At 38.2% G+C, this 144,179-nt stretch overlaps 1 protein-coding gene across 1 annotated transcript; it reads right to left on the bottom strand.

Annotated features, from left to right (window-relative positions):
- Positions 1 to 44,718: 44,718 nt before the first annotated feature.
- On the bottom strand, positions 44,719 to 136,828 carry grik3 (glutamate ionotropic receptor kainate type subunit 3). The gene is made up of 16 exons (XM_006791680.3): positions 135,993 to 136,828; positions 82,930 to 83,103; positions 82,485 to 82,742; positions 82,213 to 82,394; positions 79,282 to 79,335; positions 76,508 to 76,678; positions 75,921 to 76,064; positions 71,639 to 71,746; positions 69,509 to 69,622; positions 66,773 to 66,976; positions 61,546 to 61,769; positions 56,912 to 57,030; positions 51,458 to 51,675; positions 49,151 to 49,376; positions 48,649 to 48,899; positions 44,719 to 47,959 (listed from the first exon to the last, which is right to left on the bottom strand). The coding sequence occupies exons 1-16, from the start codon at positions 136,105 to 136,107 to the stop codon at positions 47,594 to 47,596; spliced, it is 2,928 nt and encodes a 975-aa protein (XP_006791743.1). The 5' UTR covers positions 136,108 to 136,828; the 3' UTR covers positions 44,719 to 47,593.
- Between the last annotated feature and the right edge of the window lie 7,351 nt (positions 136,829 to 144,179).

Raw genomic sequence — 144,179 nt, 5'->3', positions numbered from 1 at the left:
CGTCTCTGTTTTTAATGCCAGCAGATGATTTCAAATATTTTATGATATCCATATCTACACTTAACTGAGTGTTGCATGCACTGTTAAATAAGGGCAAGTGCTCAGACAGTATAGCAACTCGTCGTTTTGCTCATACATTTAAAAAAAAAGAAAAAAGACATACCTGTTGACAGGAACACTGCTGGAATCTTTTCCAAAGGGGTAATGTAGTGGAAAATAGGATTCAGGTATTGGAACGTCCCGATACACCATGATTTAGAATAAGAGGGACTCTTTGAAAGGTTAATGGCTGCCATTTCTTCACAGTGTTTGTTCATTATTCAAATGCCAAACAGGCAAACTTTAATCAACGCTCGGTGCGGCACAGGCAGGTGACGTCTGAGTATGTTCATTAGATTTCTCATGTATTATTTAAGTAATCAGACCACCATGTCCTTGCATTCATGTTGTAAGATGTTGTGTTAAACCACAAGCAAGAGAGAAAAGTGAAGATTATCCTGCTTCTATAAGATGCTTTATCACTGTAGTGATGTTGTATAAGACTAGAGGAGGCTGAGGGCAGTCTTGTTTGTGTTTAAAATATTGAGCATTTTGATTGACACAATGGGATTTGTGTTAGAGTTTGAGCTATTGCTGAGGATTTGTTTTTGTATAGTTTCTGGAGGGAACACATCAAGGAGAGGGAACCGCATAGAAATATACCACAGTGTAATGTTTTAATAGCTGTCTGTAATAAGCTTCTCCTGAATCATTTAGAAATAATGGATTATCTATTAAATGTTCCATACATATTCATGCATATCTTTCCTTCTGATTCTAAAAAAGTGATGGAGGAAAGCATCTGCTACTGTAAACGTCTATATTAGCTAAGTTTGTCGGCACCAATAAAATTACAAGATTTATTTATGTTCTTTATATATCAAGGCTGCAGTAATTTTATATTAAACAATCTCTGACACTGTCCAAAGAGAGTTATTATACAGTTGTGCACAGCATAAGGCATTTTAGCAACTTTCAGCTAACTGTTTTGGACTTCAGTCCTGGAGTTTTCTGTTGTGGTTCAGCTTCCCTGGATCTTTGCCTGATAAACTATATATATATATATAGATATATATATCTATATATATATATGAGAGAGAGAGAGACAGAGACAAAGACTCAACAAATCTGACAAATGCATTTATAGCCATTTTAATAATGATTACTCACCATCACCAGTATACGTTGGTCTACCAAAGATCTGGAAAGATTCACCCTGAAATTAAAAGGTGTGCTTGTTAAATAGTGTGATTGTTTGCAGCAGTAAGGAGCAGCCTTTATTTGTGCTCAGCAAGCAAATGAAGACAGGTTTGCGTAATCCATGCAAACAAGGCTTCTAGTGAAAATATAAAGCTTGTAGTGAAAGACATATATTTATCAGCACCTTCTTTGCTACTGATTTCACCTGTCAACAGCCAGCGATCACTCACCAACAGGTTGGAAAATACACATTTTTCCCTACTGACTGTTGGCTACAAGATGGATATCATATCAGTTGTCAGTTTGACTGCACAAAAAATTTGCTGATTAACCCTCTCAAGGCAGGCGTTGCCGATTTGCAACAGTTAAAAACTAACAACCTGATTACCCCACATACATATTTTATGAGTTTTTTTTTACTCAGAAGTACCACTGCAGGACTTGGTTGTGCATTAGCAACAAAAAGTTTAATTTGAGCCTGAGAGGGTTAATAACCAAACCGAATTTGTTCAATAAATTTGTTTTCTGTATCCCTATTAAGAACTGTATTTTTTTGTAATAAAGTTTCTGTGTATATCTGCCATGTTTTAGTTATCAGAGAATTCGTTAAATATTAAATTTCACATTTACATACACTTAAAAAAACATTTTGGCACTGAACAAAAGCAATGATTGTCTTTGGTTTTGTAAAGCTTTCAGCAAAAAAATATGTGATTAAAAAAAAAAAGTTATATTATGTAACAGTAACCTAGCTAACGACGTATTCAGAAAGAATAATAAATCATCTATCATCCTGATTTCATACATCAATTGAACTTTGCTTATAACTATAATGGATTTGAAGATGGAAGCATGAAACTATCTCATTCTCAGTGATGACAAACAAGTGATGACAAACAAGTGTGACGGGCAAAGCAGGTGATTAGGCCATGATTAGGCCTACACGATGCCTGGAAAAATGTGCACTTGAGAAGTGCTTGTTTCATTCTCCTACAGACTACCTGCCAGATAAAGCACTTCACTCATATTGGGGGCAAAACAAAAGAAGCCAAAAAGAGGGTAAAAATCGAAAAATAAAGGCTGTTCTCAGTTCTGCAGTAACCAAAAGTAAGCCTAAGGCCAGTAATAGGATGAAGGGATATTGTCCCACCTAGTGAAATCTCTATGGACAGCTCTTTAGATGCACCAAAATTTAATCAACATATTGAATGAGGTGTTATTGCATTCAGGCAGTCACACATTCTACACGCTGGGCTTACACGCTGGGGAGTTAATAAAGCGCAAGGCATTAGCATCAAAATGAAAGTTAAAGGCAAACTCCTGCTGAATGTAAATCTTGACCAGAAATGTATCTACTGATGGAATCCATCTTTTGTAATTAAGAATGAATGTGTGGGAAATGTGCGAGGAGGACGGAGAGCTAGAAGTAAAAGACCTGCTCAGAAAGATGAATGCTATTATGGAGTAGGAGTGAGACGGCTGGTCTGGAATAATAACTTCCTCTGCCACATTATGTTAGTGCATTTCTGATAAGATCATTGGAAAATGGCAGCTGTTGGAAATAATGCAATTCATTTCGTGTTGCTGCGGGACACTACAGGGCCCTAAATGAAGCATGTCTTCTATTAGACCCCTAAAGAAACAAACTAATAGCCCTGCAAAGACTTGCCATTTATAATATGACTATAATTCGTATGATTCATTAAGCAGGAACAGAAAACGATAGTATACTCTGATTAGAATAGTCCTCCGGGGAAATTCTTATGCTAATTTATTCTGAAATCTTTCATTGACTAAGCAACTTGTCGAGATATTGTGTAGATTAACTCCCCAGGTCACATCGTAGTGTAGTTTCATATTGTCTCTGCATTAGGTATAAGAGATGAATGTTGTTTATATATGTTTAATACCTCTGTCCATTTTTGTAACCACGAAATTAACCCATTATTTAAACTAAAGCTATGCCTTGATAATTGTGCCTGTGGACATTTTTAGACTTTTGTCTCAACGATTCCTTAATGGTCTATGGATGTACTAACCCAAAGTACGTGAACAGTACTCCTTGTACTCCAGAGGATAGTTCATTTAGTTATACTAACAATATTTTATTACTCATGTACTCATGGACACATGAGGGGCAGCTTCTGGGGTTTAGTACGTTGCCGAAGGACACCTTGACACTGGGGTTGGACAATAAACCTTTCAATGTGCCTACCTCATGATTAATAGCCTATTTTTTAAAGTTACAGTATGAATTGAAGAATTTATTGTGTGCATGAACATGGCAGAATTAGACAGCTGTAAATTTTGAGTAAATCCCATTGCAGTAGTTGAGCTGCGATTTGTATCATTTACTGGAAGAGATGGGAGCTGTAAACTTTGTTCTGTGCATAGTTCTTTTTTCAGTGCTACATTTACTTGATTTCTCATTTGGTTTATTATTCCTAGTTTTCATTATGCGTTATGTATGAAAGTTTGTTTTATGTTTTTATTATTATTTTTACATTTTTAGTATTCATAATATAGTCTCAATAGTTTGTTGTTTGTGTGTATTTGTGTGTTCATGCTGACCAAAATTTGATGTGGTAATCAAGGACACAAGACTTCCCTGTAAGCACTAAATATATTCCAGTAAGTATAACTTGCAATGAGAGCTTTTAATCAAACTGACCTTCATCTAATGATTAATGAATAAATACAACCTATCAATCAGCAGCAGAGGGCTCGTTTTCTCTCCATGTGTTTAATAGGCATCTGTAACGAGATGCTGTATTTGAGCAGTCTTCAGATTATCTATAATATACCAAATTTACTTCATTATGATGTTGTTTTATTTTTTATTAACTTAGGTTATGTTTTACACTGTAATCTACATTTATAGGTTCTACTATAGCAGAGCGGAGATGACCATAGTTTTGAGTTATTTCTCCACTCCATAGTGATGGATGTCATGCCTACGTTTGTTTTCAAACATGAACTTGATGTTGCAAATAACAATTTTTTAATACCAACTTAAATTATTCTGGATTACCAGAGGTAGTATATAAGAAGTAACAAAATATAGGGTCACTACTTTTTGACTGACTAGGCATAGTCATGTTTCACTGTTTGCTTTCAGACAACATTCAGGATTTGAGAAGAGTAAATGGTATCACTTAAGATTTAGTATTCTTATATCTGCCAAAGAGGTCATGTTCTTCGTAGCTTTTGCGTGTGTGCATGTATGTCATTCTGTCTGTAAACACGACAGCTCGAAAAGTTTTTAATGATTTCCAATAAAACTTTGCAGGGGTTGATACTAGAATTTCAAACTCGATATGATATCCAAGAATTTGTTTGCCACGTGGAAGATTCTGACCCCATCCTGAAATAACAAATAATAGCAAAGACGTTATATCTCAAGAAAAGTTAGCTTGTTAAATTTCTATTTCTATTTTCTCTTTCTATTAATTTTAAGTTTTAGTTTTGAGGTTTTTGCAGTTTTATAAATTATGTAGATAAATTTATTAGCGATTCCATCAATTTTCTTCTGCTTATTCGGGCAAGGTTGCAGGGGCAGCAGCCTGTGAAAAGGCCCAGACCTTCCACTCCCCAGCCACCTCCTTGAGCTTATCCGGAGGAACACCGAGGCATTCGCAGACCAGCCATGAAATATAATCTCTCCAGCATGTCCTGGGTCTGCCCGGTAAATCGACAACTTTGCTTTTGTCCTCAGCTCTCTCTTCACCAAGATAGGTCGATCTCTCAGTTCCCTCTCCTCTCACTTGTGAACATGGCCTAGAGAAACTCCTCTACTTCTTGGCTGCGAACTGCTCCAGTACAAGCTGGAGGCCACCACCTGATGAAGACAACAGTTTCACATCCTCTGTAAAGAGTAGAGATGCGATTCTAAGACTACCAAAGTCAAAGCCTTCTGCCATGTGGCAACACCTAGAAATTTTGTCAAAAAAATCTGAACAGAATTGGTAACAAAGGACAGTCCAGGCAGAGTCCAACACCCACCGAGAACGAAACTTACTTTTGGCAATGAGTACCAAGTTTTTGCAATAGTTGACCAAATGGCTCGTAGTGGGCCAGTTACCCCATACGCCAGACGCACACCCGACTCTGAGGGACGCAGTCAGATGTCTTCTCCAAGTCCACAAAACACAAGTAGACTGGTTGGGCAAATTCCCACACATCCTCAGTTATTCTTGAGAGGATAAAGAGCTGATCCAGTATTCTGCAACCAGGATGAAAACTGCATTGTTTCTCCAGTATCCAAGGTTCAATTAATGGACGAACTCTCCTTTCCAGCACCCAGCTTTCCAGCAGCCTCTCTCTCATCCACATTTAATACCACTCTGCCTCAGTCTGCAGCTCTTTTCATCCTCACCTCTCTTCAGCCCTGAAACCTGTCTTATTAGGCTGCTCTGCTATGGATCTTTTACATGTTACAGATCTGCCTTTCTTTCAAGTTGACCCTAAAATGCATGCAAACAAATATACAAAATACAATACTATTCCCTTAAAAGCAAATGCTGCTCAGAGGGTAAGCTGCCTTTGTGGAGGTTTGCACTATCACAGTGTTTCTTCTATCTCGTCTATCTCGTCGTTTTGTTAGACACAAACATTTTTGGAAACATTTTAATCAGTTCTATTTTACATATGTAGATAAACATTTGGGGAAATAATTGTTTGATCTGATGAATTTTTAAGTTTGCTCACTTACGAAGAAAATATACTCAAATTTTATGGTAGCTTCATTTTAATAGAGAAAGACTGAATAATAACCAAAAGTCCAGGGACTTGGGGAAAAAAAACATTACATAAAAGTTTTTTCAAGCATATCACACATGTCATTGCGTGAAACTATTTGATTCCCAAGGAAAACATGACTTAGTACTTACTGGAGAAACCCTTTTTGCACACATCTCAGGAGAGATTTTTGGCCTACTCTTATCAGAGGTTTAGGTTTCTCAGCTGCCGCTTGACAACTCAAAGGTTCAGTTCCCTACACAGATTTTCTATAGGACTGAGGTCTGGAAACACTGTATGATGGTCTTGGTGATCACACTTGCTGATGATCAAGTGCATTTCAAATTAAAACCACCTGGCTGCTACTTAACCTTTTAACTGTTGTGGAAGCAGTAATCACGCACTCTTTTTGCACTGCTTCAGAATTTTGTTTTAGCTTTAAATGAACCATGACTTAATGTGACGTGCCATGTATTTTTGTTAATCTGAGATTGTATTTATCTACTTTAATAACTTGTATTATGTTTTGATACATAAAATCCCAGAATTGAAAGAGTCTGAACTTTCTTTTTCACAAGACAATATATGGAAGGCTCATTTTTACTTTGGATATTTTTAGGAAGATACGTAAATGCTTGTTTTTGTATGTTTGTCATAGTAAATTAAAATGTGAGTTTAGAGCATCATTCTTTACTAATATTACTATAGCTATGTATTAGCTCTATCTCTATAAATCTTACAAGTAAACACAGTGACATCTTAACACAATCACTCAAACAGTTTGTTGGTAAAGTGTTTCTTTGAAGTGGCCTGTACCATAAACAAAGGGCAATGCTACAGAGGAGGAGACCAGTTGTCAGCCGCCGACAACAGCATGGTTTCAAACTGCGGCAGAAAAATGATGAGGCCTCCCACAGCTTGAGTCATTTGTCTGGAGGATAATTGGTCTCTTCTTTGCCATGTTTCACCTTGCAGCTGTACACACTCTCCTTTGAGGATGATGTGTATGTGCACTGGTCCATGTGTGTCTGTGATTGTATATGAGTGTTTGAGCCAGTAGGGGTCTAGATGGGGGTAGTGGAAGGTCCACCTGCTTGGTCCAAGTCACAGTCCATTCATCTAGCTCTATTAAACAGCATCTTTGTGAGTGGCCTAGCTGTGGGACTCCATGAAAGCAATGCATTCCCATCAAGGCTGTACTTTGTTAGCCAAGACAGCATTTGTTAATTACCTTGCAAGTCTTTACTAGCTGGAACATATATCATCACTTTCCTGCTAAACACCATAAGGCAGGCAATTGTGAAAGATCAAGAGTCGCCTGTGTCATACAAGGGCAAAACTACAGTATTTGTAATTTTCTGTGCATGCTGTTCAAAGACAGTCTTGTCAACTTCATACTAATTAATTGAATTTGTCAAAAAATCTAAACGCATAAAATCAAGACTTTAGAGGCAAAGGCTTTCTACTGACCTTCATAAAAAAGCAGATGCAAACCACTATGAGTTAAATATTTGTTAAAGAAATAGCATTTCAATGCATATAAATTGCTAGAAGGTCAACCAAGATAAGAAAACACCCTTTCCCCTCCCCCTATAGCCATTCATGAATAAATGGCTATCAGACAAAGTTGATGGATGTATTGCGTATTTTATTTTCAAGGACATCTTGGACTATTTCAATTTTTGAAGCTGTTTTTGTAAATTGTTGCAGTTGAGATTGAGGAACACGTTTTGTTTCTCTTCTGTAATTACCGTAATTTTCGGGCTATAAGCCACTACTTTCTGCACAAGCTTTGAACCCTGCGGCTTTTAGTCAGGTGCGGCTAATGTATGTACAAAACAGGATTTGTGCGGCTAATATTCAGGTGAGCCTTGTAGTCCGGAAAATACGATAATTATTCTGAAAACAAATAATTAGCTTGTTACAGAAGACCAACACAACTATTCAGGTTTTTTACGTGGCATCATGCACCCATTGCATTTGTGGCTGCCTAGACAACCAGTGCTAAAGAAAAATGTCTATTCATTGACTAGTCAGCAGTGGTTCCTGGAGGTTGCTGGTTCTCATTGAGTAAAATCAGTTGCAAAGAATATGCTTCACTAGAAACTTCTAATTAACTGCTTTGGTTGCTAACATATTTTCACAGGTGCCTGAAGTTTAAAGTTAACTACCTGCTAAAGTGTAGTAAAACTCGAGAAACTGGGACACAAACAGGAAATGGAGAAGCTTCGCCTTCAAAGTAGAAGTTCTGCCCCAGACCACAGGTTGGCTAACGTGTTTAAAAAGGCACAATTTTTGCTTTGAGGACAAACCTTTTGTTTCTGGTTTGTGTAACACTTTTCACTGTTTCTCTACAGCTACAGGTTTTTACTAAACAGTTGGTTATAAATAATTATTCTTACCAATTATTTTCCTAGTAACTACCACCAACCCCTAGCAAGCACTTGCAACCGGTTGGGGACTATACATGTTTCTCTCCTAGTGGGTGCTTCTGAGATTGTCACTGAACAGTTTCTAAGCTCATATGATTGAGGCCTTACTCAATCATATGATTTCATGATTACCACACATCCAAAGTTTCTGACAAGTTAAAGTCACACTGTTAGCAGTCATATGTCTGCAGTACCCAACTAGCTTTAAAACAGCTATTTGGATACAAGACTGTTCATAGATGCCTTATGACTGCATAGGGATAAAATGTCCACACTTAAGCTATGAATAACTTACTAAGGCATTATATTAAAATGGAAGAACTCTTTAATGTCTCTTAATCCATCAAGGAATAGTTTGGTAAAGACATGCGATACATGGATTGCAACAACATTAAACAAGGAGGGGGTTAGCCAGATTACTTAAGTTCTTAAGCAGTACCCCTACTGATGTGTTAACTCATTGTTGTTTGAGTTACTCAAGAGTAACACCAATGACACCAATATTGGATAACACCAATGAATAACAGTCAAGTTCAAAAAAATTGCTTATGGTTATGCCAATTATATAAGTAAATGCTATAAACACAATCTGTAAAACCATGTACAATTTAGTAGCTGTATGAAAAAAATAAGATAAAGCCAACAAAAAGTTGGCTTTATTGTAATTCAAAGTGATAAATACTTGTACAAAGAGAAGCTTAATAATAAAAAAGGACATTACAAAAAGTTGAAAATGTCGGCGCATGAAGGAGACAAGACAAACAATGGTATGTTACAGTGAGGAAAGAGATACTTGAAGTAGAATTTAATTTAAAAAAATACCAAAATAACTAATGTCCCTATTAAAGCACATTGAGTAGATATTTCTGTAACTGTATAGCACTGTTGTAAGAGCAAAGGGCAAGACTCATAACATAAATACAATAATAGCAAAAGACAGATGAAATGGACTTTCTCAGGGAGTAATTGCAGTGAGAGGAGTAAGAGTTGTTTTTGTTCAGTGTGCAAAAGGTGACGTTCACCCTATGATGGAAGATTGGGGCCACAGCTATGACTGTCTGAAGTGGGAAGGTCATTCCGGAGGTAAAAAGAGTGTAGACTAGGTGTAGTGATACCACAGCAGAGCACAGAAGGGACAGCTAAGCAGACAGTACAGCAGCATGTCAAGCTGCAAAAAGGCCTGGGGGTACAGTATGAATGTGCCTCTCTTGTACTGTAGTGCCGAAAGTTGTGAATAAGATAAGAGCAACTGCCACATGAATTCCTGTTGCTGTTGTAGTCAAAAGCAAGGTGACCTTGTAAATTCACAAAACACTGAATAAAAGGCTCAGTTTTATCACCATTCAATTTCTGAATTATCTCTCTGCTGCCCCTCATTTTAATTTCTTTCAATTCACAAGGACTTGCAAAAATGTAAGCTTTTTTTTTTTTTATCCACCTACTACTTTTTAGATCAATCATATAAATATGCAGTGCTCTTTCTGGAGTCTTTGTGAAAAAGGGTCATCTGAAAGTCAAGCGCTAATATAGTCAAGTCAGTTTAACCACTCTGTTTAAGACTGACTGGAGCAACATGACAATAACCACGCATCATCTGCTCCGGCTGCCTCGTGATAAGAAAGCTGAAATGTAGAGTGACAGGTATCATATTCACTCTTGCTTCAAGGAAACTTTCCCATTGCTTCCTTTGCATCTCTACCATCATCTCTGCCTTTTTGCTGCTTTATATCCAAAATAATTGGTCAGTACAAAATAATAAATAAATGTATTTTCAATATAGTAGATTTGAGGTATGATTGTAAGGTATTAAAGATTTGCTTTATTTTATATTTTTTTGGTACATTGCTCTTTCACCCAAGGCAGTTGTAGCTATGCGACCCATTCATATGCATGAAACCTTACTGTAGATGTAAGCCACATTTCCTGTTGCAGTTAACTCTACTAACAGAGATCAGATCACCACAGAAGCTTTCCTGTACCATCTCTCCTTGCGGCAAGAGATGTGTTGTGACAATGACTGGGGCTTTCACAAACAATGGAGTCCTCTTTCCGGGGCCCAAATAACTCCACCTGACACCTGACACTGAGCATGAGCTCCCACCGGGAGACTGAGAGCTCTGTGGCTGTGAAGTCTGACTGGGCGCTAGAGTGGCCTTGGGCACAGACAGAAACCATGGCAGGACTTGATCCAATCCCACATAGTAAAGATGTTACACTGGAATTGTCCTTGACCAAGACACTAGAGCTACAGAGCTTAGGTTAAAGATAGAACATTGTTTATCACAGGCCTCATAATGTCTACCCATCTAGTTTCTTTCACATTAAGTTGAAATGGCAGCGGAAGTATGCTGACAACGCAGATGTCAAAGTCATTTGATGTTGCTAAGGTACAGTGAAACTGTGTTATGAGGAGAGACTATTAAGGAAGCCTAAAGGACTACAGACCCATAAGCATTAGTGTTCTGTGATTTTAAAGTTAATTTAACTGCACTACGAACCTCAGATAAATGTGCATTCTTGGCTCCAGGGGGCTCCAAACTTTGCAGTATCATTAACCACCAAGGCAGAAGTAATTTGATCAAGGCTAATTTTGTTATTAGCTTGATTGTGTCCTCTTCCTGACCCAGGCCAACCAACAGAGATAAATAAGGGCTCCTTCTCTTTGGATACATGTTGCATTCAAAAAATTTCTAACAAATAACCTACGAACCTTTTTTTTTTTTTCTTCTATTATATCATTCTAATTAGCTTTGAAATGCCACAAAGTTCTCGGTTCCACACTGGTTAAATTAAATGTTATCTGTAAATTAAATGTAGAATGGATAAATTGATGCTTTAAGAAAGGAATATTTATAATTCATGGTAGATGCATTATAAGAAAAAATAAAATGTGTTCACGTTCGCAACCTGTAAGGTCTAAAGACTTACTCCAAAGTTTTCCTTCTTCATAGGTGATCAGAGCATTTCTGACCTCTTTGTGATTTTTAGCTAATTCGCTAAACAAACAGAGTTCTTATGAAATGGTGGCAATCACACACTTTGATTGCCCCTCAGTCGCACAGCTGCCTGTGGATCTAGTACTTCTTCCGGCACAAGTACCTTGATACTAATCAGCCGTTTTGTAATTGAGACTGACAATTGTGCTCCGCTACACAGGATCAGTAGCCATGGAAACCAGAGAACATTCTTCATCATGGGTTGCCCACATTTTCTGATAACATCTTGTTCTTTCTTGACTGAAGCAATCATCCAAAGCACAGACAAGACACTAGCTTCAATAAAAGTGAAAGCCCAAAAAATTGTCTGCTGCTTGTTAAAAATCAGGCATGTCCCTGTTGGATTGGTTAATTGGAAAACAGATAAAATAAACTGAACAGTTAGCAAAGATCTTGAAAGGTGGAGATATATTTTGGATCACAACCAGTCAACAACAATTATGGCCATATTGTGTTGATTTAATGCGATTCAGTGAGCGAAGGTTAGCTCATGAGTATTAGCTTAAGTGTACTGAGCTTTCTAATGAAAGACAAGAACTATAAATGTAACTCTAAAGATTTATTTTTGATTATGGTTACATTCTAACATCTAGGTAGCTAGCTATCAGCAATGTCAAGTTTATATCCTGCCAGAGTTGCATGGTGGGTACATCCTATGCTTAAGATTTAAAAAAACAAAATGTAAAGTTATGGCTCCTAATCTTAGTGCAATTTTCTAAGAGTTAGCTTAACTGAGGCATGAATGCTTATTAACCATCGTTAGTTTTAACTGTGTCAAACCAGTCATGTTTTCTTACCCGATCCCTCCCCGATTTTCTTTTATAAATCATTTATGGATAAATGGGGCTTCATTTACATGCACATAATAGCCACATTTGTTAAACATTATGAAATTATTTGCAGATCTCTGTCAAAGACGATGCATTCTCATTCTCCTACTTATACGCACTGATCTTTATAGTGTACTGTATGCAGTTTGCATGTGTATTCACCATCCAAAAGATTGTAGTTATGTAGTTCTTTTTCTCTTTTCCAGAATTTGCAGAGTTTTTGGACTGTTGCAGAAAAAAAAGCACTTTAAGAATTTAACAATTAATTTGCTTTTGCGTCACATCTTTCATACTGACTCTTCATACTATGCAATCTGCCGATGACTTGCAAAAACTCAGATGTCACTCTGAAATACACACAAATCAAAATGGAGTGTTGACATTTGTTGCAGAGTGATAGTGACAGCCCACTGACCTCAGGGTTGGTTGAAAGGGCATGCTCTCTGGAGTTCTGCCCCACTGTTTCTGCCACGGCCCCACATAGCCTACTAAGTCTGCATGAAATGTTCTAGAAGCCTAGAAACCTTGAGCCATGCATTTCTTTTGCCACCTAACTTAATATGACATGTTCCCCTAGAGCAATGCGGTATTAATACTGCATAATCCGACTTCGCTGACTGCAGCAACATGGAATCATCTTTGGAATTTGGTACTTTTACCTCTGGAATGAATTTTACAATGGTAAAATTGAAGTCTGCATTCTTTTGTAGCTTGTCAAAGAAAGCCCAGCTGAATGAAAAGTCATAGTGAAAACTGCAAGAGATGCACTTCGTATTCACCTTTTACTATGGTGTTATTCTTCCTTTTTAGTGCGGCAAGCAGAGTGAAACTGTTGTCTTTAAATCCTCGACAGAATAGGTTGTCAGTCTTATAAATGATTTTACTGCAAATAATAGTGTGTTTGGAGCTGGCTTGCATTTTTCACCTTTCTCTTTAGTGAAAATAATAAGTCACTAAGTCCTATCCAGTGGTAATATTACTAACAAATTCATTATGGTTCACTGTGGATTATGTCTTGTGTTGATACACACGAGCAACTCATAGAAGCTCTTAAACGATGTAATTACAATGTAATGCATGAGAATTCTTCAGAGTCGACATGTCCATTAAGGAGTTCAAGACTTTTGTCCAAAGTTAATCAAAAGCACGCTAATTATTACCCTACAATCAGATCGTTTGGAAGAAAACATTATTACAACTCCATGTGGCAGCACGTACTCTTATTTCAGTCACTTCATTACCCCTGATGTCGATTTCTCATATTTGCTGAGACATGCGCAATTCTCCAGGGCTTGTTGTCTCATGAAAAGCTGCATCAGCAGTAGGATCTTCTGAAAAAAATCAGCTGGGAGAGAGAAAAGCTACAGAAAGTGCCTCCAATTTCTATTTTGATTTATTGCACTTTGTAATTACAATAACCAAAGGGCTCTGATGTGCACATATTCAAGTACAAGCTGATTTATTTTCTTGCTCCACATCAAAAGTTGTTATACCCTCATGTAGTTTGCTTACTGTGGTGTGTGCGCAGTATTTGTGTGCATTCATGCAAATGTTTCGTTGTGCAAAGTGAACAAGTTTGAGAAATGAGTCCTGATATCTGCATTGTGGCAATACAACACACAGGGGTAATGATATAAGGAAAATGGATATAAGGAACGCCTCTGGTTGGAAAACTTGAGAAGTCGCTGGTTGAAAATTCAGTGGGAAGAAAACAGAAGTAGAAAAAGATATTTCCTTTCATTCGGGACCAACAATTAAATTAAATAAGGAACAGAATGGGCGGATTTGCAACTCCCTTTTGGAAATGAAAAGCAACTTTAAGCCTACTTTAAGACATTTTCTATTCTTTTTTTTCCTATTCTTTAAAAATGCACGTACACTCATGGCCACTGTTTTTCCACATACCTATTCAGCTGCTCATTAATGTGAATATGGAATTAGCAAATCACATAGCAGCAAAGGATTTACATTACATTTGGGCTTACATCATTAGGGCAAGCTGCTAAAGTTCAAACTGAGCAAGATCAGAATGAGGAAGAAAGGTGATTCAAGTGAGTTTGAACATGGCATGGTTGTAGTGCCAAAGACATTGGTCTGAGTATTTCACAAACGACTAATCTACTGGTATTTTCCAAAACAACCATCACCAGGGTTTACAGAGACTGTTAATTAAGTAAATGCATTCTACTGAGAGAACAAATAAACAAAATAAATGTAACATAACCTTATTATTACTATATAGGGAAATAATCAAACACAATTATCCTTGACCAAGAGTTACCAACAAATAACAAATTATTTTATGAATTTTACTCAACTTCTACAAAGAAACAATGGATTTATATTGGCTGAATGACCAGAGTATTTAAAGTCTGGAGCTATACTTTGCAGAGTAAATAGAGCATCAGTTCCTGTTTCTATTTGATTTCATCAGACGACTCTGACACATTCTTCAAAGCATATCACACTGAATTTAAGCAATACGCCTAGCCGCTTCTGCCACTCGAAGAATTAATGTTTCCTCTAAGCTGTATATCAGTGACTGTGACTGATTTTAAATATTTAACCACATTTTTTATGATGTGTCCTGACAAGATATGCAAAGAAGAATGGGCAAGGATTTCAGTCTCTAGATGTGCAAAGCTGGTAGAGACATACCCTAAATGACTGGCAGCTGTAATTGCAGCAAAAGGTTGTTCTACAAAGTATTGACTCAGGGGGCTGAATAATTACACACATCCCACTTTTCAGTTATTTATTTGTAAAAAATGTTTGGAATCATGTATGTTTTTCATTCTACTTCTCACGTGTACACCACTTTGTATTGGTCTTTCATGTGGAATTCCAATAAAATTGATTCATGTTTGTGGCTGTAATGTGACAAAATGTGGGAAAGTTCAAGGGGGCCGAATACTTTTGCAAGCCACTGAAGACTAATGTGCTACTCCAGGTCAAAGCAAACTCAGTATACACAGTATAGGTCCAGCAGGAACACAACGAACTTTATTTATTTAACAGGATGTTCGTGTCTGTTACTAAACAGTCAGTAGCCAAAAAATACATTTTTGGTATGGAAAACTTTTTTAGATTGTATTTTTTTGGTATTCAGCATTCATACCTGCTGTAAAATGCTAGCCTGCTGCATGGAGGGAAGCGGCATATGCAGAAAGCAAAAATGTATGAACCGTCAGCTGTCAGGAGGCATTTTTTATTAATTTTGTACCACCATTCATCAAATTCCCTGCCTTCACCTGATTCCAATCCATGTGTAGAGCAGTGTTCATCTTTTGTGGAAAGGTGATATGCACCTTTTGAATTCTGTGCTCTTAAGACAAAGAGTATCGCAGTATGGTATCAACTGTTCCAATCCAGAAACAACTGCATATTTCTACAAACATGAAATCTCTCCAAGTACCTGGAAGAAAACATGCTAACATGAAGCAATGGCAGAAGAGCTCCTGACCCTGAGTGAAGTTCAAGCTGAGACTGTGGATTCTGTTACAAGAAAACCCAGACTGAGGAGCCAAAGCTTGGATTTCTACAGGTAATAAAAGCAGAGTTGAACACGCAGAGCAAATGTTTCAGAAGTTGATTAGTTCTTACTATGATCGTGCTAACAGAAAGGTCTTCTTTTTTCCCCGTTATCTATGCATAAGTTTTAACTTCAATTGGCATTTATTTGTCTGTGCAATAAGTGGTATTAATTGCACTCTTGGTTTTAAAGAGCCCAGGGAATGTGAACTGCACATTCACAAATCCATGTACCAGTATTCTTCCACAATCTTAATGACTCAGTTAAAATGTGTTCAGTGTACTTGTATACTGCACTTCAGTTCTGCATACGATCTGCTGCTGGGGAAGCAAAAGGAAATCAGCAACTCCATAAAGCTTGTCAGGGAATAGGAGCATAAAATACTTTAAAATCTGCTGGTAGACTGCCGCATTGACTCTGGACTTGATAAAAGAGGGCCAACAACCACCAGCAGATGACATGGCACCCCTAATCATCACAGACCAGAATTCAAACACTTCGTACCTTTTCACTTTTCTCCCAGACTCTTTGACCTTTATTTCCAATTGAAATGCATTATTAACTTTGGATTTTGGGCCACTGAGCAACAGTCCAGTTCTTTTTCTTGGCCCAGGTAAGATGCTCCTGACTTTGGTTCTGGAGTGCCTTTATATTAGATGTGTGTGTGGAGACTCTTGACCCAAGCCTCAGTCCACCCCTTAAGAAGCTCTTCCAAGTTCTTCAATTTTTCTTGACAATCCATCTTTGGCTTAGGTTATGATGATCTGGATCGTGATCTAGACACCAGTTAAGTCAGCAACCTTGTCAATATGATACAAATTGTTTCAGTGTCAATTTACTATTGCAATTAAATATTCAAATATTTTGACATGTATTATGATTGTAATAATTTGCGATACTGGATGTCTGATCATGATCTGCATGCAATAACCATCGAAATAAAAGAAAAAAATTCCAGTGGTTCACTTTATATAACATAACATATGTTATATATAATATATACAATATAATATATGAATGTTTACTTTTTTGAGATGCACCATGCCATGATTAGATAATTCAAATAATTTGGCAACCTTTTTTATCAAATGAAAACATTAAAAAAAAGCTAAATTAAACATTTTTCATGCAGTAAACTTTAAATCCATAGTTTTGCTTTCTCTTTGAAAAGCCAGTAATCCTTACGTCTGGCTTACTGGGCTGCCTTGTATCGCAGCCAGCAGCAGGTATTCTTTGGTTTCCAACCAGTTGGCATCTCTCACAGGTCTCATTACTGTTTTCTATCAGCATTCCAGCAAAAATCTGGCAGGGTATATTTTGCAGTCCTTAAATCAACAGGTCAGGAATGTTTTAACATTCAGGATTGTTTTAACATTCCTGACCTGTTATTACAGGGAGTTGTGTGAAGAGAATGAAATGGTGTCTTTTTCTATTTCTGTTCTGATACGGAATTCTGTTGACAAAGATTATGTGCAAGAAAATAAATGGAAAGATGGGATGCAGAAAAGTTGATGTGATGTGAAATAATTTAATTTACTTCCAAAAGGTCAATTCTTTAACATCACAACAGTAAAACCTGTTTTCCCAGCTACCTGTAGTAGTATTGAGGTTCACAAGATTTTTCAGGTCTTTGTTGTTTGAAAACCGAGTGTGCGTGTAATGTAACTCTGTGACTATCAGCATTGCTAATCAGGAAGGATCTAAACCCAGTGATGTATTTGCAGGAGCTGGCAGCTCTTCCTGTCACTTATACAGACTTTTAGCTGTGTGTTTGCACAGTTTTAGTGGGAAACACTTCCAAGGTAATTTATAGTGAATGTAAAATGTTGATTACCTTGAAATTCACTGAACTCAAGAACCTCTCGCAGAGTAACATCAGGTGTAGTCCTTCACACAGCAATGAACACGTTTCACTGAGTTCTCAGTTTGACAATTACAATTTCAAACCCGAATAGCTGTAGTTGGCATTTAAAAGAGTATTTTTATACGTGTAACTTGATCTGTAAGCAGACAGTATATGTGCGTGCATCAGTTGTATTTGTCTTTGGATCAAATACCTTACAGTTTTACAAATAACTAAATGAAAGGTTTGCTGATAGTTAAACTGTCAAAATACTACACATTCATCAGAAGACCGTAGTCATGTCTAATAACATGTGCAATGAATAGAAGTGTAAAAATAATAAAAAATATCAACTGCATCATAATGATCGTGTATGTGATGGCTGCAGTTACAGCCACACAGTGGTAACATCCACTAAATATCAGTGTAAAGGCTTACACATAACGCTACACTCACATTTTTCTTTCTTAAAATATAGGATCTAAATACAGGATAATAACTAACTAGTTTTGGTTTAAAATTAATTTACATACTCACATAACACAGTATTCTAAAATAAGTGTGCACATTTTAGTTTAAACTGTTATGTATGATTTAATCTCTTTGTTGTCTGAGTTACCTCAGTTGCAGCTGCTCCAGTCCCTTAAGTGGAAAAGGGGCGGAGCAAGCCTAGATGGAGAACTGTAAATTGGCTCATACCATAACTTTGGATCATGGTGGGGGGGGATTGGAATTTGTAATGTTAGTTTCAGTTAGTTTTTTTTGTGTTGTACCTCTTTTTTGTATTTTTGTGGGCTGATCAGCCACTATTTATGTTTCCCCTTTGTCTTTTTTAGGTAGGTCAGTTTGTCTGAGTATTGACCTGTTTTATGGGCCCAAGATTTAGATGTTTCCGTACAATTGAATCAATTGTTTTGGGGTTAAATAAAACCCCTTTTTTTAGACTTTAACCTGTGCCCGAGTTTCCTTCGCTGCACAGTCCATCACAATGTATAACACATAGGTTGTGTGATTTAATGATACTCGGTGACCAACACAAAGACGGAAAAGAAGAGAGGAAAAAAAAGACAATGCATGTAGCATTTACAATTTCCAGCAAGGACCACAAAGACGACCCAGCCACTGCGCCCTTCTTTCTAAATCATAGACAAGTTTGAGGTGGCTGGTTGTTCTCTTCTATAGGCATTTTAAACTCGTGTCTGTCTCAGCGTACACACTCCACCATCGGTCAATAACACATCTTTAGAGCTGGGCTCCTGCAAAAGAGTCTGGATAAAGCCAAGCTTGTTTTAGGCATTAGCTTACGCTTGACGAATAAAGCACTAACGAGATAGCGATCAGAGAGGGCCCAGCTCCAAAGGCAGGCTGCTTGCCTGGCAGCGCTTGATAATCTCTTCGTTGGTTTCACTCAGCTCCCTTTAATCTGACTTCACATAATCCTTTTTTTACCCTCCTGATCAAGTAAACGCTTAATTATGGCTAATGAATTCCATCCAGAGCTTGGGTAAACATGTCTATCAAACAAGATCATGCTGATTGTTAACTAAAGAGAGAAGAGAAGGGGGGAAAAAACAAATATGGGAGAGCAATCACTAACCGTGAACATTTTTTGTGCCAAAATGGCTGCAGTTCCCACTTAGGATTTGGAAGAGGGACGGTTCTATATCTGTAATAGCAGCAATTTGCTGCTAAAAGGAGAGAGACAAATTTTGGTGTAATAGTGCACTATTATTTTGAAAAACTAAATACTCGTATGAATTAATTTACTTTAGAATATTAGCATTTCCTGAAAAAGAATTCTATTTTACCCACATTTTTTCCATCCTTTGCATCAGAAGCTGATACCAGTTGCATCCTCTCATGGCTATTACATGGCAAAGCGAATTTAATGTTTAATCCCCAGACATACACTCAAAGGACAAATCAAAATAAAAAGAAAACAAACATGAATACTTAAGGGATCTGGTAGCTCCAATATGGATTTGGGCGCATTTAACTTGCCTTGGTAAGTGGGGAAATTGGGCAGCTTGGTCAGGAGACAGTTCATTGATTCATTTCCTAAAACCTTTAAACACAGACATGAATAGAAAGCTTTGGATCTCATTTTGCTTGTACAAATGTCCCCTCTATTCTTTCTCTCTCTCTCTAAAGTCTCAGTGAAATTTAGATGTAAAGAGAGCTGATAAAATAAATGAAACATCTGAAAGCTTGATCCCTTCAGTGAGGGGTCTGGTGGCTCTGTTATGCTGTGCCATAGGGCATTTTGCATGATCTGGGTCCAGTTTTCCCGTTAAAGGGAAGATTTACTACTAATGAATGAAGATTTATTGCATTTATCCTATCATGAGGCATTATTGTGATGGAACCGGTTTCTTCCGGGATATCAGGACACCTATCCCACAGGCACAAATGGACACTGATGTATTTGAGTATAAACATAACAGGATTTTTTTTTTTCACCAGGAGAGTTTAAGAGAGTTGTAGAATCAGTGTCAAGACATATTAAAGCTGTTCAGGTAACACGAAGGTAGCCCAACCCCTAAGACCTATTCCCCCTATCTTGTTATGTTCATGAGAGTATCAGGCCTGAACCATAACCCAGGTGCAGAACACAGAAGACCAGGGATAAAGTTTTAGGTTTGTTTGAAAAAACAAAACCAAAAAAAAGAAAAAAAAAAGCTCATTTTTTTTGTATAAGGGAAAGTCTGACCAGCGAGAGAGGGAGAAATAGAGATGCTCCGGGGGCACCTTTCTTGGTTAAATGGCAGAGGTTGATTGAGAAGTAGAGGGCAGAGGTGTGATTTCTTAGTCTAAGGCATTGATTCCTAAACTTTTGCTGGCATGGCCCATTTTACTAGGCAAGAAAAGTTCATACTCTACATCCCACAGTCCTCAGCAGTCATTAATGATGAAGAAGGATCCAAGCAGAACTTTAACTAAAGGTCATCACAGCAGTATCAGCAAACTCTTGTTTATTTTTCTAAAAAAAAAAAACAAAACACGCAACTGCCCTGACTTCGGGGCAGCGGGGCCGACAACCAGAGTTTGAAAGCCACTGATTTGACAGGAGAGGGCAACAGAGAAAGGAAGAGTCAGGGCTGGAGTGAGTCTCTTTGACTGAGAGTTTACAAATCGCAATCAGAGGGATTTTGAGCTCAGGACTGAGCCGTGTGAGTGGTAGCGCTGAATGGAGCCATGGACGCAAAAAATACCAAGTTGATACAGAGGTGGTGAAAATTCTGATGAGTGGTTTGGTGAAGTGGTTTCAGTGGGGACTGTGGTGAAACAGTGAGTACAGATGTGCTTTGCGGGGGACGTGCCAGGCAGACAGTAACTAGACCAACAACAGAATAAGGTAGTTAATATTAAAATTTACTAAAACGCTGTGTTGAGACTAACGAACTGAGTCAGTGATCCTGCGGCATTTTGAAGCTGAAGCCCAGATTATAATGGGCAAGCAGTTGTAGACAATCACTTGACTTGGAAACCTTAACCCGAGCACACCTGAAAATGCTCGTATAATTAAGGGATTGGTGCACATAAAAGGGGGGTACCGAGAGAAAGGGGTGAGATGAATTAAAGAAGCTCTGGGTGCAAGGTTTATCTGACTTAAGTCTGAGAGATTAATATTTATTTGACTTTGACTAGTTTTTAATAGCTGTGTAACTAGACAATCCACTTTCGGTGCAAGGCAGATGATCCAGCATGCCTTAGGGAAATTGAAATTTCACACATTGCTTTCTTGACAAAGCGTTTGCATTTCCTGATTTGAAAGTATTTTGTAGGTATGATAATTGTAACAGTTGTGCAGCTGATTTCACTGACCTTTTTTTCTTCTTCTTGGCCTCTGTGTGTATGCTTCCCTGTAAATTTCAGCAATTGTTAATTATGCATCTGCAAAAGTCAGGAAAACCAAACAATGGGCATGGCAATACTGGCATGACCATGCTGCGTCTCAAAAAAATCTGGCAGTCAACAAATCGGAGCTACTTGCTGATTTTTGTGTCATTAGTGGAAGGCGTGCATGTTGACACAGTTGTTCCATGGAGTTGTAGGTTGATAATTACTGACATCTACTGATATCTGCACATCTAAGTGAAAACAAAAGCAGCAGAAGTTTGTTTGCTAATGTTAAAGGATAGTTGACAACACAGGAATATAAATATAAAAAGTGTTTGTGTGTGTGTGTTCATGTGACAGTAAATGGCTGATTGCCCACCAAGCTGCCTGTCCATGTTATTTACTCTGAGCAGACGACCACACTGAAGCGATTTACTATGGCGCTACACAGGTTATGATTATGACACACTCCGTCAGTTTAAGAAGCTCATTGCTAATCCTGGCTCTGAATGTTGTTTACTGGAGGATTTGAATGATCTGCGAGACATGACTGTTTACTTTGGGTGGCCATTGTCATTCCCTATCCATGCTTGACAGTTGGGCCTGGGCAATTTGTGCTTGGCATCCTTGAATAGGTTTCCCCTAATGAGGCTGATAGAATGACCATTCATCCACAGGGGGCTCTTGATGTGCCACAGTTCAAATGTTAATCACCCAAGCTAGTTTGGCAAATTGACAGAGCTCCATTCACTGCTTACTCTGTGAATGTTCTCTCTCTAAAAGCAGGGCTTGTGTGTCTTTTCTCATTCCTTGATGTGGGACTAGATGAAGGGAGTCCCCAATGACCCTGTTTTACAGTCCTCGGCTTACCCTTCTCTCATTTTTCTATGCTAACCGACAGAGCCGTGGCACCCTTATCCGTTGTAGTGTTGCACTGCAGGATGGCAAACTGACAAGGTCCCATCCGGACTCCCTCCATCATCATGTCAACGTTCACAGGGAGTTCAGTCTGTAGAACAAGAGGGTCTTGTTTAAACCTACAACTCGGCTAACCTCCCTGGCTCTGGTGTTTACGATCCCTTCACTGAATGTGGATAACCAAACAAGCTTATTCATGCTTCAATGAAAAGCAAAACTTAGTAGAAAATAATTTGAATAATAACAAAACAAACCCCTAATTTAGGGATAACTTTGGTGATCACATTGTGAAGAAACATTCTTTTTATTCTACTAGTCCATAGTGTATGAATACATATTTTGATGATCTAACAAATACAACAAAGATTGGTCAAACAATTGAAAAGTAGTAAAATGTTACAAAATCACACACTTTTTACCTATTATTATACCCTCGCTAGATTCTTTAATCTTTATAGTTAAATGAAAAAAAAAATGTATGTACTGTAAGGAATTGATGACTTTAAGTAGTAAGCTTCTATTTTAAACGACTAACAGTTAACAAATAGTTTATTTGTCTTTATTGTAAATAACACTTCAGTTTGATATTCACTTGAACCCAAAAAGACAGAAGGATATCAATCATTCTCCCTACTGAATCTTCTCAAAAGCATGAGCATGCTTCAGTAATCCATAGAGGTTATGTTTCTTTATAGATTGCCCTGTTTACCTTCAGCAAACAAAACTGGCCTTGGTCATCTGTTAACCCGAGATCAAAGCTTCCCAGGTCATGGTTATGGATTTTACCCCAGTGAGAGCAGAACAATCTATATTTATATTGCACTACAACAGCATGACGTTCAAATGATCCAACACTGGCCAACTCATAGGTTCATTGAAGTCTGGGTACTCCATCACTATGTACAACCTGCTCACAGAGAGCCACACAATTACACTTTAGTAGTTTATGACTACAACTCATTGCTGGTGTGGTTAAACCCTGAGTGGTCTTAATGGCCTGCAGCAGTGCACCTCCCTTGAAACAGGTGATGTATTGCAGCAAATGTTACTTTTCCATCTGGGGATCTGGTAGTAAATGAGCCCTTTTCTTGTCTGAGGCATTTTCATGACACCAAATTGAGACAAGTATCAGGAGGGCACTTGTTTTCAAGTTTGATACAATATCTTCTCTATAAACACATATAACAGGATTGATATTCTTTACAGAATAATACACACCGGTGAATGATTTCTTCACCTGTCACGTTAGGGTGTTGTAACAAAGCTCTTGCGCAGCAGCTCAGGATGGCAGCAAAGGGATCGCGGCATCTGTCACTGACAGTGATGAAACAACCATTTAACGCAAGGCGACAACCAACACGTGTACAATCATCACTTTCTCAAGGTGTGGAAGTGGCGCTGTCGTATTCTTAATCATAATATCCATCCATGCTCTGAGGCCAGATTAAACACCCCATTACCCTGATTCTCATTAAAGTGCAGGCAGACACCTTGGTAGGTTGAACATATTTTGCAGTGACGTTAGATTCTTGCATTGCTCTGAATGTGTAATATCTTTCCACTTTCACTGCACTTGAGAGTTTTCTTTTCTTCTCGTTTAACCAGCAAACAAAGTTGTGTATTGTGTGCATTTTTACCTACAAAATCTCTCTATATGTTATATTAAATGTAATATATTTGACATATTGTTGTTATTTTGAAAACCAGCTGTACTATAGACCTGGACTGAAATGGACAAGTAAAATAAGGTAGTTCAAAAACATTGAATTCAGCAGGATACAACACACATTTATATACATAGTCACCCCCGACCTATTAAGGGTCACATGTTTAACTGCTTTTGCAAATATCAGACAATCACATGGCAGCGATTCAGTGCAATTGGGCGTGCAGAAATGGTCAAGACAACCAGCTGAAGTTCAACTGAGGAGAATGAACAGAGACTTGTTGATGTCAGAGATCAAAGAAGAATGGCCACACTGCTTCAGGCTATAACTCAATTAACCACTTGTTACAACCTTGGTATGCAGAAGAGCACCTCTCTGAAAGGACCTGTCAAAGCTTGTAGAAGATGGTGCACAGCAGCAGAAGATCACTCTGGGTGCTGCTCCTGTCAGGTAAGAACAGGAAACTTTGTCCTACAATTCACACAGACTCACCAAAATTGGACAAAGAAGAATGGAAAAACAATACCTGATCTGATGAGTATTGATTTCTAATTTCTGTGAAATTTAGATGGTAGGATCAAATTTGGGGCAAAAAATATCCAATCCAATGAATCCAATGCTTTGTATCAGCAGTTCATGCGGTTGGTGTTGGTGTAATGGTGTGAGCGAACTTTTCTTGGGACACTTTGGGTCCTTTAGTACCAGCTAAGCATCCTTTAAACAAAATCACAGCCAAGGGAAAAGGCTTGACAAAATCAGCGGGAAAAGAAGACTTTGGTGAGCTTGACACTCACCTGGGTCTTCTGGGTGACCTCAGGCACTGTGAAGAGAAACGAGAGGAATTTCACCTATCGATTAGTTGAGAAACAAGCTCTATGTGGGGTCTCGCTTTTGGTGTGAAGCTGCTGGTTGGTACCCGCTGGGGTCAGTGCTAGTGGGAAATATGGGCAATACACAAGTGTCTTAAGGCAAACTCAGGAATGAGAAAAATGTATCGTGGAGCAGAAAAACAATAGCTTGCTTAACCTTAATTTTCACGGTGGAATTTTAAGCTGGCGTGTCAGAAAAGTTACCCCTGATCATTATTATTGTTATTAATCTTATTATTTGGTTTAGTAGTTATGAGTCAATAGCTGTGTATTTCCGGTATTTTCTTTCTACTAAATGTCGTTTTGTTTGTTTTATATTTAAAAGACATATTTAAATGAAAACTTTACAAAACACCGAAGTGACTAGCTGAGATATTATGCTTCACAAGACTGAAGGCAACACTCTAAATGTAAACATGGTTAAACCTGGGGAAATAACTGAGATTTATTGCCTGACAGCATGCGTCTTCATAACCTAGCTACAGATATACTAGTGTCAAATGCCAGTATAGATAACACACTTTAATCACTATTGTTTACACTGCATTGCACCTCGCCGGGAATGTTATACTGCTGACATAACACAGAGGGTTATCAACCAAATTATAGGAGTTCATTCAGTACTTTACGTGGGCAGAATGCCTATGGATAACCAGGCTGCACATTTTCAAGCTGTACGATGTTGTTACAATACTGCTCGAGAAAAGAAATGGTAGGAGTTTACATATAGTAAACAATAGCTATAGTAAAAAATGTTTCCCCATTTAGGGATTGATAAAATAATGCTTGCCCACATGATTTGGCATTTCTCTTAAAATATCACTTTGAAACAATGTGTAGCTATTTGAGTCAACATGACTGTTTTACTTTACATACTGTCTATCAACATCAATATTTATGCTGTCTGCACAATATCCTACCTTACAGTGTTCAGGATAATACATCCATATTCCGTAATGTGCAACTTTCTAAGAAGTTCTATTAAAGGAAATTTGAGTAAAAAAAAATAGATAAAGAAAATGTTCACAGCATTTTTATCTAATGTAGTTTGACTTTTTCATTTTCATTTGGGTTGATTTGACACAATAGTGTTAATCAGGCTGGCCATGAATAAAACATAGCTGAATCGCTGTTACAGTTTTCAGCAATTTAACTTCATAAAATATGACTTTAAGTACCTTCTGTCCTATGATCTAGATTTAAGACAATTGAAGTTCAGTGGAGTTATTTTTTGTCCATTTATAAAGGAAAATATGACCTTGTGGTCTGGCGTACAGTTTTCATTATGGATCTTGAGTTCCTAAAGTATCAGTTGCATCCAAAATGAGCTTCATTGAAGCTTTTAAAAATAGCTGTATCATGTGCTTACATCACACAGGATATTTTTAGCTTTTTAGAAATGTTTCCTCAGTTTCAACTGATTTCAGTTCAAAATACTTTCGAAAGACTTTTTAAAGTCTTAAGCTCAAACATCAGCATTGTCTGTCTGTACACATTTTAAGCCAAAACTAATCAGCTTCAAACTATGTTACGTCTCCATAATGTCTGGGGCCTCAGCATAAAATTTCCCCATATTGTCAAATTATGTACTCTAAATGTACTGTACTTCTTTTTTTTCATGCAATAAACATGCATGCTCGAAAAGCGAAGAGTGAAATCAAGCAGCTTTCCCAAAGTTTTCACCTTCCCCCTCAGGCGCTAAAACTTTTACGGCAAATTTGCCAGTGGGAGGAGAGGGAGACTATGCTCTTCATGCTTTAGCTCACCTGGGAGACTGACAAGACCTTGCTTTATGGGTCTGCAATTCCCTTCATGTACAACATTTGAGTTAATAGAAGTCTTCATCCCTGACCAACCTCATCAGGAGCTTACTGCCAAGGAAATTATGGGGCTAAAAATGGCCGTACGGCAGCAGCAGGGTAACTGGGGAGAGGGGGAGTGCCGCTCAGGCAGGACAAGAGAATATCATTACAAGGTTATGTGAGATATGGATATCACAAAATAATAATCAGAGTGTAGTTCACACAGAAAGAGCAGGTAGACTGCCTGGATTAGCACACTGAATTGGAGGGTTACTGAAAAAACTACAATGCATAATAAGCTTGTTTCTACCAGAAATTATATTTCTATCTTATAATAAACAACAGCAAATGTGTTTTAAGAGAAATGTGTTACATGTTCAAATGACCTTGCTGACTAATCATCCATCCATTCATTCAGATCTCATCCCAGAGACAGCTTTACAACAAGGTCCCACAACTTGTTACTTACTCATAATTAACATTACCATTGCTTTGGTGGCTGAAATTTTAATAAATTTTAATAAATTTTAATAAAACAATAAACAAACGCTGAGTTTTGTATTATTAGACCAGAAAAGGCCTGATAAGTGAAAACTTACCAGGTTATATAAATATTAGTCTTGTTACGCTGAGAAAAAAAAATATGCTATAGTGTATCATTTTGAAATCAAAACCTAATAATAAACATAATTTGACAAGGAATAGAAGTTACTTATATGCCAAACTTCTAGTGGTCAAGCAAAGGAAAAATTCTCAACAGACAAATTATCCTAGTGGATGGATAGCTGTGATCTAAAAACCAAATATATGCTCCACTCCCTTTCTGTGTGTGGTGTCTGGGAAGTGACTGGCTAAATGAGCTTTTGGATTGATGCATTATGGGAAGGACAAGGGTACTGCCAAAACCGTGCCGTCAGTGCCACTTACGAGGGGAGAAGCTCCAGATAAACATATGGTGTATTCAATCTTGCTAAGCCTTGGGGGGCCCTGGCAATGAGCAATACAGCGAGGAGCTCCATTAAGGACTGGTTGCTTGTATTTGCACTTTATTATTCCAAATAGATGCTCTCCCCTTCTATTCCATTGTTTCATGAGTACTCAATTTCCTTGTTGATGTCCCTTTGACAAAGCATTGTTATGGCACTGCAATTTTGATTTGTCATTATATTTGCTTCCTTTTTTTGAGCGGCAAGCCTGCACATCTGTCGATCGAGGTTTCTTAGTTTGGTCATGCTGGCTTCGATTTAAGACTGTGCAAAGCAAATACAGATGTTTTGCTAATATTGGTAATCATAAGCCCTGAAATTGGTCGTTCAATATGTAGCATACAACTATAACTAAAAGCAAGTATGGGGGAGGCATTCATCCTTTTTTTTCAAGAGTTGTATAATCATTAAACTGCTATCTTATCTTTTGTCTATTATTTTTATCACATAGTTTTGACATAGACTGTTGCCAAGAGCTTTAATATAAGACACAGCTATCACATGCTGTGTCAGTTATTGTTCTAACCCTTGAAATTGGTTTAAAGAGGAAATAAATCTCTTAACAGACCCAAGAAAATACATCTGTCATAACCATTGGTAAACTGGGGTCATACATTATATTTTCTGGTGGCTTACTCAGTCTAGTAAATGGCTGAATAAAGTGTTTAATTCTCCCTATGCTGAAGCGATTCCTCCACAGAGCCAGCTGCAGTGTGTCAGTGGATTATGTATGACACCTGCCACGTTTTCTTGAAAATAAAAAGTGATAACCTTCAACTATCCCAACAGCTGTTGTTCTCCAGCAGACATACCGTCAAAGTAATGTGTTAGGGCACAGTGGAAAGGTGTTTTCTCGAAACCTTGTCAGGTGATCCTTTGATTGACAATGAAAACATGGCCTGTGTGTGTCACAGCTCTCCCTGGAAGGGAAGGAAGTGGGCGAATAAGAGCGAGACAAAACAAAACGTCCTCTGCACCTGATTTGTAAAATAATTGTAGTGACATCCAAAATACTCAGCACACGCGTGTGGTGAAGACAGCTGGCTGTAAGCGGTGTCATGTTTAGCTACTCGAGGAATCAGCTTGGCAGCCCTGACATGTTGCCATTCCTCAAGATGTATAACGTGCACTCCAGCCAAATGAAATGTTCCTTCGAAATTGAGGTCATTTCTTTTCAGATATTTGTTGTCCTGACAATCCAAGAGGGGAGGAGAGATATTACACATACACTGTGATGACTGTGGAAAAAAAAAAAAATATATATATATATATATATGTAGCACTGTGGTTTGAGTGAGAAGAAAATGATTTTCTATGTAAGAAAATCCATTAACATCCATTATACATTATACTCGATGTCTTTGGACTGGTCACTCCTAAAAGCACAAACCCAAAACTGCTAACAGATGCAGGCGTTCTTGTTCTAATCCTGCAGCTCAGAGACTTTCTGTAGAATTATATCTTTGCACATGAATGAAAGCGCTGTGATTTTGAGGATTTGTAATGCAACATAATTTGGCTGAGCATCAGCCTTAATATTTTACTTGCTTAATCGAACTGCAAGAAAGGGTAATGCACACCACTAATTGGATTGTGTCATTTAATTCAATAATGAACAAAGGGAGAAAAAAAAATAAACAAATGAGATATTCTACGTTTTTATGCAATTAATTCGAATCATATTGTTAACTGTCAGTGCATGGAGAGTTAGTAATCTTAAAAGCTCACTCTTAAAATGCCAGTAAGTACACAGAGCAGCATTAATAAGCATTAACAAGAATTCTGTTTAAATATATTCAGAGGTAGTACAGTTGTTCCAGGTTTTTCCTACATCTATCTCTAAGCTATATTCATCTTATCATTATTCTCATTCACCTTTATCTTTAACAAGCCAGAGTGATAATTTAATCTCAATGTGGATTTATCAATTTTCACTCTTGGGGAGATAAGATGATCAACCAGAAACTGTCTCAAAGGGTCTGGACCTTAAACGTGATATTTCTTCAGTTAGTTATGTGGTGCACAGCACCTGTATCAAAAAATAAAGGTTCTTATCTGTGGGCCTGTGATGTTGGTTTAAACACAATCAAAAATATTACAGTTAGGCAGAAGATTAATCAACATGGACTTTATATTGTAAAAGATGTCTGATAACACTTGAAAGCACAGTAACACATCCTCATCCATCTTGGCTGGACAACATATATACCTGTCAGGCTTCTCCTGTCTGCAGCTGACAGCAAGGGAACAGGATCTGAGTAGCCAGAGTCATCTTCCCCAGGGAATCCCTGGACATATGGTTGTTGCAATGCAGAAACTTGTTATTCTGCAATAAAGGGGTCCCATTGGACCAGTTAAGTAGTAATGACAGTAAGGAATGGATGGACATGAGTCATAGTTCTACATGTTACATAACAGACTCACTCATGGTTTATGACAGCGGTCCCCAACCCCCGGACCTCGGTACCGGTCCGTGAGTCGTTTGGTACCGAGGCTCAGGTGCCTCAGGGTTTTTATCGGTTTTCAGCGTTATTTTGTTATCGTTTTTATCGTTGACTCGGTTTTCCTGGGTCTTTTCACGTGTGTTATGAATAAATCTTCTTTTTTTCGGTACTGGTACTAGTTTTATTTTGTTGTATTTATCCGCCACACCTTAAAGGCCGGTCTGTGAAAATAATGTCGGGCATAAACCAGTCCGTGGCGCAAAAAGGTTGGGGACCGCTGGTTTATGATACCCTCTCCTATCAAAGAATGTTATTTCTTTGGAAAAAGCAAGGTAATTCCAGCAAAGAAGCATTGGTTGGCGTAGTTGTTATGGTGCTGTAAGGTTGTAAGAAGATCGCTTACCTTACCAAGGCTAATAAGACTCTGATCACATTTAGTACATTCTCATCTGTCAGGTCAACAGGCGTGTAAAAACCAGTGCTCTCATTAGAGCACGGAACATTGATTAAGATTACAATTAAAATGCACAACAGCACAGTGAGGCCCAAGCAGCATGTGTAAGAATGTCAGCAATGCTTAATGCAAGCAATTACTCCACAAAACTTGAGGTTTCGGTTTGTGAATTCTCAACAAGTAATATTTACAAGAGGTTTAGCTCTCTACTCACTAGCATTTTTTAGACCTAAAATCCATTCAGGATACAGTAAAGACCTACATTCTTATGCATCCGTTTTGTTCTGTGAATCAAGTAAGCCATGACCTGCAAGTGTTAAAACTTTGAAACAAATCAGCCCTGTATTATTTGAAAAGAGACTGATTGTAGAGGCGATGGATCAGACAGAACCAGACCAGACATGCAGGGCCAGCCGAATACTGCAGAGGGGTGAACAACGCAGACTGTCTTGGGTCCACTGATTATGATCAGCCAGCATCAAGCAGCTCCCAGCAGATATCAGCACATTATCTAAGGTTTAGTACAGCCTCTTAATCACAACAAGTACAAAAGTCCATTAGTCTCTGTCATTTTATTTTTGTCATCCCCAACTCGGGAAGCACGATCGCAATCTTGTATTTGAATGTTATGGTGCATCTCTTTCTATTTTTCCGCTAGATTTTTTTTTTCCACCCCAGCCTATAAGATCTTTCAGACACTGCCTCGCCTTTACCCTTTTCTACATTTGCTGCATAGACTGCATTTCTGGAGGCAATTTATCTGTATCATTCTATCAGTTGCTCTCTTTCAAAAACACATTGAGATTGTGAACTCTTATAAATACTCGGGTGTCCACGCGAACGATGAACTGGACAGGTCAGACAAGTCTAATCGATAGATGGTTCCTTCAGTGATGAGCTGCTTCACCCAAGATGACTGAAGAAGAGATAACATAGGCCCTTTGTCCCTGTTGCAGTTAGACTGTACGACCAACAGTGCTTTTTAGATTAAACGCTAACATATGCATAATCACTCCTGCAGTATTGAAAAAACAGTGTGCCTTATGTAAATAATATAAGCCATTGCAGTGCCTACCTTCAACATGATTTATTTTTATTATCATCTCAGTATTGCTTTCTTTATACTTATTACTTTTACTTATTATCATTCTCCCTTTAGATGGGACTGTTTATGCTGCTATGCTGCTATAGCTTTGCTTCTATAACATCTTAAATGTCCCTACTGTGGGAATACTAAAGAATTATCTCATCACGTCTCATTTGGTACGTCTTTTTTATTATTTGCCAGTGCATTTCTCATTTAGATCAATTAACAAAACTTCAGTATACAAAGTTACAGTATCCCACACAAACAAAACAAAAAATGCAAATATTTGTCTTAAAAAAAATCATGTGGACACAACCGATATTTTTTGTTTATGCCTCTATACAGGCTATTTTTGCTTATATAAAAATCAATAGAGCTTGAGTTATCAAATCCAACGTGTGTTAGAAGAGAGTGCCAAAGGGGAGAGCAAGCTGCAGCAAAATCGATCCTGAGATATTGCCTTATTTAACAGGTGCCATAAATAGCAGCATTATGATGTTAACTATTGCTGAAGTTACAGAGAGGACAAGGAGAGGTCAGACTCCATGTTACGCACACTTTTTGCCTCCTTAAATACATCCAGTGTCTCTTATGTGGGCCTTTATGGTATGCTTTCCCACCTGACTTACCTCTTATGTGATGTGCATAATTTGGCAGTCACTGCTAATTCCTGTTTTGCCAAATGTAACTTCGTAACAAATGATAGCTCAGTCTCCAATGCCCCAACTTGCTTTACAGACAAGCTAACGTAAATGTGTATAAGCCAAAAATGTGTAATTTTGAAGAGCCCTAAGTCCACATATAAGCATAGGTAGCAGCTTGCTATCTTGTTATTTTATTTTTATCTTCAAGTGGTAAATAGCACACATTAACAAGAACAGCGCAAATATGTATTTTACAATGTTTTTTTTAATAGCAGCATTTTAAAGTCAGTCAAATATATAACTGTTGTAAAGAAGCTCCAGTGAGTTAGTGTGTTTTCATTTTGAGCCTGTATATCTGTGACTGCGTGGCCAGGCTCCAGCAGCATCTGCTGAACTTCTATCCTCACCCCTTAGTGTGCCCTACTGCAGCTGAGCCTCACATATAACCTGTCCCTAATCCATTCACCACCTCCCTACTTCTTCCTGCATGCAAGCAATCTTGGCAGAACTACAGAGAAAAGCAGGCTTATCAGAAATTTTACTCATGTTACTCAATGTCACACAGAAACCTACTCACCAAGCCTTGCTCACGCTCATGTTATAAGTATCATGAGTAAAATTTGCACATAAAACTGAAGTTTAACGGCAGTGTTTTGCATTTTCAAGTCCTGCAAACTAGAGCATCTTTATACTAGCTCTATGGTTAATTAAATCCATAGAATCCATAGTGCTACTTACATGATTGCTACAACACATCTTTCTTTAACAACTCTCTCGGCTAAGGTACCAAAGTGTAGAATCGTATTTGGTTGTTTTTGTGAAAGCTTCAGGAAACAGTAGAACAGGAACTGCAAAGTTGTGCATATTTGACCTTGAAATCCACACATACAGGTAATCCAAGTGAATACAGTTGTAAATATTTTTACAGTGCAAGGTTGCAGATTTGTACTGTTATTTGTTACCCACATGTATCAGCAAATGATTGAAGGAAAATGAATAAGATGCTATATTTAGCAGAATAGTAATGTTTGAATGACTGACCAAACTATAAAGTTTCATCAAACATGAGGTGTCAACAAAAAGGTCCAGGAATGGGCCGGTAAAAATGATGATTTTTTTAGATGAGGTCTATCTCCCATTCAAGGTCGTCTTCTCAGGCATGTCCAGTGAACTTCCAGCATAATTTTTAGATCAATTACTAGGAATCTGCTCTCTGCAAGTCCACTGTACGCTGTATGATTTCACCATTATCCTCAGCAGTTTTCAGTTGAAAAGTTCACAGTTTTTAAGCCCGAAGCAATGTGTCTGGTGAAGAGTGAGGCCAGAAGCACGCCTCACTTTTATTCTTTTCAATGACTGTTAACACAAAGTTCTACTGTAACATACTAAGGTCTCTGAGGCAGAACAATGAGTGAAAAAAAGACTTGAACTGTAGTTTGAGCCATGATTTTTCATCACCAAGGTTATGATAGTTAACTAAAACTAAAAACTGTGTGTGGAAAATATGGGAGCATTTTGAGTTAATTACTTTAAAAATTAAAAAGAAAAAGGTGGGAAACTTAAAATCAGTCATTCACCCATATGTTACCTCCAATATCAAAACATGGATGCCACTATAGTCTTTTCAACCTAGACAAAATGAACAAGAAACCAACAAGCCAACAAACCTTGGTGAATAGCAAACGATAGGGTAGGCTACATGTAGGTCTGCGCCTATCCCTCAGTAATGAACCTTTATATCTGGCACTGCTAATCCGTGACACATTAGTGTGCACATCAGTGTGTAATAAATGTCCCAGCTTTTTGATAGTGATAAATCTTTAAATTTAACATAATATCATTTAAAGAAGTGTTCCCTTGGCAGTTTTCCATTCAGATCTATAGCTGAAAACTATGAGGACAAAATTGTAATTGGCCCAAACATGTGACTTGTTTTTAAAGGCTCATTTTTCCAGTAGAACCACGGAGCAGGTGACAGCCCCTGAGGGATTTGCTTCCATTTGCTCATTCACTTTCATTGTTGTCACTTTATAAAATTCACTGCAGTTGCACCAATTAATGATTCATAGTAAAGTACTGCTGTATGTTCCATAGAATACCTCTCATTATTTTTGGAGCTGTTTGTTCAGTTACAGCAGAGTCACTGGTGGCGTGAGCGCAACAGATGAGGTCTCTCTTTCCGAGCAGCTGTTGCAGGTTATTGATGACCTCATTAGAATGCTGCCTGCGGCATGACGGCTGACTTTGAAAGACTTCCCATATGCAATGGCACAAACCGCCAACGAAGTCTGTGCCACTCGCTTCATGCCAAATAGCGTTTCCTAACGGTCTTTTGCTTGCAGAAGTCAACGGTATGGAATTGAAATGTGGTGTGGGGGTCCCGAATCTTCTTTCAGATCTGGAGGCTTTTTATTGCTGAAATGCCACTTGAGTTTAAGGAGGAATACCTCTAAGCTGCTTTCAAGGTCCCTTTCTTAAGACATATTAATCCAAATCTCCTTCATTTAAGAAACCAACAATACTTATTCCTACTTTTCATCAAATTAATATATAATTTAGAATTATATATTGCACATATCTCCAAAATACAGTCATAAAACAAATGCTTAGTTAACATAGTGTCATGAAAGAGGTAGTGTACTACCCCATTTATGTTTGGCTACAGGTGCTGACTCTTTATCTTTTATTTTTGAGACACAAGTTTGCATAAAAAAAAGCCTCATTGAGCAATAATTGTCTGTAATTAAATATGACTTTACATTTGGCCTTACTCGTAAACACAGGCAACGAGGAGTCACAAAAATAAAGCGCAATAGAGGGCATAAATTGTTATTTTCAGTGGCTACGTATTAACATTTTTGTAGCTTTGTGTTGATATTAGAGTCGGTCTTGCAAAATGAAAGTCATCTCTCATAAAAACTGAAAGCTTGACATACGGGTTGTTCATTCACTTTGTAGCAGCAGCGTGTAGCTTTGTTTACAACTGCATATTTAGTGTGTGACATAAGGTGGTGTTAGTTAACTGCCTGACACTGCCTCAGTCTGTTATAGAAAATAGAACCACAAGACCTTGAATAGCCATGCATCGGAATAGAATTTTAAATACTAATAAGAATGAATTAATAACAGTGAAGAAATTACTTTGCTTCTGATTTAAATGCCCACTCTGTTATTCAAGAAAACACATGTTGCATTTGATAGACCACTATACTGTAAACCAGTGCAGAAAGGACTTACAATGCAGATGTGACCTTCTGTAAAATGATCATTGAATATTAGGATTTGTAGTCTGAAAACATATCTCTACTAGGCATGCAGGAACTTGTCCGAGAAGCAGCTTCAACATGTTGAATTAAACCAGTAATTCTCAGACTTTTTCTAGCATGTCCCACTTCAGAACCTCAGAACTGTCCACAGGCAAAATCCTGCCTACTTATTTTTTCCTAAAACATATCAGCAACAATAATAATAATATTCATTTAGCTTAATTTCACAGTTTGAGAACCACTGGGTTAAACTAAGCACCCAGCCTTCACTGCACTAGCAGTTTGGCTAAAGTTGCCAAGAATGTGTGCCAAGTCCCCCCAACTGTCACTTTCCTGTTTAATATTAATGAGCTGTTTACAAACTGATATCTATGCCACTGACTGAATATCAAGTAATGTAGAACTATTCGACAACAGTCTTATTACCTAAAGTAAGTTATTTTCTTTTTTTTATAATGTTCTACTGGAAAACAGTAAAGTGTGGAGGTGCCATAGCAGCTCTTAGTCTGCCCTTTGATTAAATTGACCTTCACAGACCATAAATGTCCCCCCAGCTAGTCAGACACCTTCTAGCACTTTCCCAATGGACTGGTCATATAATGTATTTTATGGAAGAGAAAAAGTGAGAGAATAGAGACTGACTGACTTTCACCAGTAAGATTTTTTTTTTTAATAAATAGGCAAATAGAGCTTTTGTAAAAATACACACTAGAATTTAGCTTAATAAATACTTTATCTTAGCAATTGTACAGCAAATGATTTCATACTAAAAGAAAATGAAATTATTGGCGTGCTAGTTATAGTGAATATGCTACTAGCAAACTCTAAACTTATTAAAAATAAAAAGTTATTTTAATACTCAACTGACAAGAATATGTCAGGCGCTGACTGTCACTCATGTCCATGTCAAACCGTTATATTGATTTTGATATTGAGTTTGTACAGTCTCGACTGGTATACTGTAAGAAATTTTGTGGCAGCTTATATAAAATATATATATTGCTGGTTTCTCAATGGGGATGCAGGGATTGAGTTTGTTAGAGAATAGCAAATCGTCTGCTGGTGAACTATACCCCCGTTTGGAACCGATGGGGTCTGGTCTAGATCCAGCTTCAAACAGTTTTGCTATAGGCTTCAGGCAACTCAAGAATGAAACACTGACAGTATCTCTTCAGGGTGGAGCAAAAAGGTTTGAAGTTACTGGCTAATGATGCAAAAAACAAACAGTGTTAACTTTTTATTAAGTAAACCAAGCTAGGTTATATTACACATGTCTAAAGGTGTTACGTTTTCAGTGTTAGAGTTGGTCACAAAAACATAATTTAATGGATCTGCAAGTGAGTTATTCCTCAAAAACAGTTGAGTTGTTGACACGGGGAGTTGAATGTCAGATTCTGGAAACATCTCCACACTGTATTGATTTTCCAAGATGACTAGTGTCTCTGTCAAACATGAGTTTCGCAGTATTTTCTAAAACAGTGTTTCACTGGACACAAATTTAGGCAAATCACTACTGTTATTTGTGAGCCACAATATAATTCTAAAATGTTCTTAGGTCACAGTTAATGTTGTGGAGGAAGACATGTTGCAGTATGACCAGCAATTTCACTTGTAGGCACAGCATTGTGTGTTTGTTTTTCTCTTTGCATTCAAGTACATCACTAATGAGTTAATGGTACAATCATGCAACACATGAAAATAGCCACAGGGACCATTTTAAAACATCAAGTGTGACAATATTGTATAATTTGAAGCCTGGAGTGGCCATATTTGGACAAGAGAGCAGACTAGCACTATTTAACAATGTCCTTAATTTAGTTTGATATTAATTAGGATAATGACTTTGTCTAATAAAAACAGACTGTTTTTGCATAACAGGCAAGTTATTGAAAAAATATTTTTATACTCACAAATCGTGGAGTCTCTTGGGAAAGATCTGTTACAACAGCTTCAAGGTTTATTCGAAGTAATACAGTTTTTGGTACTTAAGCAAAAGTGCTTATTTTGTGCACTTTATTCTGTTGTGTGCAATTCTGTGATAGATTAAGTAATTTTTAAGACTTAAAAACAGTTTAAAGAGCATCCTATATTTGTCAAAAGTAGGTACAAGTTGAATTTAAGAATCATAGTGTTGAATTAACTGTACTGATTGTAGATGAGCTCAATGGGACTCTGTGTAGAAAACAAAGCGACTCAAAGTACAGTGACTTGCAATTCAGTCTTGATCACAGATTGACTTGCCTTTAGCAGACTATGTATTAACCAAAAGAGGAAGTAATCAGTCATTGCTAAAACCCTTTTATATGTGCCACCTGCAGGCAAGAAAAGCAATAGCTTCTGTAAATGTAGCTCTGCAGGCAGTGCACTTTACAGTTCTGCACAGGGATGAGGTTTGCCTTTAGGAGGTTTTCATCATTTACAGTGATGCAAAGCTGTCTGTTTCATCAAGAACAAACTGAATTTTTCTGTGTGTGGAGAAGAGGCTTTCAAAGGAGTCCAGTCTTTGATGACTGGAAAACATCCAGGATTTTCTAAAGTGACATTAGTGAAACATTCATGCAGCTAACGTTTCATCTCAAAGTCCTTTTCTGTTTGGGGATTTATTGTATGAGCTGATAGGTAGCAGTAGTGTGTGGCTGAAAAACAACATTTTCCGTACACACAATTTTGTTTTTTAAAAGGAAAAGTCACCCCAGATATATTCTCCTTAACAGGACCTGGTTGCTTTTGTTGACAGGTGAGCAAAACTGAAAACTCAAGTCTTCAGGTGTTTCAAAAACTGAAAGTGTTATGAAGGCTGGTGGAGTCTTATGTTCCTGGCACCATCCTAGGGTAGAAAAAACCCCCACTACAATTTCTTTTTTTCTTAAAGCAATATCAATATTTTTGCTATATAACTTTTAGTGCAATTATTTTGAAAGTGTATACCTTCTGCTAATTTGTGAAATGTTTTCATGTGACAGAATAGTGCAATTAATTTGTTAATCATAATACAGATCTATATTTTTGTAATTGAATTCATTTCTTGTTACCCTGCGACACTTATTTGGTACGTGGATATTTTATGCTGCATATTATTTGCACAATCTAAACCACCACTCTTTTCATACAGATGATGTTTTATTGGCATAAAATGCACGTCCATCGCTGTTCTTCCTTCCATATTGTTCACAACACACACCTGCCCATCAGCGTGTCAAAGCAGAAACGTTGATTATTTTTGGTAGAGCTCCACTGCTCAATCATAGTCTACCCCTATAGTTACTTTTTTACCATAACCTGTCAAGGTTAAGGTTCAGTGAACTGTGTTTTAATGAAATTCCCTTTGCACAACATTTTTGTTTATTCTTTCGTGGCCCATCTGTCAGCACACTCGTTTCTGACACCTCTCATGAACAAATTTGTTTTTTCTTGCCACTGCCGGCTGTGTGTGTTACATCAGCTACCCACTGTAATTGTTGGTAAGGTCTAAGATGTTGGTACAGTCAGTTATCCCTTATTCAGAAACAACAGCATTTCATTATAGCATCAACTTTGTGTACATAAGCATCACAATATGTTTAGGCTTAAATGACTTCTCAAGGGACGTGACTGATTCATGTAAAATGAAATGGTGGAGTGGCCACTATGTCCACAACACAGTACCTTCTTGACAAACACTACTCTAAATTAAATGTTCAAGAGTGTTATACACTGGAGAAAATTGCCTTTCATCCAGATGTATATTTATATTCATGAAAAGCCTCTATTCCAGTCATTATCAGGGTCAAAGATCGAGAATAGAGAGAGCAATTCGCTAAGGCATTTCACGGGCAACGTCTCCATCACGCTATTTCACCTAAACTCAAATGGATAATTCAGGTGTCAAGATGAAGCTCTCGTAGTGACGGTGGCAGTGATTTAGGTCTGGAATAGACAACGGCCTTGTCTCATTGTGATAGTCCACATACAACAAGTGCAATGCAGAGATCGTTCTGGAATGCAGAATATGCATGAGTGTTCCCACTGTGGAATCACTTCATTAGAGCATTGCGGTGTCCTGTAATTACACTCTCATCAATTGTTCATCATTTTTAATGCTATAGGGACGGTCACGGCTATCGACCTATTAGTCTCGTTATTCTGCTCTGGCGCACTGTCCAAAACTAAACGTGGAAACGTATCAATGTCAGTACAGGTTCAACGTGTGACTTGTAACATTCACGTGTTCGTGTGATTGTAAGGATTCAGATTTTATCATGTGACGTGACAGCAAATTTGTTTTGCTCCTGGTAGTGGTGATATCAAGATACACTTCACCTTCATTAGGAGCTGGATGATACCTTATTGTGGCTTTCCTTTCTGGTTGCAGTAGTGACACAATCAGAACTAAATGATCTGCTGAAAGATGCTGATTAGATGAATAATGACTATAACAAACACACAGCAACATTGTAATAATAGCTGCTCCATGTTTTACTAACTGGTTTTAGTGGGATTAGGATTTAGTAATCATTTGAGTAGCCAGTGAACAGTGAAGCTTAGTCCATTGAACTAAAGTTGATTTAATAGTTGATTGCTATAGAATTCAGTGCTGTCTGCATTAATCTCGTTAAACTGACGTTAACGCCAAAACTGCATTAACGCGACAAATCTCCATTAACGACTTACCCGGGATTGCTCCGTGCGTGGCGCGTTGACCCCGTCCAGCGTCATTTTAATGAGATTAACGCTGACAGCACTAATAGATTTATATAAAGGATGGGTGTAGCCAACAGATCAGAAAGGTCCTGCTAATGCAAAACTGCCTTTTAAATGTAGTACCACTCATTAGGTAGATATTAGGACTTGGAGCTATGTTTCCCTTATGTGGTTTCAGGTGTTACTCACCCAAATATGGTCACATCAAGGTGGCAGTGGACATGATGTCAGACTTGAGCTTTCCAAAAAGTAATCCGCAAACCGCAGGGTGGCGATGCACAGCTCTGTTATATAGTCTATGTGGATTTTGTGCCACTTTTGTTCGTATGAGTCGTGTGTGTGTGTGCGTTTTGTTATGTGAAGACAATTTGAATTCAAGGCAGGAAAAGCAGACTGTACAACTGACAAGAATAACAGAATGTATTTGAAGAAGTAAATTATTAAAGTAATTACAGAATGTAAATGCATTGAACAGATACTAATGGGAAAATGCTGACCATATACAGCATCAAATATGGAGCGTGAACATAGATTCAGTTTTACTTTTCATGCCCTGTTTTTTGTCTTGTATTAAAAAGTCATATTTTTTCATGTTTTTCATTCCTTTAGAACAATTTTTATTCAGCCTCATTCTTTACAGCTATATAACCTTTATTCCCTGGAGGGAATTCAGTTTTCAGGGATGATGACATTGCCTATAATAAGGTTCAGCGCACATTGGCCTTCCTATCAAGCCAATCCTCTGGTGCTGGTTCAGCTTCAGCTGAGATGGGTCTCTCACCCATGGGTCCACAGAGATGGGCATGGCACAGGTCGGTGCCGAAATGGGTTGAATGACTGCACATCGCCCTGGAGTGTCAAGCATAACGTCATCCAGTGACGGCCCTTTCAAGGTCATTACTGCCCTACTGGTCTTTAGCTCCACTCCACTTTGGAGCAAGCTCATATGCAGTGTGTGAACTGAAACATTTCTAGTATTGAGGTTTTCCACATTTTTCCTAAGAGTGGACTCAGAATATTGGCCAGCCCTCAGTCCTCGTGAACATCAATGAGCGTTGGCTGCACATGAATATGGCACAGATTCACCAGTTGTCATTCCTTGGACCATTTTTAGTATGTTGGCTTCTAACGACTCCATACCGAGAACACTCCAAAAGACCTGCTGTTTTTGAGGTGCTTGGACCCAGTCATTTTGTCATTACAATTTGGCGCTTTTAAAAGTTGCTCAGTTCCTTACACTTGCAGTTTTCCCTGCTTCCAATACACTGACTTCAAGAACCGTTCTCCAACTGCCTAATATATCACATCTCTTGGCAGGTATCATTGCATAAAGATATTCGCATGGCCTGTCTTTGGTTTTACTGTTGTGGCAGACATTTGAGAATGATCTCTGTACAGTACATGGTATTGAAAAGGTTCTGCAAAGTACTAATGTCATTTATTAGCTTAGCTAGTCACAACATGGGCACCAGTATGAAAAATTAGATCGGAGATGTCAGCACTGACACTGCCAGCCAGAACCGGCTTGCAAAAATCATACTATTCAACAGAATTGACTGTTTTGTAGAGTGAAAAACTGAGATAATGAGGATGATATCATTTCCGCTGCATTGTGCACCAGGAACCACTGTCTCTTAAATCATTATATTATATATAAATGACACAAGAGTAGTTGTCCAGGATGTCATTTTCTCCCTGCATGTCCAACAACAAACACATTACCGAATTAAAAAAAAAACGAAACACATATTTACATAAGATATCTCAGGTTAAAGCACATTTGACTTATACATGATAATTTCAATAAAGAATGCCCTTCTACTTTTGAAACACTAAATGGAAATAATATTTTTGAAGGTTTGTTTAATAGAGTGTTGCAATGGTTTTATCAGCAAGGCCCACTTGAGATCAAATTGGACTGTATGAATATGACTCATGAACTAAAACGAGTTCGACAAACCGTCCTCTAGATAAATAATTTATGGCTCAACATTGGGCTGCAGGCCATTAACATTAATTTGAACACAGAATATCCATCAGAACGAAAAAATAGGAAAAAAATGTAATTTTTCTTAAAAGCCTCTCCAACATAATTAAACAACACTGCATGTAACAGCTTTTAAATTGATTTGTTTTTTATTAAATCCATTTAGTGATTGTGTAGTTTATTCAGAAAGTCTAATTTCTTAACATCTGTTGAACTACTTCCAGAGATAATCCAGAGTGCTGCACTACCAGTCCAGCCCAGATTCCAAGCTGATCTCAAAAAGTATTTATCAGTCTCCCAAATTCTGTTTTATGCTCTCTAAGTTTCTCATATATGACTTGGGTTCTTTTATCTAGTGTAGTTTTACTCATTATTTGCTCTTTCTTCACTTCTGTTTCTCAAATCTTTGAGGCTACCCAACTGTTTTAGAATCATTTTCTTTATTTTATTTTTTCATAGTCTCGTAATCTTTTTTTTCTCATCATTTTGCCCTACTACTCATGAGCCCTCCACTTCTGATGCCCTTTCACATCTCTCTTCATCAGTCTAGCTCCCTTTCTCTCTAAGTTTCCCTCTCTCTTTTACATACCCTTGATGCATTCCTGCTGGCCCTAGTCTGTCCAAAGGGATTAATTGATAGTGAGAGATAATAAATCTTCCCATTAGGCGCAAGGCCCCTGCCCATCGCTCATTATGCACCTGCTGCTCCTCAACGGCATGGCCTGGGGTTTCCCCTGCTTTTTTAACACACACATCTGCCATCCCAACGCCAGCAAGGTTAATCTCTTTCTCTCTATCGTAGCAGATTGGCTCTCTCTCAAGACACATACTTGTTCATGCATGAAAGCCATTTAAAGCACACATGTCTATTTATTCTTTCTCTTCTTGTTTTTTTTTCCTGAGAGTTGAGAAGCTTGGATATGCGCACGCTGTTGCATGCAAATGCAACAATCTAGAGAATTTGGAAAAAAGACCAGCATACAAAATCTTCAACTAAATAGGAAATATAACAATCTAGAATATGAATACTTATAGAATATGTCAAGTCTTCTGGTGTTTTAAAATGTCTCCGTTTCAGCACATAGACCTGTTTTGTTAAGAATGTATAATCTATGTTGTCATTTTTCTATGTTCTGTTATGATATGATCAGTTTTGTTTTACTGTTGCAAATTGTACACTTTTTGGCCACTTTACTGGGTTATTTTTTCTTTTAAAGTGCCACGGTTGTTGGTGCTAGGCCATTTGCTCTCACTATTTTGGACACTGCTGATCTACTGGGACTTCCCCGCATAACCATATGTAGAATTTACAGAGAATCTGGAAAAGAGGAAAAAAATAGAGAGAGGCATCCTTCATTGAGGTCAGTGGAGAATGGCTAGAGGGTTTGAGCAAATAGGAAGCCAACAGTAACTCAAATAACCACTTGTTACAAACAAGTTTTAGTGTTAGGGTTGAATATTCTTTAAATGCCTCAGCCTACTGAGCCACCCCTCATTATGCTTTGCTAAGAAAATTGGAAATATTTCAGCTAAGAAAATTGGTAATATTATAAAATATAGTATATAAGGCAGAGTGTGTACAATTTTAATGAGCTTGAAAGATAATGATCACTTTTAATCTTCAACAAAGCCTGAACTCTTCTAGGCAAGCTTTTCTGCAATTTCTTTTAGTCTTCAGGAAGAGTTCTCAAAGGGAGTGCCAAAGAGTTTGGTCTCTGATGGATTTTTTTCATATTTCTTAGGGACATGCCTTTAAGATACTATTTATCAAGTAAGCATGTGATGCTATCATGTCAGCATAGACCAAAATCCATAAAGAATGTTTCCAGCATCTTGTTGGCAAAAGGGGACCAACCTGTTAGTAAGAAGGTTACCTACTAATGAATATACCAGTGAATATATTTTTGAATATTAATCTTATTTTCTATAGAAGGCATTTGGCTAAGATAACTTGCTTTATGCCATCCTATTATGCAGCCTTTCAGTTTGATTTCAAATCCTCGAATTTTGCCTGAAAGCATCAGATGTTGAGTCAAAGTCCTTAAACAGTGGGCACTGACTTCTCTTTCCACACATGGTTGTTTGTATTTGCAATTAGACAATATATTTTCATCATCATACTCGCTTGCTGTTATAAATTTTTGTTATGTCTTTGATGTGTCCTTATGCATTCTGCATAATGGCATAATGCATAGTCACTAACAGGTTCTTCATAATGATAATCAAAATCTGATTCAAGGAAATTGAATCTAATCCAGTAATTTTGGGCACATCTGTAAGCTTTCTAACATGAAGCAACCAAAATCACAGAAATGCAAATAGTACCTTGAATGTGAGATTCACTGTAAAACGTTTAACTCTGAATGTGTTGATACTGAAAGCTCAAAGATATTCAGTGATAACATGCTAAAGCCACATCTTTAGCACGATGGGACATCACTAATCAGTCAGTAGATCAACAGATATAAATAGTTTGTATTTTTATTTAAAACCTCATATAACCCATACAGCAAACTGTACAATTGAATTATTCACAGTGTGTTAAAAAGAAAATAATTCAGTAGCTTTTATATAGTATTTTGTCGATTTTCCCCATGTTTTACTCGGCTGTGGGTTATTCTAATGTTCTTTTAACACATACAGTTACTAGGAAAACAAAATCTTTTTTTTTCTTTTTTTTTTTACAAAACCTTACAAAAACTATATTCATAGAAATTCTGCATGTCCACAAAGAAAACCCTGGTTGGCACCAACATATTTATCATATTGTTTGAGAGGTTTTCTGCCAAATGATAGAAGCTTTGCAACTGAAAAGAAAGGTATACATAAGAAGGCATACCATCATGACTGCTAGAAAATCAAAATTCATATCACACACTGCTAATGGAACACACTTTTCTCCCACATTTCTTACAAGTTTGTGTAAAATGACATTATTCACATTAATTTATTTCTTAAAAAACATATATATTCAGTAATCAAACTGACTGGATCAGCCGAATCCGAAACCCTGTTGTAATTCCAACTAATCTGATGACATTTTGATTTACTTTCACATATTACAGACGTGAAAATCAATCTTAAGTCTTTCAATAACCTGCATGAAAAGCTACAGTTCACATGAGGGTAACAGTAACATAGCAGAACCATGTATCAACCACAGCCGCACTTTAGACCAGGTTGTCATCAGGATTTCATGAAGAGTGAAGATCCGGGTTAGGGTTACGTAATATAATCCTACTCTAAAACAATGTCCCCCAAATTCTTAGGAAAGCTCAGCATTTCCATTTCATTTTCACCTCATAGAAATATACTCGCCATCATATAAGAAGATTTACATACTGTATATTTTTTTCCATCCGGATGATATTAATCCAATATACCATATCATATAATGCATTTCTTTTAAATAAATTAAAAAAAGGTGTGGGGCTATGGATTTGGGGTAAAGTGAGGAAGTAGTTAAAATTGACCTCTCTAATGAAATAAATAGCATCTAGAACATATTTACCTGTTAACAGAATTCATTTATAACAGTATAAATTTAGCAAAATACATTTTCTCCTGCTGATTTTATCTACATATTCTACTTTGCAGGAGGGAATTGATAAAACAATAATACAGTCAATCTCTACCAAATCAATGCTTAGTATTACAGACTGGAGTTTCCTTGAATCATAGATAGTTACAAATTATTATTTTGTTGTTGTTGTTGTTGTTGATGTTGTTTCTGCGTATCAACAATTTAAACCTCACAGAGGTTTGCTGTTCATTCAGCTTTCAGGCGACAGCAGCTCACAGACTCCTCGAATCTTTCTTGGGCACGACACTCGCTTTAGATACAGTATAGCATACAGTATATGAGCACACAAAACTGTGATCTGTCACCACATTGTCTTTCAGTATGTTCACACACGACACGTATGAATTCAGTCCACATCAGGTAATTGAAAAGAAGAATACGGACGTTCTGGTCGCAGATGACCTTCAGAATCTTGCTTTGCTCATTTAAACCCAAACTTATGCCCAGTATATATAACGCAAATCAATCATTTGTCCAAAAAGCCTGCAGATCACACAGATGAGTGAAGTGTTCAAAATGTCAGAAGCAGTTGGGACATTCAGTGGTCCTGTGGCCACATTTAGACACAGACCAAACACATATTTTAGTGAATATGTCATGCTTAAATGTTTAAAAAAACAACAACAAAAAAACCCCAAACAAAACAAACTGTTTCTCAGTTGTAATATAAACAGAAATGTCTGAACTAATGCCCTTCAGCCCAATCAAGAGTTAGAGATTTTAGAAAAACTGCAGGCTGCCACAACTAGTCAAAACTGCTTCAATATTTTCAGTATTATTATTAAAACTGTTTGACATTTTTGACTTTTGAACAGGAAATTGATCAATAAGTTTTCTTGTGTTGTGCAATGATTGTTTTACATTACATTTTGATAAACATTTTCTTTAATCTAAGTTGGTTTGCTTAACCATAAAATATAATGTATTTAGGATACCTATTACCCCGCATGGTTTGAACAAATATTACAACAAGATTATTACAACAAATTTAAAACACTCCAATTTGCTTTCCATTGGACTTTTCATTGGATGCAAGATTTGTGCTCCTAAGTGAACCGTTCTGCCCCATATGCTAATGTAAATGCTTCTACTGAATCATCATATCTTTGGCAATCATCATTTTAAGTTAATAAAATTTAGTCATGTACAAAATTATTAGACACAAAAGGTATTACTAGGACCATTATAGCAAGGTGGTATCTCTCGTTTTTTATCTCAACAATCCACTTTGCATCAGTGACTATGATTGCTTGTGTCTAACAATATAATTAATTACAAATTACAACTAACTTAATCGCTCAACTTTTAACTAGCCGTCCACCAATAACAATACTGCACATACTAAATTAGTTTTCCTATCCCTTTTGACTCAATGACAACCATTTAAGCCCAGACAACATGTTTGAGGTAACATTATTTTTTGCTGTCTGAGGCCATTGGGTAAAGGTAGAAACTCAATTTTTGCATGTGGCAAAACTGAACTTCAATCAGAGCTCCTTCCGTTCTCTCATTTATTGCCATTGTCCATAGAGCCATTCTTCTCGCTGTGTTCTGCTAAGCTTTTTCAGCCTGATTCAGGATTCCTTGAACATTGTTTTTTTTCTTGTGTTTCTATGTTGCGCACGTAAACATCAGACTTGAAACTGATTGGATATATACTGTTTCCTTTCTCAGGAATGGGCTTTTTTTTCTTTTCTTAGAACCTCACTGAATCCTGCTTTTACCTCTTTCAGTTTGGATTACAATGGTGAATGTTGTCATACCTGTGTGGCTGATGCTGCCATTTTCAGTTGCCCATGTTTTGTTAGTGTTCCCATGTCACTGTGGTTAATGCTGTATCTGGTGATCCCATCTATACCATTGTCTCTAGTCACTGGCAGTGCCCCTGAAACATTGCTCAGCAGGCTCTTGCCCTGTGGGGAACACATTGTCACGGGAACACAGGAGTCATCCCAGTGCTGCAGCTCATGTTGTCCTTTCCTGGGAGTCGTCGGTCGTTGTAGGCGTGCATGTTGATCACTGCATCCGTCTTCACCATGACTGGAGGCTGAGGTTTGTGTTTCACCCGTCTCTCGCAGGTGAACGACAGTCTGATCTCGTCCACCATGGCACTGCACAAAGACCTCTGGGCAAAAAGGGAGGATGCGGAGAGGGCAGCGAGAAGGAGAAGAGGGGAAAGGGACGGGGGGTAAATGCCTTAGCTTTAAATTGTTCTGACAGCAAAGAGTGTCGGCAGTCTAAGGAGCACAAAATGGATAAAAACATTTATGTTGGGTTAATTCTGGTATGTTTGCATTGTGTGCATGTGCATGGCTGTCATCAATATCAAACTGCAACACCACCCCACGTAGAGTTCACACAATTTATTGTTTCTGTGTCAAAAAAGTTTGGTGTGAGAACATGCAACTATTTTCTTAACATGACTCAAATGAATGATTTACAACAGCAAAGGCGTCATGATATTCTGACATCGCCAGTGACTAATAATGGATTACGTCTCTATGCTCCAATTTGCAATTATGCTTGTTAAAATAAGTAAATGTTGTGGTGTTATGGCCAAGTCCTCCTGGGGATTAGCCAAAGGCATGCAAATCCTTTTATAACATGTTTGAACGAAAAAGCCATGAATAGAGCACAGCTTTGGTTTAGCGGCTATATGGAACGCAGCAAAATAACAAAATGGCACATGCACCAACTTCTTAGCAAAAAGGTGAATCAAATACTAGTACAGTGTAATTAAATTAATTTCTAAGTAATTTTCCATGCATACTTAAAAAAATATATTCTTCTGTTAATTTATGAGGACATATACCTGCTCACGTTCCGCAGTCTTCCGTAGTTTGTAGATGAATTCAGCAATTGCCACAAAAACAGATAGCACTAGGCCAGATGCCAGCACAATGAATATACCACCCAGGTTCTGGATACCCATGGGGCCTGTTTCGCGATGCCGTTCATCCAGGCAGCTGCTCCCACTCCACCACTTCTCCTTTAGCATGTGTAGGCGCCCATCCTCCAAGATGCTTAGGATTGCTATGGAGATTTTGTCTCTGTACGGAGAGCCTGGAAGCAACATAAGGCCTATTTTACTTTGGAAGAAACACCAGCTGGACTCTGTGATAATAAGGTTCATAAACATGCTGTGACACACTCTCACTAGTAGCTTAAAAAAAAAAAAGTTTTATGTTGCTGCCACATCTGAATAGTAATACCTCAACCTCCTTCTTCAAAAAGTAACACATAACTTTTGAAGACTTTTCAATTTTTATAACTTCTAGTCTCAAATATACTCGTTAGCCATTTAAAAGTCCTACCGAGGGGAGTGCCGATGCCGTAGCCTTTGCTGTCGATAAGTCCTCCCACCTGTGTCAGGTTACAGTTCCTTCTAGTGATGTAATCAATAGTGGTGGACTCCGTAATGAGGGCATAGTCTGACTTTAACACCCTCTGAATACCATCTTCAATAGACTTCACCAGTGAAGTTCTTGGCCGGCTGCTCATAAAGGCCCACATCTTCTCAAAAGTAGAAACTCTAGATTTCTGTAAAGGATGAAAAGATGCCGTTTTTAAAAAGTGACTCATTTTAACAGTTCCCTAGCTGCAGGCGAGAGAAAGTAGCTAAAAAAAGTACAATGCTTCTGCCACTAAAAAAAAATCAATTTTAAATAAATAAATTTCAGATGTTAGATGCCCCAAGGTGTTAAATCTGAAAATACTGCTAACCATGAAATCTCTCTAGTCCCTCTGGAAGAAAAACTTAGGGGGATTTTTTCTCCTTCTTTTAAAAAAAATTGAATAGAAAATGTCAGAGATGACACTTGTTCATTTACAGCACTTAACAATACAGTTTCTTAGCTTGTGATCAAATAGATTTAAATGATTACCCATATCTTCTTTGTCACTAGATTAAAGGACAGTAAATTAAAGCTCTGAACATGTCCTCATAAGTGCTACTGAAGCAGCAATAATAGACAGCCTTGCCATTAGTGTTACATCGGGCTATGTGGTATTTCATGCAATTTTCTAGGAGGTCACATTTATGCCATGTCTAATCCTAGATAATTACTATTTAAAGAGTATAAGCCATTTCAAATTGTGAAAGATGCCACTATAAGAAGCCCTCTATTATTGTTAACTGCAGTATAAGCACAATCTTGGCTGCTTAAAACTGAGATATGATAGTCTGATATTAAAACTTTAAAGTACCAATTAAGATGTATGGCAAATGCTGCCAAGTTGGCATCTTACCATATGGTAGCTTAGTACGGCTTATTTGTGTTACAGCAGTGTGTAAATCACGAATGACTCATAATAAAGAACGTCTCCCCATCTTTCCCCAGTGAACAATGGGAGCTACATAAGGCATTTTTTCAGCCTATCATTAGTAGGTGGTAATAGTCATAGACAGGCTCCTTAGTGCACTTGTTTTAATCCAATGGGCAGCTCATAGGATAAGTTCTGGCCTATAGTGGTTGACTCTTTTTCTATAGAAACGAAACATGTGCTACAACACTATTATAATTTCATCAATGATTTGAAAGGTGTCTTATTCTGGATAAAGGTAAAACTAGACTTAGATTGTGTTATAAATGTGTTGAAATAATCAGTCAAATCTTAAATTATACACAATCTCAATACAATCTTAATCCCCAAATGGTAGTAACAGAAATCATCTGGTATCACAACCTTTTTGGTAGCTTTTTTGATCTCAGTCCTCTGTATGTGCAGCACACAGCACGTGTGACTCCATCCAGAGCAAAGCTACGAACAGTTGAATATGTTTTTCTAAATACGTTTAAGACCAAATGTATCCATTTGCAGAGGCTTTATCTGCTCCCTGGTCTCATCAGTATTTATCATGCTTCTCTGCCTCATTGAGTTAACATCATTAAGCCTTTCTGTAAGAGCAAGTAGGAGCAGAGGGCACGTGAGTCTTGGATAATTATACACCTGTGTCTCCTATTTATGATGCAATAATCATAACCGTGATTTATCAAAGTATAGAAACTGACCAAAAATAACAGTTTTACATTGGAAAAAGTTACAGAAATACAGATTATTTCTGCATACATGGTAAACTGGGATACTCCTTTACATAAGCAAAATGCAATTCGATTAATCATCAGCCCATCAATATTGTTTTCAATGTAAACATTATCAACAGAAAATATACATAAATCAAACTCGACAGTGAAGACTAAAGTATTCATGAACTAAAATACAGGATTTTCAGGGCAACAAAAAAAAACTAGGGCAGGCCCTGAAAAAGTATTCTTTTTTTTTTCTTCTTTATTCCAATTGAATATCATAATCTTATGTGTCTTCAATAGAAATGTGCAGTGTTTTCATTTTCTTACTCTGAGAAACTGTAACTCTGTTACATGTGTTATTCAGCACCACAGCAGCAGAAGCATCTGAAGCAAAGCTCAAAATAATGAAATAAAGTCAAGACCCTTCAGGCAATCGCTGAAACTTCGGAATAAAAAACATCATCTGGAACACATCAAACGGTGTAGAGAAGTGGAGAAACTAAAAAGAAAAAAAGCCTTTGCTGTGGGGATTAAAATGTAACTGAATTTATATGTGTAATATAATTCTGATAATAATACTACCATTTGTACCTTGAAGAAAGACATCGTTGCACCATCTTTGACCACGCCGTACTCGATTTTGGTCTGCTTGGCAATGTCGTCAGCTGAGTCCACAGGTGAATCCATTCTTTCCACAGTGAGGAAAGCTGCTAAATTAGCTGTATAGGATGATATGATGATGAGCGTGAAGAACCACCAGATCCCACCAATTATCCTGGTCGACAGGGCTTTGGGCATCAATTCTGAGCCTGTAGGCAACGTAGAGTGAGAGACTATTAAACAATTAGCTATATAAATCTGTACATGCCAACAGTGTAACTGAATTAAACAAATGCAGTGACATGACCATGCATTTTTGTTAATTGGTCTGCAAATGTTTTTGGCAGTGCCACTACTGTTGATCAAGGTACTGTCAATGAGGAAATGGAAACTGATGCGAGCTTGCCAGGTTAGCCACACTCTAAGCTTAGAATTCAAAAATGGCAGATCAGATCAGTAAAACTGTATGGTGCTTAGAGTTTTACATTATTTTTATTTATTTATTTTTTTCAAGCAAGATGAAAATGAAATAATTGATGTGTTTGATTGTATTCAGTCATCAATATTTTCTTAGAAGTCAGCTTTGGTAAAGCAACTGCAAAAGAACTTAATCTGTGGAAAAAATAGGATATGAAATCTTATGAAAAGCTTATTTATTTATACCCTCATGGCATTTCATAACTTATCATTTCTTTACATTGAGGTATTGTGTCAAATCATCGACACCAGTATAAAAATGAGAAGAAAATAAAGGTAAGCTATAATACCTAGCCGGACTGACAGTGCACCTCTGCATCAACCTCGACTTTGAGTGGTCCTCTGCTGAGTAATACTATGTTTACAATGGCTCACTGACTGGTGTTAAAGTTACTTTATATCTCATCTCTGACAACCTTTAAAATACCCTTGTGCTTTGTGCACTCTGTTACTTTACTGAGAAGATTTACGAGGGCAATTCTGAAGAGTAACAAGCCCACAGAAGAGGGGCAGAGTGGTCAGCTCTTTAACCTCTTCTACCAAATTTGATTGGATTTGTCCTTTGTGGTCTGACAAAGACTCTGCCTGGTTACAAACAAGGGAAGACAGTAGCATCCTTTAATTCACTATGACTTTAGAGATGGAAGATCCAGATGCATTCTCTTGTTGCACTAAAAACGAAGTGAAGCAACGTGTAACTCAATTGAATTCCACACTATAAAGCACTGCTGTCAGCAGGGAGCAGTATATGGTGCTGTATCAGAAAACTCTAATAAATACAAAAAGCAGATCAGTCATGTAGTGCCAGGGAAATAAAATGGTGTCAACATACCATACAGTTCTTTGAAGGTCTCTTGTAAACCGAGGAAATAACAAAGTACTTTCTGGGAGAACAATACAGATCCTATGAGTAGCCAGCGCTTCACATCTTGGTGTCCAGGAGCTACACTGCCTTTTTTGACATTTCAGAAATGTTTCCTTTTTTAGTGATCAATTAACAAAGTAACAGATGAAACAATGTGTGTATTAATTAATATTTTACTATTTTGCAACAAAATATTTTACTTCTGGCTAGCTTTGTCTTGCATCCAGTATATATCTAATGGTAAGCTAATTAGCATTATGGCATTTTTTTCCTAAACTTTCTCAGAAGAAATGTCGATTTGGTTATTTCCATAACCAATTAAAGTATTTCTAAAATTATATACAATATATATTACAAACAGTGTATATATTATGTTTAACAAGCAGAAAAATGGTTTTAAACTAGTTAGCTAACCTAGCTAAAGCAATATCAATAGCTCATTAACCTTTAGCTGAAATAAAAATTCACTGTCCCTTGATGTATACATTTTCCAGTAAAAAGTGGTGAAACTTCTTGTATTATATTGCATGCTCACAAAAGAAAATATCATATTTTACAAGTTCAAAGTTAACTCATAAAGGCTTTTTAGGCGAGAGAGACTAAAAATGTTTACGATTTTCCTTAATAACTCACAGACTGCTTCCAAAACACTAGCAATGTTTTGATAAAATTAACATACATGTACACTAACTACAGGTGAAGTTGATATCTTTTCACTAATAAGGACATGACTATAATATTTATATTAATTCTATAGGCCACTGAAAAAAATGCTTCAAACTAACCCATTAGGCTAGACTATTCAGCAAAAAAATTACATTTCTTTAGTACTATAATAATTTTTCTTTAAAAAAAATGTTTAGCCTATATACTTTCAATTTATTATAGATGTTGAGTACTGCAAGCTATAACTTCAAGGTAAAAATGTATTATTGAAATATACTGATGGCTGTGACATTACAGATTAATCTGGTAATTAAAATAAACTGACAATACAGCATCCAATCATTTGGATATATTTATTTGTGTAAAGCATTATATATTTATATATTTTTGTTATTATAAAATAAAAAAAAATAATTAAATTTAAATGTATATTTATCAAAATATTTTCATTTTCTCATGGTAAGGTATGTCATTATCACAAACAAGCACGGTGCCTACAATTGTAAATGTTAAAACATGTCACAGTTGCGTCTTCTTACTATTGCATCAGATCTCTCCTATTGCACATTAGAAAGTTCTTATCGCCGATACAGCAAAGCAAATCCTTGCTCACTACAGCATTTGATTTGCTATACTTTGCTAATTCTACTTAAATGTGAGCAATAACAATGCTTCAAAAACTACGGTCATCGCTTAATATTGAAAAAAAAAAATAGCCCGGCTGATTTTTGAAAGTTAATTTGAACTGAATTATGTAAAAATTGTAGTGTTGCATTTTTAAGATTATGCATTATGCAGTACTAGTTTCGGTTGCTCTCTTGTTCACAAGAGGTCGCCACAGCAGGTGGTTCCGGATTTTTGATTTATTTATTTTTTCCTGATGCAACCCTACAGGGATTTGCATTTCCTGCCGGAATGGAACTAGAAATCTTTCACTTGTTATTGAATGTGTAAAGGTCTTCATTATAGAGGCATTTTGATTCTATATTAAGATGATAATTTTACGAGTTCTATATCATTTTGAATGAAGTCTTTCTATTTTGAAATAGTTGTTTGAGTTGTAAAAGGATTTTTTCCTTCTTTTGTAGGCTAATGCATGATAAATATGCCATCTCTATAGCTACTACTAAGCATACATTCATCAAAACACAATAATTAAGAAGTCTCTTTGACAGTATGATGTTATTTTCTTCTCAATAAACGAACAGATTGCTTTGCATCTAATAATGCCTTTTGAGTTGTCATCCTTGGGGGGGAGAGTAAGAGTTTCTCTTTGAATTTAGAAATGCATTGTGCTAAGTATGATGCACCTGGTTTTCTGGAGTGTTTCTTCCCACAAGCAATGTCTCACCTCAACACTAGCACTCGGCTTTCCCATGAGAATAGTTACCTGCACTTAGCATTCTCTTCTACGGAGTCAGACAAAAACTCCTTTTCCAAGCTTGAGGCTTTTACTTTTACTTAATTGGTTTAAAATAAGGACACTTGCGAATGGAAATGTTTGTCCCATTGCACGCAAAGTAGGCTAAGTAAATTTTGATGCCATTCTAAAAAAAATAAGATACAAAAAAAGCAAGGACATTGTTCCAGTTTCTCAACCAGAGTGAGAGAAACCCACCTCAATGTAATAATGTGTAAATAACAAAATCAAGAATGCTATATTTAAAATCTTAAAACAAAAAATCATGGTAAAAATACATTCACAATCCTATCTATATTATGCAGGGGAGATGTGCTTTAATTAATAAAGAAACGATGTCATCTCAAAAATCAGAAACTGCATTGCAGTGCTTATTTTGCAGAAGCCAGTCTGCAAGAAATGATCACACATGTTGTGAGCAAAAACCTACCGAGACCCCAGGAACACATCTGAAGCACACAAAGTGTTTGCTTTTGCACCTCCTCATATTTTATGTTCTTTGTGTTGTCTAGGACACCTCCCTCCCACAGACAAGCTGGTAGATATTTTTTGGATTTTCTCAAACACGTCCATTTGCATTTTAAACATGTCAAGGAAATGGCTTCCGTCTCAGCTGCTGTCACTGTGTTTGGCAGACAAGCAAGGGAAGTCTGTTTATGTGACACAGACAAAATATAACTCGCTGCAGATCCCACCGTGCAGCATGTGTGCAAGGTACCACAGCACAAATGTGTGTCACCGAATCCCAGAATCAGTCTGCGTCCTCGCTTTTTTTCACGTCGAATCTAAATGTTGAAATATACGTTTGACTGTACCTCACGGAGAAACAGTGATTGGAACACTAACCTTATATTAACTTGATATCCTGGTGTGAAGAAATTTATTCAATGAACTATGAAGAGCTGATTAGCAGCAGACGCATCTCTAGTCAGCTCCAGCAGGCTAAATAAGAAGAACTGGAGCTGAGGCATTTACAGAAAACACTCTATGAATTATAATGAAAAATTCTCCCCAGTTTAGTTTAATAATATAGGCTACTAACTAGCTCATTTTGTTTTGATTTTCTTTCTCCTCTCCCTTCCAGCCCACTGGTGCTATACTCATAGCCCTCTGTCTGCACCAGCAAATTGGCAGAGCTGCTATGCAGTTTCACAAGAGTGCCGCCGAATTTCTGTGCTTAATGAATTGCTGAATGTGTTTGCTATCCTTACGGGCAAAGATCCACTGCCGAGTCTCACTAAGCCTCCTTGATTTGTCTTGTTACACTGAGGTTAAACATTTTTGTTACGTCGGTCTTCTTCTCCACAGTTGACTTCATTATGTTATTTCTGGGCCTTTATTTGCCTACCTATCCCTTTCGGGGACACCTAGCAATTGCCTAACAGCAAACACTTATTTATATCCCTCTTCTTTTACTTAATAATATTACATCGACAATACGCTTTTTGATCTGACACTAAAATATATGATGACTGAGTTCAAAATGATAAGGCATCAACAGTGACATAAGTTGGTGGGCTACTTGTTGGACAGTTATAATTGAAGCATATGGATTCTCTACACCCGGCCACTCTCAGCGCAAGCCAAGCAGTGCCGAACACGTCACAGCAGCCAGTTCGAGCATAGCTGACAGCTGGCATTTGTCAAACATGTTCCTCAACTTACCCTTTGCGTCCTCAACATTCAGAAAGCTCTTGAGCAGGGCCAGTGACTGTGTAACGTGGAAATAAATGCAACGATGTTTTCCACCCTTACCCGCCAATCTCTGACAAGTGCCTGGCACCTACTCTTCCCTTTTTAAACAGCAGGTAGGTGACAACAGCTTCCCTTTGTCATGTAAGACTGAGCTCGGCAGTTGTTCTTGACAGGTAAATGTCTTATGAAACAGTCACGGAATGGAAATCATGGAGCTTGTCAGTTAAAGAGGCAGAAAGTGGGAGCTGGTGGTGAAGAGAAAAGGAGGGTGGGGGTGACAGGATTGTTTCTGACAGGAAAGAGGATGTGTGCGCCGCCTTACCTTGTTGCATTAAGGAACCAACTCCAAACCAGAAGCTGTTGAGCAGGGTAAAGTTGTTCTCCACCACATCTGATCCAGGATTGCAAGGATGGGCGTCATACCATTCGTATGGACTGAATCTGGGATTAAGAGAAGTTGGAAAGGAGTCTAAAACCTCTACCAGTCGCAAGATCAAAGAACAATAGTATTATATCTTTTACATCATTCTTGAACAATGTTGAATAGCACTGATATTTCAGAGTTTCATCTTTGGTTTAGAGTAAAAGAGCTAATGATGCATTAGACAGCAACTCTACAAGCACTACTTAAAGCACGATTAATTGATTATTAGCAGCAAATTAAGCTGATTATTAGCCTCTACAGTTGATCTGGGGAACATATAAGCAAACATTTGTCAAGCTGAGGACCAACACCAATAATCAATAAAGTAATTGATCTAGAATTTTGTCTCCATCATCTGCCTTAATTCTGGGTAGTAACTCTACAGCTTTAGGCCTTTTTTCACTAAGAGTAGCTCTCTGATAGTCTTTTAATAATACAAAGGAATAATGCAAGCAATAGATTTGTGGGCTGATGAGTTACAAAAACAAAGGGGAGTCACTATGGGGGACTCCGGAGTTGGTCGGTTATTTTGGCCACGAACATGGCTATAATGTCTGGGGGAAATATGTATAATATAGTTTATATGCAGTAGCTGGAATGGTGCAAAAACTTGTCAAACTATTATCAAATGTCACATCAAAAATTTAAATACACCGGTCCTAGTTTTTTAAGCCTTACCTCTGGAAACCCCCTTGACTTATTCCAACATGCTTTGGAGTTAAAGGTGACGATTGAAGCATTAAAATACAATTTTTCAGAGGGTGTAAAATGTCATGTTTGAGAATGTGAGGAATAAGGACCCCTGTTAAAGTCACATGAAAGCATAAAGCATATGCAACTTTCCATATCTGTGGCACCCACCCTCCACCCCATGCAACTTTACTGCACAGTAGGACAGAGGCTGGGAAAAAGTATTAATGTTAACTATATTTTATTCTGGCGTGCTCATGGCAAGAATTGTGTCATCATTACCTCGACGTGTCTTATTTGCTAATGTGGCAGAATATGGCATTAGATATAATGAGTAACTAAAACAGTCCACTGACTCTCCTATACTGAATCTTTGGTTGCATATTTTCTGTTCTGAAGGGATATGGCAGGAATAATCTAGAAAGATTGAATTAACTAGAATGTATATTATGAAAAGACTAATAGACTTCAATCTAATTACACAGCGCAGAAATATTTTCTAATATGTCAGCAATCTATTTTAATCTGAGGGCGAACTGAACCGATGGTTAATCATGAAATAGACAGAGGCTTTTCCAGGCGTCATTCATTAATTCTAGTCTTATTTAAGCATCCAGATATATGAACTGATGAACATTAAAAGACTGTATTTGCTCACTGTGATCTTGCCTAAGTGTTCTTTCACATAGACTAAAATGACAACAGCCACATATACTCACCAGTGTTACTATCTTTAAGTGTTTCCATTAGCATTCGCGACTCATCTGCCCTTAATAACATTTGCAGACATCAAAGAGGCCTTGGGCAGCTGTTGTACAAATGTGGTGCTCTCTAACATTTTAATGAATTCCTTCAGTCTCATTTTGTTTTACTTTAATCTTAAATTGAAAGCCTTGGCCATGTAATATGTGGTAGAGGCTTGGAAAATAGGAGAGATTTTTGCAGCCAAAATACACACGAACAGGACTTAAACAGGACACAAATGAGGAAAACCAGAATGCCTTTTTTCATTATTTCAGAGCATCTCCTACATAGGCAATGTGAGAGTACTGATTCAATCCTCCTGATTTCTCTGCTAATGTCTAAAAAGGTTGTGCTGTCAACCAGAGACATAAGCATGTTTCAGACTTCATGCAGCAGCCTACATGCAGTAGAGTGATGCTGCGGAACAAGGTACTGTGCATTTAACAGAACTCTCCCGGGTAGGGACTGCAAACGACAGTTTTTTGGATTCATTCAATACATTATGTGTTGCTGATATATGTTATTAGATTTACTAGTTGTGATTTTAGTAAAAAGGGCAACTCTAATACAACATTTTTTTTGTACATTCTCCTGTGGCCATACTTCCACTTGATGTGGACTTTTTGATCATGTTTTCTCGCTGTAGTTGGTAGGTAGCCAAGCAAAAGTGTACTGATGACACAGTGGCTGAAGTATTAGAGATTTTGGTCTCACTTTGTTATACGTGTACCTTCTTTAGCTAAATGCACATGTCCCAAATAACCATTAATTTTCCACCATTACAAATTCAGAAAGCGACTATAGGTTCTGCTTTCCACAGTGTTTGATAATGTGGCTATAAGGGAAAATAAACTTCATTTCTACACGACCAAGAATATAGTTAGACCAACTGCATACCCATAGAAATAAGGACCTGGAGACAGCATGATAATTAAACGTAACAAAGCAAAAGCCTCATTTTTGCATTCACAAACATTAGCTTGCTAAATATATACTACTCCGGCACAGTTTAACTTTTTTGTCAATTTTTTCTGTTGAAATGTTAGTGCTGCCAGTTATTAAATTACATCTATTTTCAGACTATAATAACAGCACTCCTTGTTGTCTGTGAATGATTTCAGACTGGATCATTGGAGGACCAAATCAGCAACTGTGATATATTCGATGTGGCAAGAAAAGCTTACCCAAAGACATGTCTTGCAATTAGCTCTAAATAAAGTGGATCTCATAGGAAGCACACAAATACCAAGACTAACTAGACAAGAAAAAAAAAGGCAAAATGCGCTGATATTGCAAACTGATTTAATGTAGCACATTTAATCTAAATACACCTTTGTGGTTCTAATGATTGTAACATTTTTTTTAACAACAGTCTATATTTTTTATTTAATTCCCACAAAAGGACCAAGTTCTTAGTGAAAATCTAACGATTTTAACATCAACACATATATAGTGTTGATTCCAATCTTTGCCTAAAAACGCTGGATTTTGGGGTTTAGAGATTTGTTTTTAGGCAACAGAAGTAAATTGTATATTTGGGGGGGATATTTCTTATTGAAAGTGAGACTGGCTCATGGAAATGAAGGAACAGGTCACCCAGTGCAAAAATGTGTTTTCTTTAAAAACAACAGAGCTCCTCAGCACAGAGGAATAAACTATAAAAGGCTTTGGAAACACAGGTAATCATTCTTAGTAGGATCTGTGTTTTGTCAGGAAATGGTCTTAGTGGATCTTTGAATGGATATCACTAGTCAGATCATTTGGATATCACTGTATAATAAATATCAACGGATCAAGAAGCCACAATATCTTTACATATTGAATATGTTGTGTAAAACCACACACTTGCTTAGTTGTGCGTGTTAAGTGTGTTATACAGACAGTGAGAGTACAAATGCTCATCCACGTCAACAAGTTACAGAGATTTTCAGGTTTATTGGTGAGGGAATGTTTTTTCTTCGGATGTATTATCTTCAGGTTTTAAATGTGTGAGGCAAAAATATTCAGTCTTTACATCCTCTCAAATCATCTCTAATTTTAATATATAGGCGATTTTTTCCAGCACAGTGTTACAGCATAGTTTATATGCTATTTATCTGTGGATAAATAAGTGATCCTTCACATCATAAATATTGTATTTCATATATTTCTAATATCTTTGTTATATTTATTTGCCTAATATCGATGACAATACACTGACGCAAATGTCCAGCGTTTGAAATGGCCTATTTGTGCTTGGAGTAGCCCCCTCTCTGTTTTCTGTCATCTGCTTTATGCTCAATTATGACGCACTTTTAGGGATGCGACTCAGCTATCTAGGCCAGCCTTCAAAAACTTGATGCAACAATTTAAGATGATTTTGCACTTATGTGAAGCCACTCCAGAATTTGTTTGGTCTCACAACAGCAAATGAGGATAGAGGAGTGCAGCTGTTTGCTCTCAAGCCCCTGAACTCCTTTCAGTGCTCGCTTTTCTATAACTTCCTCAAGCACCACTTTGCATGAGAAGCAGCAGGAAATACAGACAATGACACTAAAAAGATATTCATCATATTCATGACCAAAAAAAAGTGAGATACTTCTCACCCAATCAAACAGATAATCTCCCTCCATTAAAACTGTGACTGACTTGTACCAGCCTGGAAGTTCATTATTTATAATATATGTAAATGCTGGTGATCAACTATAAATAGCCTACTCTGATGCAATTTTACATCAGGTGTATATATTCTTTTCTTTTTGCATGGCTGAATATGACAATTATATATATTTTTTTTCTTATTTTAGCTCGAGGCGAAATGAGTACTTTTTGAAGGGTTGGTTCAAGATGCTTTGCCAATTCCAAAGACAGCACACAGGAAACAAGAAATTGCCCTCTGAATAGGACTTTGCAACTCAACTGGAGGTTTTTGTATTCCTCCCCAACTGCTGCGCTGAAGAGAGCCCATGCAGACAAAACTGCCTTGATCACTACCCAGCAACTAACGCAGTATGATGAACTGGCTTGGGTACTCAAACCCCAGTCTGTGATGATAGAGTAAATTACTATGTCTACTGGAAGACCTCACAGAGAAATAGCATGTAACTTTTTGCACTTACCTGGCAATGACAAAAAGGACACAGCTAACACCCAGGTAGGCCAGGAGGATGTAGACCCATATGTCGGGAGTCATGGGGTTCAGGAAGGAGAAGAAGCCATTGTTGGTAGTATTGGGTTTGCGATACAAGATGCTGATGCCCATGCTCATGAAAGGCTTGGAGAAGTCGATGAATTTTTCACGAACATAAGTGATGGTGAGAGGAGCGACTGCCAAGTCTGCTCTCTGTATTAGGGGAAAAAAACCACAAAATTTATATAGATATATATTGACTATATCAAGTTATCAAGTTATATAAAAGTAGACACATTTTCCCAATAGATGAAACGGGGTCCTATTTATGAGGCCTTATATAGGGTCACAAGTATGACATATGACACCATACAGCGTCATGCAGTGAACAAGGCTGAACATGTCGGGATGAGGTGCATTTACCTATTATATGTGTATGACTACATATTCTGGATGTTACCATTTGTATTGACAGCCCCCACTGCTCCCCTGCACCATGGCTGGACAGGAGGTTAATGAAACCAGCTGCTTAGTTCACGCTCGAATACCTCTTTCCTCCAAGAAACGACACAGCTCACAAGGGGAGGCTTTCTTTACTTTCTACATAGTGAGCAGTGGGAGAGAACCAGAGTTTGCTCACCGTACAGCTCTTTAAAAATAAAATTAGTTCTCGTGTTTGCTTTGGAACTTTATGCAAAACTTCAAGACCTAGTCCTATGTGAATTAAACCTGCTAAACCTACGCAAACCTAATGAAATAAAAATTACCCAAATGATTCACCCATTCGACTTCTCTGTTCTTGGAACTCATCTATTATATAGCATACTCTGTGGTATGTTTGCTGATAGTTGATACCATAATACCACCGTCTTTTAGTCCAAGTTGTCCTCTAAGGATCCTGGGGCTGTTCTCAACATGAATTACATTTTCTCTGTGTCCTAGGCAGCTCTTCTATCAGATTCGTATGATAACTACCACGTCGGAGTAAATAAAGGTTAGAATGACAACATTTTCCCTTTGCATGTGGCACTGCAGATTACATACTCCTGCAGTCCACGCCATGGTAGTTAAATGCACAGTGGCGTTTTCTGAAGAGACAGAAAAATGGGAAAACCAGCGCATCATGCTGTGTATCGGTTGTTTCTCTTAAACTATTCAAATTTGTAGATCACACACTGCTCCCTCTCTTCTCCACTGCCTTGAACCAACCTGCCACTCAACCGTAAAGTCAGCCAGCATGCGATTCCACAGATCCCTATGGAGGGCTAATATACATGCCGCCTGTCCTTGTTCTGCTTTGTGCTTACCAACACAAGCTGGGCACAAGCAAGATAACCTGATAGTGCCCTGCTATGTGCCACATGGCTTGGTGTTATCTTGGTTTGCAGATGGTGGGCGTCGTGGTGTTGTGTACCTAACAGCCTCGAGGATTCGAACCCACTGAATGTACACAGAACGCAGAGTACATAACAGTCTTAGTCTGTAGCTATTTATTATTTTGCAAATGAATAAATATAGCACACTAAAAGGGTCATTAACTAGTAATAACCGAACAACCAATATTTCTTGATGAAACACTTGGATGTAGTTTTTAGTACCAAATATCTGCATTTTATAGTGGGTTATAAGGATTGCATAGGATGGACATATGTTGCTGCCGTGTTGACCTTTTTTTTTTCTTAATTTCGGATGCATTGATAATTGGTTGCAGCAAACGTCCTTGTTAGCTGCCACCAGCCTATCTGCAAATAAAATGATGTTTTCTGATGTCAGTGGCTGATGTTTATCTCTTGTGTCACATCAATTTCACGCTCACTGTATTTTTAAAGATAGTGCGTAAAGCTGAATGGGTTTTAAAAAAGTTGATTTATGTTCATTATGAAGTTTTCTTTGTTTCCCGTGCACGGAAAAAGTGAGAAAAATAAATAGATCCATGTCTGCTTCTGGTCAAACTGTTTGTTTGTTTTTTTTTTCAAACGTGACTATCAATATGGGCTCTGAATTTCACAGCTGGTGCATCTCTGCCTTTTATGAAATATTTAGAGCTGATAGAAGTGCATACTGTGTGTTGCTTCAGTAGAGTGGGTTCTAATTGCAGAAACCCCCTCCTCTGAACTATGCAATGGTTACTGAAGATAACAGGCGGCAATTTCTGATATAGGAATGCTGAGGGAAGATAACACATACGGTATGCCTAGCCACTCTTACATGCATTTAAAAAACCGCTGGTGGAAAATAAATGCGCAGTGAAATACATACAAAGCACATGAGCATAGATGTACCTCTTATACTATACAATGTAGTTTCGAAATATACAAAGGGTTAATTATGAGGCAGGGATGGTGTAATCAAGAAACTGTCACTTTGCATCAGCTGAAGGTTCGGAGTGTCGTGGCGTGTAACTGTGATTTACTCAAGGATGCCTTGGCAGGCGGGACATGTTTTTGCTGTTGTGGCAGCTGAACTTTTGTCCTTGCAGCTATGGGTCTGTCACTGTCACCACCATATCACGCTGCTGTCTCACATAATAAATAAATAAATACAAAACTAAAGATAAAAATAACTAGCAATCAAAATGACACCTGTCCATCTAGCATATGCTGATCATAAGATTTTTGAGGCCTTGGAAAATGTGTTATTTAACTGAAAATAGGGTAACTACTTCTTGTGGAATAAATCTAATCAACTGTGTAGCAATGTAGACAAAGAGGAAGTGGGCTGACTATAATCTTCCAGTGTATCTGTCGAAGCAAAGATTAATTGCCATGACAGAAACAAATGATGTGTTAAGGACGCCTTTAACATTTGCATCACAGCATGATTAAAGTGATCATCTATTGTGACTAAATCAAGTTTAACAAGGCCTGTTGCATCATTTAGCACCTTCCAAACAATGCCCTTTGGCACTGCAGTGAGCTTTGTGACTGCACAGAGGAAAATAAAGCGCTACATGTTACACAATGCTAAATCGTTGCACTTGGCAACACTGCAGTTTCTCATTCAAGTCTCCAATTCTGTGGTGAGTAAATCATAACTGACTTTCATTTTCATACAAAAAAATATACACGGGTTTTATTCTATTTCTGTAGCTATCAGTGTGAAAATCTCTGTGAGCTGCAGGGATGAATGAATTTAACACTAAAACTTGCATTTTGTTCACTTAAACAGACAATTGTGCAATTATGCGATGCAGTGATGATTTGAGGGTACAGTGGGCAAGTTGATAGCAATAAAAGTACAAGTCTCGTGCTTCAGGACTATTTTTATCACTCAAAACCAACTATTTCCCCTGCTTTCTACCTAAGACCCTATCTCGCTAAGCCGCAGTAAACTGTTATACAGCTTATCTATCTGTATCACAAGGGGGGAAGCAATGGGGGGCTAACATAAAGTAATTATAAATACACAGAGAAAAGATAAAAAATGTCAGCTACCTTCTGTATCTCATTGTTAAGAGAAAAACAGAAGAGGTGAAAACATTCTTTGTTGTTATCTGTTTTATAGAAATATACTCCTTCCAATAGTATAGAAAAATAGAAACTTTCTGCACAGCATGTCTCAGTTTGACCCAAAGCAAAGAAAAATTACAGCTGCAGTATAGTTTGCGGTCTGCTCTCAAGAAATCTGTACCCTTACAGTTCTCCCATATCATCTCAGGGTCAGATCTCTTGAGCTTGCCTTAAAGTTTACGTTTCAGGTCTGCTGAATTACGATCAGCTTATCCATACCAGTGGAGTAAGGAAAGCACTAGACCACAAAATAGAACTGACTAAAAATCCACAAAAAACTCGTCTTGCATCCTTGGCCATGTGATAAGAAGCAGTAAAAGCAATAACCAGCAGTATAGATTCCAATCTCCTCTTCTGCTGCTATTTACAAAAGCAATAGATATAAAAAGGTTAAAATAGACCGTATGTGTGCATCATAAAAGCATTTAAATCTATTCCTTTTTCCAATCTCTGTTACTTAAGAATTTCTCACTTTCTGTAGCTATAGACTAAATGGTGTTACATTGCTGTTTATGTGTGTTCAACAGCTTATGTTCATATTTAAGCTGAGTGCAAAGGTCGTAATCACCAGATGCCACCGTTTTGCACTGTTTTTTAATTTTAATTTTATTTTTATTTGGCTGGAAGCAGATGAACAGACTCTGTGGCCACCTGTGAGTCCTCTCTTTGAAACCAAAGAATGCACCAATAACGTATGTGTTGTTTAATGATGGAGTCATGCATCTCTTTTTCGTGCCAGCTGTCTCTCCCTTTGGTAATCTATTTGTTCCTCTAAAGGTTATTGTTATCAACACGGATCTAGCAAAAAGCTTGGACGGAGAAATAAAGTGCTGCAGTGGGAGCCCACCTTTTCCAACCCTTTCAGCACCAAGCCATTGACTCTTGCCATACGATTCCCTGCACTAAATGCCACTTAAGCTATTACAAGTTTTCAGCTGAGTACAGCGCTGACCCGATGGGGCTGAGGACAAAGAGAGAGCACTGACAGGGACACTTATGAAATGCCAGCAGAGAATTGCCACCATCGCTTCGATGCGAAGCAGTTTCATGGCCACTGAGGCTTTGAGTTTGACATAGACAGCTACGATTGGTCGCTATCCCTCAGAAAGATGATTGCCATTGTGTTCCCCTGAATCTATGCAGCGTTACGCGCTCATCCTAGATCTGTGGTTTATCCAGCTGAACGAAATGGCCTGTCTTACTAAATGACATCAACACACTTGTAACTTTTGGGCAACCTTGACATAATTGTGCCATAAATGTAACTGACAGCTTTGTAGGCTCCTTGTGACTTGTACTCAATCATAACTATATCACTGTCCACATGGAGGACATAACCTGTAATCCAGCTCAATGGCATGCTTTTGTAAATGCGCATGATGATGCGAAAGACTTTGACTGTTTGGAGCCATATAAATCAAAGTTTAAATCATTACACTTTGATAATAAAATGATTTCTTGTTAAAAACTCCCTACAAATAAAAAACAGTCTGGCTCATAACCACTATAAAATTACAAATTTGATTGTTTTTGCTTCTATTAAACAAATACCTCATTTTGTCTTAAGCTTTGGAGGTTCTGATAGGTGTGTCTTTTTTTTTATTGTTTTGTTTTGTCTTTTAAAGATTACAGCTATATATCTATTATGCACATATGAGCATATAACGCTTCTGGTCAAAAAAGACGTCAACAAGGAGTAAAACTTACATGTTCTATAAGTTCCCTAATCATGCCGTTCCACTGGCCCTTGTCATCCTGGGAGCCATATTTCCCATCAGGCACCAGACGGATCTCATACGTGAAGCCCAGGATGTTGGCCAGCTCTTTTAGCAAGTCGATGCAGAATCCTTCGAAACGGTCGTTCCCAACCAGCGCCTTGTCAGATTTCTTAAGCATGACATATGGCTCCTCCTGCTCAGACCAAAAAGATCAAATGAAAAGCAATGGTGAGGTCAGCTTTTTCAATTTGTTTCAGCACATGAACCTAATTGAAGCAAAGTGATCTGAGCTGACGAGTCGCTGTTGCATTTAACAGGCAGTGACAGCAGATTCAAGTACACAGTGTGGATATAGGCAGTGGTAAAATATGAAAGAAGGCTGAGGTTGTTCCTACATTGAAGTATTAAAGAAACGGGACCTGAGCTAAAACAAGATGGTAATGTAAAGTAAAAAATGTATATTGCAGGTATTTATATCAGCATCTAGTGATTGTGATGACAATGCACACAGAAGGAATATTTATATTACCAATGAGCTTAGTTAGTGTTCAAATAGCTAAACCTACTGTCTCCCACTCACTGACCTATATAGCTGGTGCACCGTTTATTTTATGGTCAGGTAGCTGACACTCTTTACTGGCCTGTAATATCCTGCCCGGATGCTCATAATTTAAGCTGTATAAAAGCTTGATTACGAACAGAATGCAGCAGTGTAATGGAACATAGCCACTGTGTTGCCTTCATCAGTTGTCACCAACCTCCAAGGGAGAGCAACTGAGCTGATGCCTGCAGTGACAATGACTAACGCAGAACCGCTCATAAATGATTTCCTTTATTTAGTGGCTGTTACCATTTCTCTGCCAGATAGACGAGCATATCTCACTGTGCATTTCAAAACATGTTGGTGTGTTTATGCAAAAGCTGTAATACAATTTACTGCCTCCAATAGCAAGATGTATAATTTACAAACTGAGCTCAGACGCAGGGTAATTGATTCTCTATCGAAGGTGACCCCTTTCTTTATATTTTTTCCCTCAGCTGTAGCTGGTAGAGCACTAAAGAAAATGATGTAGTCAAGGAGGAGGAGGGAAGAAAAAGTCACAGTACTCTTTTAGTCCCCCAGAAAGTTATTTTAGGAGAAAATAAGAGGTGTTAAAAGCATAGAGTGGGAATTTTTTTTTTTTTAAATTTTACACTTATAATTCTGTTCAGTTGTCTGTAAAAGAAGGTGTAAAGCAACCCCAGTATCAAGCAGGCAATAATTTATTTTACACATCCTAGTTAAACTTACATGCCCGTAAAAGTGTTCAGTAAATGCTCAAGATCTTTGTTTGTCTACAAAATATGAAGCTACTTGGACATTACAATCGGGATGGCCTTTTAAATAAATAATAAGTTATGAATACTTGATGACAATGCATTCCGAGAGCAAGTGCTTAGCAGCAAACTTTGCTCAAGTTGTCCAATTAACTTGATCAAAAAGTTTGCATGTTAAGGGAGAAAGTCATTACCATCTGTTTCTAGCCTTCCAATCCTTGCTATTCCCCAAGGTTTTAACTCAAAGCAAAGTGTTTATACCAGTTCTATGCTCACAATCGCAGCATGGGCGTGCATAACAGAAAGGGAAGGAAGGTGGGCCTGCGCAGAGACATTACAGGCAATGGAGTGCAAACAATTAATGTAAGGGGAAAAACACATTAAGTGCCTTAATCTCTTCTACGAAGTTATCACTATAAAGCTGTCAGACGTCTTGTTCATGCTTCACTGGAATCAGTTTGATGCAATGCCATTACACTAAGACGTGAGATTGATATTAAAGCTGGAGCTTCTTAAATTTGAAAATAGTCAGTTTTATGATCTTAAACAAATGATATCCAAAGAAAAAGCAAATTAAGGAAAATGTTGGAAAATGTTAGAAATACTCTTTAAGAAGAAAATGAAGTGCAGATAAAAAAATCCAAAATCTACATCACTCTCACAGAAAGGAGTCTGTAACTACTAGTGCTAGCATATTTTAGTATAGCACTAAAATCCTTGTTTCATGTCTCCTGTATAAGACAGTATTAACATAGATGCCACCTGATAGGCATTAATTATATCCCACCTTGACCTCACTTCTCATAATTATAGCTTTGTAGTCCAATATAGGCTTAATAACAGTGTTTATCATAGTAGCTTGTGTAGCTGTCCCAAAGGGGTGTACAGGCGAACATCTGTGCAAGCACCTTCCTGATAGCTATACAAAAACCCCAACAGTCAGTGACAGTGTTAAGTACATACCACTGGGAATCTACAATACTGTACAAATGAAGGTAATGTGGATCTGGCGGAGGGCTTGCCAAGTTCTTTTTATCTGAACATGTAATTAATGCATTCTCAGGAATAGTTTATTGTAGCACTGACTCTTTTGTTTCCTTTTTTTTTTCTTTGCCCCAGGGCTTCTCAAAACTGACAGGTCTGTGTTGTGTAGTTGCTTTTGCTATAAAAAAAAAAACAACCTAATATCATATCTATGATTTGTGTCAGTATTTGTGTTATTTTTAGAATTGTCAGCACAACATATTACTGTATCTAGCAGCCACTTCTCTTCCTTATAGTGCAGTATATTCAGTATAAAGCACGCCTAAAGAATTCTAACCAAACCAATGTGTTATCTATAAGACGGACAACTGGGAAGGTATGAAGAGTAGGGCATATTTTACGCCAGGCTACACAGGTGACCTACCAGGATGGTGGTGATGACAAGGGAGCGGTTAGCCAGAGAATCCGTGATGTTCATCCCTTTTCGCTTCGGCACTTCTGTGATGTTAAGACCTCCAGACGCACTCCACTTCCCCACCTGTGCAAAAGGAAAAGTGTGTAGCTAAGTGTTCTTTTTCTGTTGATCAGCAATGACCTTAGCAGACTCTGCCGGCAACCATCTCCCACATTAGTGCCAGGCTGAACACATCTCTGGCAGCATTAGATGATTGGCTGAGTCACCTTTTATCAGCAGGCCAGTGTATTTTGGGGAGTAGGGGGTTAGTTAAGCATTAAGCATTATGGGTAAATCAAAGAAACTGGAACAATGAACTGCAATGCGATAAGTCAGATCAATCAAATCACATCAAAACATTTTTATATAAATGTAGAATCTATGTAATATGAACATGTGTACAGGAACGACTGTGTACTAAACCAATAGTAATATTTGTAATATTTGAATATTTCAAATATTACAACAAGCTCACAGTAAATTTAAATGAAGATGGAGAATGTGGATGCCATTAGGACTGCATTGTGAAAGTAATTTTGCTGTACAGCCTCAGATAAGCCAAGAGATTTGAACAAATAAAAGGAGTTATACATGCATGAAGCCCTGAAGCAAAAAAAACTCTGCATATTGTAGAGACACTCTCTGGAACATATCATTAGCACAAATAGTCCTGTGGCTGTCGGTAACAATCTCTGTTTGCAAATCGAGCTCTCCACCAAACCCTCCTCCCATTCTTCCCTCTTTCTCTATTACTAGAGACAGAGCTTTTAATATTCGCTGGGATTTGTGCTTGAGGTGGATCCATTTGAAAACTTGCTCCCCACCCCCACCCCAGAAAAAAAGCATGAAAAATGTTTGTTAATGTCCTCCCTGCCTAATCCAGATAAAGGCATATGCTCTAATTTGAAAAGCACATTAGTTACAGCTTGTCACACAACCAAACAGGACTCCAGGAGAGAGATTTAAAAATATCTGAATGCTTTCCGCTTTGCAAAATTCTTTCTAATTGTACCCAATTACAATTAGCTCAATTCATTAAACATGATTAGCAAAAGACTGGATTCAAAAGTTATTTACTCATGCATCCACACGGAGAGCATTACATTTATTTCACCCTCCTGAGCATGCCAGTGTTGAGTGAAAGTGGCAGTCTGAGAACCTGTTCATAATTCCAGCGTGAGCTCAAACTTAGGCTAATATTCAATTACAATGGATTAGTTGAGAAAAAAGTCCACATCTTAATAGGCTCAAACAGTCAAAGCCGATTCCACGGATATACAAGGGGAAAAAAAAAATTCCAGCAATCTGCAGCACGCTGCCGGATCAACCCTAGCATGCATTAGAGTGGGATTTGTCAGATGCACAATGACAATGCACTAATATGGCATCAAATACTTTTAGGAGATGACTGCGCTTCAACTTAATTGACCACATGCAGGACAAGATGCCAATAAAAGAGGGAAGAAGAATCATTTCAAAGCTGCAGTATTACAAGCTTCATTCTGGAACAGAGGAGTTACAAGCTGAAAAGCCCCTGCTATTATATATTCTTGAGCCTTTAGGGAGTACTTGAAGAAGTCATAATGGGACTTATCCCTATTTGATGTATTCATAATGTATGAAAGCCTTTTAGTAGAGAATAGCTGTTGTAATCCAGAGGCCTTCCAGTATAATAAAATAAGTTCTCCAGTAGGAACCTTTTAGTCCCCCACACCCCCTTTTTGTGTGAAACATGTTTATACAGCTCATTAACACCAAACAGCATTTTGGGCATCACCTCAAATTATCATTAAGAGAGGCAGCAATTAACACCCTAATGTGTACCCTAATCCAATTTGCTTTATGATCCACTAACTTATGCTTATGTTGAAACAGCCAATTTGCTTCCTTGTTAGGAGGTAAATGATATTGTCAAGTGTGCGTGTATTCAACATTAAAAAAAATCTGAAATATGTATATATATATTTTAATGGGCAATTTTATATATTCTTTTGATGGAATAGTCATAGCAGAAATTCTACATTTTATATACCCCTTGCCGTGAAACATTGCTGTATGTTTCACCTCATCTAACACGGATTTACATTAAACAATAGTTACCTTTTCAAGTCCATCCTCCTTTAGACTGATGATGTCCAGGTCAAAGTCTGTACGTAGACCAGTTGTTTTGTTGAAGGACAGTCGACCCGTCAAACCATCCCAGTGGGACTGAAAGATAAAATATCTACATATTTTACCCAGAATGAGCTCAAACTACCCATGTTTCCAGAATTTAGTGCTATTGCATACCTACTTTCTGACACCTATATACAGTACACATCTACCCATATATCTGTATATAATATTTTGATTGTACTGCTCCTACATGTTTCAAAAACTAGAAGGTGCAAGGTACTTCAACAACAGTAAGAAACAACAAACCGGAGAAAAATGTTTAAGTCCTATCAACAAAACACACTACAACATACTTTGACGTTCACGGAAAGCAAATTCACACCCACGCAGACATGAACCAAAAGTACAAACACAAATCACGCAGGCTGCATTTTCTTTTTTAATTACATTTTACATTTCAATGCCTCCAACGCATTTTCCCTTCAGACTATGGAGTTAATTAACAACCGTCTCCCTTTGCTTGATTCCCCATGAGGGGAAAAACATACAACTGCCCCCTATTATGATTCCCTGATACCTGCCACCTCCACAGACGTGTGCACAGGCAAATACATGCAGGCCCGTACTAAATACACGAACATACCCCAGACCATTGCAGCAATCATAAAAAACTCAGGAAGTAACTCTACTCATTTTATTTTTGTCTCTTTTAGTTTTATGGTTGTGATTGCACCCCAGTGTGTACACCACAGCATTGTACGGTTTTTTTTAAAGGGTCTTTGTACATAATGAATCTTTACATATCATAAACACTTTTCTGATGTTTAAAATCTAAACTGTGACAACACTACAGGCTATAGCTGTCCAACCACCATGTAGCTTGCCAGAACATGAGAATATTGAGGCTTCAAGGAAAAATTTGTGGCACTCTGCTTTTCCAAACACTGTCATACCTCATTCCCACTGGCCTATTGCCATATAGGTGGGTGGCATGTTCAAGCAGCTCTAATTCAGAGAGTGACATAAATGCGTCAGCCATATCACATCGAAAGGGCGAAGTCGACCTTCAGAATATGTCACACTCCTGTCTTGAAGTAAGCGTAAATTAGGCCTGAGTTTAAGCTTTCATTACCTAAGACTTAAGATGTTTGCATAAGAACAGCCATGTAATAATATTGAATTTACTTTAATCCTTTCAGGAAAGCTAACACTGGCATTTTTTAAACTAAATACTGCAGACACACACAGACACCAGATGTTTGTAAGATATAGGGTGTGCAGACTTTGCAGGCAAAGAGAATTGTGTCTATTACTGCATCTTAAACAGCAGCGGGATTTTATAGCTCCTGTTCCAGTTGGCAACGTGTAGCCAAAAACTAACAGAATATATAATATCACATTTCAGTGCATAGTATATGTAGTAAATTCCTAGTGTTGTTAAATGGTTAAAAACAGCAACATTGTGAGTAAAAGGTAATAATACAGTACTATTAATCAATAATGCAGAACCACATTTAAATGTTTAGTGAAATAACTTTAATTAAAACTAATTAACTGACTTTAATTAAAACTGCTTAATATACAGTTTACCCATCTTCACCCGTCTTCCTTTGTTCTATGAATCAAATGATCCACACATAAATGATCCAGTTTCTATTTACAGAGTCGTCTAAAATGAAATGAACTGAACTCAGATATGTGTGAAAATAAAATACTGCAAATACAGTCTTAGTGTGCTTTATAATTTCAGGTCTCTTCAAGTGTACTGCTGGGAAGTCTAAGACACATAAGCACATGCACTGCAATCCCTGCCACTAAGAAAAAGGCATCTCCAGGCAACTCAAAAATCATACCACCTTATATTTCCACTTGAGACAAAAAAAGTGTTTCCTGTTCAGCAAAGTGAGATGATGATTTGGCTATAACACTGTATTTGAATGCTTACTGGGAGTCTACTACCATTTATAGAAAGACCAGACCAGAATTTGTTCTTTCAAGTATGCCATCTGTTGGTGAAGCAAAGTCTTGGAGGAGCTACAAGTCGTGGCCATTTAAAACCTCCCACACACCCCCACTTTCTTTCTGAAAGCAATGCATTAGGGCAAACAAAGGTTATACTTATTTTCCTTTGGAGCCCCAATTCCACTTGTGCTTATCACTGAACAAGGCTGCAAGCCAGATGATGTTTTCTCTGCACTTAATTTTCCTGGTAATCTAGACTAGAAAGGGAGTGGCAACTGATACTCTGTATTTGGGGTTGTCCTGCCCAACAAATGGACCACACAAGGATCTGTAGACACATCTACTCTTCCCTCTCATTGCAGCTTGGTTGCAGATACAGATCAGTGGACATACATTAATGAGAGAGACTGTTTACTCGTTGCTCCCTTGCTGCTTTTATTAAAGGCAAAGTGGAGTAAGTGAAGCAGCATGACACAGGGAACATGTTTTTTTGTTTTTTGGGGGGGGACACGTGAAGGTGACCATCCACAATGACAGCTGTATTCTGATTTCGTCCTACCTATTTTCAGCGTTGGGTTTAACATATTTCAAAGAAACATAATGTACGTCCTCATTTTATGTCGCTGTGTAGGACTGTAACCTGAGGATTATATCATTAACTGGCAGTTATGTTCATTTCAAGTCAGTATACAGAGTAATATGACTGTAATATAACGAGTAGTGTAATGAATTACTTTCTCTGAGGAGTAATTAATTAAGTAGCATACTGTATTTTTTTAGGAAAAGTAATTACGTAACAGTAGGGCTGTGCGATATGACCAAAATCTCATATCCCGATATAAGAATTCTATCGTCCGATAACGATATAAATCACAAAAATGTAACATTTTCTGTAAATTCTGTGAATCTCGGGCAGCTCGACTTGCGGGAACTGTTTCCAGCTGCGCGTCATGTAGCTGGAGTCGAGTGTTTTAACCGATGCATGAAACTATACATTTTTAGACATAAGTTGTAACGGCCACCGTTTTCTTTGTGAGTATTTATTACACGGCGTGCTGTGGGGAAAAGCCTGTTCAAACGTTTGAGTCTAAGGTTTATTTTTTAGCACCTGGTGGCTCTTTTTTAATTCTCATCCGTAAATAATCTGCTCTTTCACGTGATTCAGTTTATTTTGAAAAGTCTCAACAAGATCTTGAGCTTTATTGTGAAAGGTTTATGTGGAACATAAACAAGCGGACACGCGATGCCGTTACCGTTACCGTCGTTGTTGCTAACCACAACGCATAAAAACAGGCGCTTGTCCGTCCCTAGTGTGGTTATATTAAATATAAGAGAAAGAGAGAACTTTAAGAAATTAATTTAGCCACTACAGTGACCATCAAAACGATGAAAAAATATTGCCTTAGACAGTTTATTTTGCGACACCACGAAACAAACGATAGCGTAAAATGAAACGATAGACGTTTTTATATCGTCATCCGATATATATCTTTATATCGAACAGCCCTACGTCGCAGAATACTTTTCTTGTATAAAAGAGTGAATGGGTATCAGGTCAGGTATTGTAATGTACATAGAAATTTTCCTCTCCGTTATCATAGTGGTGTTTGAAATTCCTACAAGAAAAGTGACCAAAGCTAACCACAGGACACAAACTGGTCACAAATATTGACCGTACATCAAACACCACCAACACATCCATTTTGCCAAATAACCAAAAAAGGCTTCCCACAGTTGGAGAATCTTCTTTAGAAAGTAAAGCCTGTGTACAGTCATTCAAATTTACTTTAACTGGAGTTATTTTCTTAAGTGAGAAAAATGTAACTTGACATTTTCAACTCTTCCCCACCACGCACAACCACACCCATGAAAAACACGGATACAAATGATTCTGTTGTTTGTACAAATGAAGATACAAATAGTAGCATCTCTGCACACCCTTAATCTCTCACTTTGCACAGACTCGTCTTTGAATTCTGAGGCACTGTCAGGGCCTCGTGTTAGATGAAATAAGAGACGATTACACAAGTTGTGTTTTCAAAAGGTTACAGTACATGCTTTCTGGAAAATAGGTTATGAATACAGGGAATTTATAAAGCTGACAACAATGCTGCTTTGATGTGTCTATCAAGTCTTGGTTCACTTTGTATGTGAATAAGATTGATTTTGCTGGGTAAATATCCAAGTCCCACACGACTACATGGCTCTCACTCTGCTCCTGTAGTCCTTTCCACCACTTAGTCACTATGTTTCTATATAAACAACACTTATATCAAATATCAACAGGCCAAGGGTGCCCCATCACCTCTTTGATGAAACTCATGAAGCGGCCTCCAAATCTCCAGGGTTTGTGGCGGTGGCACTGCAGTGAGTTTACGGTCATCTGAGGAGCGTGCTGGTATGAGACGGAAACAATGTGGACTGCATCATAGGTCAGAGCTGCATCTGTCTGGAATAAGGGGTGAACATTGTTTCAGCTAAAGACTCTACAAAGACAAACAGTTGAGTCACCGTTAGTCTTACTACTAAATATTATTATTTTTACATCAATTATACACTAACTAATAATTCAACCTTCAACCCTTTTTAAAAAAATATACTATGTATCAAGGTACAACGTCCCAATAACTAAACTGAACAAGAGTGATGAATACATCTCAAAGGATAATTGGTTCAAAAGGGCCTTATTATATACACATAATTTTGGATAGCCATGTGTAAGATGAACTTCTTTGTCTTTTTTTCAGTCATTGCTGGAGCCTAACAGTAAAGCACAAGACCAAAATAAAGAGCTTACTGCAGAGATAATTCCTGAGGTAAAGAGTAATTTCGTACCAAACCACACAAGATTAAAGATTTTTAAGACTGACTTCAAAAGTATATACCACATACCGTCATGATGCCCTCCAGCAGGCCTGAATCGGGTTTAGGTGGTATCTGCTTTTCCATTGACCATTTCTCTGCAATGGAAGCAACTTGAGGGTTTTCCACATTGAGGATGCGGAAACCAGTCATGTTGACGCCACAGAAGCGATAGGGCTCAAGGTCGATGGCCATCAGGTCCTTTTGAGAGACAGAAGTAATGAAGAGTGGATTCTTAATTAGTACTACTGAGCGTCTTTAAGTATTTATTCAATCCCACACATAAAGATAATGTCACAGCAGCCAATTAAAGCGATAACTTTATTAAGGTGAAATAAAGTAGGATTTAAGTATGGCATGGAAAGTGGTATTTGTATCACAAGGCAAACCTCAAAAGACCTAAATAGCTTTTGTTGCTGGATAATCCTTTTAAAACTAGCCTGTTAACTGTTTTTGTTTGTTTGTTTTGTTGCTTTAGTTCCTACAAAATGATGAACCAAGTGCACTTGCTAAAAGCTCAGGATGTATTTTGCTTTTTTATGTGAATAGATCTCTATAGGTACTTTTGTAATTTGGCAAGACTCTAATTATTGCTTGTGGCTCAGAAAGAATTAAAGAACAAGGGAAGGAAAAAAAATGAATATTAATAATTCAACACTTGCATTCCCTTGGTACCTTATAAGCAAAAAGCAATTCAATTTGAGCCACTGCAATTTCTGGGGAAGCCATTGTAGCTGAAGTGTGAAGTCACATGTTGACACATGTCGTGTCAGAATGGGCCAGAGGGCTTGGAAAAGACATTTGGATGAACATAGATATTTCATTAGCACCCTGTGGGGTTAGTGCTGGGAGAACAAGAGCGTGTAAGACACTTACTAAAGAACGGTCGTTGCTCTGAATCACTGAAATATTTCTCATCTTTTCCCCCCCTTCCCACTAGAAAGCAGTACAGAGCTTTTTTTTATGAAAAGAAAAGAAAACCACTATTGTTCCAAATGACATTAAGAAATTATCAATAAAGTACAGCAGATCAGGTTTAAGGTTTTTTAGCTTTGAATCTATGTATCCAAAAATACTGGGATAGAAAATTTAGTATATTATAGTACGTCTTTATTTTTAACAACAACAACAAACGCTGAGAATTTATTGTTGCCCTCATTTTGATTTTGCTACAAGCACACAGTGCAATGATTTACACATCACTGCATTTTTGGAAAAAGGGGTTGCTTTAGCTCCTTTGCAATGCCAGAAAAGCAATCTGTTTCAATTACAAGTCTGAATTTTGCACTGCTGCCTTCCACGCACACATATGCTATGCAAACTTTGTGTAACCCTACAATAGCATTACAATTATCTCTTTACCAGAAAACCCCAATGTATATCTATATACACACAGAAGTGTTGTACAGGTACCAAACATAACAAAGTTCTTGTCTTTAGGTTCTCAGAGATAGCTATGGCAATGCGGGAGCTATGACAGACTCATTTCAAAGGACAAAGAAGTTATTACCCGATACCACTCTGCTGTTACCTTTTCATGCTCTAATAAGTCGGCATTTTCCTCACCTCAGAAGATAAAACACAGACATCAGTGGATTCCATCGAGAGGAAATTGTATTGCCATGTACACCATGCAAGTATTCATCATTTTGGATCAAATCAAGCCGCAAGGTATAATCTTCTTAATGGGGTGTCTGTCAATATGACAGTATATTGCAGCTTTAGATAGATATCGCACTCTGATTCTATAAAGATATAGTGCCTTTATGTGAAAAATATTGTTGATGCAAAAAATCATATCAAATAAAAGTTTTTCAGTTAATCCTCAAGTAAATATCTTGCTAGAGAACAAGCCAGGAAACTGCTACACATACACACACAGACTAGTGCACCGGCGATGAAAAGACATTTTGCATTCCCTATTAAACCAACCAGTTTGCTATACAAACATGGCACATAGCAGAACAATGTCATTGACACGCTATTGAGCATGAACGATGACACACATCACGCCTGGACCGCTATGTCATATTGCATTATCACAACAGACTGGTCAAGTCCGGAGAGACGGAGTGCACAAGGGAGGCAGAAACAAAGACAATAACAGGGAATGAAAGGAACAACACCGAACACGCTGGTATTCATTCTCATTCAGTCACCACATAGTCAGGGTTGCAGTAGGGTGCAGCAATGGTACCCTGCTGGGTCTGCTAGTATTAGTCAGATGAGATCATTTCATCAGAGCGGGAGCTAAAAATACTCATGATGGGAGGGAAACGGTTACATACTCAAAAGCTGTTAAACATATCTAAATGATCAACCTAAATTCTTTCAGTCAGTCATTCATTGTTTCTTCGTGCAGCGATTTCTTTTGCTTCTTGAGTTCTTGAATATAAATGATATAGACTATCACCTGGCTGACTGCATAAACTGCAAGTACATAAGAGGATATACATGTGTGTGTTTAATATATACAATGATTGTACCAACTTGAAAGTCACATTCAGCTTTAAATCTCAATCTGCTGGGTTTGGTTTTTTTTTTTTGTTTGTTTGTCTTTTTTTGTTTTCCTTTTTTCTCCCCATGCTGCTACCTCAAAGACTTCTGTTGACTTTACTATAAAGCGAAGTGTTTACTACAGCAAACAGAAGACTCCATTATGCCTTCGGCTTGTCAAACAAAATTGATGTTATGGACTGGATCCAAACTCCATTGGCAATTAGCCACTATTCATCAAAAACTCAAGTGGTGGGAAGATGAGAACAAACGAGACTCTATTTGCATTAACAAGCGTGGTACATTACCAGAGTGGTGAAGATATAGTGGTAATACTCTGTCATCATCCCCATGGTCTGGGCCTGAAAGGATATGAAGACAGAAGATGGAAAAGAAAGGTGTGAATGAGTAGAGATGGGACAGAGAAGACTGTAATTGTGTCGTGTCAGGGCATTTTAGAATCAACGGCATTGTCAGAATAAACAATGCTAAAGAAATGCACGAAAAGAGGCTTTAGCGAGCATGTTGACCAACATGCTGTTCATTTTGCAGGTGAGATTCTGCTGCCGTTTGCTGGGATTTCTGCACCATATGTGGTCCACAGAATTACAGAATGGCTTGATGCTTTTCTATGCATTTGGAATGCCTTGAGGCATGTGACGTTATCCCAGCAGACAAGAGAGCTTTCAATCAAAAGAGCTCGGTAATCTTTGCCTCATATCTGAACACTCCATCATTGCCACTTGTTTCACTCCATCTACATTCAAAGGCACTACATTCCCATGGTGGCTGTGTTTTCCATTTAATTGTACCATCTGTTGTTTAACAAAAAACAAAAACAGCCAAGGTTATGTAAATAAGATGTTATGCTCATGTGGTAGCAAATTTATTTCTGCATCTATAGACAGCCAAACACATGACATTGAAATTTTATTTTATTTTTTATAGTGTAAGAAGGAGTTTTCATTAATAACTGCAATTTTCCCGATGCTGCGTAACTCTGTCAGCCTTCTATTTTAATCTTTATTTTGGTAATCGTCTATTATATATGCCTGCCCAGTCTGACGAGTGTGACGACAGGACAACTTGTAAATCTGAGAATGCTGCAAGAAAGACAGGACTCAGTGTTTTGTTATGACAAAAGAAATGATTCCAATAAAGCATGTCAGAGGTAAGTGTAAAGCTTAGTAAAATTCAGTCGCATCATCCAGATTGCAATGATGAATGGCCTGATGCAAGTCTCATTACAAATGAATTCAATGCTTTTCATTTTTACTCATTATCTTAGTCTGGAGCAACCTTTTTGTAAACGTATAAATGGACCAGTCTGCCTTAATCGCAGCTGATAAATACAGTGAATGCTGCCAACTAATCAAAGCACAGATGGTATCCATTCAAATTTTTGCATTTCAGGTTTTAAGTGACAATCACACCGCATTCTATTTAAAAATTGTTCCGTGCATTACAAATAAATAAGATTTCCCAAACTGACAGTATGTACAGCTGACTTTATCGAAGGTAAAATGGTTAGCCAGTCAGTCAACATATGAAAGAGGGAAAAAAAAAAGATCAGCTGATCATTTTAGTAATTTCTCAAGTAAAAATGTCTTAAATTATATCTCACCGGTGTTGTTTTGTTCTCTTTGTTTTCTTTGATGTGACAAGCAATTTGAATATATCACCGATGTCTCGAGACACTTACGATGAGCAATTATTCGCTATTTTCTGATATTTTAAAGGCCCAACTATTAATTAAAGAAAAAATATCAGACATGTAATTGATACTGAACATAATGCTTGGATGAATACCTGGGATTGACAGTTAATATGATGCACTTGTGTCTAATGCACTTTTCGTAAAGTAAATTCTCACAAACAATTTATTGTAGAATGTATCACAGCAAAGTACAATAACGTTTTATATGTAAGGTCACAGTACTATACAGTACAGCACACACTTTGACAGATGCACCTTTAAGGAGCTTTTTTAATTGATCCATGGCACATAAAAGGCAGTCAGCAATGAATGTAGTTTGCCCTTATTTCTATGTAAAAGCTCTGGCCGGCTCAGTCATGGAAGACAACTGTCTGGAGCTGTCTTTTTGCCTTATAGCGTTCTCACCACTTCTCTCAAGAGGACACTGGTTTCTTAGCGCGAGATGTGTAGACTGGCCAAGAGCGAATATATGTCACCTTAGATCTCAATAACTGGGGTGGACTGAGTTATTCAAATAACTTTTGAGGAGATGATGCATTTGGCAAAATGTTAACAGAAGCTGACAGCAAACTGAATGAGGGGTGGGGGTGGAGGGATCCACCAGCCTGTTCCTGACATCCAAAGAGCATCAGACCACCTACATATTCTCTGCTCCATACATCATAGTGACAGCTCTTTGTTGACTGGCAATCATTAGAATCAAAACACACTATATACACTTTTGATAATAAAACTTCTCAGATCACATTTTTTTTGTCTGAGTAGTTAAAAGTTTAGCAAACAGAATAAGAATGTGGATGTGGATTTTGTTCTTTTTTCCTTGTGGAATTCACAATGTCGTATTAGTTTGTAAATATTTAATGGGCAAAATCAAAAAACGGATACACTGACAGTCTCCGCTCATGATTACAAGAAAAATCATTCCAAATGTCCTCCAAATGAAACGAATATCCAAGTTTTCTCAATTTCACCTATTGTCTACCAATTTTACGCTGGTGCAGGAAGAGTCAGTTCTGCCTTGGTGCCTATTGAGAACCAGCTCACCTTCAACAGATTTCAGAAGTGAACATTATGTACCTTCATATATCTGAAGTTGGGGTAATTTTTCTAGGAAGGAAAATATTGGAGACAGAATTTGTGAGCTTCATTCGCTGATGAAATAACTGTAGTCTCTCTCATATCAGCGGTTCCAAATTTGGGACGAGCACTTTAGTAGTGCTGTGTCCATTTTGTGCTTCCCTTTTGGAACCAGCACCAGCGATCTGGGCACAAGAATCACACTGATGTAAAAAAGAAATAATGTAATTGCGGAAATCCCCATACTCCCTAGCAGCTTGCTGCTGTCTTATTTTTAGTGGTGCATTTTCTGTTACTGTTCTTCAATCCCGGTCCCATGTGTAATCCTCTGTAACTTAAATCAAAACCAATCTGATGGGAATTAATATATTGGACAGGACCACATCCTTTCATTTCTCTACCCATTCCGAGTTTTGACAGTAGGACCCTTTATAAATACACTAACCTGTTTGAGAATCTGCGCTGCCATGTGGTGGCTGCAGTCAAAGATGATCCGGAACTCCCGACTTCTCTTCATTTCTTTGAGAAGAGGCCTTGTATCCTGCGTGTCGAGAGGAAGCTGGCGGATCTTTAGTCGGATGTTATACCTAGACGGGGCCATTATCAGCTCCTGTAGTCTTATAAGACCTTATCAGACAAGAAACAGTACAAAAATGATCATATAACATATACCCCAAGTAACTGAAATAACATGTTATAATATACCAGTCTGTTTACCTGTGCTATCATCATATACAACTGTAGCTGTTTTCCATTTGAGAAACTGCACCAGGTCCAGGATAGCATAGCTTAAAGATGAGTAATCTGGGTATAAATTGGCATAAAAGGTGTCTCTGTTGTCCATAGGGTGATGTTTCCACCGCACTTGGATATGCGGCACTTCCAGTGCATTGCAGATGGACTGCACGGCATTCGATGATGAACTATGTGAGGGTCCAAATATTGCAACTACGCCTAAAGACAGCTGGTCACAAGCTGAAGAGGAGAAAGGGACAAGAGCTTGAGAAGAACCTCACTTATGTCCTGTCACAGCAGAATTCGGGAATTCTCAAATCAAAAACACAGATTAATATGAAGTTAATGACAGTGTGACAAACCAGATTCCTGCCTTCATCCACACTGCGGTCACAATCCTTGAATAAATGTGAGACAAGTTACTCACCTTTTCTTGATGCCTCAAAGCTGTCATAGATATTAATCCTCTGTATGTCATAAGTTAATGTTGTGTTTGGTAACAAAGTCCTGTTTCTGTTTATGTTATTGACTGCAAATTTAAAGGCAAGTTCCTCCGCACTGACGAGCGAAACAGGTCCGTCTGTTTGTTCGAAAATTCCACCTGAAAAACAAAAAGGAGAGACGGGTAAGGACCACAACAACTGGTCTGAAATCTAATCAAACAACAGCAGGAAGACAGACACAAATTAAGGTAGGACTAAATGGAGAAAATATTAGGACCCATACTGATGGGAGAAGTGCACATTACGTGAGATATAAAATTTTGTTCAGCAAACATGGAGCAACTCTCTCCATTTTTAGGAAATGCTCAAAAAACCCAATATCTGTTTGAAGTCCAAAGCCATAATGGATTTAAGGTGTGTGTGTGTGTGTTTGGCTGTTCCATCAGGGCAGCAGAATATCTCAGGCTCTTGTCTTTCCATTAAGATATCCTTTTATTTCGCCCGAATACCACATTGTTGGTGCAGATAACTGGACTTGGGCACTCTTCTTTTACATAAAATTCAAAGGAAAGCATTTTCCCCATTTTCAGATGGCCAGGACCACTGCTCTAAAGTTGCAAACATGTCTGTATGAACATCAAAGTCCAGTATTGCTTTAGATGGTGGTGTATCAGACAGGTAATCCTGCACTACATCCACTACTGTATATTATGTATTTTTTGTTTATTTTGGAATACCTTTTTTTCTTGATACGATCGATAGTATCAGGATGGATTTTTGGTGTCAAAACATTTTAAAAAAGAAAAAAAAATGTAATCATTCAATTAAAAATGAATACCAGTCCCCTGAAAACTGGTTGTAAATGTAGAAAGAGCTCCTGCCTTTAGTAACATGCATTATCAACCAATGGGTTTTATTCTGTATTCTGTTAAGTGGCAGAAGTAAAGATAAATGTTTCTTTAATGTTCACATTTGAAAGTAAAGGAGTAGAAAAGTGGGAGTTGTTCAGAAGTTAATTAAGTTTTGCATTCATCACCTGCACAAATCACAGTTTGCTACTTAAAATTATACACCCAATGTAAATTTACACTCATGCCTTGTAAACTGTGCAATGTTTTTCCCAGCAAAAAAGTGGATCTGGAGATATGGGCAATTAAGGTATTCTAAGATCTTTGATGCTGGCAGAGGGGGAACGATATCCTAGCTTTGAAGGAGAGCAGGCTATGGCAGCCTAGATGTACATGATAGACTGAAGCTGAAATCCCTCTTTCATCCACCTTTTCACTACTCCTCGTATAATACACAATTACAAAATAACAAAAAAGCTGGTGCTGGAGTCTTTCTGTTGTAAACTCATTTTATTAAATTAATATTTGTGTTTTGCGTTCCATTAACTGGGATTCATATAAACATTAATTCAACCCCCCTCCAAGCTAATGCATGCCATATCTAATGTTAAATAGTTTAAGCGTTTCGATTTATATGTAATTGGTACAGTAACAAACATAAACTGTCAAATGTAAGACAGCAAAGTCCCTTCGTGTCTCGGCTACAGCCTTAAAGAAGACAGTTTAGACAGCTTCTTCAAAGATGCCTGCAGGAACATCAGCTTATGGAGACAATGGCTCCTCCACCTCCACTCTCATCATATTATCCATTTCAGTAACAAAGCGAAAAGTTTCTGCCATCTTCCGTCAATTCTGGAACAAAAAAAATGCTCACCACCATCAAAAGTTACAAATGTCAGTGCTTAAGTTTAACTTTATGCCCATCATTTCAGATATACAGACAACCTTTCAAAACCAGGTGTTTTTTTTGCTTTTTTTAAACACCGGGATCACACACGTCTAAACACCAATAGAGGATGCCTTTAAAGTATTTTCTGCTGCATATTAATAGTGTGTATGAGTCAAGGCTCAGGCTCATATTGATATCAGTTAATAATCACTCCCAGTCTATGTTAACGCTCCAATTCAATCAGGAAATGATAGGAGGAATAACAAATTGCTTTGTGTTAGTGTGATGCCGCAGAGCATTTGAAAGTGCCTAATTATTTTCCTCCTGTTCTTTTATTGTACTTTTATACATCTCTATTTCATGCTTGTATTAAAATAATACACCTTAGTGGATTTCTTTAAGCTGCTGGATTTGTCCATGCTAATGTCAAACCCCTTAAGATATCCAGTTAATAAGGGACTATTAACCAGTGTTGAAGATACGAAGTCTGACAATAGTAAACAGATTTTGTGAATAATCAAGTGTCAGTTAAATTTCAGTTTACAGACTCAAAAACACAATGATTAGCATTCAGTATGAGGGCTGAACGGTGAAATACTTTTACCAATAAATGCGTTATTCAATTCACATACATTACAACATTCACAACATAACATTAATATTAATATTTATTTACAGTGCAATGAACAAATAAATACAACAAAGTTTAAAATTGGCCACCTAGGGCTGTCATGATCTCCGATTTGCACTTAAAATTCATATCATAATTATAGCTTTTTTAAAATTTTAATTTATTTATTTTTTTCAAATTCTTACTGACTGAGTCCCCCATGCTACCAGTCAAAAGTCTGGAAACACCTTCTTATTTAATGTTTTTTATTTAAAATAAAAAAATAAAAGACACATTTAGAGTTATTTATCAATTTTTTCTTTGCTACATAATTTCATATATCTCGCATCATATATTTGATTTCTTCAGTGCATATCTATAATATAGAAAGTAGTAAAAACAGAGAAAAAAACATTAAATAAGAAGAAGATTTTGACTGGTAGTGCTAATATATATCAGACTGCAGGGACTCAGTCCATCCATAAAATGTAGACACAGTAGCACAGATTAATGAAGCAGCTAGCATATGCTCAGAACACTTGGAATGGAGAGAGCAGGAGACGCAGCAAGAGCAAATAAAAAGAAAATCAGTAATCAAATTAAGAATTAAGTCGTTAACAGTTGCCCATCTCGGGTGCTTCACTCAGCAATGTAACAACAGCCTGACTGCAGCAGAGCAAATGTAGTGGTCCAGTTTAGCGTATTGGCTTTGTTACTGGAACTAATTTTGTTCCAATGTGTAGGAAAAAAATGAATGTTGTTAATAACTTGCATAGACAGGCTGATGGTGCAGAAGAGTAGTTACTGAAAAAAGAGCTGTGATAAACTGCAAACTGAGTCTGCAACTGTAACCATAATGACACTGAATGATTTACGATGTTATCATATGCTTTTTTTCCAGTACCAATTATTTCTTTGAAAATCAATTATTCATAGCAATTTTTCATTTTGTATTTTCCAGTTGTCGCCCATACCGGTATATTGCAACATCCCTGATTTCAGCCAGTGGGCCAAGAATACAAAGCGATACATTTCATTTTACCTCATATTTTTTTCTGCAGCATGTGTTTGAGATTTTGGATTCCCTTCGTCTATCACACAAATGCTGCCTGCCAGCTTGTTTTTACAAGGTATTTTACTAATCCTAGAGAATACCTGGCTGCAGAGAGCTTAGCTTAGAAATGGTACCTGTGACCCACTGATGCCCCTGAAAAGATCCCCAGGGCATGGATCACACAATCATATAGTTCTGTTACAGTGGCTAGAGTGGCAATTCTGAAAGCCAAGCTCATCTTACTATTTATGAGTCAAAGTTTCAGTGAGTTGCAAGGGGATGTGATGCATAAACCTACCCGGTAGAATGCGTCACATTAAAATAAATGAATCCTTCCATTTCATGGGGAAATCTCATTAGAGTACATTAAGTAATTGCTGGAGTATATAGTAATTTGACTGTTAAGAAGATAAAATGTGCATTGCTCAGAAGCACTCTAACAAATTTAATAAACAGGGGAAAACCTGCTCCTTGGAAGGAAAATCCAGAAGATAATTTGTTTTGCCCGTTTTCAGAAATCTACCATAAGCACAATAACAAGGTTTAATGCACAAGACCTCCCACAACTCCATCAGATAAGGGACAAGCAGTTCTTTTTAGCATCATACAGAATTTACTCTAATGATGCAGGCATCCGAATATTAGGGACATGTTTGCAAGTTCCCATTTTAACAACTACACTGAATGTTCGTTATTGCAGTGGGCGTGTGCAAATTGAGATGCATGAATTTCAGACTTGTTCTTGTGATTCTCAGTCAAAAGGCTTCAAATTAGCATGTCTCCAATAGACAAGAACACAAAAGCCTTTAATTAGTCTCTAAGGTCCTATCACAATATATAAATCAGCCACTAATTGCAGCCGTTTCCATAATTTGTCCTTTGAGGACTTTGGGGATCAGCTGCACTGAAAAGCCACAAGATTATGTATTTGTAGCAAGTGATTCAAACTTAAATTGCAAAATGCACATGGCACTAGACCACCCAAACTTAGTGGTGTATTGACAGCAAAAACAAGCATAACTAGCAGTGGTGCTGAAAAAGAAAAAATAAAGTAAGTTTAGGGATTGACAGTGTTTCATCTGTGGCGCTAGAGATGGGAACTGAGAACCGGTTCTTGTACTTGTCTGGTAGTCCAATTTCTTGCCTGCCTATTGATCCCACTTATCGGTTCTTGCACTTGCGCTACAATAAGCTGATTTCATTTCGCATGTCAGTGCATAAATAGTTACGCAGTCTAGAGCGTGGATATGGACATTTATTTTTATTGCACAAAAGGACCAGGTAAATAGTAAAGTGGTAAACTGCATCCAGGACATAAACAACCACACCAAACTGGTAACACAACTTCGGTTCTTTGCTACTACCTGCCAAGACAGCATGCTAATGCTAAGCTAGCCAAGAACCCAGAGTGAAAGCTAAGTGAATGCCTACCCCAGCAGCCAGACCCTGAACTTCAACAGCTAACAAGCAGATGAGCAGTCAGTTTTCATCTGTCTGGTTTTCATCTTTGCTTTGTGCGGTCAGCTTTGTATTCTACTAAGAGCAAGATCTTGGAGATGCGTGTCCTCATTAGGGATTTGTGTTGATGTGTGGGGTTGTAGCCTCGGGTTTATATTAGGAAATGGTCATTATGAGATAATGTGTTTCAGCTATTTAACAGGGCAACATGAAAGTCATGTAACGAGTAGTATAACAAATTACTTTTTCCCGGGAGTAACGTACTGCATTACTTTTAAGAAAAGTGTTCTGTGTATTATGTGTATCAAATGACTTTTTTGAGTAACAGTGATCACGGCGAAGAGGGGAAATACCTCAACAAAAACGCACAAACGTTTGATCCGCAGCATGCAGTTAATTTGGATGAATGTAATTTCTTTACTGCTGCTTAGCAACGGTGGTGACTCTCAAAACGGAGCCAATGAGAATCAATAAAGGAATAAAATCAATAAGTGATTTCGATAATGGAATCTGAATCACTTATATTCTTATTAATTCCCATCGATTAGTGGCACTGTGTGAAAGTTATTTTCTAATAGCTTCCTTAAGTTACAGATTCTTATTAGCTTCTATTGCAACAAGCAACATTTTTATCTTATTAAAAGAGATTGCATTATAATAGGTCCAAATCCTTTTAAAGACCACTGAAGGAAAATTCAGTTCAGCTGAACAGAAAATGTTTGCCATCAAAGTAAAAGTTGTGCGTTACCGTTGCCACCAACATGTTTCAAGAGGTCCAACTCTTACTTTGAAGGTGGAGGCTCTCCATTTCTGGTGTGTCTGCAGCAATCTGCTATTGAGCAAACAGGTTTTCAGTGCAGCACTGGCAACTTCCAGTAACCTCCAGAAACCACTCGGCAGCCAGTCAGGGAATGCACATTTTTTTTCCCTAGTGACTGGTGGTTGTTGTGGGCTTGATGACTAAAAAAATAAACGTAAGCGTTTAATCGTTTGGCCTTTATGCAAAAACAGCTCAGGAATTAATCATAAACAGAAGCTATGGGTACAGCGGCTTCTGCAGGGCCTAAAGGAACTGACAGAGACATGCTGTGCAGTGTCAGAATCAGAGGTTTCACATTTCAGCTGTACATGCCCTTGCAAAAATCAATGTTGTAGCATGAAAGCCACACATGTTATGTGCCTACAAACAATGTGGGCAAATGCACAAGCATAAACCCACCCTCTGCTGTTGTGTTGTGGCAGACTGCCTGCAAACCAGCTTAGTTGTCATCTGGGTACCACTGAAAAGACATATTTTCATCATCTACTGCATTTATTGACTTTAAGAATGTGATATAAGTGGGAGAATAACAGTCTGCCAAAACAAATACATTAAAATAGGTCTGCTTTCTATTTCTTGTTTTGGTTTGATGCATTTTGACAATTTTTTAAGTGGAAGTTTCACATTGTCCAGTTTGGCAGTAAAATCGTTTTGAGTGTAACGTATTTCTACCGACTGCACCAATTTCCCCACATCTGATGAAACTGGACTACTTGGACACACTTTTGTGTTGTTGTGTGTTAATGTAATTTCATTCTTTTAGTGGGGTCAGATTTGTTTGCAGTGCAAAATTAACATCAGTGTTCATGTCTTTTTGCAGAAAACAACCAAAGGCTTAGATGCATTTTTCTCCAATTATCACAAAGTTTTACTTTTAACTGAACTGACACTAGGATTTTTTTTTTTTCTTTAAACAACACACATTTTTCCCTTTCAGATGTGTGTGTACATAATCTTTTTCTACTACAGAGGTAAAACCTTAGCAGTTACAACCAACTATTTTTGGGGTCACCTGTATCAAATGTTGTCAGCCCATTTGATGGCCATTATCAGTCGTTACCATCCCCAAAGACTTTGCAGGTAGGCAGACTGCTCAAACTACAAGTAGGCCGCTAATGGTGAGCATTCAAGCTCTTTCAGTTTTGAATTTAAGACCTGACTTTTGCATTGCAGTTTAACTTTGACTGTTTATTCTTTCTTGTGCAAGCTGTTTGGTTAGTTTAAGAAAGATTTAAGTACCCAGTTCCCAGTTAAACTTAGGAATAGATGACAAACTAGAAGGTTAAAGTCATGTTAGAGAGCTCAATTTTCAAGGTTCATGGGGTTTTGACTCCAGGAATTTATTCACATGCACTCTTAAAATGTAAAGAAGGTTAGTCTACTGTATATTCACTCTCGATGTTATACCATTGTAGAAATAGTAGAACATAGATATGATTGTAGGATGAAGACCATATTGCAGGATATGTTGTGCTTGCTAAAATAAAATTCCTTGCTTACATACAAACCAATGCAGAAACCCAAACAATGAGACTAGCTCATTATGCTCTTGGATACATGTGTGCTCGCCCACTGGATTTCTGAGAGTTGCTCTTTTGTACTTTCTCTTCACTGGTGGGATTCCCAATCTCCCTGTGAATAGCTTCCTGTCTCCCTGGATGTGCCGCAACACTCATTTTCACAATGATGGCAGCAAACAATGACCAGCATAAAGAAAACACACACAATTCACCGTGAACATTCAGAAATGCGGCCAATTTGAGGAAGAACATGTTCGTTCATAATTATGGGAAACAAAAAACACTAGAGGCCAACTGTTACACAATACCAAGACCAGTTGTTAACTTAGCCAAAGCTCCATTTTATACCACACAATTCAAAAAAATAAATAAATAAATCAGGCCAGGAATCTGTTACATTTAATCAATGATGAGTATCACGAGAGGAAATTAAGGGCGCTTGTTAATTAATGATGTCTGGCAGCATGTTGGCTCATTAGTTAGCAAAGTCACCTCACAGCAAGACAGTTTTGGGTTTCATCTTAGCTATGGTTCTCCTCTGCATGCTCACTTGGGTTTAACCTCACTGCTCAGGGTTCCTCTCGCAGTCCAAACAAATGGCTTTCAAGTGACTCTAGATCACCTGTAGGTGTTAGTGTGAGCATGTGTGTCAGTGCAGCAGTTCGTCAGCAACCCTCTCAATCTGTATCCCTACTTTTTCCACTAATGCGCTAGTCCCCCTCTAATCTTTATCAGAAATAAGTGGTGTAAGTTATTTTACAGAACTGTCGATAAAGTAATTATTGACAAACTCGCCAAATTAACAAAAGGTTTAAATGTTTGCAGCAGAGAAACAGAAGAATATCGACTATCGAGGCTCTTTATTGTGCTAAACAACATGTCGACAGTTCAATTTTAAAAGTAATTACTGTTGATAGTGTTGAATTAAAACTGATGAGCGTAATTGATAGTGATGTGCATGTGAGTGGCACGCACATTAAGTGCAAAATGCCACAAGTGACACAGTGTAACACTGCAAAAGACAAATTAGCTATTAAAATGTTATCTGAAACATCTGTTAAACTTGGCCACTAATTATTTATCTCCAGCAACAGCAACAGTTATGGAGTTAGGTTTAAAGGAAGATGATATGGATCACAACACTTCTAGTTATCAGTGGCTTTATACTCTTATTAATGCATGTCTGTTACCTTTAATAAAATTAATACTAATACACAGAGAATTGTAAGTCATAATGTAGAAAATAAAATAAAAGTTTGTCATTTTTTGTCTGTGTGCTAAAATCATTAAAATAAAAAGCCTCTGCAAAAGAAAGACTGAATAAAATTTAAGTAAATAAAACTTGACATCAAAGCACAGTAGTAATATTAGCCTATCAACCTGTTAACCTTGAAAAAATTAGCAACTCTGCCACTGAGCTGGTAATATTTTTGCTTCTTTTTGAAAACCACAACAGTACGTTTGTTTTACTTGCCACAGTATTTGAGATACTAGTGCAAGTAGCAGGTACTATAACAACGACACAGCAAGATGTATAAAATTGCTGGTGTTTAAAAACAGATATTTTAAGATGAAATCAAAATTTGGATTAACATCTGACATTGTTTAAAAGATTTTTTAAAAAATATATGTAAATCTGACAGCAGGGCTTTAACTCTCTTTAAAAATAGCGGCTAACCTAAAACCAATAAAAACTGAAACTAAATTGTAGACTTTAATGTCTGATGGATTATTATTCATTATTATTCAGCGACTGTGAGGACCTTTGGATTGTAATGGCTAAGATAATCTTTATCTGTTTGTAATGTCATGCAATAAACATGCGGTAAAATATTTCCCCACAGATTTATCACCTCGGGGATAGAAAACTCTCATTATATTTATTTATATTGCAATGGGTTGACACTCATAGACTCTTTCTCCTTGAAGCATACTGTAAAATAAGCTTGTTTCTGTGACTCGTCTCTCACACACACGTTGTGTCTCTGTGAAGCCGACTTGAATTCGAGCTTCTATTTGTCATTCAAACTGATTCATTCAGACTCCATTGTTGCCTTAATGATGCATTTAACTTACTATTGTAACCACCACTTATAAACAATTATTTTGTCAAATGGCATTATGTAGAATGCCTGTTTATATTTCTTTGCACATAGTATGATTTGTGAAATTGAATCGATTTATTTTAACTATTAAAAGGCAATAGCGTCCTCCATACGTTTCACCATACGACTACATCAAAAGTGAAGAAGTTCTTATGATGTTTACATATCTGGCAGTGATGGCAGGTAGAGGATGCAGTTTCTAGTATCCTTGATATATATATTGCCCATGATGTTTTGAAGCTGTATCATATAGAAACATTTTTCATTCTTTTTTTTTTTTGTTTTGTTTTAAATCAAGACGAGAAATCTTGAATACTTGAATTTAGAAAAGATTTAGAAAGATTCATGTTTTAAGTGTCAAAACATTTGGACAAATATGCAATAACATGTACAGCTCTCACACAGCTCGATACTGTATATTACCATATAAATTGAATTTGGGCTTCTAATGTTTGAGTCCATAATGAGAAAGGCTGCTTTAATTATGTTATTTCTCCCTGTAAATCACTGTCCACATTGAATCTCCTTCCAGCTCTATCACAGCTGAGAGGCATTCTTATTTATTTGATACGATTAGTAGTACTCATGCAGCCCTATAATGTTGTGATATCTCCTCTGTCAGAGAACTGTCAGGTAACAACACATTTGTAAAATCTAATTTTATGCTCAAGTGGTTCTGCTTCTGCAATTTATCGCAGCTATCGCTCACCTTCTTCCCTGCTTGCTCCTGCTAGCTTTCTCCCTCTCCAGTCTCCACCCTCTCTTTCCAGCTTAGTGAGGTGTTTTGATCTCATTATCATTCCCAAACATTCACACCGGATAATCTGTCAGGGCGGGAGCCTGTGCTCTGCACCGTACAGGGCACCCTGGTCATGATTAGGGGTGCTGGGGCGTGCTTGCAATGAAAATACCATTTTTTCCCCCTCCCTTTAAACCAAACTAAAAGTAAGGGATATATGGTTCTCCCTGCATGCTATAAAATCTTGGCTGTGTCAATTAGGTTCTTTAGCAAAGAGAAACTGCCTCATACTGCATGAGGACAATTGTGGGACAACCCAGCGAGAACACTGAATTGATTAGCCAAACCGAGCAGCGGGGCTCAGATGCCCTTTTACAAACTGCAAATCCTTTTCCAGAAACGCTGCACAATGCACAGTGAACCTCCATTAGACAATGCTGTTCCACAATGCACGATACAAACAGCCACCTCCCCTGTCTGTGGTCTATTGTTATCATGGAGGTAAAACCTTCCCCATGCCAAATCCTCACCTCACAGCCAGTTCAATCAAAAGCTATGCCAGAAAAACAGGGACTGAGACAATGGTAACTAATGCCAGGTGGATGTAGGCTTTGAGCTGTGCCAAGCTACCTGTGTCCATCACCTTCCCTACCCCATCCATCTCCTCACCCACAGCCACTCTTTGTCCACATATGGTGGCAGAAACTACGCAGACCTGCAGCCTTGGCATTTTGTCACAGTGGGATGCTAAGGTGGCCAACAGCACAAAAAGTGCCACACTGTGAATGCAGTTTTTGAAAGTGGGTTTTTGTGTGTGTGCTTTTTTAAGGTGACTTACATGAAGATAAATACAGAATGTGGCTACTTTTATATCCTTTGCTAAATTTGTCAATAAGCAATTTGATCGTGACCCTAAACAAGCTTACTCACCAGGAAGCTTTGGCCACCTCCTCTTTTCTGGCTGCAAAATACAGTACAAACACTGCTGTGTCTGTTCAACTGGTCACAGATGAAAATGCTGATAGACCTGTGTAATACAAAAATAATAGCTGCACTTTAGCTATATTATTGTGTTTGAGCCTTTTCTTTACCTACACTAATCTGTTTATCCTGACTGCAATATGATGCTGAGCCTAGGAAATGCTGCTTCACATACACCAGCTTATACACTAACCCCATACTTATTGCACTGCCTGCCCTCTCCGGCTTTTTCTGTTGTTTTTTTTTTTTTTTTCTTTCAATAGCTGTATGTCATCAGTAGCATTCATGGAAGTGTGAATATTGCTACGCAATGGAAACAAGCAGGTATTATACATGTATAAGGATTTGCCTTTGCAGGTCAGTGGAGTGCCACTTGTTTAGAATTAGATCTGGAAATACAGGCTGTGTACCCATAACCACATAGCTAAATTTCCTTTCTCAGTTTGATTGCTTTAAAAAAGAATCTCAGTAAGTGTGGAAGTAAGGGGGCTCTACCTGCCAGGCAAGTAAAATAGAGTGATTTCAACAGTATTTCAACAACCGCTGCAGCCGTGTGAGACTGTGTTCAGGCAGACGACAGCGGTGTGTGACAAAAACACAGTCTTGAAATTCATTTCAACGTGATCACTTTCTAAGCAAGGTGTGTGTGTGTGTGTTTGGGGTTGGCATGTTGCAACAATGTACCAATCAAAAACCTACAGGAACCAATTCCTGGTACAGAAGATACCTTAAAATGTGATGATGGTATTTTACATTTGTTGCCTGGGACTCCTAGGGACAGAGCATTACCTTAAATCAGTCTAGCCTGTTACCTTTACAGAGTTTTAAAAGCATTTCTGATATAATATGAACAGCTGAAACCTTCTTAGCCTCTATTACTCATCTACCCACCACCACCTCGCTTTCTATTGATCATATTCCATCACAAATGTAGCCTCTTGCATTCTTTATATATGCATGCCATGCTCTCCACCGCACAAACACAATCACTTTTTATTCTCACACAGCTTCCATCATACTATATTTCATGTTAAAATCAATATAAAGTGATGAGCGCCAGCAAAAGAGCAGCAGGGAAGGCTGCACGTGATAACTTTCCACCTCAAGGCTTCACTGTGGTGTTTTATGTTCATATTCTTTGTGTCTGGTCACTTTGGGGCTCCGGGGCTTCATTTTCATTAGCGGCACTTTGAAGGTACATTTTACTGTTACTGTCACAAACCTGTTGCAGACCAGTTGACTTATCCTTAGGGTTAAAAACACCATCAGGGTTAGATGTATAGTTTTCCACAGTGGAAGGTTAGAGAACTACTCTGGGTAACAAAAATTGCACTTTGTAATTGACATTGATTTTGCAACTGACGGCGCAATTAATATCAAGGCCTTTGTTTATCCCTGCAAGCTGCTTCAAAGTCCATAGTAAAATGAAAAGGAATTGTTTAATTTAGGCCACCTTATTACCATGAAGCTTTGACAACCACTTAGTTGCTTTAATGCTTAACATAATGAGAACACGAGTTTGAGTTCAGCTTCATATAAAACTCTTTGACAGTGCTATTATCGTCACTCACCCACCCATCCACCCACAGAAATTAGTGTCTTTTACCAGTGGCATAATGAAAGCAGGATGTAAGTATCTTTTTATAATCTCTTGCTTCACTTCTCCAAAATGCAATAAACATCTATGACATACTTTATTGCATTTTTATTCAATAAAGAAAAAAAATGGCATTTGACTGCAGTGCAACTTATGCGATAGTAGCAGTCAAAGCCAATATTTGCAATAAACCCATATTGGTCTAGAGCTGTGATTTCGACTAGGGTCTGAAGACAAGAGTCACCCTGCTTTTCAAAGTCAGGCTGCAGGTGCGTCTAAATATAAATCTGCCCCACTTTAGATTGGACGGACCACACATGCAAAGTTAATGTAGACAAATGAGTAGGAGGTGCGGGTCAGATCATATGGGACACCTCTGGCTAGTTTCTGGGACAGGAGGCACTCAAATCGAAATTCAAGTTCACTGTGTCTGTTAGAGTGTATGCATCCTGTGGAACAAGACCAATCTTAACACATCTGAATTGAAGCCCTAGGCGCATGATTTATCCACGTTCTCCAAATCTTCTGGTGGTATGAGGTTTGAGATTATTCCCCTCAGGGCGTGTACAGTGGGATATGTACTCATGGGGATTAGCAGAGAGCAAGGAGCAACGGATGCGAAGGACCAGTGAACCGAGGGATATTAACTTATACATTCTGAGTGGCATTTTCAGCATTTATAGAATCTAAATTTAGAGTATTACAGGTCAAATGTAACTCTCATCATATTAAAATTTCATAACTGCAAAAAAACCCTCTAAAAATATCGCCTTAATTATGCGCTTCAAAGCACATTTCCCTCGTGACTGTATGTAAATCGACTTGTTTGAGTGCGCGATGTGATTGACAGCCTACACGAAGTTTCTCTTGTAAACACATTCTCAGTGGCAAGTTGTGCAGTTTCATGAAACAAATAATGCTAGTGAGGTTTATTTATTTTATTTTTATAATCTCTGCTTCTGTTTGGTGAAAAAGTATCGATGTGCAGCTTCAGCCATTGATTTTTTTTTATCATCCTCTGCAATGAAACGCCGATAACTAAGAGATACCGTGCGAGCAAACTGTTGCATACATGTTAAATCCAGAATGACAGACATTTATTCTAAATGCAAAATGCACAAAGCTTTTATTTTAGTTCTTTTTCAAACATGGCTCGACTATTGTAGGTTTATAATAAAAGCTGTCTTTTTTATCACAGAGCACAAGCATTATTCCTAAGCACTTTGCACCGTCTTTTCAAAGCCGATTAGAGCACGAAGAAAGAGGCCAGCTCATCCTTGCAAAGGCAGGATATTTACATTTCATTGCCATGTGCAGTGAATTTTAATTTGCCTGCTGAGATTTAACACACCGGTTTCCTCGCAGTTTCACACATGAGTGCTTAATGGCTTCGTTAACATCCTGAGGGACTTTCCTCATTACCTGATCTGGTCAGCTCTGACAGGTGCAACGAGTCTCATCACTGATCTTTGTTCATAGTGCCAAGTTCCCTCGCACCACCGATTGCAGTGAAATCGAAATCAAAGCAAACACTTGTGAGTCAAAAAGCCAAAGCACAAAAAGAAACGTCAGTCTGTGGCATATGGGAATAATTCTAATGAGATCGGTGCCCTTGACAAAAATATACGGCCTAAAGTTAAATGTCTAAAATTATTCCTGTATTGCTTTTCTGAGTATCTTTGGACACAGACCAAGAACACCATTAGGCCATTTTAAACAAACCCATTAACTACGTGTTTCATTATACAGGCACTGATAAAGACCACGGGCAATCCTCTGGAAAATGTATGATTTTTTTTGTTTGTTTTTCTCCATTAAGTTAACCAAAAATATCAGCATGGTGTATTTATTTTGGAGTCCTCTAGCATACTAACTTCAAAGGACATAAATCAGATATTTTAATGCAGCTTCACTTTAAGTCTCTTTCACATTTTAACGTGAAGGTCACTCAAGTTATCTAAAATTGAGGACAGTTCATCATGCCACACAAATATTTGAAAAGCCTTGCTATTACAGCTCTCTCATAACATTGTGTGATACATCCAAACAATTCCCAGATGGCCAAAGCTCAAGCTTTCCATTTACATTTTTAAACTAAGAACAGTGTGGTGCCCTCATATTTTTCACACAATATACACAGGCAATATTTGCTCAATGCTTCAAGGTGGGAAAGCTTTGCAGTGACATCAGCAGAGTTAAAAGGTAACGGCAGCCTAACAACACCACTGTCTTTCTGCCAACATCTTCACAGTACCACAACTTCTTTTCTCACATCACTTCCTCCCTACTCGCCCACTGAGCAATGGTCACACAGGCTGCACAGCATAAATTGTCTTCACTATTTGCTTTGATCCCTGACATGCACAAGGCGCCCTGCTAGAGCAGCTCCATGTGGAGTACTGACAATCATCCGACACTTTGTTGTTAAAAGAACACATAACTTGTGCACGATGTGAATTGCCTATACAACAGGCTGTGCATCATGTCTGATCATTGACCCAAAAATACAGTGCAAATGCTGACCTGGCAGCAGTGGAATCCTGATTTAGTCTGTATTTACTGGTACAAGAGTGGTTGATATGATCGTTTACAGTACAGTTTCTGTTAAACTAATGGAATTATAATTAAACAAGATCAAAATTATGGGAAACACTTTGTAAAGAGCATCTAAGCTCTTTAAGTTTGTAATATTTCAAATATTAATTAATTAAAACTGCCACCACACTGTTATTTTCATCATGCAGCGAACCCTGCAACAGGGCTGTCTATCATCAGTGCAAACAATGTTTCTTATGTGAGTGACAGCTTCTTACGTTCTTATTTCACCAACTATAAATTATGTTTTGAAATAAAAAAGAAGCCGTGGTGTTCCTTTCCTGATTGTCTGATTATTTTTTTGGTTTGTAAGATGTTAAACATTGACATTAACAGTTACATGTCTTACATTCTAGCACACCGAATGTTACAAATTTTAATAAAAACGAATTCCTTTTAAATTTAAAGATGTTACTTAAAATGAGGCCAAATGTACTGGAAGACTTAGAGAGCGAAATTATTAGATCACAAGTCTGTATTCACGATTATATTATGGAATTAAATTACAGTTACTAATCAAAATGCCGGTTACTATATCTGTGTGTGTGTGTTAGAGAGAGAGACAGTGCAGGTCAGCGAAGCTGCTGGAACAGGAAGTTGAATGCGACTCCAGGTTAGGACGGCGTCCAAGAAGCTGTTTCATTGTCATCACGGGCTCCTTTCATTTGGCAGTATGGTCTCAGATTGGAAGCATGGTCTTTAATTGGTTCTCTTGTTTAGATTTGCACCGCCTCTTACGCTCAGACAGTCAAATCAGTGCACATTACTCTAAGCGACTCGGGACTGGCACGCTTGCCAACTGACCACACTAAGGGGGGTTGTCATGTTGCCACTTTTTATTTATAATGATAAAGGAGCTGTAACATTACTGTAGAGTGTAAAGCCTATTTACCAGCTTTGAAAATATTGTCAACATTGAAATTCTTGATTTCAAACCTGAGGAAATATCTACAGCTTGTTGAGGTTATTTCAGCCTAGCTCATTTTATTCTGAAATTGTGAGACATTGTATTGTTCAAGCCCAATGTTACTACCTGATTAAGACGTACATCGGGCATTATATAATTGCATGCTATACTCCTTTTGTCCCAGAAACTGCTGCAAAATATTACAAGGCCATATGGGCTATCAGAAAAACTTCTTCCCACCCACTACAGAGAAATGTGTGCTACCTGAGCCGATGGCATTTTCCTCTGCCAAATGAAAAAGGCAAGAAATCTCAGATGGAGTGAAAAAGGACTTAGGCAAATCCATACCTCATACTAACCTCACCATCTTGTGCAGTCAGGTCTCAGTGCTTTTATCTGGCAGGTCTAATACTACTGTTGGGCTGTTGAAAAAGAACAGAAAATCCCTTTGCTAGAACAGCATTTCGGCTGTTTAGCATTTGTTGGAATACACAGTAGGGGCATTATGGGGGCAGATTATTTATTTTGAAAGAGAGGCAATTCGATACCTTGGGTCCACAGAGAGAAGCTAAAATGTGTTCCTCGTGCAAAACAAGCGGCCAAGTGGAGACTTGAGAAATCAGAAGGGGGAGAAGTGTGACCAAGGTGCTGAATTGAATAATAACAGAAAACGACAAAGCCAACAAACTCTAAAACCTCAGAGCTGACAAGTTCATTACCCACTGAAACCACCGAGCTAACAGCTTTTCTTGTGGGGCTTTTACTAATAAAAGGTTTCAAAAATAACTGCACATGCTGCAATTTCTCTCTGACCACAACAACACAGGTGGGTTGGTGTCAAGTCAAGGTCATGTTTTTAATCCCATACATTCCTTTCACATATTCAAGCTTTTCTGTAGCTCCTCTTACATCTTGAAAAGAACGTTTTTTTCTTTCATTATTTAACTTAGGAGGCTGCAGCTTCTCCAGTGAAATACAAAATGTCTATCGGTGAATATTGCTGAAATCTAAATTAAGGTTTTTTATAAATAATCAGGCAGATTTGGCGTGAAAATACACACACTCCAGAGCGACATAAAGAAGTTAAATAAACAACCTAACGAAAAACAGTTGCCATGGGAAACTCCACAGTGCTCCCCCCAAATGAATCGCAATTCTCAAACCTGTTTCCCACATTTAGACACACTATAAAAATATACTTTACAAAATACACTGTTTAGCAGAAGAAAATAAACTACCGCGGTTAATTTTCCCTTAATTTAACTCAAATTTCACTCAGTGTTTAACTGAACTTAACCTGCTGTTCACTTTTAGGTTTAGCTACCACAGATATATGGTTCGGTTTAGGAAACGAGTCATTTATTCAAATGTATTTGCTGCAAGTAAAAAGAAAATGCAGTTTATGTTGTACAGTTCATTCAAATATCAGGACACGAGTGACCCTGACCAAGCATTGTGTCTCATTTAAAAACAATGCAGTGTTACTCACAAATGTGGGATTCATCAATATTTTCTAACTTGAATTAATTTGTAGTCTACCAGCTAATGTAGAAGTGCCTCAGACATGCATACAAATAAATAATGAAGTCAGGTCTGTCTGTCTTATTAAATTTAAATACACATTAAGCTTTAAACATAATAATTACCTTTTTTATTAATACAAGTAGTAGTATCATAATTGCTATGAAGCTGATTCTGTTCTGGTTGTTACGTTTTCAGTGGGTGAAACATTTCATCACTCATCCAAGTAATTTTTTCAGTCACTTTAATATGATAATATTATCATAATATTAATAATAATAACACAATAATAATATTTTTTATATTATTAACAGTTTTTCAAAGCACTACAAGCCACAAACTCTCATAGTTAGAATTAAGTTCAACAATAATATATATATTTTTTTACATCTAACTGAAATGGTATAGGCTTTAACTTTGTATATATTTTCTAATAGGCATCTTATTTTATTCCATCTTATTATTCTTAAAAAAAAAAGATTTGCTCCCACAGATCCTGGATGATATAGATGTTTTTCATCATATCGGGTTTGATGTCAAAGCTGATATGATGGCAATTATTGAGACAGTGAGTGTCTCAGTGGAAACAATATTCAGCACAGCGGTTAATTTTTTATTTTTATACTTCTGTGACATCTGGATTCATCAGTGCAGTCGGACATTGCTTTTATTTTTTACAGGCTGCTTTTTCTTATAAGAAAAAAGGGGGTAGGGCAGTACGCAGAGTGCAGGTGGGGAGTACAAACTAATTTTACGGTTATTCTGATGAGCAAATCAACATAACTGGGTGGTGCGCACATTTGATGAATCCAATGGTAAGTTTTTGTGTGCCGTTTTTGCAGCGATAAGTGAATGAGGCCTATTGCGCTGTTAGAAGTAAAGCAAATCATGTCAGATGAATTCCTTTCTTCAAAATAAAGCTCTTTTTAAATTGTGCAACTAAACCACAAGCAGCATGCGAATTGCACTGCAGGCATGCTGACATTTGTGCATTTGGTTCCCTGTGTGGATGCACCATACAAGCAAAACAAAGACCCCCAAAAACATATTTGGCAGAAAATATTAGTAGCAAAGAGTATATGTAATTTCTTAGGGAGAGGGTTGTGCAGTTTGAGCCTGAACAATGCTGCTGGGTATATTGCTGACACCCTTGAACAACTGCTGAGACCCCTCCCTATAGCCCTATAGCCTCTTACACATAAAGCAAAAAGTGCAGTTGTTTTCTTTTGCCAATCTAACAGAGTATAATAAAGGCCATATGCCAGTAGGCAACTACTGCACCCGCCTGGCCAATCTCAAGGGTGCTTATGGGATCAAGAGCCGAAAGCAAACATAATGCCTGACCTAAAGAGAGCCAAGAGCATGGCGAGGCAAGTGACTATCACACAGAGAAACAACTGTAATACACTTGCTTCCTTAAGGACTTTCACACAGCACTAGTTTAGTAACAGTCACTTCAACGCCAGTGCTTCAAACGTGAAAAAAGAGATGCCGTAAAGCCAGTGAGCGGATGAAGTCAAGGACCTATTTTGTCATTCAAAGCAGAGTCAGCCTGAAGCACTATGGTGTTTGAAGAAACTTATGACCTACTCTACCTTGTCCATATTACAGTTTTCTGAGGGGGAATGACAGACTGCAGAAAATCACGTTTTACAGTGGCGTAGCTGTTTGTGCATCACCGAGTCCCAATCCCAGACATCAAGGGAGCCTCACTCAACTTTTAGAGGACACCGTGCTAAATCATTTTGGGTGTCTGGAGGAATCAGAAAGGAAGGGTTCATGAGTCATTACATGTGATGCGTAATGTTTCAGGCACTGTCATAATCCGTTAACATACTTAATTAAAGAGCTCAGTGCGATTGTAATTCCGTCTACTGCCGAACTCATGTCCCCCGTTTGTTTATATAACCTAGATCCAAACGGGGACAGTCAGTCGAAATCAAGTCATCACTTGGTAATGCCCTCGTGATCGCGTAGCACACCAGCAATGACTCATGAAATATGTTACTCCGATCACAGGTTATATCCACACCATCAATCCTCAAGATTAATTTGGCTTGGGAGATGAGTTATTCAATAATTCATTGTGTAATATTTGCCTGCAAATTAATCCTTATTCAATGTGACAGGGAGAATTAAATGATTGCTTACCAGGTAATTTGGACATAATTATTCTTCTTTCAAGTATTGGTCTACTGTGCAAAATCTACAGAGTTGTTCTCTCTGCCAGGTGCTGTTGTTAAGACAAAGAGCCAGTCTGTATTCATTTCCCAAAAGATGAAAAAAAAAAGCTAAGTTTAGACTGGAGCATATAAAAATGATGCATGTGCTCTAGATGTTGCTCGTCTCCCTGGAAGAGATTTATGATTGGTATGATACACAGGATATTAAATGATCATGTTTTTGCAATATGTCCTGATAAAATTTAGCTGTGAGCATGTTGTTCTGTAACTTTATTTGGCTTTAATCTATGGCACACATGGAGGACCATTCTACTTTTGTTTCCTCTGAACCTACAGAGATACAAAGACGTTTAGCTTGCTCACTAGCCACCTGTCTCTACTCCAGGTGACCCACATCTAGCTTTGTTGTCTCTTGTGAATTACAGTATGACATTTGATAAACACAACAGAATTGATTTGCTTTTATAAGCATTCCTCCGCAACAAAAGAATTCAACAAATCAACAATTTCAACAAATGAAATGATAATATATTTATTGTCTGTCAAAATTAAATATATGACTAAAGACCTAATCCATTGAGCTACTGTTTATAAAATAAATAATATCAGTTTAAGATCAACTTACAAACACTATTGTGACCGTACACAGAGGTGGCTGCTTTTATTTATGAGTTCAAGTAAAAGTGAAGGTCAGTTTGATTGGGATTCAGATGTGGCAGGAACTAATTTATGTGATGCTGTTAACTATAGAGTGCTCTCTAATTATAACAGTCTACAGAGTGGAAACAGTAACACTTCAATGAAGTGACCTCAAAGGCAGCTTTTGTATTCACTGCTTTTTCCACACACAAAAAAACCGGTTGAAAGACTGAAGAGTTATTGCACCAGGTCACTGTAATTACTGTTAAAAAACAAACCCTTTCTCTGACATTTTAAAAGTGCAACTTGAAATCTACAAAGCACATAACTAAAATAGGAAGAAAGGAGAGATTTATTGCTTTACATGAAACGAACAAAGAGAGTAGCAGCTGCAGACTGAATGCCACAGTTTTAAAAACAGCCAACTGAAAAGGAAAAAAAAAAGTGATGGCAGAAACACTTGGAGTGATACAGCCCATTCTGCACAGGTACAAGTATATCTTTTTTACTCACACCTGCTGTCTACCTGTCAAAAGGCTTCACTGTACTGCTGGCTCGCCTCCTTCACTGCCAGCCCACCACACCCCCTGCTACTCCAGCCTATTCACAACTGCAGGCCCCCTATTGTGGTCTGTCAGATGCCAGCTACAGACATGCTGCACCACTGCGCTGGAGTCTCTGGAGCTAACTGTCACTTATTTTTTTCCCAATGCTTTTAATAGGGAGGGGGAGCGCAAAGCACAGAAACACAGTCAGAAAGAAAAGATATGACCAAAGCTGTCAGCCAGTGGTAGGACTCATTAGGACATACACATATTGGGAGCCATGTAACATTAGTATTGCCAGTGATGCTGCTACAGTACACTAGGGGAGAATGTGGAGGCAAAGACAAAGCCTGTGTATGCTGTACTGTATGTGTATAATGTTATCCCTTGTATGCTATTCGATATCTTATACCTCATACCTACAGGACCTGCTCAGAAACCTATGTAATGAAGCTCCTGGAGCACAGTTTTTGTGCTGATGTTAATGCCAGATAAGGTTTGGAACTCTGCAGTTAGTGAGTCAACTGGCAACTTTGACTCATTCTTTCACCAACATTTGTAAAGACAGACTACATGGCTCGGTGCTTGATTTTTTTTTTTACACCTGTGGTAATAGGACTGAAAACGCCTCATTTCAGAAGGGGGTTGGCCCAGTACATGTAATTAATTGAAAAAAGATATTTATATCAAAAATATTCAAACTTATCATTTATGTACAGTACATTTTATCAGTCCTATCCTCCATATAAAGCTCTAGGGCCCAATGTATTTTTCAGACTGTGCTGTTGAGCTCATTGTCTGTGACAGCCATAACTCTTGGTTGTTTGACAGATTTTCTTCCTGCTTCATTTCTGCCGTAATGTCGAGAGGTGCTATTAACTCCTTTTCAGTTGTCACACATTTATTTCCTCTGTGACATTAAGCCATGTTACATGAACCGTCAGAATCGCCTGTAGGTTGAACTGCCCCCCCCCCCCCCAAAAAAAAAAAAAAAACACTTTTAGTGCTGACTAACTCTGATAAATGGGCTAAACCTAGCAATATTTAGTATAAACTGTGACCACAACATAACCTGTTATGCTGCCTAAAGACATCTGGATTGACTAAAAGAGGAGTGTGACCAAGAAAAATAAGCCATTATGCAGCATTATGCAGGTAGTCTCATCATTTGAAAACAATACCCAATATTAAGAGTTCAAATATAGCACAGCCTCCACAGTTTCAAACACAGTTTCTATGTCTATGTCTATTAGGGTCATATACTACAATACTGTACATTGCATCAACTTCCCTCCTGTTATCCACCCTTCTTATACTGTGTCTGCTCATGTCCACCACTTGAGGTGATGCTTTTGTTATACAACCCAGCTGAGTTAATCTGTTTTCTGCACCAGTGGCTTGCAACAAGTCCACTCTCTTTTTTCATTAAGAGACGGAGAGATCCTGGAGACCAGCAGAGCAGAGAGCAGAGATGCTGTCAAAACACCCTGCCCAACCATCACGCACATTAGCAGGCACCATTTTGAAAGATAACAGGGATTCCTTACATTTGTTCCCACATACAGACATGCACAGATTCACCGCCTCCTTTGCATGTTTGCAACTAGTCAGCAGTTTCCCACAGCAGAGGAATTTATATTGAAATCTTTCTGAAACCATATGTTCTCGGGGAGAAAAAAAAATGCTTTGTGGCAAGTATTTAGCAATCTGTTTGTGTTTAGATTTTACTAAGTTCGAAAACTATTGTTTACAGCTTCTTTGCTTCCATAAGACAGAAGAAAAAACTGGGGGGGATCAGCCTCCCCGGCCACGAGGTGCCACCATCTTCTCTCTCCATCTGTCTGCCCACTCTTCCGGGGGCTAATTATCCTAATCCCATGAATCCTGAATGTAGGCTGGTGGCGTGCGCCTCAGTCCCAGGATGCTAGCGTTTTGCCTCCCAGTTAAAATGTGGAAATTAATTACCGCCTGCCCTGCTGCTAGTGGGAGGAGGAAGAGGAGAGGCAACCACAGGAAGGCCTCTCCCTGGCAGGTGTGGGAAGGTGCTAGAGACTTCTCCTGAGATCATCAAGTAGGCGCCAGGACTCAGTTTGCTGTACATGTATGGTACCTCTGGAGCCCTGTTAGTCATTTAAAGCTTCTGTAAAGCAACTAAATGTTGACTTCACTAATGAACAACAATGAAAAACTTCAGTTGGATTTAAAGTTGCTATATCTTTGCTTTAGAAAACATTAGCTAGTTAAAAATTTAAAAAGTTAAGTTTACACTGTCAGTACCTATCCCCAAGTGTACTTCATAGAATATAAACTGCTCTCATGAGCAGTAAAAGTTTAGCAGACGGGCAATTGATTAGCTAAGAGACAAACATTTGAGCACATCAGTGATAATTTGTGACACTATAGTTTAGCCGCTCCATATACAGTGGTTATTTTAACTGAGGGCTAATATGCGTAGTGCTTCTGGGGAGATAAAGTGTTTGTTTTTATAGTGCAAGAGCCAGAGTCTTTTTTCCTTTCTGCCAGTATACTGTTTGTTGAATTATCAATCATTTACCTCAGTTCAATGCAGTGTGACTTTAATCCAAAAGCATAGAATAATGTGATATGCTTTGTCTTTTGTTAAAATAGTCACAGGTAGGAAACTAACAGTAGTGGAAAAAATATATTAAATGAACTCCACAGAAAACTGTTTTGTTTTGGGGGTTTTGGTTTTTATTTTTTAGTATTAAGTACGCAGGCAGGCATGACTTTATTTTGCAGTTCAAGAGAGATGCTATCCATTGTCAACTATAGAGGGCATTTTTAAAATAATTTAATGTGAAAAAAATCTATAATGACTGTTGTACAGCATATGTTTTCCCCATTTCCTTAACACAGTTGAGTGATTGGAAAAAATAACCTGCAAGATATGTGAAAGCTCACATTCTATTCCAAAACACCCACATGGCCAAATGACACAGACATACTCAGTCACACTTTTACTCTGCCAAGGGAAATGGGGTGAATAATACCTCCATTAAAATGATATTCACAGTTGAGAAATTACAGTTTCTGGCATGCACAAAAATCTCACTTTCTATTTTTGTCAGAGGTGGTTACACTTGTTAACAGTAGTGGTCTTGTTAACAAACTCCCTTACGTGATGCCAGTACCTAGATAAGCCTTTCTACTTCATGTTTTCCAAAAAAAAAGGAAAATAAAATAAAAGAGGATGCCGTGTAAATTATTTAATTTACCCCTGTACTGAGGAATGGCTAGGGTTATACAGCTTTCTGCGTTGTTTTTGAGAAGTACACAAATATGGTCATGTTGATTTGATGCAAGCTTTTTTTTTCCAAAAAGCTGGAACTTGGGAAAGTTTACCAAGATATTGCATCACCTCTTCATTTATGCACTTGTTAAGGGTGTAGAAACTGTGGAACCCGTATGCTGCAGTTTTAAACACCAAAATGCACCAAAATGCAGCCGAAAATCCAGAAACAGACAAACAGAATTTAAACATTTTTAAATTCTTCCTCGAGGAAGAATTTAAAAATGTTTCTGTTTGTCTGTTTCTGGATTAACAGATAAACAGCTTCAATTTAGCAGTTCTTTTCTGACAACCATGTACAGTCTATGATCACAAACCCCGTATAGCCTAGCTAATTGAAAAAACAACTATCGTCACTTAATGGCAAGCCAGTTAGCCTCTGTTACATGATGGGTAACAGAGGTTGTGAATGGGACTGGTTTTCAAATAAATCGATGCTAACTTGCTACTGAAGTGCAAGTTGGCCGATAGTAGCCATCAGAATATGGTTTGGAACAGCAGCAATATGTGCAATCAGTCATAGTAATAACTCAAGCTAATGATTTGGCAAATGTAAGTCTGGTTACCACTGCACCTGATCCTGACTGGCTGCGGTGATGAAGGTAATGATAGCACTCAGGACACGGATGCTCTCGGGTTTAAGCAGCTAGTGGAGTCTGACACTTGCGCTGATGATTTGGGAGTGGATGGGCTTATGCAAATCAACCTTGAGAAGCATCCCCTCATGTCTCTTTGGAACAAAAAGAGGTTATTCATGTTTTCACCCTATCACAGTAAAGAAAAAAAAACAGCACTTCTGATTATATTTTTGTCATAGAGTCACTAGTTCCCAACCAGATGCCTATATTAGAAGTATTTTTTGATCGGAGGAAGCGGTGGGCTTTTCTTATCCCGTGTCCCCCAGCTGTGTCAAACTGTCAAGCTGATCTGTCAAAACACTACTTACACAAGCCACAAGATGCAAATCAGAGATCAGAGCAAATTTAGGAGAGATATCAGAGCAAAGTTGCTTCACGAGGTATGTATTACAGTGAAATAGTCTTTTCATTTTTATTTCCCTCATGACTCTAGTTTTGTCACACCAACCTCGTCACTGGTGCTTCTCCTGCTATTTGACTATGCAGCTAGAACAAGAAGAAGCAATGGATCTTTTAAATGGACTGACACTCTGGGACACAGAAAGTACCACTGGCACATAAACCACTGTTCCTATAAAACCAAAGCAAAACACACCATGTATATAGCTGAAGAAACAATCAGATCAAGGGGAAGTGACAAAACTGAGCTACAGAGAGTGCATTTCAGTGCCTTGAATCGTGTACTTGGATAGAAGATATTGCACTTTAATGACTGCGAAACCGAGCTGGCCACTGCACTTAAGGTGTCCGATCCACAGAAGAAGACAGTTTTGGATATAACAACAATAAAGTCAATCATGAACTTGACAAAGGCTGCAGTTGGAAAATCTGGAAAAACACTTTATCTCTAAATTCAGGGAAAAAAACAGCAGCCTAGAAAAGTTGACTATTAGAAAGCTGCTGACACAACACCGCAAAGTGCTTAGGACTCAGGAGTGTCACATTGTGTGTCACCAATGGTGTTTGTACCACCACAAGTAAAAAGTTGTTCTACACTGAAGAACATTTGTACCCACTAATAGGCATTAATTACAGATTTTTTGGTGTTGTTGTTGTTTTTTTAATTTATTGTCTATTAATTGTAGTTGTATTTATGATGTATTTTGGTTTTATGAAAATGTATGTTTTATTGTAAGTATGTATGTATTGTGATTCTAAGCCCAACAAGGAACAGTGGTTGAAAATTAGCAATAGCTATAAACTTCTGTGCATTACATCAGTTTCATGTTTTGTACTTGGACTATGTTAAACTGCACTGTCCCTGTTAAATAAATAAAACAGAAAACAAAAACATCACATGATCACAAGGCTCATATTCTGCAGTTAGTTGGTTACATTTAGGTTGTGGTTTGTTCCTGTTGTGTTGTTTACCCTTTAAATTTTTATGTAACCTGTCAAGATGGTTCATTGTACAGGTTTATTACGTATATATATGTATATTGCTTCTTTCAATACTCCATTAACTGCAAAGTAATTGAGTTATGACTGTAACCCCACATTGCTTTTGTCATTTTTTAAATTAATTTAACAAAACCAGTACTACCATACCCTTTGTTGTCTGATTACATATAAATTTATTTATTTGCTCAGGTAAATAATGAGAAATAAATTTAAAAAAAAGAAAATCTGCATGCTATTTTACAACTGTGCATAATATTTAAAGACAGGCTTCATAACTAACACTATGTAAACTGCACCTGCATCTCCATTTTCTTTCTATGTGGCTTTTTGAGATTGTCAGGAAATACATTTTATTTGACACAGTGTGTGCCTGACCTCTGTGCCAGGTATGTAATGGGGGTCATCAGTGAACCGGTTGCCACGGAGATAATAAAATACCTGGAGGTGCTTGAGAGTGTGCAATGTCAGCAGTATCATGGTCTTTCCAACCCAAACAATATTTTCTTTCTGAAGCTGAGCTCAGTTCACGCTTTTCCTTTGCTTCAGTTGTTGTTGTTTTTTTATGTGCATTAGACCTGCTCACTTTATGATCTGCAAGATGAAGTTTTAAATGATACATGTGGTCATATAAATAATTAACATACTATAGTACTGTTAAAAAAACATCTTATTAGGGATATGCAGTGATCCCACTGTTTGTAACATTGGACACTGACGCAAAAAATATATATAAATATAGTTCAGTTTTAAAAGATTAAACACAAATCCAAATGTTCATCAATGAGCTATTATAATGTAAACATCTGAATAATTATAATCATTACCGAGAAACTAACATTCAGTATGATATCTGCAACAGGCTTGCACAGTGTGTTGGTGAGGGAGCTAGTAGCTAGAGCTAATGTAGGTCTCCTGTTCCTGATGCAACAAAGTCTACTTAAAATATTTCCAGAAAACAACAGACATAACAAAAAAAATCTATCTTTGAAAAAACAGTTAAGGTAAAATAAATAATTAAATAAATAATGGTAGAGCAGTGTGCTACAGTTTAATCAGTATTTGCTACTGCTTTCCAATCTGTGCACTCTCAGTGGCAGTCTCTGTATTCAGACAAACAGCAGCTGCTTGACTTTTCTCTAACTCTTTAAAAAAACAAAACAAAACCCTGTTTTGTATTCTGATTAATACTGGATTTGTATTCTGCTCCATTCGTACCTGGTGATGGCAAAATGGCTGTCTGTGGTAGCTAAAAACTTAACAAGAACAAGTCTGTAAAAAATGAAAAGATTTGAGCAACCTCCCATTCAAGGTCACCTTCCTGGACATGTCCAGACAGTTTCGATTATTTTTAAATCACTCCCATTCTGACCACTTGCATGGGAATTATAGTTTCTGCATCCATGAGTATGCTAGGTTTCAGTTTTAAATGACTCGTCCACAACTACACATGTGCCTTTCAGGCAGACTTCACAGATGTGTCATTTGTTCATGTCTGCAACAACCGTGAGCTCTATTATTCCACTATGGACCTCAAACTTAGAAACTAAGCCTTGCCGTGTGTTTCACAGAAAACAATGTTGAATTTGTGAATTGACTTGTGGCATCAAGAAGGAACAACTACCTCAGTGTCATTCATTCAGTCATGGTGCATTAAAATATTTCTGGCTACACTGAACAATCTCTCGTTTACCCTTTACCCTTCTCTTTCTTTTGTTTTTACCCCCTGCACTGTGCTAACTGTGCAGTGCCCCCAGTGGGAGGCGTGCCTGGCTCCTGTGTCCAGCCATTCAAGGCAGCATGGGCACCTTTTGCTCTGTTGCGGGATAGAGAGGGGGGTTTGGGGGATCGGGTGGCCGCCCAGTGGAGCTGGGTCAGCCTGTGCCACTGGGGGCTTTGGATCTGTTCACTGTCCCTCAGCTCCTGGGGTGCAGTAGGCTCCTTTGTCTGGCTGTCTGAGCTGCCTGGGTGGGACCAGAATGTGTTGTCTGGCCTGTTGGGTCTTGCTGGGGCCTTGGGCACTGGCCTTTCTTGCCAGTTACTGGCTCAACACACATGTGTTCACTTTCAGCTTGGTCTTCGCTGTAGGTTACAGTCATGTGACCCCTCAGTGTGTTGATGTTCAGGCTCTGGTGGCCCTGATAGGAGTGGGGGTGTCCTCACTGCATGGAACACCACACTGCTTGGTGTTGTTTCTCTGTTCTTGCTTGAGAAACAATCAGATTCTGGATTCATTGTGGTGTGTTTTGCCCTCTTTGAAGGTAAGTGGTCTTTTAGACGTGAGGTTTTGGTGAGGACAATACACACATGTTCACATGGGAAAAAATGGGAATAGGATAAAAATAAGTAAATAAAAAAACTGCCCCCCCAAAAAAATCAACACAATCTTCATTCCCAGCCCGCCCCACTCACCTTATTTGCATCCCTGCATCTTTAACTTCCCAAAAGAATTTAATCAACAAATAAATAAAGGTAAGAATTGCTATTTTGACACAGTAGTGATGCTCCATCATGCATTACAAAGGCACAGGTGAAGGGGGACAGAATGGGACTTTCAAAATCTAAAATTAACAACAACACTGGAAATGGCCCAGACACACCTGCTGCTTACCCTCACATTTCCCAGGAGATGAGTACCATAAGATGCTGCAGATAGATGTCAACTGGACACAATGCTAACAAAACTCTAGGGTATGGGCAGTGATTGTGCCACTGAGTTGAGGGGCATCTGTATTTGCTTGCTGTTAGGCGGTTTTGTATTAGCAAGTGCAGGTTCATTTGTTAAAGCCTAAAACATACGCATAAAGCAGAAAATGCATCCTTGAAAATATCTAACTGTTATATTACTTAAAAGAAATCACAACTGGTGTTTATTTTTCATTTCGTGGTACACAGCATATTGTCTTACAGGCATTTTAATAAATAATTACTGCTTAATAAAAGTCTTCCACGTACATTTCATGTAACTGTAATTGTTTCAGCTAATTATTTGAAACTTTTTAACTCTGTAGCCTAGATTTTGAAGCAGTCTGGCTGAGCTCACAGTCTCTAGTTCTCTATTGTAACACAGGGATAAGCAACCGTGTGACAGGGAATAGCCCACAGTGTGCAGGTTTTCATTTCACCCAAACACTGCACAGGGCGATTTCACTGATTAGCATGCCTTCTAGCTGACAGAAGGAACTAATTAGCGTAATCACCTGCTGTACCATGGCGCATGGTTTCCTGTCGCTGCTTTAAAACAAAGTAACTTTGTCTCTCCCTGAAACAATGCTAGCTAAGTTGATTACACCATCTAATGACCTTGATAGTATGATGAGTGGGACTGTGTGTAGCCATGGCTTTCAGCGTACTGCTGGAATCTTAACACTGCACTTGACTTCCAGAGATGTGATCCCACCTTCACATATTCTCATTAGGAACCCTTTGCTGATCATTAGTGCTTTAAGTGCCGTTAATTGATAGTCATCTCTCACAGATGACTTTCCCATTATTTGCTGACTAGCCCCTGCACTTCTTAGCCTTACAATTCCCCCATCTCCCACCTTTTGCCCCTAACTAGATTGCACAGTGATGCATTGAAATGTCACTTATCATTTCTAGAAAATCGAAGCCTCTGCGTACTGTTGATAGTGCTGCAGGATCTAGAAGGTCATTTTTTACTATTCAAGATTCATTTTCCTGTGATGCAGAATACATTGATCCTGTGATGGTGTGTTTTGAAGGTGATGCAAATCTTTGATATATTTCCCATCAAGAGGGCACTGTAAAGTGGGCAACAGATGGCACCACATGAATAGCCACAGTCACAGCCCTCGTATTTTTTCCCTCTCTTTATTAAACTCTTCCTGACCACAGTCATCCATCTTTCTCCCCAATCATCTTAATCATCAGCTGTGCTTTCCTTTCATCTGCCTATTAATCTCTGCCTTGATGTCATGTAGTCTACCTCAGTGACATTAAGTTCATTGGGCTATCAACTGTCTTATAATGCGGTTATAAACAGAATGAGGATATCTATCTCCTCATGACAAGGAGAAACACAGTATTGTAGGTGAACTCTCTGGTAGCAACTGCAAATTTATCATTTTCCTATCATTAATTCAGCTGTAATTATTAATAGCTTCTTGTGTTTTGTAACAGGGCCATTTTAAATAAGCACATATTCTTATACGCCCTCCAAAATCTAAGAAGAGATTGAGTGGAAAAAAAGTAAATTAGTTGGTAAAACTACAATTTTTCTCCTCCTTTTTTCATGACCTAACATTATTGCCAAAGAGTCAAACGGATGTTCAATGTATTTCAAGTGAGCGACAAGGTACTGTATTTACTATATTGGGGCGATCGTGGCTCAAGAGTTGGGAGTTCGCCTTGTAATTGGAAGGTTGCCGGTTCGAGCCCCAGCTTGGATAGTCTTGGTCATTGTGTCCTTGGGCAAGACACTTCACCCGTTGCCTTCTGGTGGTGGTCAGAGGGTACAATGTAGCTTGCCATCACCAGTGTGTGAATGTGTGTGTGAATGGGTGGATGACTGGATGTGTAAAGCGCTATGCAAATACAGGCCATTTACTCCTATTGCATACTGGAAATTTTCTTAGTGTTTTCTTAGCATTCATTTGAGCACAGCTGCTACAATAGAATCAGCGCTTAAACCGTCTATGAATATCATTCTCTGATGAGCTAAGATATCCCTGTTATTAGGTTTGAATTCACATATTAATTGCTATCCTTACTGAATCTTGAAAACGTTTTTAGTATCTCGTAAGAACGCTAGTGTTTTATCTGTTCACAAATGAATGAACAGACGTCTAGAGTCAGCTCTTCTTTTTCTAGAACAGCAGGAATTTGGCAGCAAGTGTCTGACCTCCAGGCATGCTAACAGGCTAACGATACGCTAATGTGTCCCATTACGCCCGATTTGCCAGGAGGGGATTCTTTTTGTTGAGCATCACGCTGCTGGTGGATTTCAGATGGGCACTGTATAATGATGCGCGCCTTTCTTCCTGGCTCATAAAAGACACAACGAGTAGTCCTGCTGAGAGTCATTAGGAGGACCATTTACACTGTGCCTTTCTTATTCATACACTTTTTGTGGTCTTTGAAGAGAGCCACAAGGCTACGGAGACATCATGGAAATGAAACGTGAGCCACCACTTGGACTTAAAGTAGTTTTTGTGAAAGACTACCTAACAGCTGTTCATCTCTTGTGATTATTACAAAAACTAGCCTTTGGTTGAATATTTTAAAGGTAACCTAATAAACAAATAAATTAAAAAAAGTATTTAAAAGAACAACAAAAAATCTAATTGCACACCAAGGTTTTCTTTTCATGCTTGCATTTGTAGAGCATGAAACACAAATTAGCATGGTGTGATGCAAGCGAGCAGGGGAAATCACATGCCATTTTCTGCCTCCTTTCTGGCCTTCCTATTACCATTCTATCGACAAATTGAATCCAAGGCTGATTTGAATTGCACCACTATATATCCTCTTATTTATTCATTGCTTTTCTCTCTCCTACATACTATTACATTTAATAATTCTTTTCCCCCCTTCCCAGTACAGTGGTCTCCACAAACTGAACACCAGAGAGCTTCCATGCTTCCCAGTCCGTGTTTCACACTGGAAAGGTAATACAAAAAACTGCTACATGGTTACTAACTCCATCCTTCTCATCTTCAACACCATTTTGTCATTTTCCATATTGATCTGTTTTGACTAAAATCCTGACAGTATGTTTCATACTTGCTTCTTGACTTGTGGGCTGTTGCTCTGCAATACATGGTTAGATTAGTAATCCCAGGTTCATACCATCAGTTATACAGTATGCAATTCCTATCACATTTAAATAGGAGTATCTATAACGATACATGTGCATGCTTTTACAACAAAAAGAGTTCAGTTTTACTATAAACTCCTTAAACTATTTTTAATTACTGTGCTGCATTGGGGTCCACTTGTTATAGCCAATTAACAGAACAATCTGGCCACAAGGACCCAGTGGCCCAGCAGTGTCTGACTCTCAGGAAGTAATTCCCATTCATTGCACCCTCCCCATTCATTCATCAGTTTCTCCAGGGCCTCATGTTCAGTCTATAGGCACAGTGGCAACAATTGCTAACAGCTGATTTTCATTCAAGCCCCTACTCCTCCATAACCCAACTTTAGAAAATTGTCTACCACACCATCTAAACCTTATTTTGGGGATTTGGGAAAATGCAGAGGTAGTAGTTTCATCTGTGTCACCAGATGCCACTTACCAGTACCCTTTAAATTGGGCTGATACTGTACCTATTGTGAGTTTAAGAAGGAAGTATTTGATCATGCTATGTGCGGTTGTGAAGTTGTTAAAAGGCTGTTTAATATCTAATAGTCCCCACTATTCTGAAGAGCTTGGGATTCTAGCTGGGTTTGAGCGCAATGGTGTGTATTTTACATGCATTATGATAAAAGAGCTGTCTCTGGACTGTTGTTTAGCTGGCTATCAAGCTAGACAACCAGCTGCAGGAGAGACGCAGGAGGACCTAAATGCATGGCTTATGCAAGCTCTGTCATATTGCTGGATTATATTAATGAAAGTGGGCAGGCTAAGACAGACCGAGAAAGAAATCAGTAGCTGTGTGTCCAAGACCCTCTATCTAGAAACAGCTGCAGCACTTCCTTAGATTTGCCAGTTTTACTCTTCATGAATAAGATCATTAGTCCTTCAAATGTCAAACGTCAGCTTCCTAAACCATCTGTATTCACGAGTCTTTCCATGACCCCCAGTTAAATCATTTGTCTTTCAGTACATTATGCAATGCTGGAAATCCCTCCACTATCTATTACTTAGTCTGCATATACAGTTAGAAACATACTGTATACGTGCTGCCAGGGCTGTGTCCTCCAATATCTGATCAACCAGGAGGAGTATGGTTCAGAGGAGCCCTTTTTTGCCCTGTTATTTGTCTGTTTGTGTCTCTTGTGTGTCCTTGACCATACTTCCTTTTGGTTCAGCACTACCTGCTGAATTTCCTATCTGTCTTTGACAGATTTTTCCATTACCCACCACCGTAGCTAGATACTCAGACAAATTCTTGAGCTTATTTTGTTCCTTGTGTTAATGATGCTCTAACCATATGATTCCCTGTGCCACAGATTCTTACTATGCCACACAGCTTGCTCTGCTCTTAAGTCTTCTGCATGACAGCCACCCCCATCCAACACAGAAAACCAAAAAGACAGCATCAGTTGGCCTACTGTAGTTTCTAAACTTATGACTGTGTCATGACCATGAGGATTATATCTATATAATCAGGCAATGCATTAAAATCTATGTATATAAAAGAGGCTTTGAGGATACAGTGGGGATTAATATTAAGGCTAAAAATGGTCTGGGTTAAACCAGACTGCAAAAATACTAGTAATCAAATTTTGATAGCTTATTTGAAGATTCCTTTTGATTCTGTTGAACTAGAGTTCTGGAAAGCAGCAATGTGCATTCCCTCACTGATAGATAATTACTCCATTGCAGAGATACAGCTAGACTCTGTCTGCTGTTTACTTGGTGCTTTCCTTCTCACGTTACACTGGCTGCTATGCTTGACAAGAAAATTATGAAAAAGGATGGGCTGGGCAACGCTGTGTCTGGATATGTGTCTGTTGCTGTAGGGATGTGAATGTCCATGGTGTGGGGATGAAATGGTGCCATGATATTTGCCACTACAAAACCAATCAAATTCTTATAATGGATGACTTGTCTCATATTCATTGTTGCCTGATGTGATAGAATGTGGGCTGGAAAACAAATGTCTTATCAGAGTGTGAGTGTGTTTGTGTGTGTGTGTGTGTGTGTGTGTGTGTGTGTGTGTGTGTGTGTGTGTGTGTGTGTGTGTGTGTGTGTGTGTGTGGTTAGTAGTCTGCACAATATAGGAATGAATGGAACAAATAGATGGACAGTTAATAGCAATACAGCACTGAGTAAAGCATAATTTCCTGAGTTTCACTTCACATTAACATTATGTTCAATGCTGACAGCCAACTTGGTAGCAAATTTACAGACACGTTTTTCAATTCAACAAAGACCATGACATTCTTGAGGTAATGTGAGGGAACGTAAGGCACATCTTTTGTTAATTAACGAAAAAGCAAAGAGGGGAGTAGTATCACTTTTACTTGAGCAAACTTTGCACTGATTACATTTGCAGATACACTGGCAGAAATGTAATTGAAGGTGGAGACATGCAGTCTCAAATAGTGAGTGTAATTACACTAATAAAACATACGCTCAACCTATAATGTTTACACTCTGTTAGATATGAACAGAATAACAAAGTGAACATTGTCTAATCTGGAAAAGGTCGAAGGGGTAAAAAGTAGGACTTGCTTTAAAAGATGCTGAAATACAACAACTTAATAACCAGTAGCCATAGCACTGACTTTGCACCTGAACCAAATTCTGTGTAGAAAACAATTGGCTCCCTGACCTAAAGAGTGTTGTATCCCAAGCCAGTGGAGAACTTAATCACAGTGCCAGCAGGAAACCTTATTGATCCCATTGTTACTCCAGAGAGTTTGTGAAATTAAAATGTGTTTGGCAAAACACTAAGTAGAGCAATATAATATGTGCATCAACATCGATCTTTTGCATTTGACGGACCAAGGCCATAATGCAAGTCATTACCATCAGGCAGTGTTTGCTGTTTAGCATTCACAAGGCCCAAAGATGAGGGTAGCCAGGTTAGCAATCACAAGGTCCCAAGAAGAATATTGTATCTCACTCCATCCAATACATCCATCCATCTCTCACTCAAAAAATCCTAAAAAAGCTACCATACTATAGCTGAAACTGAATTAAATAAAAGCAAGCAGATAAAAGGAAGGACCAGTGGTATGACAAATATTGTTTCAAAGCACAAAATGCAGTACATCTCTAGAACAATGAATTGTCCTATGGTGTTTCTACTTTGTTAGTGGTGGTTAATTTTGATGATCTTTTCGTGAAGGTCCTCTCCTTATGCACATTTGAACCTGCCTACAGTACATTTAGTAGAATAGCAAATCAATATAATGCAGTTGTGAAATAACTGGTGAATGTATGGACAACCAGTCTAAGGAGCTTGGAGAGAAAAGCATCTGGACTTCTTTAAGTTGCTTGAAGACGTTTCACCTCTCATCCGAGAAGCTTCTTCAGTTCTTGGGTCAAATAGTGGAGAGTCCCAGATTTAAATCCAGTGGGAGTATGCCCCCAAAGAGGGACAAAAGGACCCCCTGATGATCCTCTCTCAGTTGGTGTTGTAAGCCACCGCCTCTGTTCAAAGATGGTCGCTCACAGATGGTCAAAGATGGTCGCTCACAGTGGACATAAATGGCGACCATCTTTGAACAGAGGCGGTGACTTACGACACCAACTGTCTGCCATCTATAATCCAGTTTTGAGATTCCTTCACAGACGCCTTAACGCCCACTCACATCCTGGGCCATCTGACCTCAGGAAATCACATGATAGGGTGGGGCTGGGTTCCACAATGAGCTCACCCGAAATCTTGGCTGATTGTGACCCACATCTGTTTTCACACCTTGGCTCATGTGATTAGGTAGATTATTAGGATCATCAGGGTGTCCTTTTGTCCCTCTTTGTGGGCATACTCCCACGGGGTTTAAATCTGGGACTCTCTACCATTTGACCCTAGAACTGAAGAAGCTTCTCGGATGAGAGGTGAAACGTCTTCAAGCAACTTAAAGAAGTCCAGATGCTTTTCTTTCCAAGCTCCTTAGACTACGATGACCTGGATGACTGAGAACCTTCACAGACGTATAAACAACCAGTTTTGATCACTAGTATTTTACCATTACAAAAGCTAATAAGCTACCAAGGAGCATCGAAGATGAATAATGCACTACGTCCAGAAAAAAACATGAACAAGAAATATAAATAGCATTTTTTCTGATTTTCAACACAAGTACACCTCATTGTTTACATGACAAAAGGCCATCTCTGAAGCTGAAATACAGCTATCTCAAATACTAATCCTTTTTAAGGTATTGAGGTTCTATCAACTCGATACCTTCAACAGGGTACCCATTAAAGCTACAACTTTAATGTCATTCTTGAGGTTTTATACATGATGTCTTGTGCACATTTCAAGAGTTCTCCACTATATTGGACATGATACAAACATGGATTGCTAGAGAAAAATATGTATTCCCAATCTGACTGGCAGTGGTTCCTGGATGTTGCTGGTTGTTGCTGGTTGAAATCGGTTGACCAAATGTTTTGGTTGCTAGCGGATTGCCATGGTTGCCTATAGTTTTTCATGTTTGTGTGGCGATACTCACTAACCATTAGCATAGCTATAGTAAAACTTGAGAAAGTTCAACACAAATTGGAAGTGGACAAGGTTTACTACCAAAGTAAAAGTTGTGGCTCAGAGCTGCAGCAACTGTCATCAATCTCCAGCAACCACTTGCCACCAGTTGGAAATATTAATTTTTACTTCAAGACCAGCGGTTGCCAGTGGTTGCAGACCAGTATCAAGGCCTGGGTGACTGGGGCCTTATTCACTAGATCCTACTTTGTCACCATGATTGTCTGACATCCACACTGGCGGACAAGTTAACATCATGTGGTAAGTAGTCATAAGTACATAAGCATTTAATTATGTTGGCTCTATTATTATCACAGCCTACATTTTCAACCATATCTAGATGCTCCACTTAAAAGATCTTCGCACAGAGCACTGAAAAACTGTCAGGATACAGATTTTTCCGAGAAGGAATACAGAAAATGTCTTCCCAAGCATACTCCCCGGCACCCAGCTACAGCTTGTCAACAAAATTACATACCGTACTTTGAACTGAGGTGAGTGTCTCTGTCTCCAGCTGTGACGCATAACCAGGAAACTGTGCAGCACTGAGAGACATTACATATTGTTAAGCCAATACAGAAGAAATACACTGAGAATAGACAGTGGACTTGGGGGTAACGTTTCACCCTTTAACAATGGAAGTTCAAATCATTTTTGTGATGCTGAAAACACTAGGTATTTATAAGGCAATCTGATTACACAACAATGGTTGAAAAACATCAAGCATCCACCATGGCAGAGTTTTCACTTTTTTAGCGACTAGTCTGATCAGAACTGTAAGATAGTCTGATGCATTTAAATATAGGTTATGGAAAAACAATCACTCTTTCCATAGCTTCCTGCAACCTTATTGACCTGCTGCCTTTTTCAATACATATAAAACACATCAAATGAGTGAAGTAAGCAGTAACAGCCACTCTTTGCTCATTTATGAAGTATCATTCAAGAGGCATTACCTTCAGTATTTAAGAAAACATATGCTTCCATAATGATACCAAGATATACAGAATTCAAGCACAACATGAGATTAAAAAACACTAACATCAATTAATTTAAATGAAATCAGCCTCAATCAGTGATCAATTAGCCCTCAACAAATTAGCCCAATGGCAATGCTTTCATGTAGAGCTGCAAGATAAGATTACATTTAAATGTTGAAATTGTATTTTATTACTGATGTACATTGTGCTATGAAAAAAAGCATTTTATTTTAACTTTAATGCAATGCAATTGGCTACACAGTGGCAAACACTGTAGACGAAGCCCATCTGTGCCATTAACTGAAGGACTGTCATTATTCCTTGCCTCCTTCCTGAGGACTGAGGTTATTTCCTCCTCCATCGCCCCTCTTGGTTATATTGATGGAACGGCAGTGTGGCATTAAGAGGTGAAGGCAAAAACTGGAAAAACTGTCTTTCTTCAACATCCTGTCTGTCCAGGGTAGTAGAGGGCTGCAGAGTCACACCCATTTTGCGTAGTGCAAATGGGAGAGTGGGAAAACTGGTGCACAGAGAAATGATGGGCCCACCCGCACTATCCCTCTGGCTGTAGACTAGAGATGCATAGGGGCTCTAACAGAAAGGGTTGTAAGAATGCCAGACAGAGCAGCAAGGCAGCTGTTACATTTCTCTTGGTCTCGGGTGGCCTGCACCCCGAGTATGAGTGTAAAATAACTGAGTCAGATTTAGGAGGAGACTCCATCACTGCTGGTACTAGATGAATAGACTGTCTCAACCCTCCAGTCCATTGCTTTTCTTTTAGCGAGTATGTCTTTCTTACTCTGTGTTTTTCTTGCTCATGTTACAGCGTGCACTTAAGAGTCTGCCACTGACTAACAGTAGAGTCCACATTTCCATGAACCATTAATTATGTTATCACACAGACTTCACTTGTAGATTAGTCATGGAAATGAGAGCCATGCACATTTTTCTTTGGTATAAACTGTAGGATGGCATGTTCAAGTTAATTTTACCTTACTTGACAATGTAGATCTGAGAATTGCACATGTGCACATAAAATGTTGATACTGAGCAAAGAAATAATCGGCCCCATTATTCATGTATTGATCAGCTTTGGTGGACTTCCACCACTGAGCAGTAGTAAATCATTTCCACATTGATGACCTCCAAGAGGAAAGAGATTGGCCAAAGAATCTAATATAGCAATAATGCACCATCACATCTGATATAATCCTGTTGTTTTTTTATTTAGCGCATTCATTTTGACATGCAGTACCAAGCACAAACAATACTATTTAATGTGTGACCTGCAAGTAGATAGGATCTCTCCAAGCTTCAGTCGCCACTGACTTTGTAAGAATGACCTGTTATAATATAAAGGTAATGTAGTCAGGAATCCTTTATTGCCACAATTTAATCCAATCAGTGTATTCTTAGCCTAAAGTTCCCACATAATGGTTTAACCTTTAAGTTAAATTTTCTGAACAGGAAAAACAATAACCTCCAATATATTTCATTAGCAGTGAAGTAAGGTGACAGATGAATGGTACTTCACATGTGCTCCAACCAGAAGACACGCAACAAGCTTTCCTGACATTTCCCTGGTTACCAAAATTATAGCTCTGGCTGACAGATATGGCAGTATAAACCTCTGACCTTGACCAGTTAGTCTATATGTTTCTCTTTATTCCATCTTGTTGACAATGCAAAATGTGTAGGACGTAAGACATATGTTTGCATTTACTTTTACTGTCTACTTAAACAGATGTATAGATGCCTAAATTTAACCAGGCATGTTAATGTGCATAAAGTCAACATCCATTAGTCTCACCATGCTTAAAACACCTTGATATGTATCTGTAACCACATGAGCAGGTTCTCCTTAATATGCCCTCAGAACAATCTAGAATGAAGACCATATACAGCAATGGTGCATTTCTATAGCAAGCATTAAAATGTTTCAGATTAAAATACATATATATTTTTTTTTTCATCAAAATCATTAGTGAGAAACACTTAGCTTGGTCACTTGCTCTGCTAAATAAATAGCACTGACAATGTAATGTAATGTTTTTTCACAAAAGGTTTCTGTCTTTATCATACAATATACTATGCCCTGAGAAGAGTTACGTTGTGAAGTGCTCCTATGTAAAAATAACTGAGCAGAGATCAAATGAAAAGGACAACAAAATGCAGAAAAAAGCAGTTAAAATGATTCCTATGCATCAGTGACGTGATCAAAATAATTGCATAGTCAGTTTGGGGGGGAAAAACGTCATGCTATTACTTAATGTATCTTTATTATCTTTCCTGTGACCACTCAGAAATATGTAAACACAGACATCCATTTAAAAAGTGATATAAACCCACATATCATTTATACCATGGTTACAGAGTTCTTCAGGGACACCTGATGAAGCAGATATTCTGTCTAAGGTCTTTAGTGGATGGCAAACACCTTGACTGGTTTTTATGTTTTGACTGAACAAATCAATCATGTTAGGAGTCAGTCATCTGCTGCAGCTGTGCTTCTTATGTAAATGGTTGCACTGAGTGTCATGGTGGTTTTACTTTTCAATACAAGCCTCTTCAAGCACTGTGAAGTCTATCACCCTTATACCGAGGCCTTTTTTCATATTTCGGAGCTGCGGCACTATAAGTAAAGGATGTATTATACTCCACATCTAGTAAATGTACAGCCGCTTAAATCACCTAAATTATAATAGATGAATGAAGCAAATGTACCATCAAAGATAAAAGTTCACAGAAAGCCAGGTGATCAAGAAAAAGCAACTGCAGAGGTAAGGCACGACTCTGCAATTACTTTTGCTATAGGAAAAATGATGACAGGAAATAAACCAAGGAAAGGACACTGGCAAATGTTAGCAAGTGAATTTTTCCAAAGATTGACAGCTGCAAAAAGCCAACTGGGGAGTAAAGGAAGAGTTTCGACATGAACAAGCATGTGGTCACAGAAATAAGATATAAAGTGGCATGGTCTTAAATGCCATTGCACACATCAAAAATAATCAGCAAGTTATTCTACAAAACACGGAAGCCATCTATCACATTTCAAGTCATACTCCATATTTGCCATTTGTGACTTGAACATGGACAATAGCTTCCAGGAGCCAAAACAACGGATATGTCATTTCATGTATCTTGGTTGAGTGGGCTGAGTGACTGGAGGTCATGCCAGCTATCTGCTGAATCAAAACTCGCAATGTGGGAACACAGCAGTCCTGCTGTGTCTGTCCCCAGAGGCAGAGCAAGGGTCCGAGGAAGCTGAAAGCATAACCAGAGTAACAGAGCTGTCTGATGCACGGGATGCAATGTTTAGCTTAAGAGAAATATGTAAAGTCTAATCTTTCAGTTCAGCAATCACCAAAGCATACAACAGCCCATTAATGGGCCTGGGTTTAACCATAAGTCCTCTGAACAAATGATCTTTTGAGTATTGCCATGATATTTTTTTCTGAACCATATCTTGTTTTTTAATCAAACATAACTTCCACTTTAAAATGATGAAAAAGTCTGTTGCGAGGAGGGTGAGATAGCAGTACTTGTAGCACAAAAACACCCCCCTTTACACCAGTAGACTGGACTTCCTGCCTTAACTGGGACAATTTCAACATTTAATTGATATTTTACATTATTTTTTATCTCAATTAGGCACAAGTACTTAGGGTTGAGTAAAAAGATCATGGTTTGGGTTAAAATATACCCTTTTCTCTTACTATCAGAAAATATACAACACCTCCAAATGCCTTAAAACAGGTGGCCCCCAAAGTTATCTACTTGCTCTTTTGCTGCAATATTTGTACACCGATAAATGTTGTGGCAGGATCAGCTCAGAATCAATTCTCAAGTTAACACAGTTTTGATTGGCAGGATTACCAACAATTCTAGGTAGGCCTGGAAGAGATGGGGGACATAACGCTGTGATGCAAGGTCAACAACTTCTTACTGAATGCCAGCAAAATCAATCAAACTGCTCTGCCTAAGATCATGGAGAAAGTAGTTTGTTCAGCCAAGTGGAGTGTACCATTGCATCTACACTCTTGACGCTACAGAGCCGCAACTAGTAGGATTATAAACCACAGCGACAGACTATCTGCTTCTGCGCTCAAAGAAAAAGCTCTTTTCCTCAGGCCATCAGGATTGTGAACTCTGCCCTGCACATGCTTCATACTAGACTTGGCCAAGGTATTACAGCTTGATTGCTGTTGCGTGGGCATAACTCTCAACTTTAAGGAATTCAAGTGTCACCTGAGGCTAATGCCAGAACATAAAAATAATTAATACAGTCTATGATTTGATGAGTTCCACACCTCGGGCAGTTCACCCACATAAGCCATATGAATCAATAACCCGGGTCAGAGTCCTTCGAGTTCTCAGTTCTGACTGCTTTAACTTTCAATCATGTCTACCAACTCAGTGATTATAAATGCCATGATGACTCTCTTCTTTTTCAATTGCCTTACTAAAAAAGACATTACACCAGGCCCATTTGCCATCGCTGGTGTTGGCAGAAAGGGACCAGTATCTGGAGCAAGCACTCCTTCACATAAACCTCTTCTGCGGTTGCAGTGTAGTGCAACCTTGCATCAGTTAGAATAACAATGCATTATTTTTACCGGCATCTGGATAGACTTTTCATTTTCCATTGATTATCATTTGTAACTGAGAGATCAGGACTCTGAGACAATGCAGTCAAAGCCCTAAAGAGCATTACAACATTGTCGTATGTTAGCAACACATATGTCCTGGCTGGATGGAATTTTTTTTGAACTTTTTCTTTTTTGACCAGCAATAAGAATGTCAAGCTTCATATGGTGCATTCTCTTATATGATGATGAGCTTGCACCACACTGGACACTGAAGCCGAATGAGGAACAATTATGAAGCACCATGTAATCAAGGTGGTCCCTGACAAGCTGAGTAGAGTCTGATGAGCCAGTGTGTCACTCTGGATCTCCAGGGCTCCACAGCTAATCAGCCACCAAGGAGGGGCCCAAGGGGCACGATCACTCAAGCCCTCCATCACCACATTGGAAGGAAGGCAATCACCAGCTTATTTCCATGTTAGTTCCACCCCCACCCCAAACCTTCGACTCTCAAATCAAGGTGCACAGATGACCAGGGAAGTACTGGATGGAAGCAAAGGTGGCTGGAGGGTGCAATCAACTGTTAGGAAAAAAGACAAAAGAAACGAAAGAGCAAGAAACTTTTGGTTCTGCAAGAGAATTTTTTCAAGCCATTTAATATCTTTAAAAAAATCATGAATGGATTGGAAACACGAAGGGAGCAGATTGAATGAGGCTCAATTGCTTTCCAACCAGCAGGCTTATAAGATCCTGATGATTGGGCTTGCAAATTGATATGCAAGTCTTGTAATACAGTGTGCTAAGGAGACAGAAGGTGTACGGGTCAAAAAGGTGAGAGAAAGGAGTTCTCATTTTACTCTGGCAAGGAATTACCACAATGAGCATATGTTAAAGTATTTGTCTCGTGAAAAAAAGAAGTGGAGCAATGAATGCGACCTATATAAAAGCTTTCTTTTGCCCACCTTAAAAAGAACAAGATTTAAGTGGTAATTTTAATCTTTTCATAAGGACGAGAAGATGAGGGAAAGAAGAAGACAAGAAAGAGGACCAGAAAAGCGGAAGACTGGGGTGCCTTTAACTATGGTATGTGTAATTAAAACAAAAAACTGGAGCCCTGTCGTACAGCTAGATGGGACTCGCACTTGTAAAATTCACCACACCACATAATTGGAGGTAATAGCTCCTCCTGTCCTGTTTCAAGATTAACAGTGGCTGGAGAGGCTTCCCTTCACTAATAGCCACCACTCAAAAAATCATTGGCGCACACGCACACACACGCTCATCCTGTCGTCTCTGATTGTGCTTAGTTAGAATATTGATGAGGAACGTGATCTGATCTATCGGAGCTCAAGCTATGTTACAGACTAGTAGATAATATAAACCTGTGGATTGTCCTGCAGCAGGTCCCGATAGAAAATAACACACAATTTTCCATCTAATCTCAAATTTTCATATATGTCGGAATATGCACATTTGACAAGAAGGAACTAGCACATTTTAAATCGATTTATTTAATTTAAATGGACCTGACCACATTTAAAAGAATTGTCACTCTGGCAGACAATACGCTCCATATGTGAGCAGTGCAGACAGAGGCTGAGCAGGATATTAACTGAACATTAAATCTCTGATGCCAGTATGAAGCCAATTATTTTTTTAATGTGGTCAATCTTCTGAAAATTATTAGCAACAATATAGCTGAAAAAACACATTGGCGTAAATGGGAGAGGCAAATGCCTGCAATCGCTGTTTAAACAAAAATTATTTATATATATTTGTCGGGAATTAAAAGAAAAGGAAGGCAAGAGACATAAAAGCCTCGTCATAGTTGCATATCTTTATTGCCATCATCATTCCCACTTCCCTACGGTTTGTGATATTAGAATAGACTTTACAAGACATTTGTAACATTGACATTTCTAAACAGTGTTACAGTTTAAATTTGTAAGCTTAGATTTGAAACCCTAGACATGTTATTAAAGTAAATTGTTCTTTTTTTCTTCTCCAAGTCCCAGTTTTTACATGTAGATGCCATGGCCTAAAATTACAAGCAACATTTAATTGAGGATTGATGCCACTTTTAGCAAACGCATAGAGGCAAATGCGACATTTTACATAGTAAATAGAAATTGTAACTGTGCTTTAAAAACTGCTAATCTTATTCAGCGCTAATGTTTTTATGCCATTTCTGCCTAAAATGGCAGGCAAGAAGGACATGCATTGTTTGCTTTAGCTGTGAAAATAATCAGACTAATACACTGCAGATGCCTCATTAAATTTGCATATGATTATTGCAGCATTACTTCAATTGATCCTTTTCATCAAACCAGATAATGCTTCCTGATTGCAGATTATTTTGGAGCAGGCAAATTCCATGGTATTATATTCAGTCTTGGTGAAAAGCAATTAGGAACATAGCTGGCAGTTTGTCTGATTTTATTCAGAAATTAGAAATCTTTCACTGAACTAATTCTGTTTTATTTCTCTATACGAGTCAAAACATAACTCTGACATTGAGGATTCGGATGGGATATTAAGCAGCATTTTCTTAAACACTGTAACCACTAAGCAGGAAGGTTTAAGGGGGCAAAAGCAGATGGAATTTCTTAAAGAAAAAAGTGGAATGTCCTGTCCTGCAACATCAACATCAAAAAACATCAACAAACTTCTTAACCTGATATAAATAACACTGACTGCAGATGCAATGACAGTGCAACAGCAACACTCAGGACTGAACACCGAAGAGAGGAAAACAATATTTGAGGCTAAAAACAGAAGCACTTGAAACTGAAAAACATGATTTAGGAACAATCAGAAGCCTAATTCTTCATTAACTCTCTGTGATAGAGAATTGATTTGAACAAAAAACCTGCTGCTTAATCACAAGCTATAATCTACACTAATCAATCTACATCGTCAACTAAGTGGTTACTATGACAGCCATCTGTACTTCTCAAACCTCATCTAAAAGGGTAAAAAAAACAAAACAACTCAGGGACAGATAGTTGCTAGGGGTTTTTTTTGGCTTTACATTAAAAGCTGCAATTCATACAAGCATCACTAATAGCTTTCCTAAAACGTCCTGCCAGCCTCAAAACACCCACAGTCTCTCATTCTCTTTCCTGTCAATGATAATCTCTGTCTCGTTCCATATATCTGAGGTTGGTCACATGCAGACAAGTTGTCTTCAGATGAGTCACAGGGGAACATTTTTGCGGTTAACCACACTGTTCTCCGGGGGCGACCTGGACAGTAGATCGGCAGCCGGTAAAACACTTGCTGAGACGGAGGACAGACTATCCCAGATTGTCTCGCCTGCACACAGTGCGAGTGCTGTGTGGAATCTTCTGGGTATTGGCTGTGTTAACTAAATCGACATTGGCTTCCAACCTCCTGGCTATCCATCAGTGGAGGGATGAGTAGAGGGGCTAGCGAGGTAACCCCTGAGTCTTATGCAGTTGTAGTGGTAGTCCTCGCATTTGTTATTGCTGGGATGAAAAGGAAAGGGGTGAAAACAGATGTGTGAGGCAGAGTGTGAAGGAAAGGATTTCTGCCCCCCCCCCGAAGATATTTTTGGTGATAGGCATTCATTTGTAGTGTTTTTGGCCTGAAGAGGTTTGTCTTATCTGTTCCTTCACTTTCTCTCTGGGGGGAAATAGAGGGTGAGTCTTCTCTAGCCTGCTCTCTCACAGTTGATTAGTAACTCCTGCTCTACCCCTACGCTCCAGGGACTCTATGCCAGCTCCCCTTATACATTCCCTTGTCATGCACACACTCACACTTCCTCTTTTTCTCTCACTCGCTCCCCCTCCTAAACATGTGCTCGCGCACTCACGTCTCCCTACAGTCATGGAACAGCAATTTGAGGGAATCACACAACCAAGACCTGACATTTGCAGTGCACCTATAACAATGAGAGCTTGATTAAAAGGGCAGAATGAAACAGTGTCACCCTCCATTCATTGTCCTTAGCCCAAGTCAAATAGGATTTAAACCTGTGCAATGTGGCTGATACCTCCACTGTCAAATTCTGATTGCTTTAAAGCGGCGGGAAGAAAAGGTCTTGTTATTGCAATACGTGTGCATAACTGTATGTAACTGAGGTGTCAGAGGTGACCAGGTTTTACACAGAGCGTCTGGGAACAGATAAGGATGACGCTCTTGGAGGAAGGGAAAGCAAAGCTAATACAGCACTGGTGAAAGCCTTGGTGTTAAAAAGGCACAAGAATAAAGCTGCGTTTTATCTGGCTTGGGGCAGCACACAAAAGAAGCCAGCATTGCAATGTGGTGAGTTTTAAAATTGGGATCAAAAGGTTCAAGCTAATTAACCAGCTAAATAAGAGTCCCCTAGCTTCATCTATGTAGCCACCCTCATTCTTTTTCCCTTTCCTCTGCCTCCTGCAGTATTTTGTGTGCCTATGGCGTGTGCGTGGCTTGCAAACATATACAGTCTGTCTGGAACAGTGAAGACAAATTGCTCCCCGTGCTGAAATATATAAAAAAAATAATCACCGAATTACCTCCAACAAGATCATTCTAATTAACTATGTTTTATTACCAGCATGACCCTGAAAGTGAAATGCCCTGTGATCAAGCTCTCTTCTCAAACAGTTTTGATGTTGTTATTCGACTTTTTCCAGCAGAGCCCCGAGGAGGGCTGAGATTGAAGAGTCAAATGGAAAGGACAAGGGCACATAATAAAGACAAATGGCTAGAGCATGAAATTTAATTCATTGCCTTGGTACAGAAACATTCACAAGGAAATAGCCAACATTGACATGCCATGAATTTCAAAACACTGTCAAGTCCAAAAAGCACACATCGCGCTACAGTGACATTGAGTCCCAAAGGAGCCCACAGGCGAAATCAAGCAAATTGAAGGAAAAAAAAAATCAGTCAAGCTATTCTCTTTGATTGACACCTCGACACCGAGTTCAGTGATGAGTTTTTAAAAAGGTTTATCACCCAAATTAACGGGGGGGGGGGGGGGAGAGAACAGGGCAGCCCCTGAAGGTGAGTGCTTCAAAGTACCAGTTCAAGATCCCTACATTAGCTGATGAGAGCAGCAGAAACCTAACTTGTAATGATGCTCTTGTATCACTACGCCTCAGTCTAACCTCTGTGCTACGTAGGTGCAGCGTTGCGGGAAATGATCAGCTCGAGTGTGTAGTAAGAAGTACCATTAAATCCATGTAGCCGCGGCCAATGTGAAGTGCATGCCGACAGGGTTAATTAAGTTGCTGCTTTCAGCAATAAAGTGGTTAGATAGGTGTAAGTTTCAGCGTAACAGTTACGCAACGCACCTGCCAGCACAACTGCCAAGCTGGTATGGATAGTAGAGTTTAGCAGTAAGCTAGGTAAGACACTGACATCAGAGGTTCCCGACTATTCTTAGGTGCTACATATCGAGAAAAGCTACTATTCAACTACAACAAACCTGAGAAGCTGTGTAAAATTTATAAGAGATGTCATTTATTCCCTAATGGGAAATTATTCTGGGAAGTAACCTGATATTATACACTAACAGGAATATTTATATGGTCTTCAAATAATCTTTGTAATTCAGTGTAAGAATACAAGGTCACCGTTTGCTTGTTATACCCTTAAACTGTAGGCGAGCGGCACATCTTTTTCTTCCTTTTGCTTTTTTTCTTCAAGTATAATTTATGTTTTACGGTACATAATTCTGATATTTTAATCCAGAAATAATCCAGCGATAAATAAGAATCTTTTTTTTTTTATTTGTTAGCTTTTTGGTAATTCGGGTGCACTGACCCCTATGTTTTATCCATAAAAGATTACAAATGACAACCAGTGATTTTTAACATCAAACTGCAAGTTAACAACAAACACACGTATAACATTTAAGTGTTTGCGACACATTTTGAATAAAAATGAGGAAATTTAAAGCCATAAGGAACTCGCCAGCTTATTTATTTCAATAGGCAGAAGCATATGCTTGCAGCAGACTTTTCACTGTGGAGCACCCACTTTGTAGTATGATATGAAAACACCATCTGGTGTGTGAGCAGCAGCTAGGCTAAGCTAGCTGGGGCTAGATAGGGCCCTGCTGTGTCACAGGATTATCTTACTGTTTGGTAGATCCACTCTATTAGCCCCTAGTGGCTTGGATTATTGGATGATCATTACTGTGTGTGACTGAACATAGGGCTAAGTACCTGCACTTCCTTTGCAGTTCACTCTTGTTAATGTGATCAGAATACACACTGTGAACACATTTCGTAGCATTATGCATTCGTTGCACCTTGTCTTTGACATAAAATCACACACACACACACCATTTACCAAATATTCTCTGACTTGAACTCGTGCTGTATGTTTAATACATGATTACTGCCGTCAATGACTTCTCTAAAAACGTACTCTGCATGTCAGAAGAGAGAGATTATGGCACGCTTGGAGCACATGTTTGTTTGTGGAAGCATGTTTCCTTCTAAAGCGGTGAAACAGGATCACAGACGCGAAGAGAAGGCAGCACGTTCAGAAACGGGTACTCTGCTCAACAAAACGAACATCTGCCGTTTCTCATCAGCGAGATTGAAGCTAATGATGAGCCACGAGTGTGCTGACAGAGAGAATGGAATTGAATTGTGTACAAGAGCCCCAGTGAGAGCAGACATATGTTTTAGAAAATGTTGTGGATAGAATATGGGTTTATATAGTGTGTGTCCGTGCATTCGCGCACATGTGTGTAAGCTAAGATACAGATGCCCGAGAGTGGGAGACACTGAAAATAGGCCTCTGCTATTTCTTTTGCAGTCCGTTTATCCATCCATGTTTATACAAGCAGATGAAGGGGTGTGTGTTACCGCAGGTAAAACAACCGTTGTATTCCTCCCATTTCAATCTCTGCTTTCACTAACAGATAATGGAATTACACATCAAAGAAGCTACTCTCTGTATCCAATTCTTCTGTGACCTCTACAAGCCTTTGTTCATATTCACCACAACAACTCCCAGCCCCAAGTCTCCGCCAGCAGGCTACTTATTCCCTGCTTCCTCTCCCCCTCTCTGCGTCTAGGGAGGGATTAAATTTAGATGAAAATGAAATATTCATTCCCACTCAGCAACTGATGGCCATCTTAATTTGATACATATTTTGATGCAATATCTCATTATTGTTCTTTTTCATTACCAAACACTTTTTAATTCACTGCGACGCTCCTTTGGGTAATTCTCGATACAAGCCCTTCTTTTGGATTTGACTTTGTTAAAAGTAGAATCGCAAAGTGCCATTACAGTTTTCTGTGGTCTCTTGAAATATGTCTGAGTCATTTCAGATGAGACATTTACACAGACCCCAAGCGAAAAGGATCTCAGGGAGCGTGCGAGAGGAGACTGCACACTCTATAGCTCGCTAGAAGAGTTAATCACATGAAAACTTCTCAGTCTCTCTCTGCTGCTGGTGCAGGGATAACGACAAGAAATTGAAGTGGCTCTGTGTTTGGAGAATTCAACCAAAAGTGGTGACCACAAACCCGATTTATCCCACTCAAGTTTCGGAGTGGTCACATTGCATACAGCTTCAAGTGCTGCGGAGCTTTAATGTCAGGGCTGTTTCCCAGACAATAATTAAATTTGGAGTCTTGCCTGCCCAAAGCATTTTAGGAAACCTAAGTGAAAAATGCATGTGACCAGGTGTTGTGGAGCCGAGGAAATGAAATCAACACGAAATCATGAAAGAGATTGATTAACTGACACTGATTAAGTGCTTTAAGTATTAGGTAGATAAAGTAATTGATTATTCAGTAAATCCCTGTCAGGCAGTGAATAACCTCAGTGCGAGAAAAAAAGAGACAACAAATGATAAATTAGTTTCATCAATCCGCAGATGAAAGAGACAACGTATATTAATCTGTCATTACTGTATGCTTCACTGGTAGATATATTATAATTCAAGAACGCTATGAATATATTTTCATCTGAACACATTTTCAAATCTGGCGATCCCTGTCTTGGGAAGAAAGCAGTGTGTGTAGAGCATTAGCAAATTGCAGACAGAATGCCGCGCACTCGGGCTACAGAATAAGGCATAAAAAGCTGCTACCATATCCAATAAAATCATTTGTGTACCGTCTTTTTCCATGTTGGCAAACATACAAATTATCTAAGGACGCAGACTATCTTTGGAGAGAGGTGGAAAAAAAATACTGCACTCGCATCCTTGAGCACTTTTGTCTTTATTAGAAAAACATTGCATCATCAACTGAAATGGTCCCTAGATGAGATGAGAGATTGCAAAACACGTCAGAAAGAGAAAAAGAATTATGAAAAGCAAGCAGAGGGAGACTAAAGAGGAGCACAGCATGTAAGAGGACAAATACAGGAGGAGTAGTCTTTTATTCCCTCCAACAAATAGAAGCTGCTGAATGAGACGGAGCGACCATCTGGCCTCAACTTAGAGCAATGCACTGTAAAAGCACTAAAATCAATGGCAACAACTCTACCTTGGATGCCCACCATTACCCAGATGGTGTACTTGGAGAACTGCAGGCCACCTAACCAAGAGCAGACACAGCACAGACAGAGAGTATCATGCTCAAATACCACCGCCCACCTCGATGAATTTCACTGGTTCGCTTATGTTGGTAACCAGTGTTGAGGAGCAACATTAGCTACCCTGCACTGACTATAAGAGAGCCCTCTGTTGGTTTTAGTGGAGTGGCTGTGACACAGAGTGCGTGCACAGACTTCCAAACCAAGTATCAAATTGCAAAAAAAAGAGAGGAAAAAACAGGGAAAACAGGGCTGCTGCACATCAGCTCTAAAAAAGCGCTCATTCCTAAATAAATTGTTCTATACAATACCCAACATTCTGTCCCCGAGAACAATGCGGTATCTTTACAATAATACACGCAGGCTGCATACACTCCAGCTGCTATGATAAATAAAATTACACAATGTAAATATGGTGAGATATATTTTCTTTTCTTTACCTTTCAAATATTTGTCTGTAAGGTAAACAAACTACATGAATACACACGTAGCTATCATGCATACAAATTCAGTTTTAAAAGATCCTATAGAGAGATGAGCCTTTCGATTTTTTTCTTCCCCTATTTTTGACATTCGGGTAAATTCTCAATTTCCCGTATGTCTCTACTCTTATGAAACACAAAAAAAAAAACATGCAACTAAACTGATCCTGCACTGGAAGCTATGATAGATTCTATAAAAAGCAATAGTAGGACTGTAGCACATTTCAGGGTAAATTTGTCAGCACTTTGACATTTTTAAAAATAAAAGGCTGTCAAGTCTATTTCGGGTCTTCAATTGAGCTGCTGCCAAGATAAAAATAAAGAAATAGATAAAGAAATAAGAGGGAAAAATGCCCTTTAACCAAAAAAATTTCAGGTTAGAGCAGAAGAAAGAGAGCCTGAGGATTTATGCAGTTTCTAATACATCACCAAAGTCCATAAAGTGTGATGTCAGGAGTCATGGCTCCTCACAACACTTTAGTCAATCACAGGTACACAGGCCTGCCAGATATCTCCATATTATGTTCAGCAGTAAACATTATTCCACACATCTTGAGTGTATGCATCCTGTTTCTTTGGCTTTAATTCAAAAAGCACATTAAATATGCAGAAGGTCAACAGCGTTCACTCAAGGTTATTGTGCAATAAACTGCTGCTATACATCTTCATGTTGGAGTCTGATAACTTTATTTTAAATTTAGCTTTTCAGGGACCACCCACAGTGCTCGCCAGGAATTATGAATTACAAAATCACTGTGGGATGTTGATGATTTGTAGATATGTCATAGAAAGAGACAACTGGTCTATTAAGGCAATTCACCCGCTGTTACTGTGTAACACATGGGCTATCCCTGTTTGTAACATTATTCCACTTTCGCCCATCATTTACAGCTGGGAGATGCTCTCACTCCCTGTACTCAGGCTGTTGTAATGGTATGTTAATGTGGACCAGTGCCATTTTGAGTAATTGTCCTGCACGGCACTCTGCCAAATGTCAAAAACGATTTGCCTTGTGACAAAAAAACGTATTGATCTTCATTCTGTTTCTGTCTCTTGGCCGCGCAAAACGTTTCAGCGCATTGCCAGCTCCGGATGACAATTCGCACATTGTTCCACTGTGAGTGATGAGAAAAAGACAAAGCCACCACACACCTGGCTTCATTTTTTTTAGGGTCTGTCACGGTGTAGATAAATGAAGTAACCAAGATTTACCTGAAAATGCTACTGTTTATATATCGTAAGCGTGTTACTCTGTGATTTGATGATATTGTGGGAACATCCTTGTCCCCTTAATATATTATATAAGACGATATTAAACTTTTGGATGGAGCTTGTTTGTTTTTTTTTATAACTGTGTTCTTTAATTTGACAGACTGTCTTTAAAAACTTACTTCCAGAAGGCATGGCAATGAGCCTTATTTAGCTGGTGACTCAACATGCTGGCTGTAGCAAATGTAACAGACAAAGCAGGGTGCATAGAGGTCACACTAACCCACAATATTTCATTGCATGGTTTCCGAGTGTTTCTCGATATTACTGGCAGCGTGCGCTTTAATGCACTCATCTCTTGTTGCTTACCATTTGCACGTCGTTTAAGTAAATCGAATATTTACATCCGACCCGGCTGTAGAGAGCGGTAAATGAAAGCGACTGTTTATTTACTACAAAAACTATTTGCTGTCGCGGAGAAAGCGGAACGCTGAAATGCACTGAATAGGCAGCAACTTTCAGGGTTACAGTACAAACGTGTGTGTGCAAATGTAACCGTGGACAACTTACCTATTCGAATAACATGAGGCATCCCGTAAGAGTACTGAATCCAAAAGAGACATGCAATCAGCGATGTCCAGTAATCCCTAATCGCACTCCGGGGGAACAGCCAAGTATTTCGCATGGTTGTAAAGTCGCGGGATCCACTTTTTTAAAATTCCAAAGACGAGTCAAAATTGCTCATCAAAACTGAATTCGACGGAGCATATATGGATTTTGGAGTCTGCGACAAATCAGCGCTCATTGTACTTGGTGCAACATTCTCCCGGGGTTTCTTTTTTTTTCTGTTTCTCACAAGTCTAAAAGCGACCCGATCAGGATGAAGCCGCCAGTCCCTCACAGGCAGATCAGCGAAACACCTGCGAACGCAGGCTGCAACAATTAGCCTGCAGGAGTCTCTTTATCCCCTCCTACCGACGATGCTATCTGTCTGCTGGCAAGTACCACGGCAACAGCCGAGCCGGACTCCTACACCTCTGTTGAAGAGGAGAACTGCGCCTGCGGAACTTTGGGTCGTCTCGGACGATTCTGCCGTCCGAAAGCCAAACAGAGAAAAAGCGCAGAGGATTTTCAATACACTTAAGTGGCACGAAATAAAATGCTTGTTGGAGTTTAGTCACTCCGGTCTTTCATTCCATTAACGCTAACAGTTCAGAACACAGTGGAGGAAAGCAGCTCCGTGACGCTCCGCTCCAGTTGCGCACGGTGATTGCACAGGGCTGGTTATCGAAGAACGTCCAATCTGCTCAAAGGGACCCCCGTTAAACAGTGTTGATTTTACAAATCTTCCAGTTTGTGCTGGATGGAAAGGTAGTGCTGAAAGCTGTGCATCAGCGTGCGTCTGACGAGCCTCCTTCCACGGTGCCACTAGAGGCACGCGTCGTTACGCATAGTTGTCAACTATGTCCAAGAAGTGTTTTATGGAGGTGAGAGGGATCCGAATGATCACTTGATTCACTGCTTGTTCCAAATGCTGTGTACACGTACATTATGGTATTCTTAATATCTTCTCATTTTTATTATACAGTATTTTTGGGTTTGTCTTATTGTGATCTGTTGTTGTTGGAGCTTCTTGTCTTTTTTCAGACACTTAGATAGAAATTGGATAGAAATTGCAATATACTTCTTTGCCCCAAGTAAAAAGAAAAAAAAAACATCCAGCTGCCTAGAGCACTGTGAATAGGATAAATTATTAGCATGAAAGAAATAAGTGCCAAGTGAGGATTGGGCCACTCAGAAAGCAGGTTTCTTTTTTTTTTTTTAATCGCTATTATTGGAGACGTTCTGTCAGTGTCCGTGAGTGCATTAATCCCCCAACTGTTTGACGCCTGCCTGCCATTAAAAGAAGAAGAAAAAAATCAGACCCGTCAACCATAAACTGCAGGTCACATGCATATACATAAGCAGAGTGCTTATTATGTCTCATTCTCCACAGCCTGGACAGCCTGGATGTATGGAATTTGCTGCTTAAATTACACATTTTACTTTTTGAGTTATGCCTTACTGAAACAGGCAACTTAACCTTATAAGTTAAATTTTATAAGATTCAAGCTAAAGCTCTCCAGGATTCAAATAAAACTGTTTAAATTAAACATGCTTTTAGTTGATTAATCATATATAAATATATGTTTTACTTTAAAATGAATAGCTACATGGATAGATGTGTCGTTTCCTAGAAACGTTTACTAGGATCTGACATCAAGGGAATCAAATTATATTTTTAAGCTTGATTTCTGACAAGTCAATACTGGAAAAAAATATGAATTGATATTTTGTTTTAACATTAATGATTTGCAACTATTACGCATGTTTTTAAAAATGCACCGCTACTCTTGTATACTTAATGAAAGCTGTTGATGAGATAGTGCTGTGGCTCATTGGTTTTATTTTTCTGCTTGGAATGGGGGAGAGGAATAAACTGTGCATTACGGGGCATGCAAGCAAGAACAAGCCAAACTGACTGCCACTGCATATTCATGTCTCACAGAGCAGATTTATCACCTCTTGGCACAATGTAAGGACTATCAACGTGAGTTATGTGGCCCGGCTCTCGCATTATCGAGATTCATTGACTTGCTGCTCTTTCAAATACAAAATGTACACAGCTCTAGCAAACAAGACATTCTGGGTCTGTGGGTGCCCTCTATAGAGAGATGGCGGTCTGTGCTCTCAATCACTTCGGCTGATTCAGGCCCGAGAGCAGGGGAGATCCCCATTGTGACAAATAGTCAATTTAAAATATAAAATGTATATTTCAGTCAGTTTTCCACACTGTCAGAAGTTGTGGCAACCAGATATCAGTCGTGTCTGTTTCTTACTGCAGCTGGCAGTAAATCTTCATACCACCATCAGTTTTGTCTCCCTGTCATTGTAAGAAGCGCCATAGGTTACAATATTCCTCCCATATTAAAAGTACTAGGAATACACTTTATTAACACAAAGGGAGTAAACAGAAATTCTCCAAATCTGTCATACACAGCCATGTTTTTCATTTTATATTGAACTTTTTTTTTAATCCAGGGTGAAGGAAGAGGCAAATCTGCTCCTTATGTAAAAGTGTTGATGTAAAAATACACCATAACAAGTCAAAAATTCAAAATCCTACATAAGTAAATTAAAGTACACAAGCATTCAAATTAAAATATACTTCAAGTATTCAGTTTTAGAGTAGAACAGAATCACATCACACTGTAGATTTAACCTCGGTTTGGACTAGCAACTCTTTTTTTCTCAGATCCGTAAAACTGGTGAAAGTACCACACTCACATAGATGTCCTTGATGAAATTAAATTTATAAAGGCAAAATATTTTCATCTACATTTAAAATCCACTTAAACACATATGAAAACAGGTCCGGCAATTTTGAACTTTTATGTCAGTCATCACAGCAGGAGAGCATTCATCAAAATACAGTTCAAAAAGCAGTTGCACACACTTGGAAACATTTGTATGTTTGAACAGACTTCATGCTGAAATTTTTAAAAAGTGGCATTTTGTTAAGGAGTGAAATGTATAGTAACAACCACCATTGAAATAACTTCACTCTCAGAGTAAATTAATAGTAGTTTAAGTTGACACTTTTTAAGCAAGTCGTACATATATGGCAACACAGTGGGTCATTTTTATTTTCTTTAAGAAATGATTGCTGTTGCATTTACAACCTGCCAACGATCAATTCCTCGTCTGGCAAGTTGGTATAACTAATGGCTCCAAGCATCAAGTCTCTATTGTAAAGCTGGAGACATTGACAGGAGGTGCACTTATGTTACTGGATTGATCAGCACACATTTTGTTTATTTTTGTGAAGATTTTCAGAGAGAAGAAAGGACGGTCAATTTACACGACTCTGTTATTGGCTAGAAAAGATGTGCAATCCAAGATGTGAGATTGCTCATAATTATTTGGAGAAATTGCGGCTGCTTTGATTGAGCCTTAACAATGAGTCATGTGTAGCTTTTTCACGATTGATTTTGCTTTTCTCCTTAGAAAAAAAAAACCCTATAAAGAACTCTGCCACCAGACTGAGCATAATGCTGAAGATCGAACATCTCCCCTCAGCAATGGTCAATTGGAACTCATCGCTAAGTTTAATGTGGTTATAAATTAGCTGCCTTTTGAAGTCTTTTTGATGGGATTTGCTTTTTTTGAAGGAGAAGCTTTGGCTTTGTTGAAAGAAAAGATAATTGTTTCACCAAAAGTCCACAAAGTCAACTTTTCAAACTATGAGGGAGAGGTATTGATCTCGTGAAGAAAAGATAGTGACAAATCAAAAATGGTTTTGAAGACACAGAAGCATGTTTGGGAATGAATATTCTGTACTTGGGCTTTCAGTGGAAGTGGAATAAAGTACACCTGTGAGGGCAATTTCACATTTTTGTATTATGAAGTGTCTACATAGACTCTAAAATAAATAAAAAATCAACCTTTTTAATGAAAACCAGAGCTCAGAAAAGATTCATGAAATAGGGTGGAATGTCAACTGACTGTTGATTGCACATACTGCTCCCGTGGTTTGTGACAAGCCCATCATATCAGGTCAACAATGCCCCTGCAACTTTTGTGGGCAGACAGACAACTGTATGTCCGTTTGCCCTGTTCAACCATACTAGAACAATAGAGCTGCTTTGCTGACAGATTTAACTCTTGTTAGGGTCTCACACTCTTATAATTCAAGGTGAGGTGCCATGTGAAGACAAGGTTATGAGGAATTGGCCCAATTCGTGCGTTGATTGCAACATTTACTGGGGCTTTAGAGTACTCTGGCTTCGAGTTACGGACTGCTCAAGACGTATGTGCTGCTGCTGACGTATGTGGCGGTGGCGTGTTGGGGAGAAGGGAGACAATCACAACCCTGATCAGTCATCCAGACAGTCTGTGAGATGGGAAATGACTGCTAGCGGGGTTCAGCCACTGGTTATAGATGAGAAAGGCACAGGGTAATAATAGATTCCTGACCAACCTGATTTATCAATTGAATTATTAGTGTTATCATCCTTACTGTCCCCATCATCTATCTTCAATAAATACTGAATGCCAGCTTACGATGGTGAAGCAGTATGAATGTGTAAAAGAAAAAAGAAAAACAAATACCACAGTTTCATGACCTTTAAATCGACACCTCTACATTTGAAGCTTAGGCTCAGAAAAAGCACGATGAATGTTGTGGCTACAAAGATGACTAGAATTTTCTGCTGCACAGTTACATACATTGACGCTTTTAATCTACAAAATGGGACAAGAAATTTCCCAACTCCTCACAGGGAGGGCAAAAAAACATTACTTGATATAAATTCAAGGTTGCATAAGTCAGATTTATGCATCTATGGAAAGCCTCCAGTCCTCCTGCTCAAAGCCTTATTCTGACCCACTTGGGGGAACACATATATTTCACCACGAATCTCAAGCTTGCACATAGAGCAAAGATCAGCTTGCCTGCCAAACTGTCCCATTCTGCATGTTGATACAAGCTTGTTGTGATGAAAGCTGAGTCTCTTGCTACAAAGCCAAACAGTTTTCAGTGGAAGAGTCTGCACTGTCCATGACCAACGGTTGTGCATGAAGTGAGGAAAATAGCCAGGAGCGTAGTATTTTTTTTTTTTTCTTCCAACATTCGTAGCCATGAATTCGTCCACCAGGGCCAGACTACCAGCACAGTTCTACTGTAACCTCCTGGGTTTTGTGGCCAACCTAACACCATCTTTTCTCACCACATGCCTTAATTTCAATTTTTTTTCTTCTGAATACTTCTTTCCCTTTTCCCCAAACAAAATTTAAGGTGCAGATGCAGTTTTGACACAGTGGAGGAGACACAGCATGCATACAGATGAAGCAAGAGCCTGGGATGGTGGCCAAATTTAACTTTTTGCTCAGTGTGAGCAGAGTCACTCTATTTTTAGGGTTGCAGAATGGCATTATTCATCCAGCTGGACATTTGTGTAAAGTATGTCTTAATTACTCCATGAATTCTTAAGTTATTGCCCAAAATGTGTTGTGTGAGGTTGACCTTGACCTTTGACCACGATATTAGTTCAGTTAATATCAGTTAATTCAAGCAAATGTTTGTGTTAAGTGTGAAGAAATTCTCTTAAGGTATTCACAAGACATGATATTGATGAGGATGGGACAAAAATATAAAAAAGACCACACCGCTTAAAGCCTGTGGGCATAGTTGTCGCCAGGATAGAGCCTAAAAACTGGTCTACAAACAATAACAAAACCCAGAGTGATTTAGTTTTCACGTGAATGGTCCTTGATATTCAAGGAGACCTTTAAGGTCAAGATAGCAAACTGGAGAGTTACAATCACACTTGACAACTTCTCTTAGAAAACCTATAGAGTGCAATCAAGGAGAGATTAATTTTCTCGTAAAACTCTCTGTGATTACACTTGACCCTGTGTACACTGTATGCATCACCAATTCTGGGCCTACACTCCGGCTGTCATCAGAATGCTGTCAGCATCAGGGTGTTGCATTTTCTTATGCTGAGTTTGTTTTATTTGTATGGTCAGTGCCATGCTGTGGATGTAATGGTTTTTGAGGTTTTAGTGTTTCATCTGACACCGTGTAGCTGGTAAACACAATATATTCTTAGAAGCTATGGGGTAAACATTTACATTTGTGCAGATTTATACAAATCAATTTTGAAAAATGTAGGGTTGCTGTGTAAAATGAAATATATATGTAAATAAAAACATAATACAATGTTAAGTCGTATATCACAAGAAAACAATTTTTCAGAAGTCATCAGGTGGATTCTGATGTACTGAATCCAATTAATTCACCAAAATAGCTGACTGGCTACCATTTACAAAATACTTCAGTTTTTAAATGTTAAAACTATGTAAAATAGTTAAATGAGATTTAATCAGAAATTGTAAGATACTGTCCTCTCACCTGTTTAAGGTTGCCCCTATATTTCACCTTTTAGCAATATGTAACAATTAAAAAAAAAAAAAAAAGATCCAAATTTTAAAAAAACACCGGAATAAACTTTACAAACCTATAAATTTACTTTCCTGTTACCAGCATTTATGTAATCCAAGGTTAGAGTTAAGGTCAAAAGGTCATGCAGAAATTTAAAAACTGATTGTTGCTTTGTGTACCTGATACACTTCCATTTCATACAAACCCAGTTTCATTAAAACTACTTGAATAGCTTTGGAAGAAAATAAGCAGCTACGCCCCATTTGCACCATTTGTGCCTAAATTCAGGGGTCAAAATGTGTTTTAGTCATTTCTGTTTTTTTGGTCATTTTTTTGGTCTTAGAACTGACATGGAAACAAGAACCAGCCAACAATTTTATTTTAATCATCACTTTCAGTTTCAGTGGCAGAAAATTGACTGTAGACGAGTGTATTTAGTTAAAAATAGTACAAATATAAACATATCAAACTGAAACTGAGAAATATTATTGTTGGGTGTAACTTGTAAGATGAGTGGATATGAAAGGAGGGCGTTTCAAAAGTGAAGGCAAGGGTTTAACCACTCTGTGAAAGTCTGTGTGGTCAAACAGCAATTGCAGAATGATATTTCTCATCATGAAATTGTAGAGAATTTCATAAAAATGGTCAATTATATCATTCAGAGAAATTGGAACATTTCTGCAGAAACAACTACTAAATTTTGAACAAACATGTGTGCTCAACCGTGTTCATTATTGTATTTCAAGCCAACATGAAAATGGTAACGGGAAAGCTTCTAAACAAATATTATTAACATAATTACATGTATTTACATATTAGTCGCCTAGCTTCATAGTTTCTGATGAGTAAGGATCCTGTAACTTAATACTGTACTTAATAAGTTTTTTGCTCATTACTGACTTAGTGGCTTTAAATATATTATCTCCTGCTGCTGGAAACACATTTTCTGTATGTTCATTTAACATTTTGTAGAAGAAAAGTGTGAAATGGACACTGTGGACCGCTGTGTCTATTAAATGTTTTGCCATGATACCAGGTTAGCTTGCTATGCAAATCAATATCCAGAAACACCAAATTTTCTCTCAGCCTGAAGTCATTTATACACGTAGCGTGCATCATTTGCACATCTGTGAAGGCACCATAAAATCTGAACAAACTATACAGTTTTCAGACTTACAAATATTTTAAAAATGAAGCCTGAAATCTTGTTTCTTTTTAAAAACTACAGAAATTAGTCTCCAAATGTTTTAGATTTTTCCAGATGTTCAGATTTACTCTTGTTTTTACATGTTATTTATTTATTTATTTTTAACTTTACTGAACTGTATTATAATGTCCAATCCAGTGGAGCACTGGAGCTTGAAGCAGTCAACAGCACAAGCAACAATCAAATCCTTGGTAGACTTACACCGCTAGAGCTCATGTTCCTGAGATACTGCTGACGCTGTGTAGAGAGGATTATCCAAATCCCATTTTCTTCCTACTTTTCAGTATCCAAAAGGTCCCAACTGTTCTGTGTGAAAACCACTGTTAGCTATATAAAAGAAAAATATAAAGGGTTCAGAACAGTAGTTCATCAGGTTTTATAGGGCACTCTCAAAACATTTTGCAAGTAAGGGTCAAATAAAAGTGCCAAACGTTAGAACCTGCAGTTTACAACACTGTAGAAGATGTTATATAGAGTCAAGTAATATTCAAAGTCTGCTCCCAAACCTAGAAAGTCTGCTGTTCATCTCAGCAAATGAGGCAATGCTGCACCTCCCTTACATAGA

The sequence above is a fragment of the Neolamprologus brichardi genome, chromosome 11, assembly GCF_056152115.1.
Source record: "Neolamprologus brichardi isolate AB-2024 chromosome 11, ASM5615211v1, whole genome shotgun sequence".
In the NCBI taxonomy this organism is placed as follows: Eukaryota; Metazoa; Chordata; class Actinopteri; order Cichliformes; family Cichlidae; genus Neolamprologus; species Neolamprologus brichardi.
The sequence above is the reverse complement of the archived record's forward strand: the minus strand, read 5'-3'. Positions and strand labels throughout refer to the sequence as shown.

What these genes read in the sequence shown, in the direction of transcription:
- grik3 (XM_006791680.3), bottom strand. Translation starts at nt 136,107, where the DNA reads ATGCGAAATACTTGGCTGTTCCCCCGGAGTGCGATTAGGGATTACTGG. An exon ending in CTTTGAGGCATCAAGAAAAG is followed by an intron (nt 82,743 to 82,929) that starts GTGAGTAACTTG and finishes TCTCCTCTTCAG; the next exon opens with CTTGTGACCAGCTGTCTTTA. An exon ending in TTAGGGAACTTATAGAACAT is followed by an intron (nt 61,770 to 66,772) that starts GTAAGTTTTACT and finishes CCCCTAATACAG; the next exon opens with AGAGCAGACTTGGCAGTCGC.